At 40.2% G+C, this 144,179-nt stretch overlaps 1 protein-coding gene across 1 annotated transcript; it reads right to left on the reverse strand.

Annotated features, from left to right (window-relative positions):
* Positions 1-665: 665 nt before the first annotated feature.
* LOC149240550 (BTB/POZ domain-containing protein At2g04740-like) lies at positions 666-46,296 on the reverse strand. Its single transcript, XM_089373753.1, is given in 6 exon segments — positions 666-1,407; positions 1,509-1,642; positions 1,788-1,824; positions 2,028-3,033; positions 45,624-45,989; positions 45,992-46,296. Coding segments are annotated over 6 exon segments (2,001 nt in total). The 5' UTR covers positions 46,104-46,296; the 3' UTR covers positions 666-1,061.
* Positions 46,297-144,179: the final 97,883 nt, after the last annotated feature.

Consider the following 144,179-nt stretch of genomic DNA (forward strand, 5'->3'; position numbering starts at 1 on the left):
ATCAACAGACCATTTCATACAGTTGAGATTAGGTGCAAGTCTTTGTTGAATTTGGTGAAATATATAATTCCCCAATCGCAACATATCTGTGAGTTTTGAGATGTAAGCTTCATAGTATCGTATGTTGGAAGGTGTCACTCATACATGTTGACTGGAAGCACCCATCGAAAAAGCAGAAGCATTTTTAACGCACAAAAATAGAGCAATATAAACAACTCTGTCAATGGAAATCACCAAGCTTTGGCCTTTGCCCAAAGGCCACCAATTGAAACTGATAAAAAAATATTTTATCATCGATGAAATTGCAGTTACATCTTTCATCTCTGTATATTATGCTCTGATCATCTCATTTGTTCCTGTTTCTGTATTTGCAGCTCATATATGCATAATTAAAGGATAAGCACTTTCTATGACAAACGGTTATTGAAGGCAACTGTCAGCTTCTATTTACAGCCACCATATCACTTTAGGGATTTTACCATTGTGTCAAGCTCAACATTGGTATTACCAATCATGCCTTGCTAAGCTCATTGGCACCGTGCTGGTAGCATGCTGGTTTTATGTCTAGTTATATGATGCACAAGTTTATAGAATTGCTTACTAAAATTTTGCATATATATTGCACTCTAAAACAAATGATTAGGCAAAAAGCAGAAAAAGTGGTATAGCTCAAGTTTCCACCATAACAGTAAACAACGCTATACATGAGTTCCAGCAATTTTTAAGACGTAACCCTTTCCTGTGAATGGTCTACCATTCTGATATCCTTCGCTCACTTGTAACCTTGTATTTCAAGTATTACATGAAACTGACCATAAATAGAGTTATAAATTTGAACCTAGTTTTATGAGTAAATAATAAGAAATAACCTTTTTTCCCAACAGCATAAAAGAACAGCTACTTACACCTTCCTATTTACATATTCCTTGAAAACAAATACAAAAAATTAGAATTAACTAGCCTGCCAGCTTCTAAGAATTGGAATCTGACACTGTGACATTGGAAGATATAGAAAGTGACACTGAAATTGGAAGATATAGAAAGTGACACTGCTCAACAAATTACTGCAACACGTGAGAGGCATTAGACTGATTCGCATGCTCTGCTAGTGCTAAGTGAACAAGAATTTCCAATCGTTTGTCAAACTGATAGGCACTATCGTCTCTTTTATCAAGTTCAGCTGCTTCAGCCTCAAGCCATTTCTCTCTCAAGTCATCAAGAATATTGCCCTGGTTGGACTTTTCTTCCTTTCCAGGAGCGCTAGGAGTAGTAGTGCGTTCTGAAGAATCACCAGAAGGTGGTGGCAGGCTCAATAACATCCTACGGAATTCACAAGTGTCAGCAAAAGCCTCGAAGTTGAGAGCCATTACATCTAGACAATGCTCCCTAATCTTCCAAACCCCATACCTGCATATGACGACATATGTTCAGAAATGCGAAAATCATAGAACAAAGCCCATGCTGAGGAACACCTGATGATTATACATTTAGTTTAAATTGTGACTTACATATCTGCCAGCATTAGCCAATGGCACAATTCTGCAGGGGATGCTGTTTCCAGTTGCGGTAACAATGCGTCTGCTACAGCCCGTTTTAGGGAGAATAATAAATATCTTGAAGCAGCATCAAACATTTCTTCTGCCTTCAGTTCAAAAGCATTACAAGGTTTTCAGCATCAGCATTGATAACGAATGGAACCTAATGCATTTCGTCAATCCAACATATTTCCAATTAAATAAAAGCACACACTTTGGCAAGGAAAACCTTGACATAGAAAGAAAACTTACTTGGTCTGGATCAATGTCCATCACCTTGTCAGTATACCTGGTTATTGAACTCTCACATCAGAATGTTGGAGTAAAACTGTAAAACTAATTTAAAAGCACAAGACTGCCATCAAATTTTTATCTTGAAGCCAGCAAGTCAATTAATTATGTCCCTGATATAGAGACAACACTGCAATATTTGAAATAACTGAATGTTGTTTTAACTTAAAACAAAAGCTCAGAGAAATCAACCAAACTCACATGTACTCCAGCAACTTTTCAAATGCTTCGGCACTCAAATCATGTTCCTCAAGAAGTGGAAGGGCGCCATTCTGGAATCCTTCCTTTCCTTCAAGAAAACCAGTAGTCCGAGACAGCCTTGCTTTAAAGTACTCTGATCGTGAAGCCAATATCACTTGGTGGCTTCGGAATATCTTCCCTTCTACAATGAAACAGACATCAGCATGATCCTCCAAACATAGTTCATCAGCATCCAAACTGCAATGTCCACCAGACTCTCGATTCTTCTTTGCAAACTGATTATCATCTACAATTTCGCATTTATCTTGAAACAGAGTGCTTATATCGGAACAGACTTCTCTCTTATTCACCATCTTGTGATCATCTCCAGTAACAGCATCTTGTCCAGATGTTGCCTTGCTGTCCCTTTCCTCGCTACAAACTTCACTATTTTCAAAGTCATTTTTCATTGTGTCAAATCCATTTGCATGTTCCAACATATCTGAAGTAGAAATGGTGGTGGTCTGTCGCAACTGCTGCAAAGTTTCCATCTCTCTCCTAGACATCTCAAATGACAAATGCAAAAGCCGGTGCATGGCAGCAGGGAGCCTCTCTTGTTCTGGAAGAGAAGATCCCTGTAAAATAAATCTCTTTTGGGAGTCATCGGCATTTCTCAGTGATTTATATTCAGCATATTTCTGATGGATAAGCTCTTTCTCAAGAACATTTTTCAGTCCCTTGCATTTGCACACCTTACAAATTCTAACCAAAGCTTCCATGTCATCCACAGCAATGTCAAGCCTATCAGAATAAAAGAAATGGATAAGGCTATATAATGCAGGATAGGATAACTTCTTTGTAAATCTGATTTCTTTGCGATACTTCCAGTCTGTCTCAAATTTCTTCTTAAAAAATGGGGATCGTGCAACTAAAATAGCTCTGTGTGCTTCGATGGGTCTTCCTTGAACATAAAATGTAATGTCTGGAACAAATTCATTGCCAAAATGCTCACTCAACAATCCATTTCCTGCTGATTTAGTCAAAAAGAGTGAATATTCAAGTAATCGCTCAGAAGCGTTCATTTGTCTACTTTCCCAAAAATCATTTTATTCCTCATCAAAATAAAGCTACATCACTAAAAATCCAACCATACAACTATATCATAGTGACACAACTTGGACTGTAGCACAATTCAGGAAATCGGAAGGGCAAGAGTATAATTCAGCATGACTTAACTGGAAAAACAAAAGAAATGCTTAAAAAATACAGAATATTTTACAAAATGTTTTGATGATTTCCAATCCGTGACAATCCTCTTCATAAACACCAAAATAAAAACATGTAAGGCTAACATGAAATTTTAGATTATTTCGGATAGTTTATTGTACAAAAACTAAAATTTATACGTACAAGAGTCTAGACTGTAGACATCATGTATGATGCACCATGACATCAATAAAGAAAGTAAGTAAATATCCAAACACAATGAGCAATGCTCACTGCCAATGCCAATTAATCATTCTAGTCTTCTAAGTAGCAATGCATATTGCAAATGTGCTCATCAAAGAGAAGCGGAATCTCGTGTTCCTGCATCTAATTGAATGTTGGCTCCTCTGTCTCAACGATCCAAGCTGATTTCAGCTCAACCTCCTCCAACAGATTCACAATAGTATTCTTGCTTGCTGATGACAATAAGATGGAGGACTCGGTGTTAAAGAAAGTTCGGTTTATGTCATCCACAGCGACATCCGAAGGCCTGAGATGTTGATGTTGCCACCATGAATCAATGATATCCCACAGAGGCATGTTCTTATCCTCCCTTGTCTCCTTAATACTTATATGCCCTAAATAGCTTCCTTGGCACCCCAAATAGCCATATATATGTATGTGTATATGTATTCCACAAGGTTTTTCCCAGTCCACTATCCTAGAAGTGCTTCTGAAATTATAATCACCTCTAGCATCCTCAAGAACACCACTGAAAAAATGTGTTGCAACCCCAATGCCATCTCTTGACCTGATATACTTGGATCCAGTTCACTCCACACACATAAAGATTCTCTTCCAACATTTTTTCAGTAAAAATGCACTGCAAGGAGATGAAATTAGCGACAAATTGAGTGACAGAAGGACAAACAAGCTCCTTGCTCTCTATGTATTTTCTCGTTAAGTTAAGGGCACATGCATGATTACAAATGTTTTCATGGACCTTGCCTTGTTCCTAATAGATTTGACCCAATCATTTTTACTAAATGTTAGTGTTTGTAGCTCAGATAGGTACTTCCATGAGGGTGTTTACTCATGGAAATCATCATTAAAAGTAACCTATTCTTTTTCAGAAATTCACTTTATTAATTCATTAATAAAGTGAACTTTTTTTATTAAAGTGAATTTTAATCAATAAAGTGGCTAAAGTGGGTCTTTTAATAATTTAATTAAAAGAGAGTCATTGATCTCACAGTTAGATCTCAACTGTTGAAGATTAGGTTTTTGGCTCATGTCAAAATTATTAAAGAAAGAGAAGGCAAAGGACAAAGACACACAAAGCATTCATTTCACAAGCCATTGAGTGAAGGAGAAGTAGTAGACCCTGCAGTGCAGGGAGCATGGGATAAGGACATAAAGGCACAGAGGGTGATCCTTGAAGCTATTTGAGGAGCCTCATCATTGGGTAATTATATGGGCCTTAATTCACCTCCAAGCTTAGTCAAACCAACTCTTCTCACAACTTATTACATGTTTTTGTTATATTTTGTTTAATGAGATGAATTAAAGTGAGATATTATGCCTAGTGAACTAATATGCATTGAATGTAGGTTTAGAAGAGAAAATCAAGGACTTTTGACAAGACTAAGGTTTGAAACTTGAATGGGACAAAGGGATAGAGATTGTAGGAGGTAAATCCTACTCATTTACTCCTCCCCATTCAAATATTCATCCATTAATCCCACCAGCTCGGAGTGCAAGCAGCCAAGTCATGAAGATCAAAAGGCAGTTGAGCAAGTGATAGATAAAAAGTTAGTTCATCTCAAAGTTTGGGAGTCGAGCCTCCCTAAATTTAAGGAAGTCGTTCAGGACTTCAGTTGTATAAGTAGAGAGGCCTAGAGCCTCATTAGGATTCGAATTTTTATTGCAAAAACACTAGTTATTTTCGAGCTCCAAACTTGTGGAAGACATTGATGTAATTTTCTGTTTTGGTAATAAGAATGAACTTTTTCTTGATCCTGTAATATACCTAGGGGGGATAATATGGGGTACAGAGGGAGGTACCCACAGGAATAATGTAATAATGGGATGGGCCATAATAAGAAATAAGGTGGTTAACCCATATCATGTAAGGGACCACAAGTAGTTAGCAATGATGTAATAAGCCTGTGGTATTAGATAGATGGTATTGAGGGAACCATGGTAATGACCCATGGTATTGTATATATGAAGCCTATATAGAGGCTAGAGACTCCCCATTGAGGGATATCAAAGAATATTGTATGAACAGGCATATGGCTTGTGGAGTGTTCTTCTTCCTTAAGGAGTGAATGTATGGTGTTGCCCTACCTTAAGGATTTGATCAATATATAAGCATTTTTATCTATTTCTATAGCCATCCAAGAGAAAGGTGAACCCTCGATCTAGCTGGTGTCTCGCTCGCTTGAGATGGAAGTTGACCCTGGTGGCTCTTCGGTGTTGATGTGTAGTAAGTGGATCGTCGCCCCTCTCTATCTATCATGCAGAGGTTGTTGTCCTTGTGGCTAATTCGTTGCCATCTTGTTGGTTGTTTTCTTGTGGGGTGATGTGGGCAGTGATATGCTGAAGTTTTAACCAACGGTGTCTTTTTCTTTTATTCACCACCTAATGGAGACTGATTGGTATCTGGTACATGTTGTGGTCCCTGATGTTGTTTCTTATCTTCCAATATTACTTCAACCACTGAGTCCTCATCTGTTGTATCAGTACCTGTAACATTTTCTGCTTCAGCGTCCTTGGATTCTCCCTGTTTTTCCAGTACCTGGTTTGATGTTTGTGTTTGGTTGTCGACCATCAAGGGCTCATCATCTTATGTGTCAGTGTCATTAGAGCTTTGTGCATCTACCTCCATAGTCTCTGCTTGGGTCTTAATAGAAATATCCTGCAATGTTATTTTCTTCTTTTTATACCAGAGCTTCAGGAATTTCTTCTGCACATTAATATTGATAGTACCCACAGATTCCATCCAAGGGTATCCCAAAACAACATCCATGTTACCCATATCTGAAGTATAAAAATCAGAATGCAATACATACTTATCCATAGAAATCTTCAAATCTTTATAAACTTGCACCTGCTCATTATTAACTTGTGTGTGCTCCATTTGTTTTGCTGGAACTTGCAATTTTTTTGCCAAATTGACATTTATAAGATTTTGCTTGCAACTAGGATTTATAGACACAATGATCTTCTCCTTTTGAATATATCCATGAACCTGTAATAAGCATATACCAGTAGAAAATAACCCCACATGTTTCTCATTATCTTGTTTTCTAGCATGAGACCATCGGTCTAAAAGGAATTTTTCAAATTCTTCATCGGGCAAGTTGGAACACTTCTTTTTGTTAAGTCCCTTACATGATACGGGTTAACCACCTTATTTATTCCTATGGTCCATCCCATTATTACATTATTCCCTTAGGTACCTCCCTCTGTACCCCATATTATCTCCACTAAGTATACTACAGATCCAATAGTGAGTTAACTCAGAGGGTTGAAGCTCTTAGGTTAGGGCCCAACCCTAGCAACAAAGGATCCTCTTCTTGTATCTGTATGCTTAGCTTAGTTTCATAGATTCATGATTAAACTGTCTTTAGAAGTATTTCATTGCAAGTAGTATAGAATTGATTAATTGTTTATTAGTTTGCTTCCATTTATGCCTTACTTCAGTAGCAAGTTAGAAGGGATAAAAGAAGCACCACAAAGTTGTCAGTAGGTGTCCCGGCCTCACTTCTTCCCTCTAGGATCATGATTTGAGGAAAAGACCCTCATGCAGCCCCAAAAAGACAAATTTCCATTTCTTTCATAATATTTAGAGTTTGTTGTACTTAAACTAGCACTTGATCAGTTTTGCAAAGTAGGATTTCATTGCCATCTCTTCTATCTTCATTCTTGCAGTAGATCTCATCCATGATTCCATTTTATTCAGCAATTTCTTCATGCATAAGGTAGACAATTAGTTCATTAAATTTTGCTTTTCTAGCTCATGAGAATTCTTCTTGTTTACATGACTTTTTGGAAATTACACATGTTTGATGTAAAGCAGGTGCTTCAGAAGTAGACAGAGATCTCATAGCATGCAACCACCTTCCAGCTTCATCCACCCATAGCCATTCCTTCTTTTCATCAAAACCTTCACCAATTTCATCATTTTACATAGAAATATCCTCAAGCACTTTGAGTGAATCCAACCATCTCCTAAACTTGGTTTTGGATTCTGAGTGATCCTAGGCCTTTTCTCATTCCATTCCACCCATCAACCACCTTCCCTAAGCCTTGCATCACCTCCAACACCCATCGTTTTGCTCACGGATATATCCTGTAGAAATACAGGGAATTTTGTAGGTTTCTAGTACATCCTGTAGGTTTTCCTGTAGTGGCTTGTTTTGAGGCCGAATTGAGGGAAAACCTCTAGGAAGCCTCCCAAGGTCACCCAAGGGTCTCCCAAACCTTCCAACCATCTCTTAAACCTTCCATCCATCCATCAGCATCCTTAAAACACTTGCCACATCACCAAAAGAGATTAGCTTGCACACTTGATTTTTCATGAAAAGCATAAAAAGACAAAACAGATTTATTATAGTCCTTTACATGCATAGCAGTGATGTTTGATGTTTTTGACTTCCATGCTTAGGATAGTAACATTTTGTTCATGTTAATTTAGCATTATTTAAAGCATAGCTCTTAGCAGTTAATTAGGAAATGGTGTGCCTTAGCATTAAATTTCGGTCTTTTTCATTGTTACAGTAGATCAGCTCTCTCTTAGAATAGATTTCTATTTCTTTCATCAAGGAACCAAGCTTCTTCTGAATCCATAGAAGTCTGACTTGAAAACCCTAGTGGTCTCTCACCAGCGGAACAATGACAAAAGGCAAAACCATCACTTTTACTTGTGTATACAGCATTGTCACCTCCAAGTTTGTACGAACCCCGGGTTGATAAAGTAAAGCTAGTAGCCCAAGAGTTGCAGCATTCTTGCTGCAATATTGGTGCTCATCACTTTTTGGCGCCATTGCCGGGGAGGTGTCTGAGTAATATGTGATTACTACTTTCTTTCTTCTATTTCTTGTTTCTAATATTCTGCCATTAGTTTCATTTCTACAAAAGTAATTTAGTTTGCTTCCTTTTCATTCTGTATTCTTTGCTTTCCTTTCCATTCTGCAAGTTAGATTTCAATCAAATAGTTAATCTTTTCATTCAGTCTGCAATTTCAATTCTGCAATCACTTTCAAAGTTTGAACAAATCTCAAAACCAATCAAAAACATTTCCTTTCATGCCTCGTAGGAATGGGGATAACTTAGGGAAATTTTTGCCAAATACCCCCATTGCATCAAACAGCCAACCTTCCCTCTTCTTCCGTGGCTGTGAACTAGAGGAACCCTTAGGTGAGCAACTAGACATATTTGAAGAACCTACAGAAGAAGAAGAATAAGAACCCATTCCTACCGAGCCAATGGTTGAAAACAGAAATGACAGAGGGAATAAAGAGAGAGTTGAGGGTGTCTTCCCCATCAGGGAAACCAATGGGGACACTAAGATGAAAAATATAAGCCCCTTTGCCCTTCCTCATTTCCATGGCTTGACCACAGAAGATCCCAACACTTTCCTATTTGAGTTTGTTGTTATATGCCGAACCTATGACTATACAGATGATGAGCAGAAGTTGAAACTATTTCCATCTACCCTCAAGGATGCAGCTTTGCGTTGGTTCATGGGTTTACCTGGGGATAGCATCACAACTTGGGCTCAGATGCAGCAAGCCTTCAACAACAAGTATCAAGACTACTGTAGGTCTAAGGATACTAAAGAGGAAATTTTTAGGATGACCTTAGGTAATGATGAATCCCTAGAGGATTATGAAGAAAGATTCCATCTTAGTTACAAAAGGGCCAGGTGCACACTTGACCCTGAGTCACTAAAGTTGGTCCTGCTTAGAGGAGTAAGGGAAGACCTTTTGGATACCCTACACTTGTTAGCAAGAGGAGATATATACCAGTTACCCTATGAGGATATCAAGACTGTCTTTAGAAACCATTCTAGGGCAGCTAGGAAAAAGGGTAGGGGAAGTCAACCTATGGTTAGTACATCCTCTTCCAATTCATCCATCAAGGGTGAAATTGGAAACATGCTGGAAGATTTCAAGAGTGAGATGCTGCAAACCCTTGCCTTACAGATGGACACTATGCACATTAGGAGAAAGCAGGAGGAAGTAGAGAGAGCCTTGGCCATTTTCTGTCCTAGATGCACCAGGAAGCACCCTAGGAATGAATGTCCATTGAATTCTATTGAGATTTGCTCAATCTGTGAAGAAACCACTCGACAGACAAGTGCCCTTCTTTGCCTGGATTCAAAGTTGTATATCAAAAAGCTGAAGGGGTCATTGAGCAACTCTGCTACATAAACCAAAGGAGACCTCATGGGCCTAGGCCATACCATGCAAGGGTCATCCCATGCATATTACAACCCCAACCAGACCACATCCATACCTTATTGGGGACCCCCTGCTCATCCTTCCTAGTCTACACCTCTTCCTTGGTCCTTTGCATCTCATTATCATTCCCAACCAGCCAGCCAGTTATTTCAACCATATGCTCCACCACAACCTCAGTGGAATGCACCACCCCAGGGGTGGAGGCCACATTACAACAATGTTCCCGCTTTATTGCCTTCACCCCTGCCCAACCACAACTGTTACACTCTGCTCCACCTAAACAATCCCAGATGCCTGCCCAACCAAATCCAAACCCGAACAACAGACAGGCACAGCAAGTATACAGTGGAGAGACATCATATCCAACTTATGCTGTGGAGATCCAGGAAATTAACATGAGATCTGGGAGAGTTCTCCCAGATAAACAACCTCCACCTCCACCTAGGGAGGTTGAAGAAGAAAGAAAGGAAAACATTCTTAAAGTAAATCCACCCTTTCCTGAGAGATTGACTCAACCACTCCAGCCTACCCCAGAAGAGACTGAACTTCTGAGAGAATTGAAAAACCCGTGTCAAGATTCCACTTCTCCAAGCCATCAAGGATGTACCTATTTACAACAAGTTGATTAAGGAGAAGTGCTTCAAGCACCCAGGGAGGCGAAAAAGAGATGCCCCTACCATTAATGTCATTGGACAACTGTCCAACTTAATGTTGGGGCAGGTAATATGTCCAAAGTATTTGGACCTTGGAAGCCCTGTAGTAGATGTGCACATCAATGGCACCATTGTCCCACACACTTTGATCGATCTTGGGGTTGCCATTAATGTGATGACCACAGACACCATGCTCAAGCTCAACCTCCAAGGTTCATTGAGAAAGACCACAATAGTCCTACAACTTGTAGAACGCTCCACAAGTGACCTCTGAGGGGATTGTGGAGGATGTGACAGTCTCCATTGACTCTTGGGAGTACCCTGTAGATTTCCTACTTCTCCAGCCTAAGGCTAAGCTTATTGGTTACCCTCTCATCCTTGGGAGGCCCTGGTTGGCCACTGTTGATGCTTACATCAGCTGCAGAGCTAGGAATATGACCATCAAGAATGGGCATATGTCCAAACAATTAGTCCTATACCCTTCTGCTCAGCGATCTATAGAGCATGATTTACCTATATGGTTGGAAGAGGAGGAAGAAGATGAGGTTTATTCTGCCCAACTGTGTACCTTAGAAACAACCATGGGAGGACAACAGGATGAAGACAATTTGATTGAACACCTACTCCAAAGTCCAACTCCCAGTACATTGTCCCTAGAAGAAATAGTAAAGGAAACCCAGAACAACCAGCCAATTGATCTGTACTTGGACGATTCCAACCCTCTCCATGTCAAAACCATTCAGCCCTGAGAGAACTTTGAAAATCAATCCATCTCTTTCTGTTCTCCAAGAGGAGAAGTTGCGCAACATGCTAAAGGAACATATGGATGTCTTCGCTTGGAGTTACAAAGAAATGAAGAGACACCCCTCAGTATGTACTCACCATATTTATATCAAAGAAGGTTGCAAGCCAGTCCGGCAACCCCAAAGGAGGATGAATCCAGCTCTTAAAGATATAGTCAAAGAAGAACTGCAAAAATTGCTAGATGCAAGATTCATTTATCCTATCTCTGACAGTGAGTGGGTCTCTCCTTTGGTGTTAGTTCCCAAGAAAAATGGTAAGTGGAGGATTTGTGTCAATTACAGGGAGTTGAACAAAGCCACAAAGAAGGACCATTTCCCTCTACCTTTCATCGACCAAGTGCTAGATGGCCTGGCAGGGAAAAAGTTTCTCTTTCCTAGATGGATTCAGCAGGTACAATCAAATCCAGATTAGCCTGAAAGACCAGGATAAAACCACCTTCACTTGTCCTTGGGGCACTTTTGCCTATAGGGTCCTTCCTTTTGGCCTATGCAATGCTCCTACCACTTTTCAGAGAGCAGTCCTAAGTATCTTTGTTGAGTTAGTCCATGATGCGGTAGAAATCTATATGGATGATTTCACACCTTATGGGGATGATTTCGAGGAGACGTTGTCCAACTTAGGTAAGGTTCTGCACAAATGCATTAAGATGAACCTGTCTCTCAGTCCCGAGAAATGTGAATTCTTGATGACTGCAGGGACTGTGTTGGGTCATTCAATATCTCAACAAGGACTGCAAGTGGACCCAAACAAAATAGCTATCATCCAAAGGGTCCCACCTCCTCAAAAGCAAAGAGATGTCAAAAGTTTCCTAGGGTTAGTTGGATACTACCGAAGGTTCATAAAGGACTTCAGCAAGTTGGCCTCTCCTTTATTTGGGTTGGTGGCCAAAGACTCTGAGTTTATATGGTCAAAAAGTTGTCAAATGGCCTTAGACATCCTAAAGAACAAGTTAACCACTGCTCTGATCCTCCGAGGCCCAAATTGGGCCCTTCCTTTTCACATTCATGCTGATGCCTCACACAAAGCCATAGGAGCAACCCTAGGTCAGATAGATGAAAAATTGCCTTATGCCATTTACTTTATCAGTAAAAATCTGTCAAAGGCCGAACTGAACTACAAAGTGACCAAAAAGGAGCTCCTAATGGTTGTGCATTCATTGAACAAATTTAGGCATTATATTACAGGCTATCAAACATTTGTCCATACTGACCATGCTGCAATCAAATATTTAATGAATAAACCCGATGTGAATGCTCGTATTATAAGATGGTTACTTTTATTACAGCAGTTTGATCTAACTATTGTTGATAAGCCTGGCAAGGAAAATGTTGTTGTAGACTTTTTATCCAGATTAACTTTGCCTGCAAGTGAAGAGGGAATGGTTGATGACCAATTACCAAATGAGCACTTGTTCGCCATTTCAGTTCTCTCTCCATGGTTTGCTGACATAGCAAACTATTTGGTATCTGCACAATTCCCACCGAACTTGTCCTCCAAAGAGAAAAGCAAGATTATAAGGAAGAGTGCCCCCTTCACTTGGATTGGGGGCAATCTCTTCAAACTTGGCCCAAATCAAATCTTGAGAAGGTGTGTCAGGGAGGAGGAAGTCTTTGACATCCTTCTGACCTATCATGATGGGCCTTGTGGAGGTCACTTTGCAGCAAAGAGGACAACATTCAAAGTGTTGCAAGCAGGCTATTATTAGCCCACTCTTCATCAGGATGTGAAAAGATATACTAGTCAGTGTGATTGGTGCCAAAGGATGGGAAAGCCTACTCCAAGGGATGAAATGCCTCTGCAACCTCAAGTGACTTTCGAGCAATTTGACAAGTGGAGCATGGACTTCATTGGACCTATTGACCCTCCTTCCAAGCAAAAATAGTACATCATTGTGTGCACTGACTATCTGACTAAGTGGGCTGAAACCAAGGCAATTAAGGCAGCAACAAAGGAGAAGGTGGCTGAGTTCTTAAGGGAGAATGTATTTTACAAATTTGGGTACCCTAGAGAACTGGTCACTGATCAAGGCAGCCAGTTTACCTCCAACATGATTGAAGACTTGCTCAGCGAGCACAAGATCAAGCATAGGACCTCCACTCCCTATCACCCACAAGCTAATGAGCAAGTGGAGGTGACCAACAGAGCGCTGGAGGGCATCTTGACCAAAGTGGTTAACAGCAGTAGATTGGGCAGATAGACTAGTTGAGGGCACCTGGGCCTATAATACCACCTGGAAAACCACCACTGGATTCACACCCTATGAGCTGGTCTATGGGAAAAAGGCCCTGTTGTCCATTGAGTTTGAGTATAACACATTAAAGATGGCAGCCCAACTAGATCTAGATCTCAGCAGTGCACAAAAAGAGAGATTGCTGCAGTTGAATGGTTTAGATGAGTTCAGAATGCAAGCCCTCCTACACACAAAGGTAACCCAACTTCAGAGGAAGATCTGGCATGATAAGAACATCAAGGAGAAGCAATTTCAAGAAGGTGATTGGGCCTTGTTATATGATTCTAGATATAAAGACTTTAAGGGCAAGTTAAGGACAAGATGGTTAGGGCCTTATGTTATAAAGAAATGTCATGATAATGGTTCAGTGCAGATCAAAACCATAGATGCAGAGGCTATTCCTTTACTTATTAATGGGCATAGACTAAAAGTTTACAAGAGGCCATTGCCAAAGCAAGAGTTCATTGATGGTATCAATAAAACAATGATGGTGGTGGAACAAGTTTCAGCTCTTGCCTCATCAAATCACTGAGAAAAAAAAATAAGGACTCGTGTGAAAACCTCCATGACGCGCCTGAGTCCCACTATTGGGTTGAAAACCTCTTGGGGCGGCCCAATGGTGTTAGAAAAAAAGAGAAAAAAAAAACAAAACAAAACAAAAAAAGAGAAAATGAAAAGATCTTTGTGTGAAAACCTCTCTTGAGGCACCCAGGGCAAACAGCTAAGATGAAAACCCCTTTAGAGGTAGACTAGTTGTTTTCAAAAAAAAAAAAATTAAATAATTAAAAAAAAAGAAAAAAAGAGAAAAATCATGAAAAAATTATGTTTGCAGGTCAACAAGGAGGACGATCAGAGAACAAAGGAGGATCAAAAAGGGACCTATTTCACTCACATTTTTATTTTTCCAACCATTGTCATTCATCACTCCACCATTTATTTCATTTTTTCTATCATTTTCTTCAGTTTACAAGGGGACTGTGTTTTCTACAGGATCCCCTATAAACCTATAGGGTCCCCTGAAAACCTACAGGTACAGTGGCTTGGGAATCCTACAGAAAGTAACCCTAGGATGAGCAATTGACCTGCCATGTCAAAAAATAACATCCCTACATCACTACTTCATTACCATACCTCTCTCCACCTTCCCTGCATTCATCATAAAAAATCAGTTTCCAAGACAAAAAAATCAATCTTCAAGAGAAAACACAAAGGAAAAGAAAATGAAAGAGAGAGTAGAAGGGAGTAGCACCTGAGTATTTCTCATTCTCCACACTCCTAGTCTTCCTCTCTACCCATGTCATCATCTTCAAAATCCCTGCAGAGTGTATGATTAAAAGTTTTGAGGGAGAAGCAGCTACAGGACACCCTGTAGCAGCCTATCCCATAGAACAAAAATCATGGGTAGCAGCAAGCTTCCAGCATGAAGATCCAAGGGCAGAAAGAGCTCCAGAGCAGCAGTAGCACCATCATCTTCAACACCAAGTACCTGCACATCAAAGGAATCATCAGAGAGCAATAAAAAAGGAAGGAAAAAATAGCATGCAGCCAACACACAGCAAGCACCTCCGGTCTTCAACAACTGCAGCAAGGTATTAGCACCACAGGTAAGTATCTTGCTTCACTCTCTCATTTGCATAATGTAGTCAAAAGATGTAAAGGTTACGAGTAAGTTAGTTTATAAGTGAAAGGTGGCCAGTTAACTTGGCCACCTTTGTTCAGTTGATGAAGACAAAACAGTGAGTCCTCCCACACGTGATATCAGTCAAGTCAAAGAAAGAGAGGAGAAGGACAAAAGCAGTTAAGTCTACGAAGGCATGAACTAGGAGTTGATTATGAGGAGAGGGGAATGATGAGGTGCTAGTGGAGACCAACGGTCCAAAAATAGAAACCATACCTCCGCTGCCAGCACACCACCTCACATAACTTGGCCATAAGAGGAAATAATTGTTGATCCCCATGCACTCATGCATTCATTTCCTCGAGGTTCACTATAGCAAAGTCGCTCTCATACCCAGGCAACCTACAGAAGAGGAAAATTGCACCTTTCTCCTGCACAGGACTTCCTACAGGATTACATAGGAAATCCTATAGGATCACACAGGAATCCTACAAGATACAGACAGACAATGTACAGGATTGGCCGAGAGCAGTTTCAGAGGGGAAAACACGGGGGTTGGCTACAACAAACACTATGAGGAGGTTGGCTCTATAATTACATCCCTTTTCAAAGTGAATTAAACAGAAAATCACCTAGTATTGAGTGAATTTGGCAGCTGTGTAAGGGAATTGTCTCCATAGTTCTTTTAGTTATTTACTTCTGCATTCAAAAATTGTATCAACCATCTCAGCTCTTCAAAATTCCCCAACAAAATGATAGGGGGGTTTAATAAAAGGGAGCCCATTAACACTGTGAGAATCCACCAACACCCTCGGGTATTAGAAATCTTCACAAGGCATAATTGGATGGGGTATTTTGAAAAATTAAGAGGGTATGATGATGAAGTGGCCCGAGATTTTGCTCTCTCCCTCATTCCACTGACCAAAGCCCATGCCACCGTTGTGGTGAGAGGCCTCTCCATAGAGCTCACCCCTGAACTCATAAGCAAAGTTACCACACTTCCCCTAGGAGTGCCTTGGAGAAAGGAAGACAAGGGAAATAGCCAGATTGCCAATAAGAAGTTCTTTTTAGAGGGAGAAGATCCCAATGAGGACAAAAATGGAGTAAGGAGAGCAAGCCTACCATGCCCCTGGAATGAGATGAGTTACCACCTTATCAAATACATATCATGTGAGGGTAGGTATAGTGTGGTTTATGGGTATCACTTTAGGCTTCTTAAAGAATTGAGGTTTGGAGCAAAAACACCTCCTCACCACAGGCTCAGCATACCATACTTCCTTCTGCAATCACTGATAGATACAAGCATAAAGGTGCAGGAGGGAAACCACCAACAGTTAGCCCACCATGGGTTAATAAGAATCATCATAGAAGATGCCCTCCACAACCTCAAAATTCCTATCCAATGGGAAATTTTCAGAGACATGCAAACAGAGGAAGATATCAAAGCCCTCACATATGACATTAGTCCTACTATCAGTGAAAAAGATGAGGAAGAAACTGAAACAGAAGGAGAAGAAACAAAGAGGGATGAAGATGAGATAGATGAGGAGGAAGAAGAGGAGAAAGAGAAGGAAGGTGATGAGGAAACAGAGGAAGATGTCAAGGAGGAGACTGATAAACAAGATGAGGATCTAGAAGGAGGAAAAGAAGGGAAAAACATAGAGGAAAAGGGCAATGGAAAAGAGGGGGCAGAATACAAGGGAGAGTCACCTAGGGTGTCTCCAAAACCCACAAAGAGAGAAGCAACAGCTGCCCTCACTGCTCTTAGCACCCCTATCAAACAAAAAGGCAAAAGACAGAGGCAGACCCCCTTATATTTCTAAACAAGGAAAAGCACAAGGATAAGGCAGGGACTCCAACCAAAATTCCCATTGTAATTAAGGACTCACCTAAACAGCAGAAGAAAATGCCTCCTCCTAAGTCTCCTATCACCTATGTGAGAAGGCCTATAATTAGGTCCACCTCATCCAAAGGAAAAGAAATCCTACAGGATACACAACAAGACCTACAGGAAGCAGAAGCAGTCCTACAGGAGACTCTGCTAAACCTATAGGAGACCCAAAAATTGGACAAGGAGGGAAGCCTACAGCAAGAAACCAAAGAAGAGAACCCAGATCTAAGGGAACCTAGCCCCCAACCTAACCTTGACTCCTACTACAGATTTATTGAAGGGAGCAGGGTCATTCAACAAAAATTTGCTATTCCATTATTCTTTGAGCTTGAGAAGGAAAGAGCCAGAACTCATTGATGGATGCAGATTGCCAAATCCAAGGGGGTGGAAGACATTGGTCACATGGAGGAGAAGCTCATGGAGATGGGCAAAGAGCTAAATAGCTTGAGGGACAGAGAGGCCATAATGAAAAATCAGTTAGAGACAGAAAATGCATGGTTGAAAGGACAGCTGCAAGAAAGAGAGAATCAATTGGTATGCATGGCTAGTCTCTCTTTGGAAGCAATCCAGTGCAGGATGCCAGCTAAATCCTATGCCCTATACCTTAAGGAACAGTGGCTGCAGTTCCAAATCAAGACCCTAGCATAAAGAGGCACTATGCCATTTCAGGATTATAGACAATTCATTGATCTTTGTGATCAAAGTACATTGGAAGACAGGGCCAAGATGTCTGAGTTTTATTTGCATAACATGGCCTTAACAAACATGAATGTATGGGACCCTAATGCCAAGCTAGGAGATTTACAGTTGATGGCTTTGGCATCATGGATGAACCATGAGGAAGCAAGGGCTGTAGAAATGAAGAAGATATTGGCAAGAGAACAAACAAAGCCTCTTATGATCAGAGCTAAGCAGTCCAATCCAATGGCCCTCATCAGTACACATAATTTAATTGCAAATGATCCTCAGCTTGCACCCAGGTATCTTGCTGCCCAAGAGCAAGCAATTACACATTTTGAGGACATGTTCAGGTTGTTAGGGGATGACAGCATGCAAGCTTGCTTGAGGAGATGGAACACATTGCCATACAGTTTAAAGATAAGAGAGTACCACTCTCCTCAAAGAATGAGAGAAGCACTGAACAGGACACCCATGTACAAGCAATCTATGCAAAGGCTCAAAGTCAATTGGATTGGCTTGAGCCTCCGTCCACCACTATGCTTAGGAATGTTGGAAGGAAGAAAGGAAGAAGAAAAAAGGAGGCAGTGGGAGGAGGTAGAAAAGAAGGCAGGTTTCTATGAACAAGAAGAGGAAACCACAGTAGAGGCATGGGATGTTAGGGAGGCCACTAGAGCTATGAAAGACATGGATATTGATTGAGTTGCTCAGAGAATGAACAACACTTTCAGTAGGGGGGTGATGATGAACTTCTAATTGGGTAATTATATGGGCCTTAATTCACCTCCTAGCTTAGTCAAACCAACTCTTCTCACAACTTATTACATGTTTTGATTATATTTTGTTTAATGAGATGAGTTAAAGTGAGATATTATGCCTTGCGAACTAATATGCATTGAATGCAGGTTTGGAAGAGAAAATCAAGGAATTCTAGCAAGACTAATGTTTGAAACTCGAATGGGACAAGGGAGAGATTGTAGGAGGTAAATCCTCCTCATTTACTCCTCCCCCATTCGAATATTCCTCCATTAATCCCACTAGCTCGGAGTGCAAGCAGCCAAGTCATAAAGATCAAAAGGCAGTCGATCAAGTAATAGATAAAGAGTTAGTTCTTCTCGAAGTTTGGGAGCCAAGCCTCCCTAAATTTATGGAAGTCGTTGGGGACTTCAGTTTTATAAGTAGAGAGGCCTAGAGCCTCATTAGGATTCAAATTTCTATTGCAAAAACACTAGTTTTTTTCGAGCTCCAGACTTGTGGAAGACATTGATGTAATTTTCTGTTTTGGTAATAAGAATGAGCTTTTTCTTGATCCAGTGTTGAGTTAACTCAAAGGGCTAAAGCTATTCGGTTACGGCCCAACCCTAGCAACAAAGGCTCTTCTTCTTGTATCTGTATGCTTAGCTTAGGTTCATAGATTCATGATTAAACTGCCTTTAGAAGTATTTCATTGCAAGTAGAATAGATTTGATTAATTGTTTATTAGTTTGCTTCCATTTATGCCTTACTTCAGTAGTAGGTTAGAAGGGATAAAAGAAGCACCACAAAGTTGTTAGTAGGTGTCCTGGCCTCACTTCTTCCCTCTGGGATCATGATTTGAAAAAAAGACCCTCATGCAACCCCAAAAAGACAGATTTCCATTTCTTTCATAATATTTAGAGTTTGTTGTCCTTGAACTAGCACTTGATCAATTTTGCAAAGTAGGATTTCATTGCCATCTCTTCTATCTTCATTCTTGGAGTAGATCTCATCCATGATTCCATTTTATTCAACAATTTCTTCATGCATAAGGTAGACAATTAGTTCATTAAACTTTGCTTTTCTAGCTCATGAGAAATCTTCGTGTTTACATGACTTTTTGAAAATTACACATGTTTGATGCAGACATGTGCTTCAGAAGTAGACAGAGATCTCATAGCATGCAACCACCTTCCAGCTCCATCCACCCATAGTCATTCCTTGTTTCCATCAAAACTGATGCACGAGCATCAACCCACCCCACGTCAAATTCAATTTTTCAAACCTTCGAGAAGTCGACGTGGCCTAAAAGACAATATTTTCGTTAAATCAATAAAGTTTGTTGTAATTAGGTTGAGTGATCTTAGCGATTTTACGAGGAAAGATCGGATCTGGAATGATCCGATCCTCTATTTCTCCACTGTTATAAAATAGAGTCTTCGTGTATTTGTAGAGGAGGCCCAGTATCGATGTAAGACCTGGTAGAGGGCCGCCACTCCATGGGGCATATTTAATAATTTTTCTGTAATTTCCAGTTTGTTGAATAATTGATTAAAGTGTGGTGTGGTCGCACTGTTCTGGTGCAGAAATTCTCTTATGACTGTGTATCTGCATTCTGGACCCTAATTGGGTATTAATTTTTGTTTATGTGTTTTTATTGATAATCACAGTGGATTAGCGTTGAAGGGTTAATATTGAACCTAAGCACTAAACCTTTCCTTAAACGTCTTTCTTAGAAGTGTGAATTAAGCATGTGGGTAGTATTCGGAAAGTGGTAAGCAATATTTTGCGCGGACAAAAACTGGTAAATGGTATTTCTCAATTTCACGCAATTAACCTTAGCGGTCGACACATAGCACGGGAAAACTACTTTTCTCGCGCGCTCTCGATCTAATATTAGTCGTGCAAGAATCTGCGCGAGATTGCGTGATAGCCATTGGATCATGCAGCATAGATTGACGGTGGACATTCCGCTAATTGGAATGCTTCCGATGTACACGTGGGCCCATAACCCACAGGTCCATGCGCAAATTGTGTAAAAATGCAATTTTGTTGCATCAAAGTGGTATCGGAGTAGGGAAAGATTTCCTACAGAACGAGTTGCGTGCAAAAGGAGGAGGTACAGTTATGTCGTAGATTCGAAAGTTTGTGATCTTTATATTGTCGTACAAGTAGCGGCAGAAGAAGGTGAGAAGATTGCAGCAACCAAGAGCCAGAAGTGCTCAAATGGTTCCAAAGAAGAGAGAACCAAAGAGATGTCGAAAGACTGAGCTCAGAGGAGAGAAGCTTGGTGAGGTATCGCGTAGTAGAGAGGACTTGTTACTGCAGAGGTTTTGTTGCAGCTCACAGAAAGATCATAAAGGCAATTCCACAGAGGATGTGGGTAGAATTGCTAAGGGATGAAGAAGGCATGTGACCAGGAGGTCAAAAAAAATTTGTACCTCGGGAGTCTGATGCAAGAGCATCAACCCACCCCATGTCAAATTCAATTTTTCAAACCTTTGTGAAGTCGACGTGGCCTAAAAGACAATATTTTGTTAAATCGATAAAGTTTGTTGTAATTAGGTTGAGTGATCTTAGTGATTTTATGAGGAAAGATCGAATCTGGAATGATCCGATCCTCTATTTCTCCACTATTATAAAATAGAGTCTTCGGGTATTTGTAGAGGAGGCCCAGTATCGATGTAAGTCTTGGTAGAGGGCCGCCACTCCATGGGGCATATGTAATCATTTTTCTGTAATTTCCAGTTTGTTGAATAATTGATTGAAGTGTGGTGTGGATGCACTGTTCTGGTGCAGAAATTCTCTTATGACTGTGTATCCGCGTTCTAGACCCTAATCGGGTATTAATTTCTATTTATGTGTTTTTATTGATAATCACAGTGGATTAGCGTTGAAGGGTTAATATTGAGCTTAAGTGCTAAACCTTTCCTTAAACGTCTTTCTTAAAAGTGTGAATTAAGCACGTGGGTAGTATTCAGAAAGTGGTAAGCAGTATCTCGCGTGGACAAAAACTGGTAAATGGTATTTCTAAATTTCACACAATTAACCTTAGCAGTCGACACGTAGCACGGGAAAACTACTTTTCTGGCGCACTCTCGATCTGATATCAGTCATGCAAGAATCTGCGCGAGATTGCGCGATAGCCATTGGATCATGCGGGATAGATCGACAGTGGAGATTCCGCTAATTGGAATGCTTCCAATGTATACGTGGGCCCATAATCCACAAGTTCACGCGCGAATTGTGTAAAGATGCAGTTTTGCTGCATCAAAAACCTTCACCAATTTCATCATTTTACATAGAAATTTCCTCAAGCATTTTGAGCGAATCCAACCATCTCCTAAACTTGGTTTTGGGTTCTGAGTGATCCTAGACCTTTTCTCACTCCATTCCACCCATCAACCACCTCCAACATCCATTGTTTTGTTCACGGCTGTATCTTGTAAAAATACAAGGAATCTTGTAGGGTTCTAATACATCCTGTAGGTTTTCTTGTAGTGCCCTGTTTTGAGGCCGAATCGAGGAAAAACCTAGGAAGCCTCCCAAGGTCACCCAAGGGTCTCCCAAACCTTCCAACCATCTCCTGAACCTTTCAAACATCCATCAGCATCCTTAAACCACCTACCACATCACCAAGAGAGATTAGCTTGCACACTTGATTTTTCATGAAAAGCATAAAAAGACAAAACAGATTTATTACAGTCCTTTACATGCATAGCAGTGATGTTTGATGTTTTTAACTTCCATGCTTAGGACAATAGCATTTTGTTCATGTTAATTTAGCATTATTGCAAAGCATAGCTCTTAGCAGTTAATTAGGAAATGGTGTGCCTTAGAGCATTAAATTTCAGTCTTTTTCATTATTACAATAGATTATCTCTCTCTTAGAATAGATTTTTATTTCTTTCATCAAGGAACCAAGCCTTTTCTGAATCCATAGAAGTCTGGCTTAAAAACCCTAGTGGTCTCTCGCCAGTTGAATAGTGACAAAAGGCAGAACCATCATTTTTACTTTGTGTATACAGCGCTGTCACCTCCAAGTTTGTACGAACCCCAGGTTGATAAAGTAAAGCTGGTAGCCCAAGAGTTGCAGCATTCTTGCTGCAATATTGGTGCTCATCACTATTAAGGATCATTTGATTTTGCATATTGCAGTAAAGACCAGATCTAAGGAGATGTTTGATGCCTTAGTATCGCTTTTTCAAAGTGATAACATGAGTCAAAAAATGATTCTCAAAACTAAGCTCAGAGAGTGCAGAATGAACCCCTCCGACAATGTGACCAGTTACCTTATGAGGATCACACAGATCCATGACCAGCTTGCAGCGATTAGAGAAGTTGTATTGGATGTAGAGCTAGTGAATGTTGTTTTGAATGGTTTCACCAAGGCTTGGGAACCATTCTTCATGGGTACTTGTGCTTGGGAGCATCTTAACAACTAGGCGAGACTTTGGTATAATTGCATCCAGAAGGAGACTCATAAAGAGTCTAGGACCAGCGAGCAAGGAGGAGCGGCACATGAAAACCTAGCGCTGGTCAACAAGATGAAGAAAACCAAAGGGAAAGTTTCCATCAAGAAGAGTGGCAGTCACGGAGAGGGTGTTATGAATAAAATATATAGGAAATAATGTAAAAGATAATAATTATAAATAATGATTAGTTGATGAGAAATTAGGTTGAAGAGGCATGTCTAAATAAGACATGACTCTCCATGAAGAGGTGTCTGCCTAATATATAAGTAGGCCTCTCACTCTCAATTGTATCATCATTCATACATTTAAATATATTCTTGTATCTCAATGGAGATCTACATATTCCAAGTTTTCTGAAGTATTTAATCTAAAGAATGAACTTTGTTCGCTTCATTTGGTATCAGAGACAGGTTGGCTGATCCCAGCATTTGTCCATCAACTCGTTGTCAACTTGATTGTCGTTGTAATCGAAGCATTCCGCTATATGGTGGGAGGTTCTACATTTATTGCCAGGTCTTTGACCATAAAAGAAAAAAAAATAATAAATAAAGTAAATTAAAATAAACCAAAAAATAAGTAAATAAAATATTTATATAAAAACAAAACAAAACAAAAAATTATAAAAAATACATCTTTTCTCGTTGACACTACTTCCCCACCGTCATCCGCTAACTAGCGACCTCCCGAAAACCCTGCATCCGTCCAACGTTGGTTGTTGTTCTTTGTTCATGTCTCCCCCAACAGACTACGACTACAGCACTACACATTGTTCCACCGCACACCACAAAAAAAAATCGCATTGTCATCCCTTGCATCCACTTTGTCTATTCCTTGTATCGTCTTGCGTTACCCACAACCACTACTTCTGCCGCCACATTCCGACAGAAAAATCGTAGGAGACGAACAGTGTGAAGTGTAGACTTGTAATCAAGCCATTCGTATAAACGCTAACAAACCGTAGGCAAAAATTGTGTTACACAGATTGGTTTGAGTCATTTCGCTGAATGTTTGAATCATTCCAAATAGATAAAAAAAAAAATTAAAAAGAAGACATTGTTGTAATCAATCTGTGAGTTGTGTCAAGGATTCCTGAATTTTAATCGCTACATACATCCCTCTATTCATCCATAGGTTTAACGAGCTTGTACAACAAAACATCGCCTCACAAGATCATATGGTCGTATTCGTATGGAAAGGACAACCAATTTGTGAGTGGAAATAAATTAATTAAATTAAAAAAAAGGGAGACCAAAAAAATATTTAAAGTGAGACAACAAAAAAAAAAGAGTAAATTATTTGAAGTTAGATTAAGGAAACAGAAGTATGGTTGTTAAAACAGGAATAAATTATTATACTCCTAAAAAGTCATAAAAGGGTATTTAAAATATATATATAAAGTTCAAGTTCAAAGTCATAAAGTTTATATAAGTGGAGTGATAAAGTTATATAAAGCTTAGGATCAAATTAAAAAAGAAGTCGTAAAGTTTATTTTCTTGAAAAGTATAAAGGATCCTAAGGTTGCAGAGTATTGAACATAAAATAATAATAATAATAATAATTAAAAATTTTGAAGATTTTTTTTATAAAAAGCATTGGGCCTTGATTTAAGGAGTGTGACGTTTCAAATCCTTACCTATTTATATATCCAAAGAAAATAGGAAAGGAAAAGGTTTGAATTTATAAAAGGAGTTATCATTAAAAGAGGGTGACTTTAAAAAGTTTATATATAAAAAAGAGTTATTATTTTACTTTTTAAAACTCTAAGTTCATCCCAAAGAAGCAAAATGGAGTCTAATTTGGAATTGAAGGAAGGGAGATTTCTTAAAATTTCACGTAATTATGCTTCAGTGCTATTTAGAATTAAAGGGTCCATTGCGGAAAAAGATGTCACTATTGCTATCTCACCTACCGAATATAAAAATTATATAATGCCTAAAATCGCAAACCAATTAGTGATCCCGGAGTCAAATATAATAGAAAAATTAGACTGTTTTGGCAACAAAAAATATGACCTAACCAATTTACAGTGAAAAATAACACTACAGGATGTCACCGTGAAGCCAAACTCAGTAACACCAAAAGACATCCAAGATATTTCAAAAGTAATTTTTCAATAAGGTAAAAAAGTATTACAAAATATGCAAAATGAAATCGACAAGATCACTACTGACAAAAATGAAGAAATTTCTCGGCTTAAAGACCATAGTGAAAAATTATTGACACAAATTAAGAAGCTTAAGAAGGACAAGAAGTCCATGGAAAATAAGGTGCAACAGTTTATCGAGAAGGAAGCATCGAAAAGAAAGTCCAAAGTGGAAGAGAAAGTAATAGATATTGATCCAGTGAATGTCACAACTCAAGAAGAAGACAAGCAAGTTAAAGAAAATACAAACTTAGATGTTGCAGTTCAGACGATGAACATCCCAAGTGAAGGTTTTGTAACCAGCTCGACGACATCAGAACTTGAAGTAAATCAGAATCTCGCAACACACATGATAAGGGAAACTAAAAGAAGTCTTTATCTACATCCAAATCACAAGAACAGACATCTCAATCAATCTACGAATCCGTGTCACTCAGAACATAAACAACAAACTTATGTTCTGAAGAATACTGAAGTGCGCACAACTCAGTCCAGTGATAACAATTCATCACAAGTTTTCGATCACCACAAGGTTCCATAGAAGATTGATCTAAGATGGTCCGATCCATTCTCAGTGCGACAGTTTTGTTTATCATTTAGAGGATCATATCGTCTTTCGACAAAGATGACAATTCTGACACAAGAAGACATCCGACAAAAAAAAAAAAAAAGTAAGATCAAGCCTTTCATCAGTAAGCTTTGAGGACAAAGCTTTTTCAAGAGGAAGGCAATGTTATGAATAAAATATATAGGAAATAATGTAAATGATAATAATTATAAATAATGATTAGTTAATTAGTAATTAGGTTGAAGGGGCATGTCTAAATGAGACATGACTCTCCATGAAGAGGCGTATGCCTAATATATATGTTGGCCTCTCACTCTCAATTGTATCATCATTCATACATTTTAATATATTCTTGTATCTCAATGGAGATCTACCTATTCCAAGTTTTCTAGAGTATTTAATTTGAAGAACGAACTTTGTTCGCTTCAAAGGGACAATAATCCGTATAGAAGAGAGATATGAGCAAAGATCAAATGCTATATCTGCCATAAGAATGGCCACTTTGCTTCTAAATGTCCACAAAGGAAGAAGGGCAAGGAAAAGTCGCAGCAACAGCAAAGACATAGTTGAGCGAGCTTGTTTCCAAGTTCAAGAATGACTTTTTACTCGTGTCTTGCTTGTCTACCAAAACCATTGCTAGAAGTGCCTAGTACTTGGACAATGGCGCCTCCTCCCACATGACAAAGGCTAGAGATTTATTCAGTAGTTTCGCAAAGGAAGACTCAGGGATCCATATTGAGCTTGGCAATGATGCCAAGTATGCAATGAGGGGGCAAGGGATAGTTCATTTCCATCTTGAATCAAGAGTGTCCTTTGATGCGCAGAATGTACTCTATGTACCTAGCTTAAAGAGGAACCTTTTATGCATCTCAGTCATGGAGGACAAAGGTTATGAGGTTAACTTCCAAAATGGGCAAGTGTTAATATATCCAGAGGGAGCCAGTCCAGAGACTGCAATGAGGATTGGAGTCTAGGAGGGGAAACTATATAGACTTCAGGGTCAGCTTACTTAGGCACTAGTGCATACCAATGAGAGCATGGGCGAGATTTGGTATAGGGGGATGGGGCATCTCCATTACATAGCTCTACCATTAATAAGACAGATGGTCACTGGACTTTCGAAGGCATTTTACATCTAATCCATTTTGATTTAGGCTTTAGCAAGTCCCATGTCAGTATCATCAATAAAGGGTGCATCTTACTATGTGACCTTCATTGATGACTTCTCCAGTAAGACCTGGATCTACATCATGAAGAACAAGGGTGAGATCTGTTACCCACCATTTTGTGGGTGACATCCCTAGGAGAAAGAAAATCTCCATGATGGTCTTCAGCCAGTAGCCCCTTGCAACCACCAACTAACTCATTGTGCCATTTCTCTGCCACCTGAGCCAGACATGTGATCCCTCACCCATCTGTCATGATCATATGTTTGAAGGTGGGCCTCCCAAACCTAAAGGTATGCCTTGTCATTTGGTAATTGTGCATTGTAGTTTACTTATCATGGAAGCTATTGGGCATGGATTAATGGGGGGATTTAGAGGAAAGAGTGGACTAGGTATGTGCTTTTGTCCCCTAGGTCTCTTTTGGATGTTAACCTTGGACCCTAGTCTTGTGGGATCTCTTTTACTGACCTTTGGGCTTTAGGGATGGTACTGCATGGGAAACCCTGATTTTGGTTGTGGTCCTGCTCCTCGATCCACATATATCACTCCCCATTCCGCTCATTATAATCCCATTCATCACTCCTCCCACCTAGGTCCACATTCCTCCACTGGGTCCACATATGGTCAGCCCCCCCTCCCTCTCCCCTTTGCCCACACCTTGGGTTGGGCCTGGTACGATGCTTGGAGGCTGATGCGGCTAAAAAGAAAAGAAAAACCATAATTGGCCACGTTCAACAGGAAATTGTACCACAAAATGCAAAAGATGGTCGGGACAAACACATTTAGCACATGGGCAAAATCCATTACATGGGCTCTACCTCTGTCCATGGCCATCACCCTGGTTCCTATAGGCCCTAGATGACCCTCCTCTATCATTCAGGGAACCATGATTGTCCCAACCCCTAGTAGGCGACAAACTGCCCCACCTTAAAAGGGGTATCCACTGCTATACTTTACACATCATGCTCTCAATCATTTCAGCCTCGGGCAGTTGACCAAAGAAAATCTAAAAGGCAAAAGGCATATGAAGGAGGGTGGAAAAATCAAGGTCGTGGTAATACATGTGCCACGATTGCTCCCTCCTACACATCATTTACTCAAGTGTGGGCTTCCCCATAATTAGCTATCCTTGTTCCATGGCATGTGACCCGGGTTGTCCCCCTTCATCCCCTACTCCGTTCCATCACTTTATCACATGCTACCACCATTTGAAGGATGTACCATGAACATATCACCCCCTTTAGAAGAAGAAACCACCTAATAGGGCGCTTGGTTAAACCCCCTTGGAGCTTGGAGACATTAGCGCATGCCAAAGCCCACAATGGAAGGGCATGCCATTATGAAGTGCCCACCTGTTTTCCATGGTTTGTAAACTCTTTTACTTGATTTCTTTAATGACTTGGTATATTGGAAGGCACAGGGACACATTGGATCTTATGCAGGATTGCAGACGGTCTCCATTTTGGGTTTGATCTCCCTATGTGGGATCTTAACCCTCTAGAGGGCTACAATGGCACATGTAGGGTGTGTGTAGAGAGCCATGGGCCTCCACAGCGGCAGACAACATTCCATGGATACCCAGAGTCATTCAAAGATTGCTCGTGGTTCACCTTTTAGACGAGGAAGATGCACCTGGTTCACCACGCCTAGCAGGCTCCACAGTTACACCATGCAATTGGCAAATGACCTAGGACATATATGGTGATGTGGCATCACTTATACCATCATCTTAGCCCTTGCAAATGGTCTATAGGCATCTTCAATCTGTTTGGAGACCCATGTGGCCCCACATCCATTTGGGAGCACCACAGGTTTATTACTTAGAGAACAAGGGACCAACCCCTTGTCCATTGCTTTTGGGAGTCTTATTTTACATTATGGCACTTATGGACTTCATTAGGCCTCCTTTAAGGCCCAAAGACACATTTTATTGATCATTTGACCCTCTTTTATTATTGAGCTAGCTTGGTGGGCTTATCACCAAAAGGTTGTTATTATGCACATTATTTTATTTTAGGGGCTACATTAGGCCAAAATTAGCTAAATCGAATTCATCATGCATTATACAAATACATGATGAGTTGATTCATTCTCTCATTATCATTTGGATTGGATCATATCTACTTGTGAGATTTTCACTATCTTCTGAGGATGAGATTTTTGGGATGAATGGATGAATTTCGATGTTTAGTTAATCTTCTGTCTTGGAGCTTCTATGACTGGCATATCTTGGTGATTAGATATATTCTTCTTACATGTGAGTACTATGTTAATGTTATTCATGTTAGTAATTTTGTTGCATTCATGATACTAGGATTTTCGATATTCTAGGGTTAATTTGTCGCTTTTCTTGGAACGAAATTGTGGCAATTGAATCTTTAAATAGTGTTGTATTATGTATGGGCGTTTGAATGAATGAATGTTCCTAGAGACATTCTTGTTGAATTTGTCTTGATAAATCACCAAATATTGTTGAATGAAGTATAAATGACCTTAAAGTTGTTTCCATTATGCTCTAGTGTCTAATGAAGTTGTCTTTTAGGCCTCCTTGACAAGTGGAAATCAATCCAAACCCTAAATCTTCCATGACTCCATCTCTCCCAAAGGACAAAGCACTAGTCCTCCTCTGGTGATCACTTTAAAGTTCATTTTTCCATTCACCTTCCTCCTTTACTAGGTCTAGCAGCTAGCCCCATTGGGTCTCCTACGGCATCATTTTTCTTGCAAACCATCCATCAAAAGATTTCGATCTCTTGGCCCCTACTGTGTTGATGTATCTCTTATGTCCCCTCCAATTTTGAAGAAATTATGACAGTGGGATTGTGATATATCTCAAGCCCTAGCCTCGTGATTGAATCTTGCCCTTGGTTTCCTTAGGCTAGTAGCCTCATTGGGATCATTACATTTCTTTTCATTAGAAATTCTTTCTCTAATGCCCTTCTCTTCCCTAATTAGGTCAAGTACACCAATGGTTGCTCAATCCTATCCCCTTGACCTATCCGGGGGTCCACTTGGTCCTGTGTGGTCCCATTCCTTATCAAAATTAGTTATTCAAAGGCCACTTGGGAAGTCAAATTTCACAAGGATTTTGAGGATTAGGGAGCTCCTTTGTAATCCATACCTTTAAACCTAATCCCTAAAACCTCATTAGGTCAAGTACACCATTGGTTGCTCAATCCTATCCCCTTGACCTATCCGGGGGTCCACTTTCTAAGTATTACCCATTAGAAATTTTATCTGTATTCTTTGGTTTATTTCGCCTACTTGTTTAATTACTAACAAGTTATTTAACCATATAAACACTGAAATAAACACAATATAGTCTCAACCATCTACAGATCAACAACTGAAAGAAATAGACAAACACACAAGTGACACTGTTATTTTTGGACAACCGTCCCCGAAAAAACCCAACTTGGGAAAACCGGTGCAGCAATTCTGAGGGTTTTTATTATTAAGCAGCTTTTCTGAGTACACTCGATGCCAAACTGGCTCACCCGACAAAGATAAAAAATCTGGCAGTAATATCTCTCTTCGGAAGCAGATATTCTGAAAGTCAGCCCCACGAAGCCCTCTCTAGCACAATCTAAAGCACTGCATCAGCCCTCCTGGCCTCTGCATCAGCCTAAAACCCTCTGTGTCAGCCCTCTGAGGCTCTGCGCAGCCTCTCTAGCCCTTTGCATCACTCCTGCAGCCTCTGTGTGGATGACGCAAGCCCTTATGGCCTCTGTGCAGTCCTTGCTAGCCTCTACATGGCTCCCTCTGGTTCTGTGTCTGCCTCTCTGCGTCTGCGCTAGTCTTCGGCACTATCTCTGCCTCCTTGCCTCGCACTCACTACCCATCGCTACAACTCTAATCACTGATTCAATTTCTCTTAGCAAATCCCGCTCTAGAAAATCGAATGACTGATCACTCTAGTGTATTCTCCAACTGACCCTCAAGCCTCCTCTTATAATTTTTCTGTTGAGTCTTCAACGGTCGAGATTACATCTCTAATCAACGGCTAAGATTAGATTTGGCTTGATCCATGTCCTCTAGAACCTTCTAACCCAATTTTATATTAATATCCATTAATATTTTATTTTTCCTAAGTTTAGAGTTAGGAACTCCATTAAAAATATTAATTATTTTAATATCTCCTTAACCGGGTAGAATCTGCCCAAAACATTTCTGGGTCTTGGAGATATCATGTGCTTTAGCCTCTCCACCAATTTTCATGGCTATAGCACATCTGATGCTACCCCAAATCAACATACTCGCAACAATATATTCGGTCTCAACAGTGCTCAAAGCAACCGATTTTTGCTTCCTGGTCATCCAGGATATCGAAGCATAACCTAGTGAGAAGCAACATCCTGATGTGCTCTTACGATCCACCACATTGCCAGCCCAGTCAACATCAAAATAACCATGGAGCCTCACATTCCCTGCAGTGTATCTCAGTCCATAGGTGATTGTGCCTCAAAGATATCTCAAAAGATTCTTGGCAGCAATCCAATATACGTGATGAGGCTCGACCATAAATTGACTCAATGTATTCATTGCAAAGCATTTTTCTGGATGGGAGTTCACCAAGAACATCAGGGCCCCCACGAGTTGACGATACTCAGAAGGATTTCCCAGCTCGGGCCCAATAGCACTTCCACATAGCTTCTTGAAGTTGAGTTCCATCAGAGTAGTCACAGACTTATAATCCATCATCCCAAATCTTTCAAGTAGCTTCACAATGTATTTTCCTTGGAGAAGGAAAATCTCACCTAGCTTTTGCGAGACCTCCAAGCCTAGGAAGTAGTGCATCAATCCTAGGTCCTTCATCTTGAATTCGAAAGCCAACTCCCTCTTGCATTGATGAATGAGAGGGTCTACACCTGTCAAAAAGAGATCTTCCACATAAAGTACCAAGATGAGAGGTCTATCATTTAAAAACCTTGAAATAAAGGTTTGGATCAGCTTCACTTCGTGTAAAACCCAGCTTCATTAGATAGTTGTCCATCCTCTCATACCAAGCTCGGGGAGCTTGCTTCAACCCATAGAGAGCTTTCTTCAACCTACATACATGTGTTTCCTGATCTTGAACTTCGAACCCCTCAGGTTGTTCTACATAGACTTCCTCCTTAAGTGAACCATGCAAGAAGGTGGTCTTGACATCCATTTGATGTAAATTCCATCCTTGAGAGGCAACAAGGGCAATGATCGAACGGATGGTGGTATATCGGGCAATTGGTGCAAATATCTCATCATATTCCACACCTTCCTTTTGAGAGAAGCCTCGAGCAAAAAACCTGGCCTTGAACTTTTCAGCACTTCCATCAACTCCATGCTTGATCTTGTAGAGCCATTTCGAGGTGACAACAGATTTGTCCTTGGGTTTAGGGACCACATCCCAGACATCATTCTTCATAATCAACTCATACTCTTTGTTCATAACATCCTTCGAAACTTGGTGCTTCACAGCTTCTTCGAATGTGCAACACTCAATTTGAACAATGGTGCTCATGGCAGCTAAGTACCCTTGGTACCTATTCGACTTCTTACTTTCATGAAATGTCCCCCTTGGTGCAATATGTCTCTCGGCATCTTCGAGAGTTTCCTTAAGCCATGAGGGTCTCCTTTTTTAGGAGGGCTCATGGGGGGTGGATCAATGGGACCCATTGGTCCTTCAGCATCGAGCATCGACTCATCCTGCAGTTCTCCCTGATTTCATGTATCTGTTTCTTTGTCCTTCCTTGGTGTCCTTCCTTGGAATAGGAAGGTTCCTAATCTTCCCAAGGGCAACATCTTCATCGAAGGTGACATCATGACTTATCTCCACTTCTCTTTGACCAGGCACATATATTCTATATGCCCTTGAAGTTTCACTGTAGCCCACAAATGTTCCTTTCTTCCCAGATGCATCCAATTTGCTTCTATTTTCTTTTGGCACATGAAAATAGACGGGGCTACCAAATATTCTAAAGTGAAAAACATCAGGTTTCTTACCGATGAAAACTTCTTCAGGAGTTTTGGAGTCCAATGCTTGATGAGGGCATCTATTTTGAACATACATAGCAATGTTGGCAGTTTCTCCCCATATGAACTTCGGAAGTCCTTGATCATGAAGCATGGCACGAGTGGCTTCTATAATAGAACGATTCTTCCTTTCAGCAACTCCATTTTGCTCAGGAGTATATGCGGTAGTAGTCCCCCTATTTATGCCAACTTCTCTACAATAGTCATTGAACTCATTTGATTCATATTTGGTTCCATTATCAGTCCTCAATATTTTCATCTTCTTCCCTGTTTGATTTTCAACCAAGGCTTTAAAAGAGCAGAACCATGTGAACACTTCGTCCTTCTTCAAGAAATAAATCCAAGTTTTGCGAGAGAAGTCTTCCACAAAGATAGCATAATATAAATATCCTCCCAAAGATGTCATGGGCAACATACCAAATAAATCAGAATGAACCAATTGCAAAATGTCGGTAGTCATGCAATCACTTGAGGGGAATGGTCCCCTTGTATGTTTTCCTTCGGCACATCCCTGCCAAACACCTTCATGTTCTACTTTAAATTCGGGCATACCTGTCACCATATTTCTTGCATCGAATAGAGCTTTATAATGAAGATGAGGAAACCTTCGGTGCCATAATTCGGATTGAAGAGATGTGTCGCAAGACATAGCTCCCAATGGACTTCCTCCAACTTGATATAGGTTGTCAACGCTGAATCCAAGAGTAAATGCTTCTTTAAAATTTCTTTTCCAAATACATACATTTCCATCAATGTATGCCACCTTGAATCCTTTGTCCTCCATCACCGAAATGGATACCAGGTTCTTCTTTAGATCAAGTACATATAGTACTTCTTGTAGATGAATGGTGTTACCTTGATTCAATTGAAGAGTAACATTCCCAACTCCTTTTACGAGATAGGTGGCATTGTCTCCAAGAATTATTTCCAAATTTGTATACTTTTCTATAGGATTTGAAAGAGCTTCCTTATACCCAGTGAAGTGCCTTGAAGCACCACTATCAATCAACCAATTTCCCAAGGTATCCAGAGGAGAGACAGTAGAGAGGGTAGATATAAGATAAAAAAAAAATTGCTTGTTATCTACAACATTAGATTCATCATACCTGGAGTTTCTTGATCTTTTGGGAGGTCAACCATTTCCATGTTGAGTAGCGGGAGCATTCCTTTTTCCTTTGTTGTTGAACCTGTCATTCCTTTGATTGTTGTTGAACCTACCATTCCTTTGATTGTTGTTTCCCCTGAAATTGTTGCGGTTGTTGTTGTCATCATCCCGAGGTGTATCCCTTCTATTAGGACATTCCCTAGCATAGTGGCCAAACCTGTTCAAATGAAGCAACTACCCTTTCTTCCATCTTTGAATCCTAGTCTTCCTTGACATTGTTTCTCTGAACCTGCATTGTTCTTTTTAGCATGAGCGGAGAATGCAGTAGGATCATTCCTATTTGAAGGTATGTCTCTCTCTATCATCCTTGTTTCTTGTTGAATTGAGGCTTCTATGATCCATATCAAGTTTATGAGAGATTTTTCGGCGTAAATCACATGATATTTCATTTGTCGACGTGTTTCGAACCAACCAGTGTGGTTCATCGTCAGGACAAGTTGAAGAGACAGATCAAGCTCTGCATGTTAAATAGACAAATCAGACCTCCAATGGCTATGACCAGGCAACGGCTATAACGGCTAAATTTGACTAGGGAACAGTTAGATGGACTAGGACCAGGGGCATAAAAATAAGTTAATTTAATTTATTAAATTGAAAGTTAGTTATATTATCATAAAATTAAAAGTCAAAGGGACATAAGATTTTAATTCTATATATATATATATATATATATATATATATTAAGTTATTAGTTAGTTATAAAAGGTATTAAATAAATATATAAAATATAAAAGTCAAGTGTTAGAATCATATTTTAATAAATAAAAATAATTGTTTATCTAATTAACCTAGAAGTTGACCTATTTAGGGAAGCCTTTGAAATTGAAAAAAGGATGGCTGGAAAATCAGTAGTTGCTGGGTCCCAGCGCTCTCTCCCTAGTCGCTTTTTTATCCTCGTTTTTTGGTTTGTTCTTATTGTGCCTTGTACCGTTATATAATAAACTATTAGATATACGATTAATTATTTCTGGATATTTATAATATTATTTTCAATACCTTTAAAATAACTATTATCTGAATAAAATTAATAATATCATTGTAAAGTAGTTAAAACCTTTATGTAAATTCTTATAAACAATCAATTAAATATGGATCATTTATTAAATAGGTCAACCTCTAGGTTAATTAGATAAACAATTATTTTTAAAATACGATCCTAACACTTGACTTTTATATTTTATATATTTATTTAATACCTTTTATAACTAACTAATAACTTAATATATATATATATATATATAATTAAAATCTTATGTCCCTTTAACTTCTAATTTTATGATAATATAACTAACTTTCAATTTAATAGATTAAATTAACTTATTTTTATGCCCCTGGTCCTAGTCCATCTAACTGTTCCCTAGTCAAATTTTGGTCGTTATAGTCGTTGCCTAGTCATAGCCGTTGGAGGTCTGATCTGTTTATTTAACATGCAGAGCTTGATCTATCTCTTCAACTTGTCTTGACGATGAACCACACTGGTTGGTTCGAAACACGTCCACAAATGAAATATCATGTGATTTACGCCGAAAAATCTCTCGTAAAATCCTTGTTTCTTCTTGAGTACATCTAGCCAACAATTCATCAAAACCTAGAATCCGGTCATTGTTGAGGATAGTAGTGTTGAACACATCCCATTCACGAGGGATACCTCTAAGGGCAATGAGAGTGAGCTCCCTGTCAGCAATAACTTCTCCAATTGAAAGAAGATCATTTTTTTATTTCGGTAATCCTCATGAAGTAAGATTGGATATCTTCTCCTCTTCCCTTCATTATGTCCTTCAGCTTGTTCTTGAGAAAGAGGACTTGGTTTGCATTACTAGCTTTAAACATGCTAACCAACTTGTCATACATCTCCTTAAATGTGCCCAAATCAAAGATGTAAGCAACTAAATGCTTATGAATAGAATCCCTGACAATCTTCTTAGCTTTTACTTCACCTTTCTTATACTTGGTCTTAGCGGCAACCAGTGCATTAGAAGGAGGTTCAGTAATCTTTCCCTGCACATAGTCCATAGCATCATGCTCTTCCAAAGTCAAGTCAAGAGACATCTTCCATGCTTGATAATCAGACTTATCATTGAGCTTGTCATCACATTTGAAGTAAGATGAGGAGGCCATTGAATCTTGTCCTTGCCAACAAATCTCAGTGATTGCTCTTCTCACTCTTGCTTGGGCTTTGTCTTCACCTAACCTCTGATACCATGTTAATTTTAGATAACAATGGTATGTTGATGTTCTATGCTTTAGAACAATTTACTTCAATTTTTCTTATTAGCCCAATACCAATGTTCACATTAGCAATCACATTAACAATGACAGTAAATGCATATAGAACATAAACAATAAGCAAAAGACAAGCCAAGACAAGAGGACACAATATTTGGCGGATGCCAGGGAAAAACCCCAATGTGGGGAAAACCCTTTGATCAAATCTTCTTATTATTCTTCAAAAGTTCAGCACAGAGAGAGAGTCCAATATACAAAATTCACTTGCCCAAACATTGTCTAAACAGTGTAGTCAAACTGCAGTCAATAGGATGCCCTAACCAGAAAGTCAACACCGGTCAAACCAGTAGAAAGTCTCCTCCAAATTAGCTCAGTCAAACCCAGTCAACTTAGCCTCCAAAGACAGTCCAAATCAGCCCAAAATAGTCCTAAAATTCTTGGTCAAACCTAGTCAACTATGCGGTCAACATCTCTGCAGTCAACATTGGTCAAACAACTGCAAACACCTCGATTTCTGTGCCAGGAGCTGCAGCCTAAGAAAAACGAATTTCCTGCTTGAAAAACACAGTCAAAAGATGAAGTTTGACCCTCGATCAATGCTAGTCAACATCCCTGTAATAGCCCAAAAACAAATCTCCTATTTTCAACCTGTAATTTCCAGTCAACCCAAGTCAATGTATGAGGAAAGAGATGCTCTTGTTTGTTATACGAACCATTGAGGAGAGGAGAGGAGAGGAGAGAGAAAGATGTGTGATGATGAGTGACCAAATGAGGAAAATGACTCCTCTATATATACACAACGTTGAGGGTGAAGAGACATGTCTATTGGGCTTCATGAGCCTACATTAGACTTTTGGTCGACCTTGACAATTTGTCCATAGAAGAAATAAATTCATAATTCCATTTATACTTGTCATAATGAGATGATCTTTAGATCAATCCTACACCTCTCAAAAAGAGGAATCCAATAAAAATATCATCTCCATCATATGAGTTGTCCAAGGTGGAGTTGCCAATTTTAACAACTTCGTTTCTTAGTCAAGGAGGCCTCAAGGACTACTTTGCTTGGCCTTTAGGGCAAGAAGAAGTGACCTCAAAGCTTTATACTTCGCTTTTCAAAAAGAGATGGCTTATCAAGATAAATTCAATGGTAGAATCATCGCTAGGAGATTTCATTCAACATACATGGCCCATACATTGAGAGATGTTATATAGAAACAATAATTCCACAACTTCACAATTATGCAATGCAGCAATTAGCCCTAGTATAGCGAAAATCCCATTCCAATGCATATGAAAAAGTAAAACAAGAATAACATTCAATGTGTGTACTTACATGTAAGAGAACATATCCAAACATCAAAATTCATCCATGCTCCAATTCATCCTCCAAGAAAGAAGTGTGAAATTCTTAAAAGAGAAGAATGATCCAATCCAAAGTGATGGTACAAATGAATTCATGTCTCTCCTATATATACACTCATTAGGAGTTCAAATTACCTAATTTGAGCCTACATTAGCCCATCAACTAAAATATTGTGCAAATATCTATCTATTGGTGACAAGCCCACCAAACTATCTCATAAATAAAATAATAAGCCTCCCAAGAGGTCAAATAATCAATAATGCATGTCATTGGGCTCTCTAAGAGGCCTGAAGAAGTCCATAAGTGCTAAATTGATGAGTTGGACTTCCATAAGTAATAGATAAGGGATTCGCCCCTTGTGCTCCACATAATAAACTTGTGGTGCTCCTAATGGCTGAGGGCACACAAGTGACCTCATGGGTCTCCAAGTAAGTTGAAGATGTTTGTAGACCATTTGTAAGGGCTCAGATGATGGTGTAAGTGATGCCACATCAACATACAAGTCCTGGGTCATTTTCCAAGTGCATGGTACATCTGTGGGGCTGGTGAGCCAGGTGTATCTTCTTCATCCAATCGGTGAATCTCGAGTAATCTCTAAACATCTCTAGGGATCCATGGAGTGTTGTCTACTGCTGTGGAAGCCCATGGCTCTCAACACACACCCTACATGTGCCAATGTAGCCCTATGGAGGGTTAGGACCTCGTTTAGAGAGACCAAACCAAGATGGAGACCACCTGCAATCCTGCATAAGATCCAATGCATCCCCTAGCCTTCCAGTACAACAAGTCATCAAGGAAACCAAGTAAAAGAGCTTACAAACCATAGACCACAAGTGGGGACTTCATAATGGTCTGCCATTCTATAATGGTCTTTGCCATGTGCTAATGTCTCCAAGCTCCAAATGGGGTTAACCAAATATCCCATTGGGGGGTTTCTACTCCTAAAGGGGATAATCTGTCCAAGGAACATCCTTTAAAAGGTGGTGGCATGTGATAAAAAGATGAATGGAGTAGGGAATGAAAAGGGGCAGCCCTAGGCCACATGCTGGGGTACAAGGGTAGCTAGTAAAAGGGAAGTCCACACTTGGGTATATAATGTATAAGAGGGAGCAATCATGGTACATGAAGTGCCCTGGCCTTGATTTTTCCACCATTCTTTATATGCCTTTTGCCTTTTTATGATTTTTCTTTAATTAATTGCTCGGGACTCAAAGGGTAAGAGCATGATGTGTGAGATATAATAGTGGATACCCCCTTTTAAGGTAGGGCAGTTCATTGCCCACCAGGCGTTGGGACAATCATGGGTTCCTATATGACCAAGAAGGCTCATAGAGCCTATAGGAACTAGAGTGATGGCCATTATGATGGGGTAGATCTCATGTATTGCCTTTTGCCCATGTGCTAAATGTGTTTGCCCCAACCATCCTTTGCATTTTATGGTACATTTCCTGTTAAATGTGGCCAACTATGCTTTTACTTTTCTTTTTAGTTGCATCAACCTCTGGGGCATCATTCTAGGCCCGACCCAAGGTGTGGGCAAGGGGAAGGGGAGAACTAGCCCTATGTGGACCCAATGGAGGAATGTGGACCCAGGTGGGAGAAATGATGAATGGGGTTATAATGAGTGGAAAGGGGGCAATATATGTGGATGAGGGAGCGAGATCACACAACCAAAATCAAGGTTTCCCATGAAATACCATCCCTAAAGCCAAATGGTCAGTAAAAGAGATCCCACGGGACTAGAATCCAAGGTTAATATCCAAAAGGGGTCTAGGGGACAGGAGCACAGACCTAGCCCATTCTTTCCGCTAAATCCCCCCATTAATCCATGCCCAGAAGTGTCCATGATAAGCAAACTACAATACTCAATTACCAAATGGCAAGGCATACCTTTAGGTTCGGGAGGCCCACCTTCAAACATACGATCATGACAGATGGGTGAGGGACCACATGGTTGGCTCAGGTGATGGAGAAGTGGCACAAGTTAGTTGGTGGTTGCAAGGGGCTGCTAGCTACCGGCTCAGAACCATCTTGGAGAAAAATTTTCTCCTAGGGATAGCACCCACAAAATGGTGGGTAACAGGTCCCATAGAAGTATCATAGATATAACACAATTTTGTAATAGATTTTGTTCCTATAATGGTAGCTTCAGTTTTTGGTCCTATGGAGAAAACACACATATGATCACACAGTCTTGCAACAAATTCATTTCTTGATCCTGTGAAGGTAGCCCTGATTTTGGTTCTGTGGTAGCAGCCCAGACTTCGGTCCTGGTTAGGTGATAGCCCAAATTTCAATCATGTGATGGCAGCCCTAAACTTCGGTACTGTGATGGTGATAGCCCAGACATGCCTCTATCCTCTTATTTGAATTCTTTCCACTATATTGCACTAAACTTGGTCTCTGAAAAATCTATCTCCATCCAATTGAGCGAAGTCTACATGCCTTTATATAGTTGTTTCCCACTAAAGTTAAGTCGACATGAGATTACTTAGCGACGCTGACTTATTGATTTGGAGGTCCACTGCAAGGAGACTTGATGGAGACAAGAGAAGCTCTGGAAAGTTCCTAGTTAAGAGGAAGCATGATAAAGAAGTTTTTTACTTGGAAGAAACTTGAAAATTACTAAGCAGGAACCTTAGGTACATTCCTTTGTGATGGAATGAGTACATTCCTTTAATGGAATATACCCTCCTGGTTTGAAAAGGACAGAGATAGACATGTTGTCTAAGTTGCACGAAACGGGGAAACGCGGAAGCGAAACGAAACGGGGAAGCGAAACGAAACGCGACCTCCCCAAATTTTGGAAACGGGGAAACGCGAATATATATAATAATATATATATATATATTAAAAATATTTAAAAATTATTATTATATACCTGGAAACCCTACCTGGAAACCCTAAAAAAAATTAAAAAACAAGTGTTTTTTTGGGGGAAACGTGGCACATATGGCCTGGAAACAAGTTTCCGGCCGTACGGCCAAGTTTCCGTTTTGGGAAACGTGGCCGTACGGCCGGAAACGCGTTTCCAGGCCGTACGGTACGGGGAAACGAGTTTCGTTTCGTTTCCCCTGGGGAAACGGACCCCCTGCCCACGTTTCCTGCAACTTAGCATGTTGTTCTATTCTTCACCTGGGAAGGCAGAATGGAGGATTGTGTAATCATTTGGCATCTGAAACTCTTTGAGGATGAGATAGGGCATCCAACAATAAGAGTAGTCGTGGAGCACTGATATTCTTTGAGGACTAGGGAGTCCATGATAAGAATAGTCCTCATAGAGCATACCCTGAGAGAACCCGGATGGGGTATGTTCCGGGAGAGACAATGATGAATATGTCTATAAATCATTGGTCTCGCCAACATTGTGCTCTGATCTTGTGGAACGAAAGGGTTGTTAGTCAAGGCCTTCTTATATGACAACGCTGGTTGGTATGATGCTATAACAAATGAGTTACAAATCCGAATTCTTCTTAAGAGATTCTTCAGATTGAGAACACCTTCCTAGTTAAGAGGGAGTGTTGAAAAGTGTAACTAGGTTCGGTCTTCATAATGACATGTAAATATGATTTTATAAGATGTGAATAAAGAAAAATAAAATTATTTTATTAGCTTGCTTCATGGGTTTTATGAGCAAGGATTTTGTTTTGGAGTCAAGACTCCAATTGAGAGTCTTTAGGATTTATTTGTCATCTAGTCATAAAATGTAAGAGTCATTGTCATGTAAATGAAGTCATGTTACACTTTGTAAAAGGTCAATATTATCTATGTAAAATATCCTCCAAGAACTTGTCACCAAACCTCTTCAAGTCGGCCTACAAATGATGAGAAAGTTGCTAGATCAAGTCGGCCTAACTCCAGCTGTCAAGTCGGCCTAAAGGACAACGAAGGAGGGGTATATATAGCCTAACTCGTCCTCCATTTGAAGACAAGAACTCGACTCACTTGAGACAAGAAGAAGTGTGAAGTAAGGAAGAAGCAGAAGGATGAAGAAAGGAAGAGAAGAAGAAGTGCAAAGAAGAGAGAAAGAGGTTTCTTCTAGAAAGCGAAGTTAGGTTTCTTTTGGGCCAGCGAAAGGGAATCTTCTGGGGCAGTGCGAAGTTTTGGGCAGCAGTTTCTTCTGGGCAATGCGAAGTTCTAGGAAGCAGTTTCTTTTGGCCAGTACGAAGTTCTGGGCAGCAATTTATTTTGGGCAGTACGAAGTTTTGGGCAGCAGTTTCTTTGGGAAGTGCGAAGTTAAAGCAGTAAGAGAAGAATTCTTCTAGGAGGTCGAGTAGAGATCTAGAGACCAAGTCTCTCTAGGGGAAGTAAGGAAAAACCTAGAGGCTGAGATTCTCTAGGGAAAGCCAAGGAGAAACAATAAGAAAAATAGAGACTGAGTTCTCTAGAAGGAGTCGAGGAAAGCAGCAAGAGAAAGGCAGAGCAAAGGAAGAGGTAGAGTATCAAGGTTGGTGACAAGGTTCTTGGAAGGACACTAGAGTCAAGGGTCTGTGTCAGGTATTGGTACTTATCAATTGAAGATCTAAGAAAAATAATTTTGATCGAGTTTTCCTCTCTAGAGGTGAGAGGTTTTGGCCTTGGATGAAGAAGCCTATATACTTTGTCACTTGTCTCTTTTATTATTATGCATACTCGTAATTGTCTTGATGAAAGAACACATTAATAAGCTAACAAGGAATTGAATACAACAATAAGAAACTAAAATAACATCACAAGCAATTATCAAGAAGAGAAATTGTTATCTACTACATGCCCTGCATTTCTCAACAGACATCATTGTGAAGCAGTACTTGAGCCCTTGCAGAGAAGCTGATCTTGGAGACATTAATGGAGACCAAGATGCATTGTTGAAGCCCTCATGGAGTAACCTTGGAGATTTTGTTTGGGTACCATGAAGAGTTGTGGTGACACCTTATGAAAAGACAAAGTTGTCATTGATGAGTTCACTGCCTTGGAAATCGTTTGAGGGTAGTGCTGAAGGTGAAGATATTGACAGGGCTCGTTGAAGAAGATATTGGGAGCCATGAAGAATTACTAAACTTATCTTGACGAATTGAAGTTGTGGGTTGGAGCCCCAACGGATAGGAGTCCTCAAGAAGACCAGGTTGGAGCCTACACCAAAGATAGGGTTGGAGCCTCATACAGATAAGGTTGGTGCCTTGGGAAGATAGGTTTGGAGCCTTAGAGGTTGGTGCCTCAAAGTGACAAGGTTGGAGCCTTGAGAAGATAAGGGTTGGAGCCCTTGAGGTTGGTGGTTGAAAGTGACAAGGTTGGAGCCTTCAGAAGATAGGGTTGGAGCCTCGTGAAGTCCAACTCGATGCTTGGCAAAGTACAGGTTGGAGCCTGGTGGATTGGAGATTGGTGTCTTCATCTAGGGTTGGAGCCCTACACTATATTGTACTTGATTTATTGTAAAGAAGATGATTGAAGTCTTCGTTATTCCAGAGTAATAAAAGTATTTATTCTTATTGTTCATTTTGTGTTCTAATTATAAGTGATCTAACTCGTAAAAATAACAATTGAAAAGAAATATTGATTCACCCCCCCCCCTCAGTATTTCCAACAATTGGTATCAGAGCCAGTACCTTCACTCAAAGCCTAACAGCTTGAAGGTAGATCCTTAGAACACAAATGGCAAAGCCAAGGAAGAAAGCCTCCAATCCTTCTAAAGATGCCTCTTCTTCAACCATGAAAGCAGAAGATTCTCAAATTGGGAAAGCTCTACTGTTCAATGGAAATTTTGATATATGGAAGGCAAGAATGAAGAATTTTCTAATGGCTCGAGATTTTGAAGTTTGGGAATCAATGAATGACTGAAAGCACGATGGAAGAAGAATCCAAGGAATATAATGCAAGAGCGATAAAGGCAATCTTGAGTGGGCTACCAGATCCTATAAAGGCCAAAGTGGAAAAATGTTCTTCAGCAAAAGGTATGTGGGACAAACTTCAAGATCTTCATTCAAAAGGTGCATTAACCATAACCTCTAGTCAAGAAGATGATGGAAAGCAAGAAGCAAATCCATAACCCATAAAGGAAGTTGAAAACAAGAATGAAAATATCAAGACCAAGGAGGACCTGGAAGATGAAGAAAATGAAGAAGATCTCAAGGCAAAACTTGTAGCTTCCCTAGAAGAGATAAGCAGTTTGAAAAAGGAAAATGAGGAGCTCAAGAAGCAATCACAAGATGGTGACCATGTTCTTGACAAGACAAGGAAGGAAGTTAACCTATTCAAGCTTCAAAATCAAGAAGGAGATGGGGAGCTCACCAAGCTAAAGGAGGAAATTCATCAAAACAAGAAAACGCATCATGAAGAAGTCATATCCATGACAAATCAATTGGATAAAGCAGAGAAAAAGGAAGACACTTTGTCAAGCCATCTTGAACAAGGACATGAAGACTTGAACAAACTTGAAGCGAAAATTGGTCAATACAAGGAAGAGGTTTCCTCCCTTAAATCTCAACTAGAAAAAGCAAAGAAACAAGCACAAGGAGTTGAAAATATGATGGAATCTTTAGCACTCCTAGAAGGACAAGTCGATGAAGCAGAAAAAGAAAGAAATACCATGACATGCCAACTAGAAGAAAAGGATGATGACATCTTCAAACTAAAATTAGATATCACCTCTCTCAAGGCCGAAACATGTGAAGCAACAAGGATGAAGGAAGAAATGGAGAGCAATCTAGCAAAGAAGGACGAAGAATGCAAGAAAATGAAAGAAGAAACTGATCTCCTAAAGAAAGAAGTTGATCACCTGAACAAGAGTCTTAAGAGCTCTCAAACCCTAGATGACATCCTAACTCATCAAAGATCTCCTCTTGATAAATCAGGTCTTGGTTATGTAGGTGAACCCTCAAATAGTAATGATGCAAACCCTAATACTTCAAACAACAAGGATGTGGAGAAGCTTGGAAGAAATATTGATGCCCCCAATTCCAGCAAAGGCAAGGAGAAGAGTCAAGATGACATTGGAAGAAACCCTACTCCAAGAAGATATGCAGATGGTGTCAAGAATGCAAGAGGCAATAAATTTGATCAAAGGATCCCAAGACAGAATGACTTTGGAAGTACATCAAGGAAATCTCCATCATTGAGGTACCAAAGTATATTTTTTGGTTATTGCTATTCTTGTACAAATTTTTGGCACATGACAAAGGATTGTAGAGCATACCACAAGGACAAATATTATGCTCCCCATCAGCGCCCTAGAAGAAACTTCGCAAGAAGAAGTTGTGATTCCTCATTCATGAAGAAGATCGAGTGTTTCAAATGCCATAACATTGGACATATGGCTCGTAATTGTAACTTGACTTGGGTCCCTAAACAAGCTAAAACCATGACTACCAAGCCAGAAAAGAAAGTTACACAAGTATGGAGAAGGAAGCAAATTGGATCCAAAAGTCTCTTGAACACTCAAGCCAACAACACATGTTGTTGATTTGATGAAGACATCTTTGGCAGATATGATATTCCAAGTTTTGATGATGAGATTCTGCCAAAAAGCAGTGCAACCTGTGAAGCAATTTGACTAAGAAGAATTCTTGAAGACATGGAAGAAAAATAGGAAGGACCAACAATCATCAAGTGTGATAACCAAAGTTCTATCAAACTGGCAAACAACCCAGTCTATCATGCAACATCCTCAACATCATTATTTTGTACGAGAAAAAATGCAGTCGAAGGAAATTACTTTGATATATTGTAATGCAAATGATAATGTGACAGACGTCTTTACTAAGCCTTTGCGTTTATGTTATGTAGAGAAAAGTTGGGTGCAGTAAATAACTCGATTCTCCATTAAGGAGAGGCTTGAAGATAATGGAGAAATGTTCTAGATTCGTGTGAATTACAAGGTGTTGTTCTAGAAGTCATTGTTTTCCAATGTGTGTGAGTTGTAGCTGAGTGATAGTCTTTATCATCCAGGTTGTTAGGTCTATCGAGTCGGTTGATCTTAAACGATGAGAAACTTTCATGTATCTGGTATGAGCAGGCCGAGGGCCAAATCAATATAAGTTTCATTTTTATCAATTCTCTGTGATCCATTAACTTAGGTGATAATTTCAGAGTACCATAAAAGTAGAGCATAGAATTTTGGCAATAGATAAAAATTTGTTGACGTTTTTCAGCAATCAAAACGAGATGTCACAACCATACATTTAGATTTTTTTTATGCTATGAACAATAGTTCTAATCGGCAGCAAAACAACACCTGACCTGAATGCTCATTGGAATATTCGTTGTGAAAGAGTCCGTTGGCTTTGCAGCTAACGAAGACATCGCGGAGGGCGCTCTGGAGAGGAGCCAAGGGCGGGGGCCGAGCTTCGAAGGCCTTGAGGAGCCTCCTGACCTTGAGATTGAGCGCCGCATAGTGGCAACGATCCCCATCGAAGGTGTGCTCGGCACAGATTGCCCCGCTCTCCAAAAGCATCCGGGCTGCGTCCAAGTGCCCGGCGAGACAGGCGTAGTAGAGAGCAACGGAGTCCCACGCGTCCCTTGCATTGACGTTGACGCCCAATTCCAGCAGATACCTGAGGCGCTCCACATCACCCGCCCTCGAAGCCTCGAACACGTCCCCTGTTCCTCCTCGTCGGGTTCGTAATAGAGATTGTCCAAGTCGTTGTCGTCCATAATCGCAGGACGTGGCCCTTGTCCTTGCTGCTGCCCTTCCCAAGAGCTCAAGTCGGTGCTGGTCATTTCAATTTTGTCTGTCCGTAATTTTTAAAAATTGTATTTTCTCACAAATCATGGATTGCTGTGCGCTGAGGGAAAATATTGCAGTCGCAGGGAATTACCTATTTCCTTGCATCTCGGCTTGAAAATATGTGGCTCGCTACAACGGTGGGTGACTCTTCTGTGCCCTTTTGGGTTGTAGCTGTTATAAGCAACAGTTACTTTAATGAAAGAATTTATTGGGAGAAAAATCATTTTAGGCTTTTAAAAGAGATTTAAGGTATTTTTGAATAAACCAATTTAGACTCTCTTTTTTTAATTGAGTTGTTTTTTTTTTTTTTAAGATATTTAAGGTGTGTCATATGTTAGCAATTGTTTTTGTTGGTATTGGTTAAAATGTATTAGGAATAGTAATGGTTGTAGTTAACTTTATTGTCTAATAATATAAATAAAAATCGTGTTATTTTTTAATTTGAATATTGTTAATGTGTGTCTTGAGCTTTGATATTTAAGGACATATATGTGAATCATTATTTTCATGTTTGTTGGTTTGCCATAGCACATTAGTGTTAGATATCAATTTCATGCTAATGATTTAACTAGATCTTCCTATGACATACAAACTTTAGGACTAACATTTAGGTCTTCTATGACATACAAACCAAACTTTAGGACTAACATTTAGTATTGCTAGGAACGAAATTTTCTAAAATATTGGAATAAGAGCATTAGGGTTAAGTTGCTCAAGAGAAAACAATACATATTTTATTCTACAACACATATTTCAAACATATAGATTAAAGTCTAAAGGATTATCTCTCTCACACACACTTTACATTTGTAGGTCTAATCACTTTGACAATATGATAACACCAATTTAGGAATCTACTTGCATATCAATCAGTTAGAGTGCTCTCGATAGCACTGCAAGGCATGGACGCTATGTATAGTTTGATTGCAACATCACATGTTAAAAAGACATCAATTTTGTTTGTATGAGTGCCACATAACCAAGCATGTCAATAGTACTAGTGTTGTAGTGGTATTATCCTCTCCTTTTTAACTTTACCAATAAGCATTCTTGCTTAAATTCAAGGACCTCTTCTCCATGTTCTTTCATTATTTTACTAATCTATACATTGGGTATTAATTCTACATCACTTTAATTTGTTCCCATTTGATGAGCAACTTCTTCCAATGATTGGATTTTCCACAATAATTTCACTATAAGATTAAACATTAGGGTTCTATAATAATGTATGACCAATTTTAGGTTACCAAAAAACTCACAAGTAAGAAAGAAAATGATCATAGCTAAGAAGGTGGATTCTTCAATCATGGATATGATTCACTAACCAAAACCATTTCTTGACCTTGGCTCATGAAATTGTTTCACTTTCAAGCTAAGTTGATGTATGTTTAAATGTGTGTTGCTCAAATTCATCCCCGAAACACACAATTTTAAACCATTATTGTCTCTTTAGAGGTCTTCTCAAACCTTCTTAATACATAGTAATGGCTTAGTGAATGAAGAACACGTGCAGATACATATAGGGATTGGGAAGAGGTGGCTAGATAGTGAAATATGTAACATATATGGAGGCCAGTGCATCATCAAGACATGTCAAGGGGAGCAAATGGCATGACAACAACAAGAGGCGGGAAGAGGATAGTGGGATCGTTGGGATTGTACATCATCCATCACCAAATGGTGGACTACAAGAAAAAGGGTCAAATCCAAACTTAACCCTCAAAATGAGATGTTTTACAACATAACAAGGAGAAAAAGGGGAAAAGTGATATTAAAAAGGTATAAAGTTCAAGTAATAAAGTACAATGGATCATCACATGAAATAAATTGAGAGAATCCAACTTCCTTGCAACTATGGAAAGATTTAAATGTCAAATGGGTGAAGTGTCTTTACCTTAATTCAAACTTGTTAGATATTGCAACATAATGGTTATGAACTGTGAAATTCATGTGTTTTTCATAGTCATACATCATCTTTTGTTGGTTTGGCTTTTGAGTTGGAAATCCTCTCACAAATCCAAATATTAATGAATGATTGGGTTCATCCCCTAGTAGTCCGCATTGGGCACCATCGTAGGTGAAGTCTTAACTTGAGTTCAAGTTGTGAGGTGCTAAGAGTACAAAGGCAAACTTGGTGTGTTTAGTGGCCACTCATTGTAGCACATTAAAGAGGATAAATTTGGTCATGTGTGTTTTGTGAGAAAATTGAAAAGTTTAGGAGAAGAGAATACTAACTCGTGACACAAATTGTATTGTATTGCTTACATATGACCCACTAAATCTCAATTTTTTAGTGCAAATGGTCGGGGATAGTATGGTTATTTGCCAAAGTAAAATGCTTATGAATTGCCAACATTATTTTTTAAATTTCATGACGTGAATTGCATTCCAAAGCCTAACTTTTGGGTTTTTTGAAGTGTTATATTCTAAATGTATGTGTTTTCCAAACCAATTGGTATTTCTCTTTGTTACAAATTTTCACCTTTCATGGGGAATTATGCAAGAAAAATAATTTCCTTACAGAATTTGAAAGTCTAAGGAAAGAACCCATAGGGTGGTTAAATTAGAGATCACTATTATATGAATTATTATGTAAACAATGAGATTCAAAGTTCAAATCCACATGGGTCAAGCCAACAAAAAAATAGAAAGTTTAAGGCCAAGATATTGAGAATTCGTCATTTCAATAAAATTCACAACCTTACATCTATTTGTTTATACATAATCTTTTAAATAAATTTAATTATTGTTGAAAATGAAACAAGAAAATCCTAATTTAATTTTGTCCTTGAATTAAATTGGGAATAAAATTGTAATTCCACATCTCATGACAACTTGTATTAGTTAACTAAGTTAATTTGACTTAGTTGGCTCACTTAATTCGAGTTGAGGGTCTAACTTGAGTCATTTAAAGTGTCTCCTACTTTATAGGATCCATGGTTGAGTTTATTTTGAGTTGTATTTAATTAATTTAGTTTAACTGAGTTAAATTCGGTTAAACTAGTTCCAACTATTGGAGGAACTAGTGAGAGGTCTAGTAGTGTGGTGTTTCCTGCAGTGATCAACCAGTAAATTGATGATTCACTTGTAAATAGCTAATGCATGTCAGATCTGAGAGTTACCCAGTTGATATTGGAGTTCGGGGACAATGTACTATCAATTGTATAATCATCTGAATTGTATAGGCGGTGCATGCAGTCAAAGGAAGGCCTATGAGTATTGCGCAATTCCAATTGAGGAATTTCCCTAATTAATAGGGGTGTAATTCCCAAGGAAACAACGCAAGTAAATAGAGACTTGGGCAAGAAAAAAATTGGTTAAGTATTGGCCTAGGCTTGTCTAGGAAGAAATGAGATAGATAGAGATATTGCAGAGGTTGGTCAGGCTTGATCAAAGCATTGTAATCTTCTTATGTTTTCTAACTAATGCAATATACAGATAGCAAGGGTTTTTAGTTGTGTCTTTCCCCAGTAAATTATTGTGTAATGTGTTGATTGAATTCTTTCTCTTGTATGCTTCGTGATTTCACGATCATTTAATTGTTTCTGTTGATAAGTAGAGTAGATTCAAGTCTATTGTTTTAGTAAATTACAATTAGCAGTTTGAATCTACATGGTATCGAAGTAGAAATCACTCTAGAAGAGGAGAATACAAGTTTGTCTTTTGCAGGTGAAATCGAATTTGTAGTGTCATACTTTAGAGCCAGCAGTATGGAATTCTACGAATTAAGACTTGAATATGCCCTTGAGGGTAGTTCGAACTATATTGTATGGAAGGACAGGATGGAGGCAGTGTTGTAAGACAACGGGCTTAAGGAATTCACAGAGAAAGATATTCCTAAGCCTCCAGTAGCTAATGCTCAAGATCTGGTAGAGTGGAGAAAATGTGTTACAAAGGCGAGAAGGATTATCCTAGAAGGAGTTCGAGATCATATTGTCTCAAACCTCCACGATAAGGAGACTCCATATGCAATTTGGAAGGCCTTGATAGACCTAATTCAAAACAACAGTGACCACAGGAAGTTGGCACTGAAGGACAAGCTCAGGAAAATCAATATGGAGAAGGGCGACACAATACCAAAGTACTTGACCAAGTTCACCCAATGTCCAGATGAGCTTGGAAGTGTCGATGTTATAGTTGTTGAAGACAATCTGGTCATCCTAACACTTCTAGGCCTTCCCAAGAGTTAGCACAGCTACCAGGGCTTAGTAAATGAGAGGGAGAAGCTACCAAAGTCAAATCGTTTATGGTCCAACTTGGTGCAAGAAGAGATTTAGCGGAACACTAGAGATGGATCCTCATCCAAGCATGATGATGAGGAGAATTGTGCCTTAGCTGGAAATTCAAAGAAAGGGAAAGGGAAGTCGTCCCATTCTAAATCAGATTCCAGTCAGAGCGACAAGAAGAAGGACATGTTGAAGATTAAATGTTTTCACTGTCACTGGGACACTATGCCACGAAGTGTCCGCATAAGAAGGTCAACAAGAATCCCTCAGGAGGAGTTGCAGGTGAAGCACTTGCTTCACAATTCGAGTTAGATTTCACCCTCATCGCTTCCATGATGAAATTAGTGATTGGTAGTGTGTGGTGTCTAGATAGTGGAGCCTCATGTCGTATGACCGGAAACAAAGAATTATTCAGCGACTTGGAAGAGAAGGACCTCTAGATGCACATCAAAAATGGGAGATGATGGGAGGTATAGCGCGACCGACATCGGTATTGTTACCTTTCAGAGGGAGTCTGGTTCCCCTCTCACAATAAAATATGTCGGGTTTGAAGAAGAATTTGGTTTTAGTTGTCATGTCGGAGGATCGTGGCTACGATGTGATATTTAGTAAAGGAAAGGATTTCCTTCATCACATAGCCTCAATGCAAGTGAAGAGGATTGGGTTTGGGTGAAGAACCTGTTAGGTCCCTATAATACTAGTGATTCCCCCATTACTATTGTCATTGTATCCCTTATTGTTATTGTTGTGCCCCTATTGTCCCCATATTGTTATTATTGTTCCCCATATAATCCCACTATTGTTATTTTTGTGCCCTTATATTATTATTGTTAGGTCGACTTTGGTTATATTGTGACCCCTTAGGCTCCTATATATAGAAAGGAGGTTTTTTCATTTGTATCATCCAAGAATTCTTTATTTGTGTAATGTAAAGGAGGTTGCCCCCTCGAAGAGGCTGATTTCTAAGTCGTTGATCTATCTTTTCTATCTTTTTGTGAACTGGTTTCATAACAGAACCTCTAGAAATTGGATGTAGAAGACTGTGTTGATTTGAGCACAAAAGTAGAGAAGGTGGAGAGCCAAGACATTGGTGAGTTGTGGCATATAAGATTGGGCCACTTGCACCATACATCTTTGAAGATCATGCAACAAATTTATATAGGACTTCCCAAGGGTACACTAGCGCAGAGAGACACATGCAAAGGGGGTACATTGGGGAAGTACACCAAATCTACCTTTCATGATAAGGACAATCGACCGCAAGCGACCCTTGAAAGAGTTCACTCAGATGTGTGTGGACCTTTCTCGATAGCCTCCACAGCCAAGCACAATATTATGTAATATTTGTAAATGATTTTTCTAATAAGTGCTTGATTTTCTACATGCAGAAGAAAGATCAGATGTTCGAAAATTTTTGTGAATTTAAAGCACTAGCTAAGATAGACACTGGCAAGAAAGTTAAAGCTCTTAGGAGCGATAATGGTGGATAATATGTGTCAAATGAATTCAAGAAATTTTATGCATCAAAAGGCATTTGACGGGAGTTAATAGCACCCCATAACCCACAGCAGAATGGGGTGGATGAAAGGAAAAACGTAAGTATTGTGGGAGTTTCACTGGCAATGTTACATGATCAAGGCCTATCATTACAATTGTGAGATGAAGCATACAAAACAATTGTATATGTGCAGAATAGGAGTCCTCATCGGATTCTCGGGATGAGTGATGAGCCCCAGAAATGGGTAATTAAATGGGCTCATTCAGCCTCCTAATTCGACTTAATCCACCATTCTCATTAGTTTATTGCATGTTTTTAATTATATTTATGCTAATAGAGTGAATTGGGTTAGTCATTATGCCAAAAAGTCGAATGTGCGCTTTATGCAGATTTTTGGTCAATTTTGAGACAAAATCAAAGGTTTTAATGAGCACTTGGCAGCCAAATTCGTGGAAGAACAAGGGAGAGGATTTGTAGGAAGGTGTCCCCTTCATTTATGAGCCCTTACCTCAAATTCTCCACCAGCAGCTTGGAGTTCAAGGGCCACCACATCGATTATCACAAGGGCAGTCGAGCAAGGGCTAGTAAAGTTGTTGTTAACTGCAAGTTTTGGCAACCAAGTTCCTAAAGTTTAGGAGGACTGTTGGGGTCCTCAATTTGTATAAATAAGAGGCTTAGGGCCTCAATTTTGTTGGTTAGATGGTAGTCAGATTTTAGTCAGATGTTAGTTAGATTTTAGTCAGTAGGTTAGCTCTGTATCAGCACATTGTCGAGCTTCTCTTATAGACAGTTTTGGGATGTAACTATTCTTTTGATCAATAAAGATGAATCCAGCTTTGCACCAGCTCTAATCTTCCTTAGGAGGTTGTAGCTCTTAGGGTTGGGCCCAACCCAAGTGCCCAATACCTCCTTTGTGTACTTTTATGTGTCTTTGCTACATTCTTAGAATAAAATCTGTTATTTAGGTTAAAATCGTGCTTTGTTACTTAGGTTGCTTTTGATGATTAAAATAACTTTTCATGTTTCAAGTGATTTAACAGGTTGGTAACAGAAAATATCTTCGAAAAAGGCCATCAAGTAACCCTTGATCTCACCTCTCCCTCCTTGGGACCATGAGCTGAGACCAAGGTGTCCTTGTTGCCATAAAAACATTGTTCTTGCTTCTTCATGCAATTTCTAGTGTTAGATTCTTAGTTGCAAAAGTTAGTACCAGTTGTGATTACATGCTTAGATCCATTCTTGCTTGGTTTCCATAGTTGTTTTACATGATTTGCTGCCAATAAACTTCTGTCCATCATGATTTCTGGTAATTAGGTCAAATTAGGTTAAAGTAGCTAGATCTTTGGTTTTCCTAGTCTTTGTTTGATCAGTTTGGAAAATGATGTGCAGAGCACCTGTGATACCTCCTTACCTACCCTTCCTCCATCAATACAACCTGCTTCGTCCTCTAACTCATATTCTTGCCTCTCATTTGCCACATTTTCTCACTTTGCCCTAGTTCCTACATTCTTGCACAACATTGCTTCTCTTATCTTCGAACCAACCCAATCGCCTTAACCACTCTTCATCCTCAATCACCAAGTCCTAGACCTCCTCACACCCTTATATCACCTCCATACCCACTTCTTCACCTTTTTGCCTCCATCAACCCTTCAAAATTCCCTTTTGGAACATCCTGTAGAAGCTACAGTACATCTTGTAGAACCCCTGCAGACTTCTTGTAGAAGTTCACGAAAGCGGTTTCTTGAGATCCGATCATTGTGAAACTCTCTGGAAGGGTGCTAGGTACCCCTTAGGCCCTCTTCTCACCTTCCCAACCTCCTGTAAGCATTTCCTTTCGCCAGTCAACCTCTGCACAGAAAAATAGTCAAAGCACATGCATAATAACTCTGCGAAATTACTCAAAAATGAAAAAAGATGTTTTCTTCATATTTCTCTTCAGAAGTAGCTTAGTCACATGCATTTTACCTTTCTAGAAGTCAATGGCATCCATTTCTGTAGCTTTCATCCTTTTACTTGCACTAGTAGGGTTAGTCAGTAAAACTAGGGTTTACTAGGGTTTGCATTTCCTTTCAGCTTTCCGCTTCTTTTTGCAAGTAGATTAGCCTCCTTTGAGTTAGCTTTCGTCCATCATATTTAAAAGCTTCTTTTAAGAGCTCATAGAAGTTGGCTTAAGCTCCTAGCGAACTTGTGCCAGCTGATCAAGTGACAGCCGCCGCAAAAGCTAGTACTTGTGCATACAGCACCGTCGCTTCCAAGTTTGTTACGAACTACCGGGTTGATAAAAGTAAAGAAGGGAGCCCCAGGAGTTGCAGCATCATTGTTGCAATACTGGAGTCCACCATCTTCTTGGCGTCGTTGCCGGCGAAGCGTCAGAGTATTGGTGATTGCTGCTTTTCTTTTATTTTCTACTACAACCTTCTGCTAAGTAGTTTATTTCAGCAAGCGTAGAGTAGATTGTTTCATTTCCATTCAGCAATTTCATTTCCGCAAAAGTAGATTAGCATTTCCTGCTTTCACAGATTAGCATTTCAATTCCGCAGTTTCAATTCTACAAGCGTAGCCCAACATTTCATTCCTACAATTTTATTTCAGCAAAATAGATTAGTCATTTCCTGCTTTCATTTCAATTCCGCATTTTTATTTCAACAAGATAGATTTTAGTTAGTTGCAGTTCAATCTATTTTAGTTTTGCAGGTACAAGCAGAAAAAACGAAAATCAACCAAAAATATTTCCTTTCATGCCTTGTAGGAGTAGAGATAAGTTAGAAAAATGTTTGCACAACACCCCCACTGCTTCACACAGCCAACCTTCTCTCTTCTTCGATGGCTGTGATTAAGGAGAACCCCTAGGTGGACAACATGACATATTTGAAGAACCTCTAAGGGAGAAGAAGAAGAAAACATTCCTCTAGAGAAAATGGCTACAAACAGAAATGTTGGGAGCAGTACCTTATCCAAAAATGAATTTGCAAATCAGATGGAAGATTTCAAGAGCGAGGTGAGGCAGTTTCTTGCCATGCAACTGGATACCTTGCGGATCCAAAGGAAGCAAGAGGAAGCCAAGAGGGCTTTGGCCATCTTTTGTCCCAGGTGCACTAGAAAGCATCCTAGGAACGAATGTCCATTGCACTCTATAGAAGTGTGTTTTGTCTGTGAAAAAGACCATCCTACGAATCAATGCCCCTCCTTGCCCAGAATTAAAGCTGCATATCAAAGGGCAAAAGGAGCCACTGGACCACTCTATTATATGAACCAAAGGAGGCCACATGGACTCATATCTTACCAGCAGGGAATGCAAGGGACATCCCAGACCTATTACAACCCCTATCAAGTCACTTCCATGCCTTCTTGGGATCCCCCTGCTCATCCTTCCTGGTCCACACCTCTTCCTCATCCTTCACATATCCATATTATGCTTAACCAGCTGCTCACTCATTTCACTCTTATGCTCAGCCACAACCTCAGTGGAATGCACCTCATGAGGGGTGGAGACCCCAGTACAACACTCCTCCCGCTCCTTTTCCTCCACCACCTGCCCAACCACAACCCCATCCACATCCATCTCAATTATACACCCCCACTCAACTACCCGTACCACCATTTCCAAACCCGCACATTGGAATAGCTCAACCCAATTGCAAAGCTGAGACATAACATGTCCAAACGACTCCTCTTGAGCTCAATGATATTCATCGTAGCTCAGGAATAGTATTGCAAAAAAGAGACTATATTGAAAGCATTGAAGGACCACATCCAGCAGAAGAAGATTCAAAAGAAAAGATCAAAGAACCATGGGCTGCATTTGATGAAGAGAAGACATCAGAATCAGAGATCAAGAGAGCTCCCTCATGGTTACCATCAAATCCTCCATGCATTCAAGAGAAAACTCAGCAAAAAGAGGAATATGTGAAGGTCATGATAGAAGAAGATATGGAGAACGATCTAGATCAGCAAAAGGACCAAGGATATCAAATCTCTATTGAGATATGGTTCCAGATGGTCACTAAGTTGCAGCAGTACTCTGTTCCTCAGCTATGTTTGATCCCTTCAAAGTCAAATCATTTGGTCTTTGAAATCTGGATACCTATCAAAGCATGCATTTCAAGCCTCCACATCATTTTTTCTATCATCTCGATGCGCACATGGCTCGATTGGAAGTATTCTTATAATTGAAAATGATTTTGTTTTTCAAGTAGGGTAGGGTAGAAAAAAAAAAAAAATGGAAATAAGAGGAAAATAAAAATCTAAGGTGAAAACCTCCTCGGAGGCACCTTAGATTGGCTCATTGATTGAAAACCTCCATCATGCGGTCAATGGGTTGGAAAGAAGAGAAAATAAAAAGAGAATAAGGTCCCTGGGTGAAAACCTCCCTTGGAGGCGTCCAAGGCAGGCAATTAGGGTGAAAACCTCCATGAGGCACTGTAGTTGTTTTCAAAAAAAAAAGAGAAAAAGAAAAAGAAAAATAAACCTAATTCCCATTGAATAATTGCAGGTTGCAGCAAGGACATTGCAGGTTAGGAGGATCGCTCAAAACAAAGATAGAGGAAGTTTTGTGCCTTCTATAGGAAGTTTTGTGTCTTCTACAAGAAGCCTACAAACAAGCCAAAATTGATCTCCGAAGAAGACCCGAAGGCTGAGAATATGTCCATGAGGCCTGCAAACATCCATGTTTCCATCCCTCACCCTTCTCCATTATTTTTTCCATCTCATTGTGCTTCTTTCCTAAAAACTGGGTGTTCTACAGGAAGTTCCTGTAGAAATTACAGGAAGCTAGGAATGGATTTTAAAAGGCAGTTTGGCGAACATGATAGCTTCCTAAAGGGTTCATAAGTCCTCCTAAAATCTTCAAACCTCTCTCCCATCAATTCTAAGTCTGCATTATAGCCCAAGCTCGTTTTTCTCACTGTGCAAAAAAAAAAAAAAAACTGCAGAATGCTTTGAAGCAAAAATACATAGAACAGAAATTTGTTTTTTCCCTCACATGAAAACCGTGCATCCATTTACAAAACCGTTTTATGAGGAGTTGTATAGGGATGATGGCAACATGCCCGAGCAATTTCAGCCAATTCTGGTGCACGGTTTCCAAGAAATTAGCCTCCATCACCTTCAGCCATTTTTGCATTTTCTCCATATTCGTGCATCCATTTCAAAACTTGTTTCATGGGGAGATGCATATAGGTGATAGTAACCTACCCAAGCAGTTTCAGCCAATTCCTATGCACGGTTTCCGAGAAATTGACCTCTGCCTTCTTCAGCCATTTTCAGTTTTTCTCGATATCCGTGCATCCATTGACCACAATTTTGCTATGGGAGGTGCATAATGATGATAGAAGCACACTCAGAAAGTTTTAGGTCAATCCAATCTATCGTTTGGGAGCTATAGAGAAAACAAGTTGTTGTCTTGTAAAAATTCAACATCAACAGCATGAGGGTGCAAATCAGAACATTGAAGCAGACTCCTGCAGCGTAGATCCAACCAGAGGATACCTGCACCAGAAAACAAGCCATGTATCAGCAAACAGACCAGCATGCATCCAGAGAATATGAGCATGCAGCAGCAAAAAGGACCAAGCAGCACGTCAACTTACAGGTAAGTGTCTAAACCAGTTCCTCTATTTGCATCTGTATGATTCGAAAGTGCATAAACGAATGAAATGGTGGGATTAAGCCAGGAAGCTAGCAAGTTAACCCGACACCCTCAGCCAGTCCGATTGCACTCATCCGAAGGTCACCCAGCACGTGTATAGTCATTCACGGGAAATTAAAAAAAAAAAACAGGTGGTGGCAGATGTTGAACTCCAGCGCAACTGATGGTAAGGGATTACAGGCAGAAAACATCCAGTCCCATGATGACACTGTAGTAGGGACCAACGGTCTGAATAATGGCAACGCACATTTCTACCACCTCATCTTCTCACACGAATCACGCTGCAGTTAAATGATGCTCGGCTGAAACTCTCACCACTCTTTGTTCACTGCGCCTTCACGACATTCACAACTGAAGCACGCGTCCACCACTTCCAGATCAGCTAACCAGTGGTCCTCTGCAAGATTCCTGCCTGATTTTTCGAGATTTCTGTCATTTTTAAAAAAAATCTCCTGCCTATCGGGCTCTACAGGAAGCACAATTTCGTTCTACAGGAAACGAGAGCCTTCTACAGGAAGGCTTCTACAGGAAAGGCAGAAAACAACTATGCAGAAAGAAAACCCGGGATTTTCAGCGAATTTCAAGCTCAAAATGAGGTAGGCTCAGGAAAACTTCTTTGTGCATGATTTGTTTGTGCAAGGTGGTGAATTATACATGACATCGGATTGGAAAATCAATGAAAAATCTGCCTGTGTATTGGAAGTAAAATGTTTGCCTGTGTATTGCACTGAGTGTCCTAGTTTTTCTGCATCAAAATTCTCCTCCACATTTCCTTTTTAAAAATTCTCCATAGGGAAGATATATGCAGCTGTGGAGGCCAACCTGTGTGTGAAAAAAAAATTGAATTTGCATATCTGTCTGTGTGCTGAGAAGAAAACTTGATCTCTGTGCTCTGCCTGTAAAAACAAAATTCTTCCTTTCATAAGCAAACAGTCGAGTTCTGGGTGACAGCAGTCTTAAAACAAGGGAATTGTTGCTAGTTGATATTGGACACATGAAAAATTCCTTCTTGGGTTAAAAAAAAACCGAATTCAGTCATCCTCTGCTTCAGTGATTGACTATGTTTTTTCCCCACTTGAGCATTTTCTTTTCTAGTTACAACACAAACTCAACACCATGCCAATTGAATAAAGTGAGAAGAACATTGATGAGGGAGCACAGGACATTCAAGCAGAGGGAAAAACAGAGGAAGAACAAAAGGAAAAAGAGGAATTTGACATGACCGCTGAGCATGAAACAGAAAAGGAGACAACAGCAAAAACAGAGAAGGTGAAAAAGGAAAAAGGTTGGAAAGAAAAAGGCCAAGAAAGCCCAAATGAAAGCTATCACAACCAAAGAAGACACATAGAAACAAAAGGGAAAGAAACAACCTAAAATAGCAGCACTAAAGACAGAAACGGTTGACACAAGGATTTCTACAGGAAGCAAGGAAAAAGAACAGCAAGAGGAGAAATCACCTGAGATCTTGGCAAGGGAGGTAGCAGTTGTGCTTGCTGCCTTAAGCACACCCCCAAAACAAAAAGGGAAGAGAAAGAGGCAAACCTCCATGTACTTTAAAGCAAGGAGAGGCACAAGGATCAAAGTGGGCAGACCCTAGCCACAGTCAAAGGAGCCAATTATCATTGAGGACGCCACAGCTAAACAAAAGGAGAAGTCCCCTTCAAAGATATCCATCACCTATGAACGAGGAAGCCCAAAAACCTCTACCTAGAGAGAGAGAATTAGGATGATGGACTCAAAGACAACTCTACAGGAAGCTGAGACGGTTCTACAGGAAACTCTAGCTAAGTTAAAAGAGACCGAGAAATTGGAGGAGAAGGTGGCAAAACAATCACAAGGAGAAGAAAAGACCAAAGAGATACTGGAACCAATCCCTCGGCCTAGCTTGGGCTCATACTACAACCTGTTAGTTTGCACTAGAACAAGAAAGGGTGAGGACTCACACTTGGATGAGGATTGCCAAGTCCAAGGGTGTGGCAGACATAGGTCACCTGGAAGGACAACTCAAGGAATCAAGAAAGGAATTGGCCATGGTAGGGCATGTGGAAAGCAGTCAGAGGGCCAAACTACAGGAAGAGAACAAGTTGTTGAAACAGCAGCTACAACTACAGGGACGCTATAAGGAAGACAGGCCCTCCGTTTTGGATGAACAGCAGCAGCAAGAGGGACCTCCAGCAAACAAGGAAACATCTGATGGACAGCAGGAAGAGGACAAGTTGTAGGCTGAGGTTGAGGCACTAACAAAACTGCTACAGGAAAAGGAGCACATGCAGTGGGAGGAAGTAGAGAGAAAAGCATGGTTTCATGACCGAGAAGAGGACATCGCCTCAGAAGCCTAGGATGTGAGAGAGGCAGTTAAAGAAATCAAAGATGAAGAGATAGATTAGTTGCTCAGAGGATGAGCAACACTTTCAGTAGGGGGGTGATGATGAGCCCCAGAAATGGGTAATTAAATGGGCTCATTCAGCCTCCTAATTCGACTTAATCCACCATTCTCATTAGTTTATTGCATGTTTTTTATTATATTTATGCTAATAGAGTGAATTGGGTTAGTCATTATGCCAAAAAGTTGAATGTGCGCTTTATGCAGATTTTTGGTCAATTTTGAGAGAAAATCAAAGGTTTTAATGAGCACTTGGCAGCCAAATTCGTGGAAGAACAAGGGAGAGGATTTGTAGGAAGGTGTCCCCTTCATTTATGAGCCCTTACCTCAAATTCTCCACCAGCAGTTTGAAGTTCAAGGGTCACCACATCGATTATCATAAGGGCAGCCGAGCAAGGGCTAGTAAAGTTGCTGTTAACTGCAAGTTTTGGCAGCCGAGTTCCTAAAGTTTAGGAGGACTGTTGGGGTCCTCAATTTGTATAAATAAGAGGTTTAGGGCCTCAGTTTTGTTGGTTAGATGGTAGTCAGATTTTAGTCAGATGTTAGTTAGATTTTAGTTAGTAGGTTAGCTCTGTATCAACACATTTTCGAGCTTCTCTTGTAGACAATTTTGGGATGTAACTATTCTTTTGATCAATAAAGATGAATCCAGCTTTGCACCAGCTCTAATCTTCCTTAGGAGGCTGTAGCTCTTGGGGTTGGGCCCAACCCAAGTGCCCAGTACCTCCTTTGTGTACTTTTATGTGTCTTTGCTGCATTCTTAGAATAAAATCTATTATTTAGGTTAAAATCTTGTTTTGTTACTTAGGTTGCTTTTGATGATTAAAATAGCTTTTCATGTTTCAAGTGATTTAACAGGTTGGTAACAGAAAATATCTTCGAAAAAGGCCATCAAGCAACCCTTGATCTCACCTCTCCCTCCTTGGGACCATGAGCTAAGACCAAGGTGTCCTTGCTGCCATAAAAACATTGTTCTTGCTTCTTCATGCAATTTCTAGTGTTAGATTCTTAGTTGCAAAATTTAGTACCAGTTGTGATTACATGCTTAGATCCATTCTTGCTTGGTTTCCATAGTTGTTTTACCTGATTTTCTGCCAATAAACTTCGGTCCATCATGATTTCTGGTAATTAGGTCAAATTAGGTTAAAGTAGCTAGATCTTTGGTTTTCCTAGTCTTCGTTTGATCAGTTTAGAAAATGATGTGCAGAGCACCTGCGATACCTCCTTACCTACCCTTCCTCCATCAATGCAACCTGCTTCGTCCTCTAACTCAGATTCTTGCCTCTCATTTGCCACATTTTCTCACTTTGCCCTAGTTCCTACATTCTTGCACAACATTGCTTCTCTTATCTTCGAACCAACCCAATCGCCTTAACCACTCTTCATCCTCAATCACCAAGTCCTAGACCTCCTCACACCCTTATCTCACCTCCATACCCACTTCTTCACCTTTCTGCCTCCATCAACCCTTCAAAATTCCCTTTCGGAACATCCTGTAGAAGCTACAGTACATCCTGTAGAACCCCTGCAGACTTCCTGTAGAAGCTCACGAAAGCGGTTTCTTGAGATCCAATCACTGTGAAACTCTCTGGAAGGGTGCTAGGGACCCCTTAGGCCCTCTTCTCACCTTCCCAACCTCCTGCAAGCATTTCCTTTCGCCAATCAACCTCTGCACAGAAAAATAGTCAAAGCACATGCATAATAACTCTGCGAAATTACTCAGAAATGAAAAAAGATGTTTTCTTCATATTTCTCTTCAGAAGTAGCTTAGTCACATTCATTTTACCTTTCTAGAAGTCAATGGCAACCATTTCTGTAGCTTTCATCCTTTTACTTGCACCAGTAGGATTAGTCGGTAAAACTAGGGTTTGCATTTCCTTTCAGCTTTCCACTTCTTTTTGCAAGTAGATTAGCCTCTTTTGAGTTAGCTTTCATCCATCATATTTAAAAGCTTCTTCTAAGAGCTCATAGAAGTTGGCTTAAGCTCCTAGCGGACTTGTGCCAGCTGATCAAGTGACAGCCGCCGCAAAAGCTAGTACTTGTGCATACAGCACCGTCGCTTCCAAGTTTGTTACAAAATACCGGGTTGATAAAAGTAAAGAAGGGAGCCCCAAGAGTTGTAGCATCATTGCTGCAATACTGGATCCCACCAATGAGTACACTAGAAGAAGCTTTTTCAGGTAAGAAACCAGATGTGGCACACTTCAAGATCTTTAATTCATCAGTTTATTGTCATGTTACCAAGGTTGTAAGGAAAAATATAGAACAAACAGCTAAGTTGGGCATATTTGTGGGGTACGCTGATACACTTCACAACTATCGGGTGTACCTACATCTCACAGGATGACGGTGGTTCGTAGAGATGTGAAGTTTGATGAAGAGAAGGCCATGAGATGTTCCCTTGAGAGGGAGCTTCAGTTGCATGGAGAAGAAAAGCTTTTAGTTCCAAAGGAAGAACATCAGGATGATGTGGAACAACCACATACAGAGGAGTAAAGAGTGGAAGCATCGACTCATGCAGAGACTTCTAGAGATGGGAGGAAGCGCACCAAAGAGGTTGACAGATTGATGCATGATGCTAAAGAGAATGTGGGAGCACCTACATCACAGTGCAGGCAGAGGAGATCACCAGAGCAGTACATTGGCTACATGGCTCTCATGAGCGAGAGTGTAGAGATTGAGCCATCCTCATTCGAGGAAGCAGTGTAGAAACTAGTATGGGTTGATGCCATGGTTGAGGAGTATGACTCCATTATCAGCAACATTGTCTAGGAAGTGGTCCCAAGACCAGCAGACAAGTCAGTGGTGAGTTCCAGATGGGAGTGTGGAGAAACACAAGTCTAGATTTGTGGCTAGAGGGTTCTCTCAGGTGGAGGGAATTGATTACGAGGAGACCTTTGCTCTAGTAGTAAGGTACTCTTCAATCATATCTATTCTAGCACTTTCAATGCAATGGGATGGAAGATACATTAGATGGATGTGAAGACAACATTCCTCAATGGTGTGATTGAGGAAGAGGTGTACATTAAGCAGCCGAAAGGATTTGAGACCTTCAATAGAGAGTCACATGTGTGCAAACTCAAGCGAGCATTGTATGGATTGAAACAAGCACCCCGTGCTTGGTACACTAGGATTGACAGTTATTTCACCAGGTTGGGCTTCACCAAAAGTGAAGCAGATGTGAACCTTTACCATATTGTGGTTGAAGGTAAATTGTTGATTATAGTATTATATGTCGATGATTTAATTCTAACAGGTGATGAGAAGCTGGTAAAATCTTGCAAAGAGGATCTTTCAAGAGAATTCGAGATGAAGGACTTGGGGCTCATGCATTATTTTCTTAGTATGGAAGTATGGAAAGGAGATGAGGAACTATTTTTCTCTCAATGCAAGTATGCCATCGAGATACTGAAGAAGTTCCACATGGAGAGCAGCAAACCCATGGAGACTCCTCTAACAGGGAATTGGAGGAAGGAAGATGCTACTTCAGGTGAAGTAGTGGAGGTTACTATTTACAGGTAGCTTGTGGGTTCACTTATGTATTTGGTGAACACACAACCATACATATGTTTTGCAGTTAACCAACTTAGTCAAGAAATGGTTAAGCCAACCAAACTTTATTGGAAGGCAACTAAACATGTGTTGAGATACCTCAAAGGCACCACTCAGTTTGGTCTTTGGTACAGATGGACAAAGGGAGTGAAGGTTCAAGGATTTATAGATGCTTATTGGGCAGGGATTCCATCCAATGGGAAGAGCACATTAGGGGGAATCTTCAGTATTGGGTCAACAACAGTTTCTTGGTACAACAGGAAGCAAAGATCAGTTGCATTGAGTTCAACAAATGTAGAGTACATGGGCATTAGTCAAGCAACTTGTGAGGCTATCTGGATGAGGAAGATCCTTGTTAGGTTATGTGGTCAGCAGATGGATCCTACAGTGATTTACTATGGCAATTAGAGTTGTATCAAACTCTTTGAGAATCCAGTTTTTCATGATCAATCCAAGCATATCAACATCCAATATCGAGATTGTGTGTAGAGGAGAATCATGTTTCTAGAGTACATTCCTACATAAGAACAAGATGCATATATTTTGATAAAGGCATGGTCAAGTTGCAAATTTGATTTTCATAGAGGCAGGATAGGGGTAGCAGATAATCCCTTTCTTGTTGAGAGGGAGTGTTGAAAATGCAACAAGAAAACCCTAACTTAATTTTGTCCTTGAATTAAATTGGGAATAAAATTGTAATTTCACATCTCATGATAACTTGTATTAGTTAACTAAGTTAATTTGACTTAGTTGGCTTAGTTAATTCGAGTTGAGGGTCTAACTTGGGTCATGCAGAGTGTCTCCTACTTTAAAGGAGCCCTAGTTGAGTTTATTTTGTGTTCTAATTAATTATTTCATTTTAACTGAATTAAAGTCAATTAAACTAGTCCAACTGTTGGAGGAACTAGTGGGAGGTCTAGTAGTGTGGTGTTGCTTGCAGTGTAGTGTGGTGCTGCCTGCAGTGATCAACTAGTAAACTGATGATTCACTCATAAATAACTCATGCATGTCAAATATGAGAGTTACCCAATTGAGATTGGAGTTTAGGACAATGTACTATCAGTTGTATAATCATTTGAATTGTACAGGTGGTGCATGCAGTCAGAGGAAGGCCTATGAGGATTGCGTAATTCCAATTGAGGAATTTCCCTAATTAATAGGGGGTTGATTCCCAAGGAAAAAACACAAGGAAATAGGGACTTGAGCAAGTAGAAAATTGGTTAAGTATTGACATGGGCTTGTCTAGGAAGCAGTGAGATAGATAGAGATAGTGCAGAGGCTGCTCGGGCTTGAGAAAAGCATTGTAATATTATCATATTTTATGACTAATGCAATATACAGATAGCAAGGGTTTTAGTTGTGGCTTTCCCCAATAAATCATTGTGTAATGTGTTGATTGGTTTCTTTCTCCTGTATGCTTCATGATTTCGCGATCGTTTAATTATTTCTGCTAATGAGTAGAGTAGATTCAAGTCTATTGTTTTAGTAAATTACAATTAGCAATTTGAATCTACAAGGAATTTCTACAATTATGGCTCCAAATTTACCTTCGTGTATTTAGAAATCAAATAATATTGTCATTGATTGTGCTGTTTTGTTAGATCTCAATTTCCTAATACTAAAGGCATTTTTCCCTATTTAGTTTTTAATGAGTTGTATGCAAAACATTTTTGTTAGATAATAACCGTGGTAAAATTGTCTCAAGTTTTTTTTTTCCTTCTTATTTTTGGAATTAAAATTCTCTCTAACTATTATTATTATTATTATTATTATCATTTCCTACTTGATTATGTCTATTTGGCAAAGTATCATTTGAAGTTTTTCACTTGGATTCCTTTCTATATGCCATTCTCATTCCAATAAAGACTAACACAACCACATTAATAAATGTGGTTGGAAAACTCCGTAAATGATATAGATTTAATATTAATGATAATATTAAAATTCAAATTCATAAATAAATAACAATAATAATAATAATAATACAAAGATAACTATTAAACTAAAATTATTATTATTATTATTATCATTATTATTATTATTATTATGAACTTATATTATTTATTGTTTAGTTTATTATATTAACTAATTTATATTAAATTTTAATTAATTAATTTACTAGTATATATACATCTCTCATAAACAAGAAGTGGTCATATATTAATATGAGACAATAGTATCTTCCTCACCTTTCTAAAGTTGTGCCCCGAAAGTTTAGGCGGAATGTGCTTGTTCGTAAATCAAAAGATAATCATTTGATCCCCTTAGAGAAGTGGAACATCTATCTTAAGAAGTTGTATGACTCCCCGGACACCATGAACACCATCGATAACACTCCTATTAAGGAAGATATATTTTCTCTTGAAGACGTTGAGTCTGGGATTAATAAGCCCGCTAATGGGAAAGCTAAAGATATTGAAGGATACCAAGCTGAGATCTTTAAAATGGGAAGATCTGTCCTCATTCCCCATCTCCACAAGCTTCTCAATTTGGTTGAAAAGCATGGCTTCCCTAAGCCTTGGACACAAAGCCTTATTGTGCCTATCCTTGAAAACGGGGACAAAATTGTTCCCTCAAACTACAAGAACATTATGATTAACCACATCTTAGCCAAACTTTATGGGCTCATTTTGGAAAAGAAGATTAGTTGTTGGCTTGAAATCTATGGTAAAAGAGATAAAGGGCAAGTTGGTTTTAGGAGATATCACTCGACTATCGACCATCTTGGCACCCTCAAGATCATTGCCGAGGAATGTCGCAATAGTAAAGTTGGTCGCTTATGTTGCTTTGTGGGATTTAGAAAAACCTTTGACATTGTTCCTCGAGATAAGATTTGGAAAAGACTTGATGAGATAATGGTGCCCCCTGAGTTGAGGATTGTTGTGATTGACCTCTAAGAGATGGTTGTTGCCAAGCTTAATACCAATGAAGGGTGGTCTAAAGATACTAAATGCAATATTGAGGTTAAGTAAGGGTGTCCCTTATCCCCTACCCTTTTTGTCATTTACATCGATAAGCTAGTGGAGTGTTTGGAAATCGTGGGGTGCAAGGGCACCAAGCTTGCTAGTATTATCATTACTCTTCTCCTTTATGCCGATGATATCATTCTTCTTGCAAGAAGCCATGAGCACCTAGATAAGCAGGTTAAGACTCTTCACGACTACCGCTCTAAGATGGGTATGATGGTTAATACCTACAAGACTAAAGTCATGATAATTAAATCCAAAAAGATCACCCATGGTAATTTCATCTATGATAACAATTGCCTAGAACATGTCTCTTCTTATAAATATTTAGGTATTGACATTCCTCATCAGCTCAACTAGAATTACAACATTGAGAAAAGGATTATGGAGGCTGGAAAGCTTATTATGAGCTTGAAAGCAATTGTAAGGCGGTCGATATTTGTATGTGGAGGTAAAAAAGGTTCCTCTTTGAGATCCTCGTCACCCTTGTTGTCTTATACAGATGCAAAGTTTGGGGTTGCAGTATATCCAAAGAGTAAAGGATAAAGATTGAGATGATTCAAAAGAAATTCATAATCTACAATCTCAAGATCAAGGGAAATACCCCCTATCCTATCCTCTTGATCTAATATGGCCTCTCCCTCATTGAAAATAGGGTTGTGTTTAAGTATCTTATGTATAAGAAGAAGCTTTACAACATAGAATCCAAGAGGCTTCCTAAAATTGCTTCTAACTTTAGTCAAAATCCCCACCTCCACCTCAAGCATGGGTGGAAGAAGGATGCCCAATCTTGGCTCAACCATTGGCGGATAAATGAGGAGATCATTCGGGGAAGAAAGGATAATGTCAAAGATACTATCACCTCCAAATTTAAGGATAAGTTATGGGATGATAAGGAGTTGGAGGGTAAAAGGAAGTTAAGATATTATAAGGAGGTGATCTCTAATTCTCATGAGCTTCAAAGTGAAACTAGGTGGTGGTCTACTCCCAAGACTCCCTAGGACGATAAAATTTGTCAGCTTTGCGATACAAAGAGGGTGGAAGATGAAAAACACTTTCTTTTAGATTGTCTGGCTCTTACTCACATCCACTCTCATTTCCCTAACATCTACCACACTTCCAATCTTCTTGACTTGTTAAGTCAGCACAACTATAGTGATCTTGGAGTGCTTGTTTCCTTTCTTTTTTAACATAGAAATAAGATTTTGAAGAATTACAATTAGATTATTTTTCTTCTTAAGGTCAGATAGACCGCATTGGTCTTAGTGGGCATTAATCATCATCATTACCATCATTATTAATGGTATAGATCTACTATTAATCATAATATTAATATTTGTATTGATAAATATACAATAATAATAATATTGCAAAAATAACTATTATAATAAAAATATTATTATTCTTATAATTATTATTATTAATTAATAAATATATAAAAATAAATAAATAAAATTCATGTTATATATATATATATATATATAAGCAAAGTCTTTCAGTAGAAATCACATAAGAGAAATTTTTGGCCGACGTGTTTCAAATCAACAAGTGTGGTTCATCATCAGGACCAGTTGAAGAGGCAAACCATGGCAAAGGTTTAAATAATAATATTAATTAATTTATAATTTAATTACATAATTAAATAAAAATAAAATTATTATTATCATTATTAATAATTATTGTCTAATTTATTATATTATTTTTTAATTAATTAATTACTTAATCTTATTAATGGTATAGATCTAATATTCATATTGATAAATATATAATAATAAAAATAGCAATATTATTACAAAAATAACTATTATAATAAAAATAAAATAAAAAAATTACTATTATTATTATTAAAATTAAATTCATTTAATTAAATAATAATAATAATTAATTAATAAAAATAAAAATAAAAATTGTCAATCAAAGCACTAATTGTATATCACTGATGGAAAAACAAGTACATATTGTTGGTCATCAACTTGTCGTGCCTCACTCTGACCAGATTTGTTGTTGATGGGAATTGAAATATACAACATAGGATTTTTCAATTTGCACCTTATTTCTAGAGGGCTTCTCAACTATACAAGCCAAAAAATAGCCAAAATTAAGACAAAACCTAGCACATTCATATCAGGGTGGTGGACGTGGTGGATGCATGTCTACATGAGTTGGTTGCTCCCTTTGCATTTGTTGGTCATGCTGGTGAAATTCAATGTGCTCCAAACACTCGTCAATATCACATAGATAATCATGAATTCTACATTGGTTGTAACGGACATGAGCTAGTTGCTCTAGAATTTCCTCTTGTGTGAATTGGATGGCATTCCAGTAGGAAACATTTTCGTTGCGGTCCTCATACATGTGGTCCCGGAGGATGTCCATGTTGGTATGAATCCTCCTCAATTGTTCAACAATGGAGTCCAATGTGTTAACATGGACTACATGGAGAGGTGGTGTTTCCAGAATCTGAGAGAGCCTCTCCTTTCTATCCAGGTTGGTCGAATGAGCCTCACTGGAGGAAGAGGCACCACCACCTCTGTTGTCAGAATGCCTGCGTTGGACATCCCCTCGACAAGGCCTCCCTCATTTTCATTGCATGCCTGCAATAAAAATGACCTTGGACTCCCACAATCCCAAGCACTCACTTCCCTCGTTGGAGGAAGAGGTACCACCACCTCTGTTGTCAGCACACCCGCGTTGGACATCCCCTCGACGAGGCCTAACTCATTTTTGTTGCATGTCTACAATAAAAACAACCTTGGACTCCCATAATCCCAAGCACTCACTTCCCTACCACAGACACTTACACACCCACGACCACTGGCACTCAACTCCTTCCACCCTATTTTTGTCGACGACTCGTCATGGGCTCTGATTATGGGAGTCACCCGATCACCCAACTCTGCAAGGATGCTCCAACCTCTAAAATTCCCAAAAACACAACGGCCAACTAGCGTATTTCCCTCGGTTCTATTGAGACAACCACTCTAACTGTAGAGGGTCTGAAGTTGTGATACACCCACCCTCAGAACACTCCCAGGAATAATTTTTCTTCCCCTTCACACTCCAAGACACCATAATCCCTAGACCGGGTGAACCAATGAACATAGGGGCAAGATGTAGGACCTCAGAGGAATGACTTAATAAGCACAAAGTTCGGCCCACCAGGGGCATAGACATCCAATCTATAATGCCAAAATTCTACCCGACCCAATATTTCCCATACCAATTCACTGGTCTCTTAGACTCCCTCTCCAGGCAGTCAATAATCTTAGTCCACCAAAGCCATCAACCCCCTCAACTAGTGACCCAAAAATTAGCAGTAAAATCTAAATCAAAACCAACCCATATAAACCAGACCGGGCAAGAGATAATTTCCCAAGCTTGGTAGATGACAAAGATCCATTAATGCAATCTACAAGCGGCCGACAGGTGAGAATACCACAGACCGAAGAAGGTACAAATCGCTTCTCAAATCCAAATCTCTGAATGTGATGCCATGGGATCTCAGATGAATTCTTGGAGGCAATACCAGATGCACAAACTTATGGCACCCACCAACAATTTCCCGCTCCGACCTTTCATCTTTTGTCGGAGACCAGGCCAATGAACAAAACCGTCGCCATTCCACTCTCCCCGCATTCTCATCACCCACAATAGACACATGAAGGCCATCCTTCACCTGCATAAGCACTTAAACCTCCTATTCTCGTGATACCTTTAACGGGCCGAGAGCCACCCACATTGTCTCATTATTCTTCACATGATTAACAACTGGTAGCGGGTGGGGATCCCGAAGCCCCCTCGATCTTGAGTCTGTCACCCCCATCAAGGGAATAATATTAATTAATAATACTTAATTTATTATTAATAATATATATATTAATAATACTTAATAATAATAATTACCTAATTAATTTTTATTTAATATTAAATAATAAACCCAAGGTATATAAGACAATCTTCATCACAATATGATATTGGACCATGGTTGACCATGCTTGATTTTCATATGGAAACAACCTTATAAACCCTATGTATTATATTATACCCTAGGAATATGAAATCTTAGATTAATAAACCTAAGGGATTCATATTATAAACCCAAGGGATTTACACTAAAACCCCAAGGGATTGATATTATAAACCTAATGGAATAATAAACCCAATGGGTTAATACTAAAAACCCAAGGGAATAATATTAAACCCAGGGGATTAATAATATAAACCTAAGGTATATAAACCTTAATATAAATATTATAAACCCTAAATAATGATAGTTCATCATGCTTTACCAAGGATGATTTTCATATTGACGCGATCTTTGTCACAATGTGACGTTGGACCATGATTGATTTTCATATGGAGACAATATTTGTTACAATGCGATGTTGCACCATGGTTGATTTCTATTTTGAGAAAATATTTGTGAGAATGTGACATTGGAACATGGTTGACCATGATCATAAACCCTAGGGATTTATATTAAAGTCAAGCATTGATATTTTAAACCCAAGGGATCAATATTATAAACCCAAGGTATACAAAGCCTAAGATAAATATTATAAACCCTAAAATAATCATGGTTCACCATGCTTTACCAAGGATTATTTTCATATTGAGGCAACCTTTGTCATAATGCGACATTGGACCATGGTTGACCATGATTGATTTTCATATGCAGACAATCTTTGTCACAATGCAATGTTGCACTATGGTTGGTTTTTAAGAAAAACCACATTAATAAATGTGGTTGAAAAACGTCGAAAGACCTTAGTGGTATGGATATGATATTAATGGTAATATTAATATTACTATTGATAAATAATAATAACAATAACAATAATAATAATATCACAAAAATAACTAATACTAGAAACCCAAGGGCATAATATTAAACCCAAGGGATAAACATTATAACCCAAGGTATAAAAACCATAAGATAAATATTATAAACTCTAAAATAAACATGGTTGACCATGGTTTATTGTCGTTTATTTTCATACTGAGACAATCTTTATCACAATGCGACGTTGTACCATGGTAGATTTTCATATTGAGACAATCTTTGGCACAATTTGACATTGGACCATTGTTGACCATGGTTTACCATGATTGTAAACCCAATGGATTTATATCAAACCCTAGGATCAATATTATAAACCCTATGAATAATATTATGTCCTAGGAATATGAACTCTTAGATTAATAAACACAAGGGATTGATATTATAAACCGAAAGGATTAATTCTAAAACCCCAGAGTATTATAAACCCAAGGGAATAACATTAAACCCAAGGTTGAGGAACCTACAGAGAACCTGAGGGAACCAGCCTCTCAAGCGGGACAGAAACAGGCAGCGAATACCCCTACCACTCATGCGGGGCCGATTATCACAGATCTGCATCAGGAATTACAATTGGAAGTAAGTGGCATAAAGAGAACCCACAGCTCAGAGGGCTCAGAATCAGACAAAGAACCACAAATGAACACAATGGAAAACCAGCTAGCTATCATTACACCCACTGCTGACTCAGGAGGATGGCGCCGGGTGGAAAAGAAGAAGGGAAGGAAAGAATAGGCCAGCTGGAACATACAATTTTCTTTTTACTGTTACTCTGTGTTTTCCTGTTTTTACAGGAATAGTTACTCTTGCTACCAATGTTACTGCTTTTTCACTTTTTCCGCTGCCTGCCATTACAGGTTCAGCCATTTGCATATGCCTTGGGCATCTACAAAATGTAATTTTATCAACATATGAATAAAATTACGACTTTTTCCTAGGGGAAAAAAAAAAACATTAAACCCAAGGGATTAATATTATAAATGTAAGGTATATAAACCCTAAGGTAAATATTATAAACTCTAAAATAAACATGGTTAACAGTGGTTGTCCATGGTTCATTTTCATATTGAGATAATCTTTGTCACAAAGCGACGTTGAACTATGGTTGATCATGGTTAAGCATGATCGATTTTCATATCAAGACATTTTTTATGACATTGCAATGTTGTACCATGATTGATTTTCATATTGAGAAAATCTTTGTCACAATGTGACGTTCGACCATGGTTGACCATGATTATAAGCCCAAGGGATTTATATTAAACCCATGGATTTATATTTTAAACCATATGAATAATATTACACCCTAGGAAAATAGACCCTTAAATTAATAAACCCAAGGGATTAATATTAAAAACCCACAGGATTATAAACCCAAGAGAGTAATATTAAACCCAAGGGATTATTATTATAAACAAAAGGTATATAAGCCCTAAGATAAATACTATAAACCCTAAAATAAATATGGTTGATCATGTGTTTACCATGGCTGATTTTCATATGAGACAATCTTTGTCACAATGAAACATTTGGCCATAATTGACAATGGTTGATTTTCATAATGAGATAATCTTTTTCACGATGTAACATTGGACCATGGGTGCACATGGTTGACCATGATTATAAACCCAGGGATTTATATTAAACCCTATGATTAATATTACAATCTTTATGAATAATATTATACCCTAGGAATATGAACCCTTAGATTGATAAACCCAGGGGATTAACTGTAAAACCCTAAAGTGTTATAAACGCAAGGGAATAATATTAAACCTAAGAGATTAATATTATAAACCCTAGGTATATAAACCCTTAGATAAATATTATAAACCTAATGGATTAATACTAAAAACTAATATAAATCCAATGTATATAAACCATAAGATAAATATTAAAAACCCTAAAATAAACGTGATTGACCACGGTCGATTTTCATATTGACACAATATTTTTCACAATGCAATGTGCGACTATCGTTGACCATGATTGATTTTCATATTGAGATAACCTTTGTCACAATGCGATGATGGACAATGGTTGACCATGATTGACCATGTTTGATTTTCATATGGAGATAACCTTGGTCACAATGCAACATTGGACCATGGTTGTCACAATGTGACGTTGGACCAAGAGACAATCTTTGTCACAATGTGACTATGATTATTGACCATGGTTGATTTTCATATTGTAAACCGTATGAATAATATTACACCCTAGGAAAATGAACCTTTAGATTAATAAACCCAATGAATTAATATTATAAACCCAAGGGAATAATAAACCGAAGGCTGACCATGGACCATGGTTGACCATGATTATAAACTCAAGGGATTTATATTAAACCCTACTATTAATATTATAAACCTTATGAGTAATATTACACCCTAGGAATATGAACCCTTAGATTAATAAACCTAAAGGATTGATATTATAAACCCAAACGAATGATAAACCTAATGGATTAATACTAAAAACCCAAGGTACTATAAAACCAAGGGAATATTATTAAACCTAAGGGATTAATATTATAAACCCAAGGTCTACAAACCATAAGATAAATAATATAAACCCTAAAAACATGGTTGACCATGGTTGATTTTCATATTGAGACAATATTTGTCATAATGTGACGTTAGACCATGGTTGATCATGATTGATTTTCATATCTAGACAATCTTTGTCACAATGTGACATTGGCCATGGTTGACCATGATTGATTTTCATATTGAGACAATCTTTGTCACAATGCGACGTTGAACCATGGTTGTCACAATGCGAAATTGGACCATGAAATAATCTTTGTCAGAATGTGGCAATGGTTATTGACCATGGTTGAGCATGATTGACCATAGTTGATTTTCACATTGACACAATCTTTGTCACAATGTGATGTTGGACCATTATTGATTTTTCATATTGAAACAATATATGTTACAGTGTGGTGTTGGACCATGATTGAGCATGATCCAATCTTTCATATTGAAACAATCTTTTATAATTTTTTAATACAAAAAATAAATAAATATATTTTATAATTAGTTACCTTCTTAAAATATAATCAATCAATATTAATTTCATAATAATAATTATTATCATTTAATAAAACTTTTTTTATATCTTCATTATTGTTTAATAAAAATTTATTTATATTTTTTCAAAATAAATTTAGTGATCAAAATAAATATTTTTTCAAAAATTTATAAATTCGAAAGAAGAGTATATAATTTTTTGTTTGGGCAAATCTTTTATTTTATAAACATTAAAAAAACTCGTACATCATCATAACTTTAAAATTAAACCATAATAGTAATATTATTATTATTATATGTTTTTGAATAACAATAGTCATATACTTCACAATTACATCAAATATATCCCTTTGATTTAGAACCAAGGCTTTGATCACATATTCAAATATTGACTTTACGGACATAAATTATTACCCATATGGATCGTTATTTGATATAAGTTTAGATGAATAAATTAAATTTTAATTTGATCAATGTTTATGTACGATAATGTTATTGATTTTGACCACCTCTAAAAAGGGTGATTAACAAAATTAATGATATTCTTTCAACTTGAAATTTAAACAAAGTCATGTTCCAAAATAGATATGCCCATAGGGTTAAACATGTTACGACGTGTATCTATAGACCAATCCCATATGGTATCATACGTATTTTTATATAGATTTAAAATAAATTTTATTATGTCACTGCAAGTGACATTTAGTGATCACATTTTAGTATTAATTTGGCGGTTGTGCAAATATTTTTATTAGTTGGTAATGTGGACATTAGGAATTGGGATTTCCATGCTGACATATGCACGTTGACATTTAGTGATCACATTTTAGTATTAATTTGGCGGTTGTGCAAATATTTTTATTAGTTGGTAATGTGGACATTAGGAATTGGGATTCCCATGCTGACATATGCACGTTGACACCACGAGGGCTCTGAAGTCCAAGAATACCAACATAGAATCTAAGTGTTGTTTTGGTCTGAGGTATTGAGGAAGGCCAAAAACTATATAAGGAGGAGAAAATGAAACGACCTAGTGTGCAAGTGAAAGGATTTCTTAGGAATACTTCTATCTGAAGTATATTTTATGTTGCAGGGGCTATGATTATGATATGATCTGAAACATTTTGTGCACCTTGGATACAATATTGGATCAGGATTATGAGACCTGAAATGACTTATCATTGTATGATCTGATATTTATTGGGCTAGATCTGATTGCTTGCGCGTGTTTTATTTTGTAAATGTTATGATTAGGGTATGACTGAACTCTGGAATCGATGTGAAGTTTTAAGTTAGTATGTGCATATCTATATACTGGTTCACCTTGGTGAAGGCACGTATACACACTGGTTCGGTTCTTTGAAGTAGCGTATACATTATAAGATATGAGGTTTGAAGTTGCAGTTGGTTCCGGTTGATGACATAGAGTTCTGGGTTCTCCTCTGTGTTTTGGTGACAGTATTTTGAATGTTCATATTGATTGATTGTGATGGGTTTTTCAGTGATTCGTTGTATTGCAGTGGTGATTGATTTTGAGCTTTAATGTTGTTGATGGATCCAGTATGAAAATTTTATGAAACATGTTCTTCAGATTGTGTTGTTGTGTACTAGGAGTATCCAATCTGAAAATTTATGAAACATGGTCCCTGGAGGAAGAGAGAAGGTTGTAGCCTTTTGTATGCCGGCACCTACATACTGGTAAAAATACCATCCAGTACAAGAGTCAGGGGGTTGGAGCTCCCTTCCAGTAGAAGCAGGAAACGAGTGAAGGTTGGAGCCTTCTGTAGGCTGGCGCCTACGTACTACTAAACATATTGTCTAGTACAAGAGCTAGGGGGTTGTAGCTCCCTTCCAGTAGAAGCTGGAGAACGGGAGAAGGTTATAGCCTTCTATAGGTGGGTGCCTACGTACTAGTATGAGTCTGCACCAGTAAAATATTGTAAACAATTTTTTATTATATTAAAAGAAGATAGAGACAACATCAGTAGGTGGTTTTTGTCCCGCGTTGGGTTTCCACCTTAAATCTTGGTGTTCATGTGTGTTGCTTATGTGTGATAGTTTATTATGTTATTACTGCACATGGTTACAGTTTAAATGGTTAATAAAGTACTGATGCACTGATTAAAGATCAACATATGATGAATTAACTGAATCATAAGTTCACTAGATATACACCGGTTTCCTTAAAGACAGTTGCGTGCACACGCGAGTTCCCTTCATTGAAGTAATGCATATAAATTTGAGTATGAAGAGAAAAAGTTATTGATTTGATAAATACTTATTCACCCCCCGCCCCTCTCAGTATTATTTCCAGCAATTGGTATCAGAGCAGGTCCTTTGGCAGAATCTTGATCGCTTGAAGGAAATCCGTAGAAGCATGGGAAAGAAACTGAAGAAGAAAGCACCTAAGAAGAAGAAGACGTCTCAAAGGAATAGTGATAGTAGGAGAGAAAAATGGTCGTTAGGTGGAAGCAAGTATTCAGATTCAGAATCACCTTAGATTGAAGATGAACAAGCAAAAGAAGTATCAGGTTCAAATTTTTGGTCTTCTGGTGATACTTTTCTTTGTTCATGCAATGTTGAAGATATTAAAAGTGATAGTGAAAGAAATATAGAGGTAGAAGTTAAAAGACTCAGATAGAATTAGAGATCGACAATATCTATTTAACAAAATGGAGTGTGCCTTTAGAGAAGAAGTTACCAGATTAAAGCTCAGTTGGAGGAAGGAAACAAAGTAAGGACGGTGTACAAAGAAAAGGAAGATCAATGTCAAAAGCTGCAAGATGAAGTGACATCATTAAGAAATGAAGTAAATGAAAAGAATACAACAATAAAGAGACTTAAAGATAGATCCAGTTACTATGAAAGTCTTGAAGCGAAGATCGTCTTTCTAAAAGAAGATCCTGAAAATTCAAATAAGCAGAATGAAGAACTACCTCAAGCAGATGAAGAACAAGAAAATGAGATTCTAAAATTAAGGCAACAAGTGGAAGAAGGAAGAAAGGTTGAAGAAATATCTGGAAAAGGAAGAGCAATATCAGGTTGAGGTAAATATCTTAAAAGTTAAATTAGAAGAAAAGGATAAACTGTTACGATTTCAAGACAGTACTAAGATTTTGGATAATATTCTTAGTAGTCAAAGGTCTCCTACCATCAAAACTGGTCTTGGTTTTCATGAAACTATTGAAAGTGAATCTAGCTCACAAGATAAGGCAAGGAACTCTAATGCAAAATCTGAAATGATCAACAAGGAGATAAGAGGTCAACCCCATCAACAACCAAGGAAAGAAAGACTTCAAACAAAATCATTTAATCCTAACTATGGAAGTGATAATCAGTTCTTTCCTCTGATGAATAATGTTGAATGTTTTATATGTCATAATTTTCGACATGTTGCAGGCAGATACAAAAGTAGAATGGTTCAAGCAAATAACCATCACACAGAAAGATCATCAGCTTCCAGGTACTTTAAGGGATATTGTTTTTCTTGCAATATGTTTGGTCACAAATCCATTGACTTTTATAGAGGGAATATGAAAGATATAAGATGTTATTCTAGTAACAAGTTTGGGCATATAGCAAAAGAATGCAGGAACAAATTTCGGCCAACATACCAAAAGGAGAAAACATCATCACACTCCAATATATGGAAGAAGAAGGAAGTACAACCAAAAAGATGTGCCATAGCACAGTATACGGACATAACAGAATAAGGGTGAGCTGAAAGTGTGAAACTTTAGAATTCCAATTCTCATACGCAGTTATCATGAAGACAAGTCGCATATATACACGAGTTAGAAGCTGCACAGTCGTGTATATGTTTTTTTGTTGAAGAAGCAGTGGGAAATACTCATAAAAGTGATCTGATATGGTTCAGAAAATTATCAATTATCTTTTCTGTCTAGATGATTGATGACTACAATCTATGGATGTTATTTACAAATACTTTTGATCCTCATAAGTTGTTGATGACTTGATGTATATCTGATTGATGATGATGCCTTGATGATTCTTACTGATATTTGCAATGATCAGATCTGACAGTGAACAGTTGGCACAGGTTCAGGGGGAGCATATGTTTCTAATAATGCATTATTGGCATTATATTAGAAGACCTTGGTACATGATGATACTTATATTGCTTGATCCACATAGTTGTTTGATTCAGGTGACTCTTTTGATGATGGACATATACAGGCTGTTGATCTTGATGTTGCTGACAGATACTTATGGTGCATATCATATATGGTGTATGATAGTTGCTGATGACTATCATGGTCTTGTTTATATTGTTGGTCCTTTTTATAAATATAATGTATATCATTTGATGTAAAGGTCATGAAAATACCTAATTTGTAACCCCACTATGCATGGGAAGGTTGATGTAATAATTGTTATTTCAATCATGTATAAACATGTGGTATATCTCCACTTGGTTGGGTGATTGATGTATGTATGAGTCATTGGTCTTAGGGAAGTCATACTCACTTAGTTGAGTTATAGAGTCATGTTATTCTTTTGAAAAATATCTTTGCAGACGTTGCATGTGCTCAGGGGGAGCATGGACAACATGGTGATTGATGTATGTATGAGTCATTGGTCTTAGGGAAGTCATACTCACTTAGTTGAGTTATAGAGTCATGTTATTCTTTTGAAAAATATCTTTGCAGACATTGCATGTGCTCAGGGGGAGCATGGACAACATAGTGCATCTCTAAGGGGGAGAGTATCTTGGTGTTGTGGTTTCCATCAAGTCCAAAGGGGGATATCGTTGGCATTATGATACAGGTGTTGTCCTTGATGGCAACTCACATAGATGATAGTTCACAGTGCAACAGGTTAACAACGAAGGATTACAGATTAGACTCCATAAATGGTTTAAGAAGTATACGTTGGTTCACTTTGTCCAAGTAGTGTGTACACACAAGTTCACAGAAAAAAAAGAGCATATATGTACACACGCACTTTCACAACAGGAAAAGCATGTACAGGTTTGAAAATCAAGGAAATTCAAGAGTAAAGAATACCAAGGGTCAATACCATGGTATTAGCCCACAATATTGAGCAGAGTAACGACTATTTGATCCTGTCCAAGAATACGAGAGGCTCTAAGTGTTGTTTTGGTCCGAGGTATAGAGGAAGGACAAAAACTATATAAGGAGGAGAATATCAAAGGGCCTAGTGTGCAAGTGAAAGGGTTTCTCAGGAATACTTCTATCTGAAGTATATTTTCGGGGCTATGACTATGATATGATCTGAAATATTTTGTGCACATTGGATATAATGTTGGATCAGGATTATGAGACCTGAAATGTCTTATCATTGTATGCTCTGATATTGATTGGGCTAGATCTGATTACTTATGCATGTTTTATTTTGTAAATGTTATGATCTAGGTATGACTAAAGTCTAGAATAGCTGTGAAGTTTTAAGTTATTATGTGTAGATATATACATTGGTTCACCTTGGTGAAGGCGCATATACACGCCAGTTTGGTTCTTTGAAGTAGCGTATACATTATGAGATATGAGGTTTGAAGTTGCAGTTAGTTATGGTTGATGATGCAAAGTTTTGGGTTCTGCTCTATGTTTTGGTGATTGTGTTCTGGTGACAGTGTTTTGAATGTTTAGATTGATTGATTGTGATGGGTTTTTAAGTGATTGGTTGTACTGTAGTGGTGTTGGCTTGATGGGGCCTGACCCAGGTTCGGAGTTAATTAGCCAAACAAATCCCTATACTACTGGCCCTTTCGGCAACAACCCGTGTAGCGCGGATTGAGGTCTCACCTGAAGCATTATGGGGGGATGCTGGAACCAAGTTTTCGCACCCTTGAGATGTCTGAGGGGTCAGTTTAGTCCAACTGTGAATACCTTCGCGTAGGTCACTTTGTGCACTTTCTTGTCCTGCGAGGCCTTCACACTCTGTTATACTTGCCTTTGCGCAACCGTAATCAGGGGCTGAGGTGATTTCACGCTGCTAAGGCAGCGATCTGCGCTCTTTCCCTAAGTTACACTATGGATATTACTTATCTTCTTATAACTATCAGTTAACTTCGTGTAAACAGATACTTATCTTATATTCGCTTATTCAACACATTCATATAAGTTCGCGCAACAAATAAACAATAAACTTGTAATTCATACCCAATATACTTCAATGCATAAAACAGGAAAAAGACACATAGAATGATAAGAAACTTCTCTTTATTATTTTCTCCAATGGTTACAAACTCGACTCACCCTGCACAGTCAGCTGCAGGGGTCCGCACACTCAACTGTGGACTACTAGGCCTCTGCGCACTCAGCTGCAAAGCCTATTCCTATCCTACAACCCAAGACACGACTTTACATTTCAACCAAGACTCAATGCTTCATCTTCTCTTAGATTCTTCGATCTAATTCACCCTCTCTACAACTTAGAGCCTCCCTCTATTTATACAATCCCATGGTCCGCAGACCATGGGTAGAACTCTCAAGCGGACATTACATTACAAAAATAAGGTCAGACAACCCTGTGACTCAATTACAACATCTCGCTCCGCGCCCACACTTCGCGGAGTCTTTACATCGGACGTAGTCAAAACTTGGGCTTTGAGCCCCAAAACTTTCCTTGGGGGATCCCACGCCCAACAAGCCCCCAACATAAACATCGTGACTTGCCCTCAAGTCACTCTATCGATGTGGAGATCTTCACGTGGAGACCTCCCAATTCTGCTCGAACCACTGCGAGGTCGGCACCGCACTGAGCGCTGCTTGTTGTATCTCCTAGATGCGTTGTTCAGAGACTGCGATATTTGAATTGCTTCCCTGTATCTGCTCCTGTGTCCCCTACATCTGCGCGAGCTTGCCTTCAATTGATGTTGTGATAATGAAGGCTTCATCAATCCATGGTTGGACGTGTGCCTTCAACACCGCTTCTTTGTGCTGCGCCATGTCTACCTGCTCCTTAAGTGCCTTGGCTTGTTGCATCCGCGCGAGCCTCTGTGTAAGGGCCACCGTCTGCGCGGTCCCTTTTATGTCGTCATATTGTTGTTGTAGCTCACATGCATCTATCTCCAAGCGTTGTATGTTCGAGTCCTCCTGTAGAGCAGTGAGAACCTCGAACGATTCTTCCAAAATTTTGGTGCAGTCCCTCACTGCACTGTAGATCTCTTCTATTCCCGTTGTGATGGCGTTGGTGTGTTGTTCCCTTACCTATGGAGGATTTGAAGGTTTAGCACCAACTGAACCTTGTCCATCTCTTCTTGCGCCTCATGCACTCCTGCTGCTAACCTCTAGATGAGTGCCTCTGTTGGTGCCTCTGCTGTGATGGCCAACTCAGGGACCATTTAGCAAGCTCCTTCAAGTACCTGCACTATCTGCCTATTCTGGGACATGACCTCGTCGTGCTGCAAGCTCAACTGCTCCATGTTGATTCTTTATTCGCTCAATACTTGCAGTGCGCGGCCCTCCCTAGCCCACAGTTCTGCAGTCACTTCGTCCTGCAGGACATAGAGTGTCTCCCGAGGGAGCGCAGCCATGTTGATCCCTACTCCCTTCAATGCACTGACCATAGGCCTGTCGGCCTCATTTTCTGTAACCAGTGCCCCCTCTGGCAACACTATTGTGTTGGTTGTGTGGGCACGTAGCATTTCCTCAATCGCGGTCATTCCTACTGCGAGGCTAGTCGAGAGAGTACCAACCTAAGGAGTGCGCACCTGCAACTCCTGAATCTGTGCCTGGAGGGCCCCCAACACAATCTGATTCTCCTCCGCAAACTACTGGAGGGCCTCCGCGGTGACGTCACGCACCGTCTCCCCTATATTGTGCAGATCTCCCTCAGTGAGGGTGATCGGGTCAAAAGAAGTCTTAGATGCTTTCGACTTCTTTTGCAGCCCCACCTGCTCTCTCGGGTGCTAGCACTTTAACTTTGTTGATATTATTTGTAGGTATGTGCCACCCTCCTTTGTCTCTGTCTCCATTTCTTGTTCCTGCTCATGCGAAGGTGACTTTCGGCCCTCACACTCCTTCTTTGCTACCTTCTATGCTTCTGCTGCGGCCTTTGCAACGTCCCGCGCCTTTGCTGTTGCAACCTCTTTTCGTCTCTTCTCTGCCAATTGTGCTACCCGTAGTTTTGCCTCCTCCTTCTTTTTCTGTGCAGTAGACTTGCCTGCTTCCACCGCGGAGATGGCTGGAGCGCACCACTCCAGCGGCCACGCCTCAAGTACGTCGAAGATAACATCATCTGTGGCCATGTATGGTAGTTCATTCCACTTCTTTGTAGGGTCCTTGCGCGCCCTGATGTAGACGTGATGGAAGTCTGCCTTAAACTCCGCGAAGCTTTGTAAGTTGTTATAGACAGTGGGCGATAACCGCGACTTGCAGTTAATCCCCATTCTGATGTTCATCTCCATGAACACCCATAATATTTTACTGTCTCAGATCCTGCATGCATCTTTAGTGGCCCACAGCGAAGCGTACTTCGCAACCTCCGAGAGATCCCTCACAATTGTGGGGAACTGGCTGTCCTCAGGCAATTCCCCAGCCACTAGCACTATGGACAGCAGAAGCCATGCATAGTGGAAGGTTTTCCCCTGTTCCTATGCCTCGCGGTAATTCTCCAGGAATTCATGGCACAAGCATTCAGACCAGTTAAACTGTACCCCCTCTACGCACTGCTCGGCAAGTGCAACCACCAACGCGGGCACCTCATCCGCGTGGCACTTCTGCATGACCTTACTTGCGAGTATCTGAGTCTCGACTTTGACTGCCTTATCATTGATACTAGAGATCACGTAGCCCCTCTTTTTCTTCTCCAGCTTATATTTCTTTTTCATGGCCTTTGCGATGGCCAAATCACTGCTTTTACCTTCCGAAATGTCTGTTGGGTCTTCCCCTTTACAAGGGAGTCGGGTAATTCTATTGATCAAGTGGTTCGTGATAGGGACGGTCTCCTCCAGCCAAAAACACCCATCATGCACTAGGTAGAGCAGCTGCCTGATGATGAAGATAGTCACTGGGGCACGATGATAATGCGGCACCCAAAGCAGGTTCAACAACCCTGCCTTTTTGACACCGCACAATCACTTGCATGGCTTCAACTCTATGACTCCTGCCGCGGTGTTTTTCTTCGGCTTCATGAGCTGCGCGGTCGCCAAGTGACGGAAATTCTCATGGTCGCCAAGATCCCAATCTTCGAACTTCGAACTTAGCACCCGTCCCAGTTGCACTCCTTCGAAAATGATATCGTCAGGTAGCAGCAGAGTCTGTAGAGAGCTTTTACTCTCGTTGATATCCTTGGGCACCTTTGCCTTCCCCTTCCGCGGAGGAACATATGCGGGTAGCCTGGTTAGAGGGTCCGCGCCCTCAGTTTCTTTCTCCATGTCTTCATCCTCATCCTCGTTTATCAGGATGTCCTCAAGGTCTTCCTCCTCCTCATCAGTTTCCAAATTAATCGCTTTCCCCTTTTCTTCCATTGATAACTTAGTTCGCAACGGGTTTCGAGGGGACACGTGCACTAGAATCATGGGCAACTTATCTTTCTTGGTTCTCAGTGTATGCGATGATTTAGGGATTTTCACAACTATCCTAGCGCTCTCAAGGGCATCTTCTACTGTCATGGCCTGTGCGGCCTCTTCGGCGATCATTTCTATGATTTCCCTGGATTCTTCAGACACTGCCATTTTGTTTGTCCAGAAATCTCTCAATTGCTCAACCAGGTGCTTAAACAATGCTCTCAACAGGTTAAATATGTCTCAGTTTAGAATACTCTGGGTGCACAATAGCTCAATTCTCAAATGACCAAGTGTTTTTTCTTGGGCATCCCTTTGTAATTTATAGCACCTTTTGAATTCAAATTCGACCATTCCCCCCAAATCCGGTCCATTAATGCTCCCTTGGTGGTAGATTTTCCCAAATCTTGCCCATAAAGCTCACCTTAAATACCTGGGACCTGCTCCATTTGGTCTCAAGCCAAGCATCACAACGTGAATAGTGACTAAAACAGTGACTTTCTAGCCGACCAGCGCGGCAGCGCAGCTATCCTTGCATTGTCGATCCTGTGATGCTTCGCTTCTGTGCCAGTCCTGACATCACGCAGCTCTTAGGTAGAGTAATTTATAGTCCCACGCCTCCTTTCAACTTCCTGGAGCACTAATACTGTGCTTTCCACGGCAAGTTAGGTGGTCGTGCCACCTGTATACGACTTTACCCAATCATCATTTACTTCTTCTTGGAAAAGTTCACCTTTTAACCTTACTACTTGCGTCGCGCATTTTACCATTTGCATCGCACCGCCATCTGTGATCCTTTTAGAAATATGTGGTCCAGTCCAAGGCATCAAATTGATCAACTCTCAGTGGCAGTCTTCAAATTCATCAATGTAATCGTGCGCATCTCGTTTTATCACCACAATCCTTTCATCAAGAAAATCCCTTTTCATTCCTCCCTCCATCTTCTTGACTTCTTCTTCTGCCATGGTGCTTTTCTCCCTCAAACTACCTTTTTCATTCAAGATTTCTTTGAGCCTAAGATGACCCCACTAGATCACTTCATCAGGTCCCAAGCGTTCTTCTTCTTCCAGCTGCGGGATCCCTTCTTTCAAGGCTTCGCAATTTGTTGTATCCGCGGTCGCTGCTATGCACGGTCTAGGCATGATATACTTCATCGGTATTTAGTGCTTTCTTCATAAACCAGCCTAGAAGGCGTCCATCCCATCAGTTTCTTACACATCGCCCTATAGTCCCATAGGATTGCTGGTACGCGCAGGTCCCAATCGCTTCACTGCGCATTCCATACCTTGTTCAGCACTCCGCACACTTCGTGAAATGCTTCTGGGTGGGAAAACGTCTGCATGATTCTTTCCACACTATGTCGTTCCATCTTGAGGAGTCGTTCATGCATTTCCCCCCTCAACACATGCTTATTGTCCATATTTTCATCACGAAGTTCATGTGCACCCGCGCAAGTGGTTTACCATAGGCATGTACCCATCTGGACAGATGCGCACGTGGACCATCTTGGCCATTGTATCTAGATGTCGGTTGTCCCATATGCTTCCCAAACCGTATGCGTATCATCCTCTTACATGCACACTAGTCAGCAACGTTTCCTTTGTGCAAACCCCACCACCTTGTAGGCGTAGCACGCAGTACCTAATTCAAGGCTTCGAATCGTTTCTTCTTTGGCACCTCCCTTTCAAATTGGTCAAGGAAAGCATCTGCCTCACCTAATCCATCATAAGTAGGTAAATCTCTCATTTCCATTGATACACAGTGCAACGATCTTGTCATCATATTATAGTTTAACGTGGTTACCTCGTGTAACCTGTTTTGCCATCGTTCTATCTCCTCATCTGAATCCCAAGTACAGGAGCTTTTGCACTCCCATGAAATTCATCCATCCACGGTAGGATTTACCCAGTCTTTCTCTCACATGATTATCTTGTAGATGCAGTCCAAATCGTCATCACTTTCATAGTTGCGCACTGGCTATGTGTAGCGTGATATCTCAGTAGGGTCCAACAGTATGACTACGCGCAAAGACTTCTTTTCAAAAATCATCTTGCACTTTTTTAGATTAATCACCCCATTCATGTCAGTGGCCCAATCAATTCCTAAGAGCACAAGGTAGGGATTGTTGTCATCAACAATCTCTATCACTTCAAAGTCTGCTAGCATGCTCGCTCCTTGAATATCCACAATGATTCACTGCAATTTCCCTAGGGGTATTGTCTTGTGTTGGTTCGCCATGTGTAGCTGAATAGGAGACCAGTGTAGCGTAGGCCTCCCCATGTGCTCCCATGTCTTCTTCAGTAGAACGTTCACGTCCAAACCTAAATCCAAAATTACTTGGTCCATCTCATATTCTCCAATCTGCACAGTTAACCTCATTTCTCTTCCTATTCTTGTCTTGTGTTTTCCAATCTTTCAGACTACACGTGGTTCTCCTTGCGCGGTCCCCACGCATCTATTAATGAGTTCTTGTGATCCCTTTACAGCCTTACTGCCATAGAGTAGCTTCATGCACATTTCCAGGAACATTGTGAGCATCGATGGGTACATTTCTGGCTCTGGTTTATCTTTGCTTCCTGAAGTGGAGGCATCAGTGAAGCTCTTCTTAGCTTCCATAAAGGTTTCTCAAGTGCACTCCAAATCAAACTCCACTTCTTTCGCTGGAGCTTTGCGAACCCAAGTACTTTCTTTGGGCTGTTTGCCTTTATCATCTCTCATCGTAATTCCACTTCGGAGCACAATATTCACATTTGGATCGTCCTCACGCGGCTTAGACCTCATCATTTGTAGGTTCTGAGTTGGGGGAGGTGGTAGTGCTCCCTTGTTGCGTAGCCTAGCTATCAGCGTAGGACAATCCTCCATCTCATGATCAAGCGAGGTACAATATAGGCATGATGGATGTGTTAGATTTGTACAATCGCGGGCATAATGTCTTGGCTCTTTGCAATTGTAGCAAATCAGTTGTATGTGACCTCTCCTAGGTCCTCCTCCACCTCGGCCTCGTCTGCGCCCCTGGAATCCGGTTCGCGCCATCCTTTCTCCTTGGTCTAGGGGCCATGTTTCAGCCTGAACCCTGTAGGTGGGAGTTCTATCCATCATTAGCTCATAACTTCTACATGTGTGCTCATCGTGTCTCACCGATTTATAGAAATTACAAAAAAACTGTTGCGAGTTCTGTGTGTACTTTTGCAACAAATGGTAGTTGTCTGTAGCATGCTTTCCTCCTATTTGACAAATCGTGCACCACAGAGCAGGCACCGCGCTCGGTCATGCTTGTGCTTCTGGTCTTAATGGTGTCAGTCCCCCTCCCATGAGGTAATTCGCGAATACCAGGCAGTGGTCTTTATCATGACCCTAACCTTTGCATTTCACACACCACACCTCTTCGCATGATTCTGGTTGAACTGTTTTGTCTTGTTTTAGACTTTGCATCTCGAGGCATAAGTTTTTCAACTGTGCATGGATCTACTGAACTCCCAAGTTAGGATCCTGGATTGGGATCTCATGCAGCCTCATCGCGATCTCTAAAGACTCTGCCTGAGTTTTTAACCTTTGTTGTGACAGCGCATTCCTCAAATGTGGCGATAGTGATGCTACAAACCATTTGCGGTGCTGTCCATTCGTCAGAGTCATGTTAGCTTCGTGAATCGTGCACTTCAGCCTCTGATCCAACTCCCAAGGAGTCTCGCCTGGTAGCATTGTGATCTCTTTAAACCCAATGATTGACTGTGCTTCTGACTTCGGCCTGCTCAATTCCCTAGTTAGCGCAGCTTGGATAACCCGATTCCCACATTCGGATTATCACTTGAGTGCTTGATGTACCAGGTCAACGCGTGATCCTGCAGAGCACTAACCAATGTCGCTTTCTTGATATTATCATCTGTAACTCCCTATGCTTCCCATACAGCTTTTACAAAGAACCAAAATTGGTTCAGATCTTCATTTCCTAATCCCTTGAACACAGGAAACTTTATTGAGCTTGCCATCTTAAAACACAGTGGTGGCGGAGGTGGTACGGGCGAAGATGGAGGTGATGATGGTGAAACTAGCGGTGGTGTGGGTGGAGGTGGTATGCGTGGAATCCTTTGCCTTATCAAATGGATCGCACTTCACAGAGATACCTTCACGAGCTCTTCCTCGTCCCTTCGCGGAGGTGAAATCAAGGGGTTAGTCTCTAGTCCCGCACTTCCTTCATTTCTGTAAATTCTCCCACTTCGCGTAGCCTCGAACATCAATGTAGCTGCATAATCCTCTTTTCGCACAATAGCATTTTAATCCAAGTGTTTAGAGACTTTACGTACTTACCTCGCGGTCCCTTGAGAAAGCATCACTCTCCCTCGCTATAGCTGACCGAAGTTTCTACTGTGAACTCAATAATGAATCCTCCTATAATCCGATCGAGCCAGTGATCAATAGCGTGCACAATATTATCCTCTGATGCTTCCAATATATGCACTAACTTTGGGGTCCACACAATAGGTACGTCGAGCTTCCACCTTCCTTGGCTATCTGCTAGCTTTGTGATCCACTCGTACAACTTAGTATAGAAAGATGCAAAGAAAAATTCATGGATCTCTGTGTATAGGTAGCATTCTAACCACTCTTCCTTCGATAGTCATGGATTCCTCTTTTCTTGCGTCGTGAATTTGTGAATTTTCCTGTCCAAACACCCTTCAATTTCCTTCTTAGTTGGATTCCAGTGATGCGACATCATACATATCTATGCATATTCCAGTCCTGACAACGGAACCATTTGTTGGCTTAATGGGGCCTGACTCAGGTTCAGAGTTAATTAGTCAAACAAATCCCTGTACTATTGGCCGCGCGGACTGAGGTCTCACTTGAAGCAGTATGGGGGGATGCTGGAACCAAGTTTCCGCACCCTTGAGATGTCTGAGGGGTCGGTTTAGTCTAACTGTGAATACCTTCGCACAGGTCACTTCGCTCACTTTTCTGTCCTGCGAGGCCTTCGCACTCTATTATACTTGCCTTCGCGTAGCCCTAATCAGGGGCTGAGGTGATTTTGCACTGCTAAGGCAGCGATCTGCACTCTTTCCCTAAGTTACACTGTGGATCTTACTTATCTTCTTATAATTGTTAGTTAGCTTCATATAAATAGATATTTATCTTATATTCGCTTATTCAACACATTCATATAAGTTCGCGCAGCAAATAAATAGTAAAATTGTAATTCATACCCAATATACTTCAATGCATAAAATAGGAAAAAGACACATAGAATGATAAGAAACTTCTCTTTATTATTTTCTCCAACGATTATAGACTCGACTCACCCTACGCACTCAGCTGCAGGGGTCCGCGCACTCAACTGCAGATGATTAGGCCTTTGCACACTCAACTGCAGAGCCTTCTCCTATCCTACGACATAAGACACGACTTTACACTTCAACCAAGACTCAATGCTTCATCTTCTCTTAGATTCTTCGATCTAATTCGTCCTCTCTACAGCTTAGAGCCTTGCTCTTTTTATACAATCCCATGGTCCACGACCATGGGTAGAACTCTCAAGCCAACATTGCAATACAAAAGTAAGGGTGGACAATCCCGTGACTCAATTACAACATCACGCTCTGTGCCCACACTTCACAAAGTCTTTACATCGGACGTAGTCAAAACTTGGGCTTTAAGCCCCAAAACTTTCCTAGTGGGATCCTGAGCCCAACAAGTGGTGATTGATTTTGAGCTTTAATGTTGTTGATGGGTCCAGTATGAAAATTTGATGAAACGTGGCCTTCAGATTGTGTTGTTGTGTACCAGGAGTATCCAGTCTGAAAATTTATGAAACGTGGTCCCTAGAGGAAGAGAGAAGGTTGTAGACTTCTGTAGGCCAGTGCATACGTACTGGTAGTATATTAGCTAGTACAAGAGTAAGGGGATTGGAGCTCCCTTATAGTAGCAGTTGGAGAACGAGTGAAGGTTGGAGCCTTCTATAGGCCAGTTCCTACGTACTAGTAAACATATCGCCTAGTACAAGAGCTAGGGGTTTGTAGCTCCCTTTCTGTAGAAGCTGCAGAAAAAGAGAAGGTTTTAGCCTTCTATAGGTGGGTGCATGTGTACTGGTATGAGTCTACACTAGTACAAGATTGTAAATATGTTTTTCTTATATTAAAAGAAGACAGAGACAACAACAACAGGTGGTTTTTGTCCCGTATTAGGTTTCCACCTTAAATCTTGGTGTTCATGTGTGTTACTTATGTGTGATAGTTTATTTTGTTATTACTGCACATGGTTACTGTTTAAATGGTTAGTAAATACTGATGCACTAATTAAAGATCAACTTATAATGAATTAACTGAATCATAAGTTTACTGGATATACGATGGTTGCCTTAAAGACAGTTGTGTGCACACGCGAGTTCCCTTCATTGAAGTAGCGTATATAAATTTGAGCATGAAGAGAAAAAGTTATTGATTTGATAAATACTGATTCACCCCACGCTCTTAGTATTATTTCCAGCAAGATTCATCTTGCATTCCTATTTTTTGTTGCAACAATGGCAATCTTAGATGAAGTAATAGCAAAGAAATGTACCAGTCTCTGTGTTGATCATTCGTGATCCTCATATTAGTTTGTTGGATTAGATAATTCAGTATTTGATCAAAGTCCCACACGGACTCATTTACCCTCTACTTGATCTCTTTAAACTTTGTCAATGACTGGGCTTGAAATTTAGGCTTCTTAGACTCATTTTTAGTGCTTGTTGTGTTTCTAGCATATTACATTGGGTTTACCCGAAAAAAAGTTGATATACCAGCTCAGCACTCTATCTTGTAGCACCGTAACTAGCTGTGATTTCTTCAAGTCATCATCAATAATCTATTGTGCCTTCCATATGGCATCTGCTATGAACCAAAATTTCTCAGGTTCTTTAGTCCCTAGACCCTTAAACACATGAATCTTCATCGCATTCACCATGTTGAATGATGTAGGTGGAGGTGGAGGTGTAGTTGTAGGTGTGTGAGGTGGAGGTGATGGTGGAGGTGGAGTGGATGGATTCCGTATCCCTGCAATACTCTGTCTTATTGCTTGCAGCTCACCTAGCGGTGTCCTTAGAACACCACTTTCTTCGTCACTATGGGACACTCCTAACAAAGGACTGTATTCAACAACTTAATCTAGGTCTCTTTTGAATGTTTTCCCACTTCGCGTAGCTCCTGTCAGATCTCTTCTAAACATTAATTTAGCCGCATAACCCTTTTTCGCACAATAGCATTTTAATCCAAGTCTTCAAGGATTTCAGATACTTACCTATCGGGCCCTTGAAAAACTTGCGCTCTGCCTTGCTATAACTTGTGGACGTATCGATCGCGAACTTGGTAATCAATCCTCCCATAATACTATCGATCCAGTGATTGATAGCCCACGTGATATTCTTTTCTGAAGCCTCTAAGCACTTCACAAGTGTGGGGTCCACACAATAGGGTTGTCAAGCTTCCATGTCCCTTGACTATCCACTAATTGAGAAAACCACTCATGTAATTCGCGCGGAAAATAGAAAAATAAAATTTCATGCTCGTCGGTATACACATGTCTATTCAGACACTCTTCTTTGGACAGACGTGGACTCCTGTTTTCCTGAGTCGTGATTTCGTGCAACTTCTGATCTATCCACTTCTCGATTTCTTTCTTAGTTGGGAAACATTTATTCGACATCACACATTCCTCAGATAGATCCCTGTCCCAACAACGGAACCATTTGTTGACCTAAGGGGTCCTGACCCAAGTTCAAATTTAGCTGCACCAACCAACAAAACCCTAATTATTGGCCCTTTCGGAAACAACACACGTAGCGTAGGCTGCAGTCTCACTCGAAGTAGTATTGGGGGATGACAAAACCAGGTTTCTACATCCAGAGGTCAGTGTGATGGGTTCCTGTGGCTTCTAGGGCTTCTTTTAGCCTTTGCAAACCCTAACCCTTAAACTATAAATGATTGCAGTAAGTTGCTAAAATAAAATCTTAATCTTCACAAAATGGTTTAATCATTCATAACAGTAAGTAAAAACGTAGATCTTCTACTTTCGCACATTAATTAAACATTACTTCATATAAATTTAGAATATCAGAGTGAATACACAAAAAATGCATAAGTAAAGATAGATGTACATATACACAAGTAGAGCTTCATAACAGTCTTTTATTGATATAATCATTCGGTTACAAACTCTTCTTCCCTACGCACTCAGCTGTAGGGGCCTGCGCACTCAACCTGTGGACTTACCAAGGTCTCCATGAACTCATATGCACGAGCCTTCCCCTTCACCTAATTATAGGAAATAGACTTTCCTATCTTAGCTTACTTTCCCATACACTGATCTTCTATTTTCCCGTTTTTTCCTAGACTCGCTATGACTCTTCTATATATAGTCTTTGCATTTAAAATACCATGGTCCACAATCCATGGGCGGGTCACAGAACTCCCTATCTTCTAGCACATTAAGGGACTAAGTCCCTTTTGAATCCTATGACCATCGTGCTCCACTCCCTCAAAATGCGAAGACTTTACAAGTATACCAAAATTTATTACAAAACTTTCCCCCAGGGAACCCTATCTCAACAGGCCTCCAACACAATTTCCTGACTCATCCTCGACTCCTTGTGGTGTAGCTCATCAATTTCATTTTGTATAATCTTCCCTTCCTGCATTACCATATGACTCACCTAGTTTGACTCCTCCATAGGTTCAATCATCCCAGCTTCCATCATCTTATCCAACTCCTTCTACACCTATTCTTTATATTTGGGATATAATCAGTAAGGGTGCTTCTTTACTAGCTTCACATCTGGCTGCAAATTAATCTTCATGATGCCTAGATCCCCTACTATCACTTTTAGATTAGAGAACATGGTGGGAAACAAGTCCTGGTATTTGCGCAACAGCTCCATGACTTTGTCAACTGTATCTTCATCCCAATAGTCCCCTATCTTCACAAACTTCAGCTACACCTCTGATCCAATATTCACTTGCTTGGTCTTTAAAGGCTCTCATATATCAGGGATTTGTGCCTTAGGTCCTTCGAATTTGCATTGTCCTTCGGACTCAGGAATGTTGATGTTTATGGGATCTTCTTCACCCTCTTCTGTGGTCACATTATAAAATTCAAACACATGCCACTGCTGCATACTCCAATCTGTTTGTACCCATGAAACTGGTTCCTTAGGCATAATGAATATCGTAGCTTTGATTGTCTGTAGTGCTTCATCTATACATTCAAACCCATCTTCAAAACTAAAAGTTAATATAAAATTTATTTCAAAACATCCCAATCTATGGTCCCATGTCGCAGCTCTGTTTCCAAATACCAGTTCATGGATATTGTATCCAACATGTGGCAGAATATATGAACCCATTCCAGTTGTGGTTATTCTCCCCTGTGTTTTCATCCATTATGCCAAATGCTCACGCGGATCATCCTTCCCTTTGTATTTTTTCACCAAGCGGGTATTGGCGTACCCAAACCTCAACTTCATCATTCTTTCGTACTCCTTCCAATTCGTGAAGTTGTCCTTATGCGCACCCGACCAATGAGCAGACGTAGCATATAGCGCAATATCTAGAGCTTGAAATCGTTGTTCCTCTGGTACATCCCTTTCAAACTTATCCAAAAATAAATTAACATCTTCTAAACCATCATAATAAGGTAAATTTCATACCTCAGTGGATATGCATCAAAGCGATTTTTTCAACATGTTACAACACAACGAGGATACTTCATGTAGTCGATTCTGCCAATGCTCAAGCTCCTCATCAAAATTTGAAGTGCAGGAATTGTCCTTATCCTGTGTGATTCGTCCATCAGCAGTAGGGTTGATCCAGTCCTCATCACGCATAGTGATCTTATAGATCTGATCCAAGTCATCTTCTTCTTCATAATCACGAACTGGTTCAGTATATCATGCACCCTTAGTCGGATCTAGTGGAACAATAACCCTGATCTCCTTCCTTTCGAATGTCATTCTGCGCTTTTTGAGATTAATGACCGCATCCATATCAAAGGCCCAATCAATGCCAAGTAGTGTAGGGTACAAGTTACTATCATCAACTATCTCAATTACTTCAAAATCAGCTAGGGCGCTTTCTCCTTCAATATCTACCGTTACCCCATATAGGCGCCCCATAGGAATGATATTTTGTTGATTTGTCATTCGTAGCTGGATGGGAGACCACTGCAGTGCAGGTATCCCCATTCTCTCCCAAGTTTTCTTTGGCAAAAAATTCGCATCATATCCTAGATCAAGAATTACCTGATCCATTTTGTACTTTCCAATTTGCACAATCAGTCTCATCTCGCGACCAGTTCGTTCTTTTTTTTGCTTGCTTTGCATATTGCGTCTTGTTCAAGAAGAGGTTTATTTTTACCTGTACAATTATCTTTTAGTTCTTGTAGCCCTTCCACTACCTTCCTATCCCTTAGAAGCTTCATACAAGTCTTCAAAAATGTCGTTAACAACGAAGGGTCTACGTCCCGCGCGTTGTCATTTCCTCCAGATTTTCCCTGACTTCCGGATGTAGAGGATTTTGCGAAGCTCTTCTTAGCCTCCATAAAGGTTTCTTTTCCTTTGCTTAAATTGAACCCCACTTCTTTTTTAGCAGCCTTGCGTACCCATCCATAAACTTATGGTTTCTTCCCCTTATCTTCTCCATTGGCGATACCGCTTCATGTAACAATATTAATACTAGGCTCATCTTCACGAAGCTCTGACCTCATCATTTGGATGTTCTGTGTAGGTTGTTGGGTCTGAGTCTCCCTTTCCTTCATCTTCGCGATAAGTATCGGGTAATATTCGATGACATGGTAGAAATTCCTGCAATACTGACAGGAAGGGTGTCTCAGATTCTGACAGTCATGTGCAAAATGACCTGCTTCCCTGCAGTTGTAACAAATAATTTGGCCCCAACCCCTTCAAGCCCTCCTCTGCAGCCTCTTCCTCGGCCTTGGAATCCTCTACGCATCGCACCCGCGCTCGGATCTTGAGGCCGATTTTTTGCCTACATCCTATATATAGGGTTCCACTCCATCATCAGTTTACAACTTCGGTAGTTGCACTCATCATGACCTACCGATTTGCAAAAATTGCAAAACAACTAATGCGGAGTCTGTACAAACTTTTGCAGGAGATGACAATTATCAGTTGTGTTTTTCCTAGAGATTTAACAAATAACTCACCATAATGCTTATCTTGTAGTCGACCTAGCGGTGTTTTCTGGCTTTAGGGGGGCAAGACCTCCCCTAATAAGATAATTTTGGTAGACAAGACAGTGGTCCTTATTATGACCATGGCCCTTACACTTCAGGCACCAAACTTCTACGCACACCTCAAGCTAGAATTATTTTCCCTTCTTAAGGCTCTCTGACTCCATATGTAAATTGGCCAACTGTGACTGAATCTGTTGTACCCCCATATTCGTATCTTGCACAGGTGAAGCCTCCAATCTCATGGAAATCTCCAATGCTTCAGCTTGCATTTGTATTTTTTGTTGCAACAATGGCAATCTTAGATGACGTAATATAAAAGCAATGTACTAGTCTCTGTGTTGATCATCTATGATCCTCATATTAGGTTGCTGGATAAGATACTTCAGTATTTGACCAAATTCCCAAGCAGACTCATTTACCCTTTGTTGGATCTCTTTAAACTTTGTCATTGATTGGGCTTGCGATTTAGGCTTCTTAAGCTCATTCTTCATCCTCTAAGCGCTTCACAAGTTCTGGGGTCCACACAATAGGGTCGTCAAGCATCCAGATACCCTGACTCTCCACTAATTTAGATAAACTCATGTAATTCTCGCGGAAAAGAATAGAAGAAAATTTTGTGCTCGTCGATTCAACCACTCTTCTTTGGAAAGATGTGGACTCCTGTTTTCCTGAGCCGCGAATTCGTGCAGCTTCTGATCTATCCACTTCTCGATTTATTTCTTAGTTTGGAAACATTTATTCGACATCACACATTCCTTATATAGATCTCTATCTTGGCAACAGAACCATTTGTTGGCTTGAGGGGTCGTGAACCAAGTTCAAATTTAGTTGCGCCAACCACAAAACCCTAATTGTTGGCCCTTTTGGAAACAACCCGCGTAGCTTAGGCTGTAGTCTCACCCGAAGCAGTATTGGGTGATAAAAAAACTAGGTTTCTTCATCCTGAGGTTAGTGTGGTGGGTTCCTGTGGCTTCTAGGGCTTCTTTTAGTTTTCGCAAACCCTAACCCTTAAACTATAAATGATTGCAATAACTCACTAAAACAGAATCTTAACCTTCGCGAAATGCTTTAATCATTCATAACAGTAAGTAAAAACAAAGATATGCTACTTTCATGCATTAATTAAACATTACTTCATATAAATTCAGAATATCATAGTGAATGCACAAAAACTGCACAAGTAAAGATAGATGTACATATACACAAGTGGAGCTTCATAATAGTCTTTTATTGATATAATCATTCGGTTACAGACTCTTCTTCCCTGCTCACTCAATTGCAGGGGCCCACGCACTCAGCATGCAAACTTACCAAGGTCTCTGCACACTCAACCTACAGACTTACCAAGGTCTCCGCGCACTTAGCTGCAGGAGCCTTCCCCTTCGCCTGAGTATAGGAAACTAACTTTCCTTCCTTAGCTTACTTGCCCATACAATGATCTTCTATTTTCCCATTTTTTTCCTAGATTCGCTATGACTCTTCTATATATAATTTTCACTTTTACAATACCATGGTCCGCGAACCATCGGCGGGTCACAAAACTCCCTATCTTCTAGCACATTAAGGGACTAAGCCCCTTTTGACTCCTATGACCTTCGTGCTCTGCTCCGTCAAACCGCGAAGACTTTACAAGTATACCAAAATTTATTACAAAATTTCCCCCCAAGGGACCTTGTCCCAACAGGCCCCCAACACAATTTCGTGACTTGTCTTTGAGTCACTCTGTTGGTGCTTTGATCTTGGCCTGTAGTTCACGGAACTCTAACTTCAAAACTTGCAGGTCAGTGGTTCCCTGTGTAGCATCCTGTTGTACTTCTTCGCCCAACTTTTGAGTAGTTGGGCCTTCAACTGCAAGGCCCATGGTCCACTGAGTCTGATGCATCCCCTTGATCTTACTCTATACAAACAGAGTCAACTAGATGGCCTCTTTTGTCCATGGCTATGTCCATGTAGAAAGAGTTGATTCCTTGCGATGCAACTCATCAATTTATTTTTGTATAAGCTTCCATTCCTGCACTACCATAGGACTCACCCAGTCTGACTCCTCCATAGGTTCAATCATCCCAGCTACCATCATCTTATCCAACTCCTTATGCACCTTTGATTTATATTTGGAATTTAATCGGTAAGGGTGTTGCTTTACTGGCTTCGCATTTGGATTCAAAGTAATCTTCATGATGCCCAGATCCCATACTATCCCTTTTAGATCAGAGAACTTGGTGGGAAACAAGTCATGATATTGGTGCAATAGCTCCGCAACTTTGTCAACTGTATCTTCATCCCAATAGTAGCCTATCTTCACAAAATTTGGTTGCGCTTCTGATCCAATATTCACTTGTTTGGTCTTTAAAGGCTCTAATATATCAGAGATTTGCGCCTTAGGTCCTTTGACTTCGCATTGTCCTTCGGACTCGGGAATGTTGATGTTTCTGGGATCTTCTTCACCCTCTTCTGTAGTCACATTACAAAATTCAAGCACATGGCGTAGCTGTGTACTCCAATTTGGTTGTAGCCACGCAACTGGTTCCTCATACATCTTCAACATCACAAATTTGATCGTCTGCAGTGCTTCATCTATACATTCAAACCCATCTTCAGAACTAAAAGTTAATAGAAAAATTTATTTCAAAACATCCCATTCTGTGGTCCATGTCGGAGCTCTATTTCCAAATACCAGCTCATGGGTATTGTATCCAACGTGTGGCAGAAGATATCAACCCATTCCTGCTATGGTTCTTCTCCCCATGCTTTCATCAATCACGCCAAATGCTCACGTGGATCGTCCTTCCCTGTGTATTTTTCCACCAAGCGGGTATTGGGGTACCCAAACCTCAACTTCATCATTCTTCAGTACTCCTTCCAATCTGTGAAGTTTTCCTTATGCATACCCCACCAACGAGAAGATGTAGCACGAAGTGAAATATCTAGAGATTGAAACCATTGTTCCTCTCATACATCCCTTTCAAACTTATCCAAAAATAAATTAACATCTTATAAACCATCATAATAAGGTAAATTTCATACCTCATTAGATATGCATCAAAGCGATTTTGACAGCATGTTACATCACAACGAGGATACTTCATGTAGTCGGTTATGCCAATGCTCAAGCTCCTCATCAAAATCAGAAGTGAAAGAATTGTCCTTATCCCATGAGATTCGTCCATCTGCAGTAGAATTGATCCAATCCTCATCACGCATAGTGATAATATAGATCTGATCCATGTCATCTTCTTCTTCATAATCGCGAACTGGTTCAGTATATCGTGCACCCTCAGTCAGATCTAGTGGAACAATAACCCTGAGCTCCTTCCTTTCGAATTTCATTCTGCGCTTTTTGAGATTAATGACCACATCCATATCAAAGGCCCAATCAATGCCAAGTAGCGCAGGGTACAGGTTACTATCATCAACTATCTCAATTACTTCAAAATTAGCTAGGGCGCTTTCTCCTTCAATATCTACCATTACCCCATATAGGCGCCCCATAGGAATGATATTTTGTTGATTTTCCATTCATAGTTGGATGGGAGACCACTGCAGTGTAGGTCTCCCCATTCTCTCCCAAGTTTTATTTGGAAAAACATTCGCATCAGATCCTAGATCAAGAATTACCTGATCCATTTTGTACTCTCGAATTTGCGCAGTCAGTCTCATCTCACAATCGGTTCACTTCTTGCTTTTGCCTATTTTGCGTACCACGCGTTGTTCCGACATAGTTTATTTTTACCCTAAAATTATCTATTAGTTCCTGTAGCCCTTTCACTGCCTTCCTATCCCTTAGAAGCTTCATACAAGTCTTCAAAAATGTCGCTAACAATGAAGGGTCTACGTCCTGCATGTTGTCGTTTCCTTCAGATTTTCCCTGACTTCCGGATGTAGAGGCTTCTACGAAGCTCTTCTTAGCCTCCATAAAGATTTCTTTTGCTTTGATTAGATTGAACCCCACTTTTTTTTCAACAGCCTTGCGTACCCATCCATAAACTTCTGGTTGCTTCCCCTTATCTTCTCTAGTGGCGATATAACTTCATGTAACAATATTAATAATAGGCTCATATTTGCGAAGCTTCGACCTCATCATTTGGATGTTCTGCGTAGGTTGTTGGGTCTGAGTCTTCTTTTCTTGCATCTTTGCGATAAGTATCGGGCAATCTTCAATGACATGGTCAAACTACTTGCAATACTGACAGGAAGGGTGTGTCAGATTCTAACAGTCACACGTGAAATGACATGCTTCCCCACAGTTGTAACAAATGATTTGGCCCCAAACCTTTCCATCTCCTCCTCCACTACCTCTTCCTCGGCCTCGGAACCCTCTGCGCATCACACCCACGCCCTGACCTTGAGGCCAATTTTCTGCCTGCATCTTATATATAGGGGTCCGCTCCATCATCAGTTCATAACTTCGGCAGTTGCGCTCCTCAGTTCATAATTGTGGAGTCTGTACAAACTTTTGCAGGAGACTATAGTTATCAGTCATGTGTTTCCCAAAGATTTAACAAATAGTGCACCATAATGCTACTCCTGTACTCGGCCCAGCAGTGTTTTATGGCTTCAGGGGGTAGGACTTCCCCTAATAAGATAATTTTGGTAGACTGGGCAGTGGTCCTTATCATGAACATGGCCCTTACACTTCAGGAACCAAACTTCTGCACACACCTCGGGTTGGACTTCTTTTCCCTTCTTAAGGCTTTGTAACTCCATTTTTAAATTGACCAACTGTTACTAAATTTGTTGTACCCCCAGATTCGTCTCTTGCAGAGGTGAAGCCTGCAATCTCATGGAAATCTCTAAGGCTTCAACTTGCATTCTTATTTTTTGTTGCGACAGTGGCAATCTTAGATGAGGTAATAGAAAAGCAATGTACTAGTCTCTGTGTTGATCATTTTTGATCCTCATATTAGCCTGTTGGATCAGAAACTTCAGTCTTTAATCAAATTCCCACGCAGGCTCATTTACCCTCTATTGGATCTCTTTAAACTTTGTCACTGACTGGGCTTACGATTTAGGCTTCTTAAACTCATTGTTCATTGCTTTTTGTGTTTCCAACATAGTTGCATTGGCTTTACCCGCACAAAACTTGATATACCAGCTGAGCGCTATGTCCTGTAGCGTCATAACCAACTATGCTTTCTTCATGTCATCATTAGTAATATGTTGTGCCTTCCATACGGCATCTGCTACGAACCAAAATTGCTCATGGTTTTCAATTCCTAGACCCTTAAACACATGAATCTTAATCACGTTATCTATGTTGAATGATGGAGGTGGAGGTGGAGGTGGAGGTGTAGGTGTAGTTGTGTGAGGCGGAGGTGGAGTGGATGGATTCGATATCCCTGCGATACTTTCTCTTACTACCTGTAGGGCACCTAGCGGTGTCCTCATAAAACCACTTTCTTCGTCATTGTCAGACACTCCTAACATAGGATTGTATTCTGCAACTTAATCTAGGTCTCTTCTGAACGTTTTCCCACTTCGAGTAGCTCCCGTTAGATCTCTTCTAAACATTAATTTAGTGGAATAATCCTTTTTTGCACAATAACATTTTAATCCAAGTCTTTACGGATTTCATAAATTAACCTCTCGGCCCCTTGAAAAACCTGCACTCTACCTCAGTATAACTGGTGGACGTATCGATCGTGAACTTGGTAATCAATCCTCCCATAAATTATACTATTGATCCAATTATTGATAGCCCATGCAATATTGTTTTCTGAAGCCTCTAAGTGCTTCACAAGTGCTGGGGTCCACAAAATAGGGCCATCAAGCTTCCATGTACCCTAACTATCCTCTAATTTAGAAAACCACTCATGTAATTCACGCAAAAAGGAACAGAAGAAACTTTTGTGCTCATTGGTATATAGATATCTATTCAGCCACTCTTCGTTGTATAGATGCAGACACCTGTTTTCGTGAGCCGCGTATTCGTGCAACTTCTGATCTATCCACTTCTCAATTTCTTTCTTAGTTGGGAAACATTTATTCGACATCACACATTCCTCAGATAGATCCTTGTCCCGGCAATGGAACCATTTGTTGGCTTGAGGGGTCATGACCTAAGTTCAAATTTAGCTGCGCCAACCATCAAAACCCTAACTGATGGCCCTTTTAGGAACAACCCGTGTAGTGCAGGTTTCAGTCTCACCCGAAGCAGTATTGGGGGATGACAGAACCAGGTTTCTGCATCCAGAGGTTAGTGTGATGGGTTCCTGCGTCTTCTAGGGCTTATTTTAGTCTTCACGAACCTTAACCCTAAAACTATAAATGATTGCAGTAACTCACTAAAACAGAATATTAACCTTCTTGAAATGCTTTAATCATTCATAACAGTAAGTAAAAACACATATCTGCTATTGTCGTGCATTAATTAAACATTACTTCTTTTAAATTCAGAATATCAAAGCGAATACACAGAAATTGCATAAGTAAAGTTAGATGTACATATACACAAGTAGAGATTCAGAACATTATTTTATTGATATATTCGTTCAGTTAAAAACTCTTCTTTCCTGCGCACTTAGCTGTAGGGGCCTGCGCGCTCAGCCTGCGAACTTACCAAGGTCTCCGTGCACTCCACTGCAAAATCCTCCTCCTTCGCCTAAGTAAAGGAAACAGAATTTCCTGCCTTAGCTTACTTTCCCATACAATGATATTCTATTCGCAATTGCCTCCTAGACTCACTATGACCCTTCTATATAAAGCTTTCACTTTTACAATACCATGGTCCGCATACCATGGGCGGGTCACAAAACTCCCTATCTTCTAGCACATTAAGGGACTAAGCCCCTTTTGTCTTCTATGACCTTTGCGCTCTACTCCCTCAAAATACGAACACTTTACAAGCATACCAAAATCTATTACAAAGCTTTCCCCCAGGGGACCCTATCCCAACATAAGGACATGTATTTCTTAGTCTTCTTGTGGAGAAAACTTGTTATTTAGCAGCTCCACTTTCATTTCTAGCAGGGATGTTCTTGGATTGATTCAAATAATAAATTTTGGTGCCATTTTTAGCTTCTAAAACTTGGTTTACTTTATCTGACTCTAATTTTCCTTGCGCTTGGCCCTCCCAGGAGCCTCAAATCTCTCTTGTACAATTTATTTATGTCCTTTGAATGTCTTTTTCACTTGCGTCTCGTATTTTTGAATTTATTATTCATGCTTGTTTTGTTGTATGTCGTATTGGTTAAATGGTCAAAGTGAGTTATATTTAAGGTTATTTATAGATTCAGAAGCATGATTCATTCTTATAACAATTTTTTAAAGTCATATTCATCATTGAGCTACTCGGATTGCTTTACTAGTTCAAAAATTTTGAATTTCTGGAAGTCCCTTGTAGCAAAATAGTAGTAATTTTCTGCTATTTTTTAGAAAGTGTTAATGAGCTTCATTTGAGTTTATTCCACTTGAATTGGGTCATAAAAACATTCAAGTTAATAAAAAAATTCACCCCATATCATTTTCACTTGATTAGGTTAGGAATTTTGTAGGTTAACTAGCTCACTAGTTCTTGAATTTTCAATTTTTAGAGTAGTAATTTTCTGCTAATTTTTAGCACATGTTAGCAGGGGTATTTAGGAGTGATCTCACTTGGAATGGAGTCCTAATACATCCTAATTTATAAATAAAAAAATTCCCATCCCATTTTAATTTGATTTACTTTGGAATTCGGCAATTTATCTCCTCTTGTAGAAAAACAGGGCCTCTTGTAGCACCTCTTGTAGCACTCATGTAGCCCTCCTGTAGCACATGTAAACTTGACTAGATTTGCTCCAAAAGCTTGGTGTTTGTCCCTTGGGATTGAACAATTACCTCTAGGATTTTAACCATGATTTATTAATGCCAAAATACCTCTTAATACTTTCCTCTTCTCCATTGCAATTCACCTCTGCAGTTATGGTTAGTGGATAGATTGATGATTTGAAGAGCATAATGATAATTTTCATGATTACTTCATGAAGTACCTTATGAACTATGTTGAAAAAATATATTTTGAATGCATTGATTGAATAATGATTTCATGATTAATTTTTGTTTCATACATCTTAAGCTAAGGTTTCCATTTCCAAGATTGTTATTTCTATCGCATAGACTAGGTTTCCTTTTCAATGCAACCTTTACATTATGCAATTAGGCTAGTGTTTGATTTCATGATATTCACTTCATTACATCAAATCAATTAAATAAGGACACATTACATGTCGCACATATATTTCTTACACCTCTTAGGTTTGTACGAACCACGGGTTGATAATTTAATTTGGTAGCCTTGGGAGTTGCAACATTCTTGTTGCAATACTAGGGATCATCACTTTTTGGCACCGTTTCCGAAGAGGTGTCAAAGTATGCATTGTTTTATTTGCTAGTTGATTCATTTCTTTTACTTTCTATAAGAACAAAAATTTCATTAGGCATATTTCATTTCAAAGATAGAAAAATTGCATTGCATTAGCATTCTTATTGAAAAATAATTATAAAAAATACTTCTCCAACACCAAACCCCCCCATTTGATCACGTGGTGTAGTAAGAACCACATCAACATCCACTTTTTCAAGTATAAGAAGAAGAGTTCATAGAGAAGGTAGAAGAAATGGATGGAGAGGATGAAAATGAAGAAGATCCTCTTGTATTTCCCATTCAAGGTACTAATATCAATATTCATATGAAGAACATCCCTCCATCTAACCTTCCCAACTAATTCCATGGTATGAGGTCAGAGGATCTGGAAACCTTTCTCTTTGAATTTGAAATCCTTTATAGATCTTATGGTTACTTACTAAACACTCAAAAGTTGAGATTGTTTATGGCAACATTGAAGGATAGAGCTCTTAAATGGTTCATGAGTTTAGGGACTAATTCATTAAGATCGTGGAATGATATGTAAAAGACATTTCAAGAAAGATATAAAGATCATGATCTTAAAGAATAAATCTTTAGAATTACTCAAAAATAATATGAGATCATTGAGGATCGAATAGAGAGGTTCATGTATAATGTTAAGAGGGGAAATTTACATCATTTAGGATCTGACACACTAAAAACCATCTTACTTAGAACAATAAGAGATGAGTGGATTGATATCCTTGATCTGATGAGTAGAGGTGATGCATAATAATTATCATTTGAACAAATTTGTGAAACATGAAAGTGCATATCAAGATTAAGGGCAATAGTAAGTAAATCAACATCAATATTGGTAAGTCAAGCTGAACTTGAAAATTCGCTTAATAACTTTAAAATAGAAATTCTTAGCAATATAAGTGAACAAGTAGAAATGTTAAGAATGCAAAAATAAGATGATGATATTTGTGTTGTCCATGAAGAATCACATGTTATTAAATATTGTCCATTATTATCGAGGTTGAAGGAAGTTTACCAAGAGGACAATGGAGAAAGTCAATCACTAAAGCAGTTATATTATGTAGCTCCAAGAAGAACATGGCAGCAATAACCTAATTCACAATTTCAAGCTTATTCACATCCATCTCAAAGTAATTGTAACACACTCCTTCCTTGGTGACCTTGGCCATCTCGACCCCAAAACCAATCTTGGCAACAAGTTTGGCAAGGAACTTATGGGAGCAATCCACAATATCCTCAATATTCTCCTAAATATACTCCATACCCAACTCCATGTTATCCCTACCATACACCTCCATCACAACCACATCCATATGAAAGATCCACTCCCACTTAACTACCTATACCACCATTTCCAAACCCACATAAGGAAGTAGATCAGCCCACTTACAATGTTGAGGTACAACACTTGCAAACATCTCCTCTTAATCTAAATGGTATTCATCTTAGCTCAGGAAGAGTATTGCAGAAAAGATATTCCTTTGATGCCATTGAAGGAAAACATTGAAGGAAAACATTTAAAAAAAGAGGATTTAAATGAGAATACCAAAGAATCATGGGATGCACTTGATGAAGAGCAAGCATTTGAATCAGAGATTGAGAAAGTTCCTTCATGTTTACCATTAGATCATCCACGTGTTCAAAAGAATAATCAACAAAAAGAGGAAGATTTGAATGTCATGGTAGAAGAAGACATGAATAATGATCCAAATGAGCAAGCAAACCAAGGGTGTCAATGCTATATTGAGGTTTAGTTCCTGAAAATCAATAAGATGGAGCATCACTCTCTTCTTCAACAATGTTTGATATCATCAAAGTCAAATAATTTGGTTTCTAATATTCAGGTACATGTCAAAGTATATGTTTTGAGCCTACACATGATTTTATCTGTCATCTTGTTATGCACATGGCTCCATTGAAATTATTCCTACACTTGAAAGAGATTTTGTTTTTTTAAGTAGAGTAGGATAATAAAAAAATGGAAAAAATAAGAGGAAAAGAATAAAATCTCAAGTGAAAACCTATTTTGAGGTGCCTGAGATTGGCTCATTGATTGAAAACTTCCATGAGGCAGTTAATGAGATTGAAAAACAAAAGAAAAAAGAGAATAATAAAATATCCTAGGCGAAAACTTCCTTTGAGGCGCCAAGGCAGACCTACTAGTTGAAAACCTCATTGAGGTAGCTAGTAGGCCTAAGAAAAAAGAGAAAAAAAAATTGAAAAAATGAAAAGAAAAAAATTATTTGCTCCATGTATCTCTCTCTAAAGAATGCAGGTGCTCTCAAACTTTTTCAAGCAATAAAAACAAGTTAGCTACCAAAATAAAAGTTGAGCAAAAACCTAGTAAAGAAAGTCAAAATTGAGATTTGTCCTTCTTTTCTTAGTTGCTCCAATAGGACAAAGGCCATGTCAATCCATCACCCTCGTCCATTTCCAAGATCCACCCATCATTTCCAAGAATTTCCCATTAATTTTCCTTGATGTCCTAAATTGCTACAGGAGGCAAAAATACATAGAGCATAAATTGTTTTTACCATATCTCAAAAAATGTGTATCCATTGGCTGATTTGTTTCATGTGGAGATACATATGGATGATGGTAACATTCTCAAGCAATTTCATCATATTCCAGTGCACACTTTTCGAGAAATTGGCCTCCATCACCTACAACCATTTTTAATTTTTCTTGATATTCATGCATCCATTGGCTAAGATTTATTATGGGGAGGTGCATAAGGATGATGGAATCATGCTCAAAACATTTTAGGTTAATCCAGTCTACCATTTGAGAGATATGGATAAAACAATTCTTCTACAGGAGATTTTCCTGAAATGCTATAGGAGGAGCCCGAAATTCTACAGGAGGCAGATCCAATTGGAGGAAGGGGTAAAAGGGTCATGTCTTATTTAGGGAAGGTGGAAAGAGGTCCCCCAAGACCACTTTCATCATATATCCACTCCATATAGCTAAAATTCATCTTCAAATTCTACTCTCCCATACATAAAAAAACACAGAAAAAAAGTTTTCCTTCAATTTTTCCACAACCTACACCACCTCCTGATGATTTTAGTTCTATCCTTGTACCTTTTCTGACTTTCCCTCAGTTCCACATGCAATATAAGGTCTCAAAAAATAATTAAGTGACTGCTACATGAGGGAAGTTACTCATTTAGAAGCATGTACAGTCACATCAAAATTGTTGGCTTATTGGGGCCTGACCCATGTTCAGAGTTAAGTTAGCCAAACAAATCCCGGTACTACTAGCCCTTTCGACAACAGTCCGCGGAGTGCAGACTGAGGTCTCACCCAAAGTAGTATGGGAGGGTACTAGAACTAGGTTTCCACACCTTGGAGATGTTTGATGAGTTCAAGTGTTTCGCGGTTTGATCATGTGCGCAAGTCGCTTCACGCACTTTCTTGTACCTCGCAGCCTGAGATACTACCTTCGCACAGCCCTACTCAGGGACCGAACGCTGTTATTACCCAAGTCCTTACTAGTAATCTAATGTTAGTTGATTATCTTAGTCTACTTGCATGCTTTGAGTTACACTTAACAATATAAACCATTCATACCGGTGTGCACAGTAAATAAACAATATATTTGCAATTTATATCAAACATGCATTAATCCCGGAGCAAATACACAAACTTGTAACAAAACTTCTCTTTATTAATTTCTTCCTCGGTTACAAACTCGACTCCGCCCTATGCACTCAGCTGCAGGGGTCTGCGCACTCAGCTGTGGACTACTAGGCCTCTGTGCACTCAGTTGCAAAGCCTTCTCCTTCTCTACGACCCAAAGACACCCTTTAGACTTCGAATCAGTCACTTAGAATTTTCATGCTCATCCTATCTTCTATCTTGTTATCTTTTACACTTAGAGCCTCGCTCTATTTATACAATCCCATGGTCTGCGGACCATGGGTAGGTCTATATAGTTGACATTACATTACAAAACTATGGTGGACAACCCTATGACTCTATTATAATTTTCGCGCTCTGCGCCCGCAATTCACGGACCTTTACAACAAGATTAAGTCAAAACTTGGGCTTTGAGCCCCAAAACATGCCTTGGGGGGATTACATGCCCAACAGGCCCCCAACACAAACATTGTGACTTACCCTCGAGTCACTCGGTCGGCGCAGAGTCCCTCAAACTGTGCTGAGGTCCGCAGCACACTAAGTTGCTTCTTGTTGGATCTGCTACATCTGCTATTCCGAGACCTCTGTGTCTGGGGTGCTTCTCTACATCAATGTGTGCATCCCCTGTATGTTTGCGAGCTTGTCTTCGATGCTTGCCGTGATGGTGAAGGCCTCGTCAATCTAAGGTTGTATGCGTGCCTTTAGAATTGCTTCCTTATGCCACGCCGCATCCACCTGTTCCTTTAGTGCCTTAGCCTGCTGCATCCTCGCAAGCCTCTGGGTGAGGACCATTGTCTGTGTGGTTCCTCGGACACTATCATACTGCTATTAGAGTTCACACGCCTCTGTCTCTAAGCGTTGGATGTTGGGGTCCTCCTGCAGAGTTGTGAGGACCTCAAGTGATTCTTCCAACATACTGATGCAATCTCGCACTACACCTCCGATTTCCTCCAATCCCGTTGTAATATCACTAGCGCGTTGTTCTCTGACTTCTAGGGGAGTGGAAGGCTGTGCCTTCAACCGCAGCTTGATGATTTGAAGATTTAGCTCTAGTTGAACCTTTTTCATTTCTTCCCTGGCCTCGCGGACTCCTGCTGCTAGCCTATGGATCCGCACCTCCGTTGGTAGATCTGTTGGGATGGCCAGCTCTGGGACACTTCAGCAAGCATCGCCTACCACCTACACCAACTATTGATTTTGCGACACCAATTCGTCACGCTGCAAGCTGAGTTGTTCCATGTTTATCTTTTGCTCGCTGAGGACTTGGAGCGCGCGACTCTCCCTAGCACGCAAATCTGCCATTATCCCATCCTGTAATAGATATAGTGTCTCACGTGGAAGGGCAACCAGATTAAGGCCAAGGCCTTTCATCATGCTAACTGAAAATCTATCGGCCTCATTCAATGTCACTAGGGCCCCTTCCGGCAACACTATTGTGTTTGCCATTCATGCGCACAACATCTGCTCTGCTACCGAGGATCCTGTTGTGAAGTGGGTAGAAAGGGTACCCACCTGAGGGGGCTGCACCTGTAACTCTTGCAACTACACTCTGAGGTCCCCCAACACAGTCTAGTGCTCTTGCATAAAATCCTGAAGAGCCTCATTGGTGACATCACACACTATCTCGCCGATGTCATGCAGATCACCCTCGGTTAGGGTGATCGGGTCAATGGCCAATTTCGAGGCCTTGACCTTCTTCCTCAGTCCTGCTCGCTCTGCCAAGCGTTGGCACTTCAACTGTGTAGACGTGGTCCATGGGTCCATGCCTCCTCCTTCTATTTTTGCTTCCTCTGTTTTTTGTTCTTGTGAAGGCGTTGCTTAGCCCTCACTTGCCTTCGCGGCTACTTATTGTGCTGCTACTGTTGCGGCCTTTTCTTGATTGGCTGCTTTCTGTGCCACTTCCCGTGCTTCGGCTACTGCTGTTTCCTTCAGTCGTTTTTCGGCCAACTGTGTGATGCGCAACTTAGCATCGTCTTTCTTCTTCTGTGCTACCAACTTCTCAAGTTTCGCAATGTTTGGTGCACGCCATTCTGGGGGCCATGCCTCCAAGACATTGAAAATGGCGTCATCAATGGCTAAAAAGGGTAGCTTTGTCCACTGCTTTGTCAGATCCTTTCGTGCCCTGATCTATATATTATGCATATTTGCCTTAAAATCTACAAAACTCTGCCGATTGTTGTACACTGTGGACAACAAGCACGGCTTTCGGTTGATCCACATCTAGATGTTCATCTCCATGAGCACCCAGAAGATCTTGCTTTTGCGTATCCTCTTCGCATCCTTCGTGGTCGAGAGCAGAGTGTACTTTGCGGCCTCCAGTAATTCTCTGTCAATGGTGGGGAATTAACTATCCTCTGGAAATTCCCCTACTACGAGCACTATGGACAACAATAGTCACACATAGTGGAAGGTTTTACCCTGCTCCTCGGCTTCGCAACAATTCTGTAAGAACTCCATGCAGAGGAATTTGGACCAGTTAAACTGGACCCCCTCCGTGCATTGCTCGGCCAGTGCGATCACTGGCGCAGGTACCTCGTCTACGCAGCACTTCCGCATAACTTTGCCTACCAGGATTTGGGTTGCTACGCTGATCCAGGTCCGGATGTGAAGAAGGACCCTACCAAGACCTTTTACTTTCGTGATGTGTTAAAATTTCTTTTTAAAAGAATGTTAAGGAATCCAAGTGCATGCAGAAAAGAACAGGAATAATATAATCATCAACACATGAAAACAAAAGCTGTTGATAACGAAGTTCATCCAGGAGGGACTACGTCTCCGGGCCCCGGTGTCAAGATGGTGTAAGCCACTGCATTATGTGTTGTCAATAAGGTGATGTACACAGAGATGATGTCTCGCTCATACAAGGAAGAATGCCCTCATGCAGGAGTGGCTCTAAGAGATGTTCCACAACTAGAACTCTCAATCAAAAGACTTCTATCAGTATGACACAAAAACAAGCATGGTGTGCATCCCGCCAACATGGCACAAAAGGGATGTTAAAGCAAAACACATGCATGAAAACAACAAGAGTATCCAAACAACATACAACAAGGGATCTCAAAGCATAAAGTACAACATATAACAAGGGATCTCAAAGCATAAAGTACATCATATGAAGATTCCTCATAACATGAAGCAAGGAATCATGACAACATGAAAATAAAGAAAATCTTGCATCAATATCAATCTAGGATCTGCAACATAATGTAAAAGAAGAAATATATGAAATAATCAGATACCTCAAACCAACCATGGGCCATCTGATGATATGAATGAAGAAGTGGATAAAACAATCCATAGTGAACATTTGTTCATATCATCAATGCGCAGGCACAATCCGCTCCCAATCTGTCATGGCATCACTATGAATGGCCATATGAAGAAGCGCTGCTCTGAAGCAACTGTTAAAGTGCTGAAGCTTGCTGAAACACTGATCTCATGGTATCACTATGCAAGCAGAATAAGTGATTAGAGAGGAATCCATCAAGGAAGCATTAATCAATAGATGAATCGATCACAAGAATCAATCAAAGAGGCATTGATCCAAGATCAAGAAGAATCGATCAAAGAGACGAATCGATCACAAGAAGAGTAATCGATCATGAAGAGAGGAACTGCTCTGGCTCTCGACTATCTGGCTTCATAGCGTACTTGATATGTCGTTGCCGCTCTAGATCTACCTAAATTTCAAATGATGGGCCTCTATGGCTGTCTGCGCTATCGATTAATTAGCTCTGTGGCTTTCTGGGATTCAAGCCTTGCGCTAGCTTCAATCTCTCTCTAGCACGCAGACTCTCAGGCTTCTTACTCGGAGCGTTTCCACGCAGCCTCTTGGGCTTGCCATCATACTGCTCTTGCCCACTATCTACACAATCTTTCACCTTCCCCGGCTCTTTGCATCCATCCTCTAAGCACCATTAACAAGCTTTTGGGCATTCTAGCACAGACTATCTTCCTCTGGCATGCTGCCACCCGCTGTCTGTTTTGGGACAAGGCCGCATCTAAATCAGAGGTCTATTGGCTTAGAATGGAAGCCATTTGCATAGAAGCATTGACATGCAACAAACCTCTGAAATTAGCCCTTTTTATCGTTTTAAACAATTAGGCAAAAATCCGAAAAACAATGAAAATCATTGAAAAATCCGACAGTTCAGATTTCAAAATTTATAAAATCAAACTTATAAAGTTATCGGGTCCGGGATATATCGCAAGTCGGGATTGCAAGGCGTCGATCACCAATCAACGATGTCACCAATTAGATCTAGACCGTTGATCGGTTCTGGATCGGATGGTCCAGACTAAATCGCATCCCGCTTATCGCATCGCCCGCTAATCTCCCAATTAAATCCTGGCCGTTGGTCGGTTTCCAGATCCGACGACTGAGATTAAATAGCATATTGCTATTGCATCAGCTTGGGGTCCTTCACTTATTCATGGTATATGCTGACGCCGATCGCCGATGCTGATTGTTGACACCGATCGCCGATATTATCGTTGATCGCATGTTTGCTCGTTAATATACATGTAAGTCCTCCAATTGCGATTGCCTCCAATTCGCTGATCCGATCTGATTGGAGATCGATGATCAGGGGTTCCATGGACCAAAGCTTAAATCCGCCCATATGAAACCTCCGATTGTGATTTGGCCTTAAAGGCTTAAGACTCCTTTCAAAGGAAATTCTTCATTTTCTTAAGGACTAAAGGATCCTTCTTTGGGCGATAACTTCATTATCTAGACTCGAATTGACAAACCGTTCGCACCTCCACGATCAGGAAGATGAGCTCTTCAATCTGGTCTTGGTTCAAAGTTATTCCAAAGACTTTGATTTTTTAGCGTAAATGCCATGGTGTCTGAAGATCCACCTGGATCAATCCTCCCCACTGAGGAGCTTTTGGTCCTCCAAAAGCATAAAAATTAATTTGCATCCTTCTTTGTACCCTGCCTGCATCACAAATGTCCTGAAAAGGTCTTGCTTCCATCTCCTTCACCTTTGTTCTTCGGAGCCTTAAGCGACGAGCTGACACCTGCTATTTCTAAAACCTGTAGTACATTATTTGCAAATAACATGCTTTTAATAACATGAAACTAAAGACCCAAATGTCCCCTACTTGCCATGAGTTTATAACACATACTCAGTGGACAAGTTTACAATAAGACGGACGTAATACTCTAGATATGACAACAAGGCCAACTCATCATGGTTGCTTCAAAAAGTGATGAAAAACAAATCATCACCACAACAAATGATTTACATTCATAAGGCCAAACACTATTGTGTGGAAAAGTGATGGAAACATAACATCACTTTCAGAGTTTTAACATGCAACTCAAAATACGACTCAAAAGATGACCAGACATCATTGTTGCTGACCAATTGATGGAAACTCATCATCACTTTTACACTTTAAAAATGCAACAAATGATTTACAAAGAATGACCATGAAATGATAGCAAGTCAAAAGAACCATTTTTCACTCATCAATGTGAATGGGTCACCTCCTTGAGGTGGTTTTGCTTGTCGAACAAATGTTCTTCCTGCTTCACGCATCAACGCTTTGTCTTTAAGGCGTTGCTCTGGATGGAGCTTCCAGCAAGTGGCTCTCTGATGGCCATGTCTGTCGCAATGACTGAAGTATGTTTTCTTCCTCCATACCTACTTAACCAATTTCTTTTCATGCTGTTGAGAGGGTTTTTCACGCCTCATGAGTGTTGCCATTCTTTTCCAACACTTGTAAAAGGTATGGTTAGGTAAACCATAAAAAGTGCATGTTTTTCTATGCCTTTGTCTTCATTCATTATTAACAATATGATCATAATAAAAATTCGAAGATCGAAAGTGGTTATACCTTCCTCTACTATCTTTGATGTCAGTATGGCATGAGCTTGCGTCTGCTCTCTCCTTGCGATGGAAACTACCATGGAATGATGGGGATGTTTTCCCATCATTCTCTTTCCTTGACGAAGTCTCAGATAAACCTGACACCTTTGAGCACTCGCCTTTAGTGTAGCTCGAGCTTGCAAATCGAGGTTTGTGCACAACCTCCAAAGGTTGAGTTATGCCTTGGTTATTAGCACCAAGCTCTTTCTCCTCGTGCCTTGTCTTTGTAAGGAGCCTCATGTTTGTCCTTGTAATTGGGATCTCCAAATCTCCAACAGACATCATACTGTCAAAAGATGAAATCAAAAGGAAATCAAAATCTTTTTCCTTCTCTTTCGATTTGAAAAGAACTGATGAGGACTGCTCCTCATCCATCGTTGGTGGTTCGCTTGCTGTCTCAGTGCATTCCCCAACTTCTTTCCTAACATACCCAAGTCTTGCCTAACGGGGTAATTCCTCCACTTTGATGGGATTGACAATGCCTTGGCCATTAACGCCCAAGCCTTTTCCTTCATATCCCATTCTCTTCAGCAGTTTGGAGCCAATTCCTATGGTATGATTTTCAAACATAGTGAAATCATCATCAGGAAACATACATGAAGATGGAGAACTACTTTTTACCTTACATGGGTTTCGCTGCAGCTTTTCCAAGGCCTCGCCCTTTGCTTGCAGTTGTAGTAGCAAACCTTGCTTTTCGTCTTTCTCTTCATGTAGACGCATCTTCAATTCATCGTTCTCTATTTGAAGATTATGTTTGTCTTGCTTCAGTTCTTTCATGGCCTCTTTTATGGCTTTCAACTGAAGTTGTAAGCGCTCCTTTTCCTCTATCTCTTTCTGTAGAGTTTCATACATAATTTCCACCTTATTGGAAATGTTAAGCATGGTCTCGTACATTTCTCTTTCATCCTCTGTCATTGTTCATGCTACAATTCACATCAACACAAAGACCTGCTCTGATACCACTTGATCCAGGTCCAGGTGTGAAGAAGGACCTTACCAAGACCTTTTACTTTCGTGATGTGTTAAAATTGCTTTTTAAAATAACGTCAAGGAATCCAAATGCATGCAGAAAAGAAGAGGAACAATATAATCATCAGCACATGAAAACAAAAGTCGTTGATAACGAAGTTCATCCATGAGGGACTACGTATCTGGGCCCGAGTGTCAAGATGGTGTAGGCCGCTACATTATGTGTTGCCAATAAGGTGATGTACACAAAGATGATGTCTTGATCATACAAGGAATAATTCCCTCACACAGGAGTGGCTCTAAGAGATGTTCCACAACTAGAACTCTCAATCAAAAGACTCCTATCAATATGACACAAAAAACAAGCGTGGTGCGCATCCCACCAACATGGCACAAAAGTGATGTCAAAGAAAAACACTTGCATGATGACAACAAGAGTATCCCAAAAACATACAACAAGGGATCTCAAAGCATAAAGTACATCATATGAAGATTCCTCATAACATGAAGTAAGGAATCATGACAACATGAAAATAAAGAAGATACTGCATCAATATCAATCTAGGATCTGCAACATAATGTAAAAGAAGAAATATATGAAATAATCAAATACCTCACACCAACCACGGGCCATCTGACGATATGAATGAAGAAGTGGATAAAACGATCCACAGTGAGCATCTGTTCATATCATCAATGCGCAGGCACAGTCCGCTCCCAATCTGTCGCGACATCACTATGAATGGCCATATGAAGAAGCGTTGCTCTGAAGCAACTGTCAAAGTGCTGAAGCTTGCTGAAACACTGATCGCACGGCATCACTATGCAAGTGGAATAAGCGATCAAAGAGGAATCCATCAAGGAAGCATTAATTAATAGATGAATCAACCACAAGAATCAATCAAAGAGGCATTGATCCAAGATCAAGAAGAATCGATCAAAGAGATTGTAGAAATTTGAATAATATAACACTTAATCACAGAGATTATCCTGATTATACACTATTTGCGGAATGCATGCATAGTACATAACCTCCTCTACCATTGATCATCAATTTGCGGAATTAAAAAAACAATCGCATGTGCACATTGAAACATCAATCACACATATCAACACAGTATGTAATGGGGAAGGCATACAGCTGAAAACCCCCAACTATATGTATATTATAATGTTAGAGAACATGTAACAATACATAGTACAATACTCCTCACAAGTACTCAGTACTATCTCCACATGCTACACACAAACTAGCTTAGATCTGAACAAGTCACGGGTTCAAATCTCCTCCACTGTTTTCCTGCCTCTACTGCACAATCCAAGTTGAGAATAGATCAGATCCAAGTTCAAATTCCCTTGGCTTGTACTGCGCAATCCTCATTGGCAATCTCAATCAATGATTGTGCAAATCTCATGCACAGCTATAGTCACAACTGATAGTAGTCTCACCCTTTCACCCACCTTTAACATTTGTCTCCACTGAACTGTCCATGCACTGAGTTAACTGATGTATTCTTTAGTTGATTTATGAGTTAATAATTAGTGGATTAATTAATAATTAATTCACACCACTCATCACTGGTGTATTTGGCAGTTAGACTAAATACAACTAGTTCAACTAAGTCAAACTGAACACAACTCCATCAACTCCTCAATCAACTCCACCAAACTCAATCACTTGAGTTCTAACTGAAGTCCATCATGCAATAGCTCAACTAACCCATAGGAAAAGCGTATTTCCTTCTGGCAGTTGCATGTGCCACATCCGTAGCTCGAACTGAAGTGCTGCAAGAGGATAAGATAATGTTTATAGTCCAAATATTATTAAGAGCTAATAATATTCGACTGTTCTATTTTTTGACTGGCAGTCTAAAAATAGACTCCGCCCATATGTCTAAAAATAGATGTCCATCTATTTTTACCAACATGACCAATCATCCATAAATAGCATCCTGCAACTCATAGACCATGATCCATATGTCTAAAAATAGACATAGTCTAAAAATAGACTTTGCTCCAAAAATAGCTTGTGGACCCACTTAGTGAAGGCGACTTCTTTTCACTAAGCTCCATCATCTTGTTGCATTTTCAACAGAGATGAATTGATCACAAGAAGAGTAATCGATCATGAAGAGAGGAACTGCTCTGGCTCTCGGCTACTGTAGCTGTCGGCTATCTGGCTTCATAGCATACTGGCTATGTCGTTGCCGCTCTGGATCTGCCTGAATTTAAAGTGATGGCCTCTATGGCTGTCTGCGCTATCGATTAATCAGCTCTTTGGCTTTTTGGGATTCAAGCGCTGTGCTATCTTCAAGCTCTCTCTAGCACGCAGACTCTCGGGCTTCTTACTCGCAGCCTTTCCACGCAGCCTCTCAGGTTTGCCGTCATACTACTCTCGCCCACTTTCTACATAGTCTTTCGCCTTGCCTAGTTCTTTGCATCCATGCTTTGGGCACCATTAATAGGTTTTTGGGCATTCTAGCACAAGCTATCTTCCTCTGGCACGCTGCCACCTGCTCTCTATTACCCATCGTGTTTTATAACACGTTTTGGGACAAGGCCACATCTAAATTGGAGGTCTGTTGGCTTAGAATGGAAGCCATTTTCATAGAAGCATCGGCGTGCAACAAACCTCTGAAATTAGGCCTTTTATCATTTTAAAAGACTAGGCAAAAAACCGAAAAACACTGAAAATCATTGAAAAATCCGACAGTTTAGATTTCAAAATTTATAAAATCGGACTTATAAAGTTATCGGGTTCGGGATATATCACAAGTTGGGATCGCAAGGCGCCGATCGACGATTGTCGATGTCGTCGATTATATCTACACCATTGTTCGGTTCCGGATCAGACGGTCCAGACTAAATAGCATCCCACTTATCGCATCGCCCACTGATCTCCCGATTCAATCCTGGTCGTTGATCAGTTTCCGGATCCGACGACTGAGATTAAATCGCATATCGCTATCGCATTAGCCTGGGGTCCTTCGCCGATTCATGGTATATGCTGATGCCGATCACCGACGCCGATCGCTGACGCTATTTGCCGATGCCGATCGCTGATATTATCGCTGATCGCATGTCTGCTCACCGATATACATGTAAGTCCTCCAATAGCGATTGCCTCCGATCCGCCGATCCGATCTGATCAGAGATTGGTGATCGGGGGTTCCATGGCCCAAAGTTCAAATCTGCCCATATGCAACCTCCGATTATGATTTGGCCTTAAAGGCTTAAAACCCCTTTTCAAAGGAAATTCCTCATTTTCTTAAGGACTAAAGGATCCTTCTTTGGGTGATAACTTCATTATCCAGACTCAGATTGACGAACCATTCACACCTCCACGAGCAGGAAGATGAGCTCTTCGATCTGGTCCTGGTTCAAAGTCATTCCAAAGACTTTGATTTTTGAGATTTAATGCTATGGTGTCTGAAGATCCATCTGGATCATACGCTTACTGCTTTATCCTTGATGCTGGAGATGGCATAGCCCCTCTTCTTATTCTCCAACTTGTAATTTGTCTTCTTGGCCTCCGCGAGCACCAAATCACTACCCTTCCATTCAGATAGGGTCGCGAGGTCCTTTCCTTTGTATGGCAGCTGGGAAATGCGATGAATTAGGTCGTTTATGATGGGAATGGGCTCCTCCAGCCATAGATACCCATCATGCACCAGGCAGAGCAGCTGCCTGATGACGAAAATGGATATTGGGGCATGGTGGAAATGCGGCACCCATAATAGGTTCAACAATCGAGCCTTTTCCACTTCGCGCAACCACTTCTGTGGTTCTAATGTTGTCCCCACCCCTGCGGTGTTCTGCTTCATAAGGTTCCCGGTCTCAAGGTGGGGGAACTTTTCGCGGTCATCGAGGTCCCAATCTTCAAATTTCATGGTTGGCAGGCGGCCCAGGTGAGTGCCTTCAAACATAATGCCATCTAGGAGGAGCGAGGTCTAGAACGAACTCTTGGTCTCGTCCAGGTCCTTAGGTACTTTGGCCTTCCCTTTGCACGGGGGGACGTAGGCGGGTAGTTATGTCGCAGAGTGCGTGGGTGGAATATTGACCTCCATGCCTCCGTCTTCTTGCTCTGCGATGATGAGGGCCTACAAATCTTCTTCTTCATCATCTGTTTCTATTGTGATAGATTTCCCCTTCTCCTCCATCGATAGTTTTCTGCGAAGTGTATTCCTCGGGGACATGTGCATGAGAGCCATTTCTTGTTTATCCTTCTTGGGTCTTGGTGTATGCGTTGATTTCAGGATCTCTTCCACAATTCCGGCGCCTTCTAGAACATCCTCCACAGTTGGGGCTTGCGCGGCATCACCGACAGTTACCTCTTCTATTTTCAGACCATCCTTAGTTGTTTTCATCGTATCTGGGCTGTAATCTGTCACTCGTGAATTCAGGGGCTCAATCAACGCTCGGCTCACAATGCTTAGAGCTCTGCTTAATCGCTCAAATCTCAAATTACCAAGTGTTGTTTGTTGGGCAGCCCTTTATGTTTTATAACACTTTTTAAATTTGAATTCGACTGTTCCCCCCAATTCTGGTTCATTAATGCTTTCTTGGCGGCAGATTTTCCAAAATCTTGCCCATAAATCGCGTCTTAAGTGTCTGTCGCCCACTCCATTTGGCCTCAAGTCGATCATCCCATCGTGAATAGTGACTTCAACGGTCACTTTCTGGCCAATCTGCGTGGCAGCGTAGTCCCCCGTGTGCAGTCGCGGACCTGGTGACTCTCTGCTTCTGCGCACATCTCCAATATTGTGTAGCTCCTAGGCAGAATAGTTTATAGTCCCACTCTTCCTTCCAACTGCCTGGAGCACTAAGACTGTCCTTCCAATAGCTAGTCAGGTGGTCTCACCACCCGTGTATAGCTTCATCCTGTCCTCCATCAGGGTTCTTGGAGAATCCCCACCTTCTATTGTTGTGGTCGGCATCGCGCACTTCACCATTTGCAACGCGCTACCCTGGTCACTATGCTTGGCGATATGCGGTTCAAGCCAAGGCATCAGACTAACCAATTCACAGTGATAGTTCTCAAACTTGTTAATATGAGCATACGCACCTTACCTTACCATCCTAGTTTTTTCGGTGAGAAACTCTTCCTTTATCTCGTCTTCCAACTTCTTGACTTCTGTGTCCTTTTCTCTCTTAACCGTACCCTTTATTTTTCCAATTCACGGAGTCTAAAGTTTCCCTATTGTATTTCTTCCTCAAGGCTCATGTGTTCTATCTCTTGTGGCTGTGTGATTCCTTCTTTCCGGGCTTCGCGAACAGTCGTATCTAGGGTGCTGCCATGCACGGACTAGGCTTTGCATGCTCCATAGGGATTACAACGTCTGCTTCATACTTCAACGTCGGAAGTTCCTACGTGGTCAAAGTTTTGCACATGGTTCTATAAGCCCATAGAACCACTGGTACGCGTAGGTCCCAGTCAGTTCGCTTCTCATGGTGGACCGTGTTCAGCACTTCGCGTATTTTGCCAAAGGCTTCCACATGGATAATCTTCGGTGCGCTTGGGCTTACCATACTTCATCATTCGCGCCATCGTCTTGCCCTCTCCTACTTGTTGGCCGTATCTCCTATCATGAGGATAGTGTGCGTTCGTGCAGGTTGCGTACCATACGCCTGTACCCATCTGGAGAGGTGGGCGCATAGGCTGTTTTGTTTGGCATACCTGGCTTTCATCCGCATCTAAGGCTTTCCAAACCATAGTCGCATCATTCTTTTGCATTCCAACCAGTCCTCAAAATTCCGTTGGTGCGTACCCCACCATCTTGTGGGCATAGTGTGCAATGCCCATTTCAGAGCATCAAAACACTGTTGTTCCGATACTTCTCTTTCAAACTTGTCCAGGAAATCATCCACCTCGCTCACCCCATCATACATAAGCAAATCTCTTACCTCTGTTGCCACACAGCGCAGAGACCTTATCATCATGTTGCAATTGAGCGTGGTTACCTCATGTAACCGGTTCTGCCAGCGTTCTATCTCTTCCTTCGAATCTAAAGTGCAGGAGCTTTCACGCTCCCACGAAATCCTACCATCCGTTGTTGGATTCACCCAATCCTGCTCCCGCGCAACTATCTTGTAGATACAGTCTAGATCGTCATCACTGTCGTAATCACGCACCAGCTCTGTGTAGCGCGATCCTTCCGCAGGGTCTAAAGGTACCACTATGCGTAGTGACATTTTCTCAAAAATCATTTTGCGCTTCTTTAGATTTATCACTTCATTCATGTCAGTGGCCCTGTCTATTGCTAGTAGCACGGGATAGGGATTATTTTCATCAACAATCTCTATCACTTCGAAATTTTCAAGTGCGCTCGCACCTTCGATATCCACCATTATTCCTTGCACTCTTCCCGTGGGTAGGATCTTTTGCTGGTTCGCCATTCGCAATTAGATCGGTGACCATTGTAGTGCAGGCCTGCCCATGCACTCCCATGTCTGCTTTGGTAGGACATTCGCGTCCGATCCTAGATCTAGAATCACTTGATCCATTTCATATTCTCTGATTTTCATAGTCAATCTCATCTCCCTTCCTGTTCGCGTTGTGTGCTTTCCTAGCTTCTGGACTACACGTGGTTCTCTTGGTCCAACACATCTAGTGATGAGTTCTTGCAGCCCCTTCACCACTTTGCTGTCGCGCAGCAGCTTCATGCATGTCTCGAGAAAGGTAGTAAGCATTGATGGGTCCATCTCCGGTTCTAGTTTGTCTTTACTACCTGAAGTGGAGGCCTCCATGAAGCTCTTCTTAGCTTCCATGAATGTCTCCTTCACGTGCTCCAAATCAAACTTTGGTTCCTTTGTTGGAGCCTTGCGAACCCAGGCACTCTCTTCGGGTTGCTTTCCCTTGTCATCTCCTGTCATGATATCGCTTCAGAGCATGATGTTTACGTTCGAGTCCTCCTGGCATGGCCTAGACCTCATCATTTGCAGGTTCTGAGTCGGGGGAGGTTGGAGTGTTCCTTTATCGCGCAAGCTCACTATTAGTGTAGGGCAGTCCTCCATCTCATGATCAAACTGTGTACAATATAAACATGATGCTCTTGTCAGATTTGTACAATAGCGGGCATAGTGCCCTAACCCTTTGCAATTGTAACAAATCAGTTATTTGCATCCCCTTCCTGGTAACATTCCACCTCGACCGCGTCCGCGCCCCTGAAATCCAATGCGCGCCATCCCTGCATTTTGATCGAGGGCTCGCGTTTCGGTTTGAACTCTGTAGGTAGGAATCTGATCCATCATCAGTGCATAACTTCTACATGTGCGCTCATCATGGCCTACTGATCTGCAGAAATTACAGAACAACTATTGGGACGTCTACGTATACTTCTGTAATAGATGACAGTTATCTGTAGCATGCTTCCCTCTTATATGACAAATCATGCACCATAATGTAGGTGCCGTGCATGGTCCTGCTTTTGCCTCTGGTCTCAATGGCATTGGCCCTCCTCCTGCCAGGTAGTTCACAAAGACTAGACAATAGTCCTTGTCATGTCCTTGGCCTTTGCATTTTATGAAACATACCTGCTTACACGCCTCTGGGCAAGTTGTCTTGTCTTGTTTCAAACTTTGCATCTCAAGACACAAGTTTTTCAACTGCGCGTGGATCTATTGGACCCCTATGTTAGGATCTTGTGTCAGGGTCTCATGCAGTCTCATTGCGATTTCCAAAGCTTCAGCCTGAGTGGATAGCTTCTGTTGTGACAACGCGGTCCTTAGATGCGGTGTTAGCGATGCTACAAACCATGCGCGGTGTTGCCCATCTGTCAAGGTCATGTTGGCTTCCCGAATCATACCCTTCAGTCTCTGATGTAGCTCCTAGGGGGTCTCACCTGGAAGCATCACGATTTCCTTAAATTCGATGATCGATTGTGTCTCTGATTTTGGCTTACTAAATTCCCTACTTAGTGTAGCTTGGATATCCACGATCCTCGCGTTTGGATTGTCATTGGAATGCTTAATGTACCACATTAGTGCGCGATCCTGGAAAGCACTGACTAACGTTGCTTTCTTTATATTGTCATCCGTGACTCCCTTCACTTCCCATACAACCTTTACCACGAACCAAAATTGGTCCAGATCTTCATTCCCTACTCCTTTGAACATTGGCAACTTTATTGCACTCGCCATACTGAACTGTGGTGGTGGCGGAGGTGGCGTGGGTGAAGATGGGGGTGAAGATGGTGAAACTAGTGGTGGTGTAGGTGGAAGTGTTATGCGCGGATTTCGCTGTCCTATCAAACTGATCGCACTTATTGGTGAAACTTTTGCAAGCTCTTCCTCGCTTTCTCGCGGAGGTGAAATCAAGGGGCTATTTTCTATCTCTACGTTACCTTCATTTCTACAGATGCTCCCACTTTGCGTAGCCCCAAACATAAATTTATTCGCATAACCCGCTTTTCACATGGTGGCATTTTAATCCAAGTGTTCAAATATTTAACGTACTTACCTCATGGTCCTTTGAGGAAGCGTCACTCCACCTCGCTGTAGCTGACTGAAGTATCTACCGCAAACTCGGTGATAAACCCTCCTATAATCCGATCAAGCCAATGGTCCACAACGCGTGCGATCTTATCTTCTGATGCTTCCAGTCTGCGCTACAACTCTGGATTCCACACAATCAGTTTGTCGAGCCTACACCTTCCTTGACTATCTGCTAGCTTCGCGATCCACTCGTACAATTCAGAGGGGAAGGATGGATTTCCATATATAAGTAGCGATCCAACCACTCTTCCTTCGATACTCACAGATTCCTATTTTCCTGTGCTGCGAACTCATGAATCTTTCTATCCAACCACTTTTAAATTTATTTCTTTGTCAGATTCCAGTCACATGACATCAGACATTTCTTATGTAGATCCCACTCCTGGCAACGGAACCATTTGTTGGCTTATTGGGGCCTGACCCAAGTTCAGAGTTAAGTTATCCAAACAAATCTTGATACTACTGGCCCTTTCGACAACAATCCACGGAGTGCGAACTGAGGTCTCACCCGAAGTAGTATGGGAGGGTGCTAGAACCAGGTTTCCGCACCCTGGAGATGTCTGATGAGTTCAATTGTTTCGCGGTTCGATCCTGCGTGCAAGTCACTTCGCGCACTTTCTTGTACCTCGCAGCCTGAGATACTGCCTTCGTGCAACCCTACTCGGGGGCTGAATGCTGTTATTACCTAAGTCCTTACTAGTAATCCAATGTTAGTTGATTATCTTAGTCTACTTGCATGCTTTAAGTTACACTTAACAATATAAACCATTCATACCATTGTGCGCAGTAAATAAACAATATATTTGCAATTTATATCAAACATGCATTAATCCCGAAGCAAATACACAAATTGGTAACAAAACTTCTCTTTATTAATTTCTTCCTCGGTTACAGACTCGACTCTACCCTGCGCACTCAGCTACAGGGGTCCGCGCACTCAGCTGCAGACTACTAGGCCTCTACGCACTTAGTTGCAGAGCCTTCTCCTACTCTACAACCCAAAGACACCCTTTACACTTCGACTCAGTCACTTAGACTTTTCATGCTCATCCTATCTTCTATCTTGTTATCTTTTACACTTAGAGCCTCGCTCTATTTATACAATCCCATGGTCCACGACTATCTAGCCGAAATTACATTAAAAAACTAAGGTGGACAACCCTATGACTCTATTATACTTTTCACGCTCCGCGAATTTGCGAAACTTTACAACAATATTAAGTCAAAACTTGGGCTTTGAGCCCCAAAACATGCCTTGGGGGGATTCCATGCCAAACAAAAATCCCAGAATCATTTTTTTCCACCCACAGGTAAAAGATCCAGCCACCTTGAGCATCACGGAGCCATTTCTGAAGTGAGAAGGGTCACACCAACAGATAACCCATCCACTCCAATTGTAGCAGATTGAACGTTGGGAAGAATCATGCACACACAAAAACTTTATAATTCAATGAATTGTCATGCTATGAAGACTTGTACATAAGAAAAAAAAGGCAATCAACACCTTCAACCCATCATGATATGAAGCCCATTAGCAGCATGCATGCATCTCCATCAACCATCAGGTAGGTACATGTATGCAATATTCTTCACCTCTTCTCTTGAGTGTATTATAGTTAGAAATTTGTTGTCAATGCATGAGAGATGAGGTTTTATAAGCTAAGGATGGGTCAACAGTTTCAGCCACCCTCCACCAGTTAAGTGAATCTAACTCCCTCACTCATGCAACATGGAAAATTCAAATTAAGAAAGGTGATGATTACAAGGAGTGGATACAACAGCTAAAAGAGGAAATTTGTGTAAAGGCCAACTCACCAAAGCACTCTAAGCCACTACCACGAAGGGGAATAAAAGTAAGAGGCTCAAATTCACTTGCACACTTACACATTCCCAAGAAATATTTGGAGAAACCCATCAAGATACAAAAGGATGAGCTAGATGCTATCAGAGACTGCCTAGGGTGCCACCGATCTACTTTGAATAGTGTTTGTAGGTGCTACAAGAGGATCTGAACTGCTACAAGAGGATTTTCACTGCTACAGGAGGCCCAAAAGGAAGCTACAGGAGAGAATTGAAGGGAGAAAGGGAGCCAAAACTACCCAAAGTTGTCCTCAAACCCTCATGCACATGAAAAATTTATCTTGAAAGGAGTAAGTGGCTTTCTCCCTCTTTAATTTCCATATATATGCATGGAGAATTCTGCTTGAATTAAGTACCATGTAGCAAACAATTGTGTAGTAGTTCCCTTTGGAAATTGTTATATGTGAAGGCAAGATAGGGATAGAGGAAAGTTTGTTTTGATAAAAAAATATTAGCATCCTTCTCCCTCTCAAATAAAGGAAAATTTGACACTATCTCTACAACTGAGACTGCTCTAAGGCAAATATTAAAACCCTGAGAAGGAGCAGTAGGAGAAATGGGGGGGGGTGTTCAACCAAAGGGGAAGAAAATTTTGACACCCATGAGAAGGCTAACCACTAGAGAATCCATAACTAAGCATCTCAAGGAACAAACTACCCCGCTACAGGAGAAAACATATCCGCTACAGGAGAAATAGGGTTGTTATGAGAAAGAATATTCCTACTACAGGATTGTCCCACGAGGAAAAAAGGGGCCATATCTTGAGCATTTTGGCCAAAAAACCCCGGAAATTTGAAGGAGTCTACAAGGAAGGGGTAAGTACTTGATCTCTCACCTCTTACAACATAAAATTCTGTGAATTTTTACAAAAGCCCTCCACTAAAGACCCTGTAGCAGAACCCTGAGAACAAAAACAAAATTGTGAGGATAAGCATTATGATGGGAGAATTAACTTGCTTTGAAATTGGCATACCATTTTCCACATCACTCATCAATAGGAAGCACTCCTCCTCTATCCATTAGTTGAAATCCTAAGTGCTCTGAAATTGATAATTGGCAACAGGGTCCCCTTGCACAAACCGTGAGAACGCATGGACAAATTATTGACATGGATAGAGAAGATTTTCTGGACTTGAAGAGATAGTCAGGGATGGCTCTGTAGAAGAAGAAGAGGGCGAAAAAGAAAAAGAAAAGGTTGAAACAAAAGAAAAAGTGCCTGAAAAAAATTAGAACAAGGGATAAAAGGAGAGTAAGAATCAAATTGAAGAGATAACCTCCCTCCAATCCAAAAGAAAGGAGCCCTAAGCCTCTCAAGAAGCCAAGCACCATGGAATCCATGGAAACAACTAAAAGAAGAATATTCCCTTCTACAGGAAGGTAGAAAGTTGTTACAAGAAGGCATAAAGTTGCTACAGGAAAGCATAAATTTGCTACAATAAATTGTTGGACAGCTTGAGGATAAATCAGGGAGGCCACCAAGGCCATGAATGACTCATAATTAAGTCACTAAGTTTCTCAGAGGATGAGTAACACTTTCAGTATGGGGGTATGATGGGCCTCCAAATTAGACATAAATTAAGGCCCATCTGACCATCCTTCAGCACATTAAACCTCTCGTTTTGCATTAGATGACATATTTTTAACTTTAATATGTCCATTGGGAAGGTTTAGAGATAATTTCATGTTTGTGCCTAATATTATTTATTTTTGTAGAATATTGTGAGTATATTGGACATATTATGAATATTTGGAGGAAGAGATAATCTAGGGCCTTTAACCCTACTATAGGAGGATCAAGATTGGATAATAAAATAATAATATATTATGAAATTATTGCACAAATTCTAGAGCTCTAGTGGTTGAGAAAATCTAAGAATGTTCTCCCTATCATTTAATGCAGATTCCTAGTGTTGAGAACCAGATCCACTATTTGAGGCATTTTGGAGGGGAAATCTCCATCCTTTCAAGTATAATGCCTCAATATTTTGTATAAGTACCCATTCAAATTGGCCTCCACGGACATGTATTTCTTAGTCTTGTTGTGGAGAAAACTTGTTATTTAGCAGCTCCACTTTCATTTCTAGCAGGGATGTACTTGGATTGATTCAAATAATGGATTTTGGTGCCATTTTTAGCTTCTAAAGCTTGGTTTCTTTCATAGGAATCTGATTTTCCTTGGGATTGTCCATCCCAAGAGCCTTAGATCCCTCTTGTACAATTTATTTATGTCCTTTGAATGTCTTTTTCACTTGCATCTCTTATTTCTGCATTTACTATTCATGTTTCTTTTATTGTAGGTCATATTGGTTAAATGATTGAATAGGGTTATTTTGTAGGTTATTTATAGATTCACAATCATGATTCATCCTTAGAATAAATTTCGAAAGTCATATTTATCATTGAGCTACTTGGATTGTTTTACTAGTTCACAAATCTAGAATTTTTGGAAGTCCTTTGTAGCAAAATAGTAGTATTTTTCTGCTATTTTTTAGAACATTTTAATGAGCTTGATTTGAGTTTATTCCACTTGCATTGGGTCATAAAAATTTCAATTGAATAAAAAAATTCACCCCATATCATTTTCTCTTAATTAGGCTAGGCATTTGGTAGGTTAACTAGCTCACTAGCTCTTGAATTTCCAATTTTTAGAGTAGTAATTTTTTGCTATTTTTTTCTCACGTGTTAACAGGGGTATTTTGAAGTGATTCCACTTGGAATTGAGTCCTAATACATCCTAATTAATAAATAAAAATTTACCATCCCATTTACATTTGATTTACTTTGGAATTCGGCAAGTTATCTCCTCCCGTAGCAAAACAAGGCCTCCTATAGCACCTCTTGTAGCACTCTTGTAGCCCTCCTGTAGCACTTGTAAACTTGACCAGAGTTGCTCCAAAATAAACTTTTTTCTTTTCCCTTAGGTTTGAATAATGACCTCTATTCTTTTAACCATGATTGGTAAATACCAAAATACCTCTTAAACCTTGCCTCTTCTCCATTTCAATTCACCTTTGCAGTTATGGTTAGTGGATAGATTCTTGACTTGAAGAGCATAGTGATGATTTTTATGATTACTTCATGAAGTACCATATGAACTATGTTGAAAAATTATATTTTGAATGCAGTGATTGAAGAATGATTTCATGATTAAGTTTTGCTTCATACATCTTAATCTAGGGTTTCCATTTCCAAGATTGTTATTTCTATTGCATAGACAAGGTTTCCTTTTCAATGCAACTTTTACATTCTGCAATTGAGATAGTGTTTGATTTCATGATATTCAATTCATTACATCATATCAATGAAATAAGGACACATTGCATGCCACACATATAGTGATGACAACTCTTAAGTTTGTATGAACCCTGGGTTGATAATTTAAGTTGGTAGTCATGGGAGTTGCAACATTCTTGTTGCAATACTAGGGCTCAGCATCTATGTTGGGAAAATGTTGTCATTGATGTCAAAATAAGAACCATTAATGTGTAGATTTTGGGCGCGGGATCCCTCAAGGGAATTTTTGGGGCTTAAAGCCCAGATTCTGGTCATAAGTTGTAACTCCGATGTAAAGACTCCACATTTTGTGGGCATGGAGCACGTAGCTTGTAGATGAGTCATAGGGTTTTCCACCCTCAATTTTGTAATGTAAGGTCGGCTATAGAGATCTACCCATGGTCCGCGGACCATGGAATTGTATAAATAGAGCGAGGCTCTAAGTAGTTAAGTGATCGATGAATATCTAAAGATGAAGAATTGAGTCGTATCTAAAATGTAAAGTCTAGTTTTGGGTCGTAGAGTAGGAGAAGGCTCAACAGCTGAGTGCACAGAGGCCTAGTGGTCCGCAATTGAGTGTGCGGACCCCTGTAGCTGAGTGCACAGGGTGAGTCAAGTTTGTAACAATTGGAAGCATTAATAAAGAGAAGTTTTATATCATTCCTGTATATTTATTTCTTGTTTTTTGCATTGAATGTATCAGATATGAATTGCATTTCTATTGTTTATATGATGTGCGAACATATATGATTGTGTTAATTAAGTGAATGCGAGATAAATTATTTGTTTACGCAAAGTTAACTAACATCTTTAAGAAGATAAGTAAGAGAAATGGTGTAGTTTGGGGAAATAGCACAAATTGTTGCCATAGCAGCGCGAAAGCATCTCAGCCCTTGGATAGGGTTGTACGCAGGCGATTCTAACATATCGCAAAAGCATCGCAGGTCAAAACAGTGCGCGAAGTAACCTGCGCGAAAGTAGGCATAGTTGGACTAAATTGACCCCTCAAACATCTCAAGGGTGCGGAAACTTGGTTCCAACATCCCCCCATACTGCTTCGAGTGAGACTTTTGTTGGGCATCGAATCCCCCCATAGCATGTTTTGGGGCTAAAAGACCAAGTTTTGGTAAAATGTATTGTAAGACTCCGCAAATTTCAGTCACGGAGCGCGAAGTATAGGTTGAGTCATAGGGTTTTCCGCCCTAAGTTTTGTAATATAATGTAATGTCATGTCAGCCTACCCATGGTCTGCGGACCATGGGATTGTATAAATAGAGTGAGGCTCTAAGTTGTAAAGAGAATTAGAGATAGAATGAAGAAGAGGAAGCGAATGGTTCAAGCATAGAGTAAGAGTCTGAGTGCTTTGGGTCGTAGTAGTAGGAAGAGGCTCTACAGCTGAGTGCGCAGGTCGGTGTGAAGTCTGTAACCTTGAAGGAAGAATAATAAAGAGAAGTTGATTCTAATTACTATGTATCTGCTTTTGTATTACTTTCTATGCAATTATACTGTTTTGTGTATCGCTCTCACTTATATGAATGCTGAACATACTGTTAAATATCACTAAAGACCTACCCAGATAAGTTAAGTAATCAGATAATATCAGGTTAATAAAGAAATTGGGTAATAACACGGATCCCGCCTCGAATAGGGCTACGCGAAGGTAGCATCGCGAGTTGTAAAGTATTGATAGGTGCGTAACGTGCGCGCAGGGTCAAACCATGGACCACCAAAACTCATTAGACATCTCTATGGTGTAGAAACCTAGTTCTAGCACCCTCCCATACTACTTCGGGTGAGACCTCAATTCGCGCTTCGCGGACTGTTGTCGAAAGGGCCAGTAGTACCAGGATTTGTTTGGATAAATCACCTCAGAACCTGGGTCAGGTCCCACTAAGCCAACAACTTCATTCCGTGATCTGAAAGATGATGCCGAAAGGGCCAGTAGTGTAGGTATTTGTTTGGCCAATTAACTCTGAACCTGGGTCAGGCCCCATCAAGCCAAAAAATGGTTTCGTTTCCGGGACCGGAATCTGCATAGATATGTCTGATGTCGTATCATTGGAATCCAACTAAGAAGGAAATTGAAGGCTGGTTGGATAGAAGAATTCACGAGTTCGCGGCGCAGGAGAACAGGAACCCGCAACTGACAAAAGAAGAGTGGTTAGATTGCTACCTGTACACAGAGATCCATGAAATCTTCTTCGCGTCTTTCCCTACTGAGCTGTATGAGTGGATCGCGAAGCTAGCAAATAGCCAAGGAAGGTGGAAACTCGATAATCCTATTGTGTGGACCCCAGAGTTAGTGTGAAGGTTGGAAGCATCGGAGGATAAGATTGCGCGCGCCATTGATCATTGGCTCGATCAAATTATAGGAGGATTCATTACTGAGTTCGCGGTTGACACCTCAGTTAGCTACAGCGAGGTAGAGCAATGCTTTCTCAAAGGAACACGAGGTAAGTATGTAAAGTATATGAATACTTGGATTAAAATTCTATTGTAAGAAAAGAAGGTTATGCAGTTACCTTGATGTTCAGGGCTACGCAATGTGGAAAAACTTACAGGAACGAAGGAAATAAGGGACTAGAAACTAGCCCCTTGATTCACCTCCACGAGGGGATGAGGAAGAGCTTGCGAAGGTCTCACTGCGAAGTGCGATCCATCTGATAAGGCAAAGAATTCCGCGAATACCACCTCCACCCACACCACCACCAACTTCACTACCATCACCTCCATCTTCACCCGTACCACCTCCACCACCACTGCGATTCAATATGGCAAGCACGATAAAGTTTCCTGTATTCAAGGGATTGGGATTGAGGATCCGAACTAATTTTGGTTTGTTGTAAGAGCCGTATGGGAAGCATAAGGAGTTACATATGACAATATAAATAAAGTGACACTAGTTAGTGCCCTGCATGACCACGCACTGACCTGGTATATTAAGCATTCCAATGATAACCCAAATGCGCGAATCACGAATATCCAAGTAGCGCTAAATAGAGAATTTAGCAGGCCGAAGTCTGAAGCACAATCGATCATTGGATTCAAAGAGATCACGATGCTACCAAGTGAGACTCCTTAGGAGCTAGATCAGAGGTTAAAATGCATGATTTATGAAGCTAATATGAATCTGAAAAATGGACAACATCACGAATGGTTTGTAGTTGTTGGGCATGGAATCCCCCCACGACATGTTTTGGGGCTCAAAGCCTAAGTTTTGACTTGATATGGTTGTAAATATCTGCGAATTATGGGCGCGAAATGCATGTTAGAGTCATAGGGCTGTCTGCCCTAGTTTTGAATGAAATGTCGGCCTACCCATGGTCTGCGGACCATGGGATTGTATAAATATAGCGAGGCTTTAAGTTGTAAAAATACATCGATAGGATGAGATAGTGAAGTAGAAGAAAAGAGCAAGAGTCTAAGTGTGTCGTAGAGTAGGAAAAGGCTCTGCAGCTGAGTGCGTAGAGGCCTAATAGAGTTTGCATCTGAGTGTGCAGACCCTGCAGCTGAGTGTGCAGGGTGGAGTTGAGTCTGTAATCAGAGAAGATATTAATAAAGAAAGGTTTTGTTACCAATTATGTGTATTTATTATGAGTTATTACATGTTTGATATCATTTGCGAATATATTGTTTCTTTACTGCGCGCACTTGTATGAATTGTGAGTATTGTTAAGTATAACTAAAAGCATACAAATAAGATAAGTTAATCAAATAATATTGGATTACTAGTAAGGACTTGGGTAATAACATTGTTCAGTCCCCGAGTAGGGCTACGCGAAGGTAGCTCCTCAGGCTGCGAGGAACGAGTAAGTGTGCGTAGCGACGTGCGCAGGGTCAAACCGCGTACCACTTGAACTCATCAGACATCTCTAGGGTGCGAAAACCTAGTTCTAGCACCCTCCCATACTACTTCGGGTGAGACCTCAGTCCGTGCTCGCAGACTATTGTCGAAAGGGCCAGTAGTACCAGGATTTGTTTGGCTAAATCACCTCTGAACCTGGGTTAGGCTCCAATAAGCCAACAAATGGTCCAGCTCATCAAATTAAATGGAGAACCCTTCCCAGACAAAGTGAATGGCAGCCACTTGAAGCCTTCTAAGGGTGGGCCAGCAATCTGACTAACCGACAGAAGCACAGTCTTCGCGCTCCAGGGAGCCGGACAAAGGCGCGGGACAATAAACATATACCAGTATAGATGTATGAGAATATTTCAGTCACCGAGGTCTTAGAAGAGCGGATGTAGTAGGTTCAGGAAGCAATAGCTCAATGTGTTGCAGACATCAGTACCGTTCGAGAATAGTTGGAGGGACTCCACGCCAAGATCGCTGCACCGATAGAGTGACTTAATGGTGAGTCATCATGTTTGTGTTGGGGGACTATTGGGCATGGAATCCCCCCACGGCATGTTTTGGGATTCAAAGCCCAAGTTTTGACTTGATATGGTTGTAAAGCTCCGCGAAATGCAGGCGTGAAATGTATGTTAGAGTCATAGGGCTGTCCGCCCTAGTTTTGAATGTAATGTCGGCCTACCCATGGTCTGCGGACCATGGGATTGTATAAATAGAGCGAGGCTCTAAGTTGTAAAAAGAGATCGATAGGATGAGATAGTGAAGTAGAATAACAAAGCAAGAGTCTAAGTGTGTCGTAGAGTAGGAAAAGGCTCCGCAGCTGAGTGCGCAGAGGCCTAGTAGATTCCGTAGATGAGTGTGTAGACCCCTGCAGCTGAGTGTGCAGGGCGGAGTCAAGTCTGTAACTAAAGGAAGAGAATAATAAAGAGAAGTTTTATCTTAATTTCGTGTATCTGTTCTTGGGTTATTATCTATTGGATATGAATTGCAATTATATTGTTTATTTACTGTGTGCACTTGTATGAATTGTGAATATTGTTAAGTATAACTGAAAGCATACAATTAAGCTAAGTTAATCAACTAATATTGGATTACTAGTAAGGACTTGGGTAATAATAGTGTTCGTCCCCTGAGTAAGGCTGCACGAAGGCAACGTCTCAGGCTGCGAGGAACGGGTAAGTGCGCGTAGTGACGTGCACGCCAGGTCGAACCGCAGACCACTTGGACTCATCAGACATCTCCAGGGTGTGGAAACCTGGTTCTAGCACCCTCCCATACTACTTCGGGTGAGACCTCAATCCGTGCTCCGTGGACTGTTGCCGAAAGGGCCAGTAGTACCGGGTTTGTTTGGCTAAATCACCTCTGAACCTGGGTCAGGCCCCAACAAGCCGATATTCGGGGATGGATCCTTCAATGCTCACTACCTTTCTGCAAGGTAATTGAAGGATCAACTAGAACTAGAGATGGATCCTTCAATGCTCACTACCTATTGAGTTCCAAAACTGCCTCTTTCTTAAGCAATTTCTTCATCCTTCTTCCCTTTTTTTCCCATGACAATGCATCCTAAACCATCATAAGCCATTGCATGTTGCCTCCAGGAGTACATTTCAGTGATTTTCAAATTATATTGTTATGTGTGTTATTTGGATAGGTTTTTTTTTTTCAGCTACGAAACGTAGCCACATTCCGTAGCTAATCGGCTGTTCCGCAGCCATCTCCTTACTTTTGTAGGTTACAGGTGTCGAGAGAAGAAACGAACCATATGGGTAGCTGGGACAATGTCAGTACATGGATGGTGTCCTATCCATTTTATCAAAGTCGATGAGAAAGACCCTGGTCAAAGGGGAGTCAACGGAGGAGACCTACAGCAACTAGAACTCTGTTTTTGCACGTTTCCTAGTAAATGAATCTGAGGTAGGTTCCTGAAGCTGAGGATGTCATTTTCCACCTGCATAACCAGTATCCAACAACCACTATTTGGAGATTTACTTTTCAAGCCAACTGAAGACTAAATTTCTGGATACACTACCTGTTTATGTGTTTGCTGTAGAATACTTCTCTCTTAAAACAATTGTGTATTTTTCCTATAAATATCAGCATTTGGAACGCAGAACTAGTTAATGTTTTTTTTGCTGATGTAGTAGTGCAATTTCCACTTGTAGCTCGAGACATTCAGTACTCTGTTTTTAATATAAAAAAACTTTGTTTTTTTTTATGGATACCTGAAGCATGTGAAGTGATTCTGCATTGCTAGTCCTAGACCTTGCAGAGGGCCCCTGCGTGGTCAAGGTTACTTTTCATTTCTGTACATTTTCATTTGTTGTCTTTCTTCGTTCAACTGTACATTTACTGTGTTTTTTTATGTTCATAATCGTTTCTAACATTGTGTTCATTGCAGCTTGTGTCATTTGTTTCCACTAACTCAGATAGTTGCATTCCAGCGTAGAAGTAGTTCTTTAGTTTCCCTTATTCTCTAGCTTCTTAACTGTAGTTTTTAAATTGTTGACAGTAGCATCATTAGACTTATTTCTTCTGTTGTTCCTTAGTTCTTAGTTTTTAAATTTAAGTTGGTTCATGCCTTTGCTTATTAGAATAGTCACTCATTACATAAATGGATGTTTCCAAAGCCTTTCGTTGATGGTTTATCCTCAAACTAAATGGTGAAATGTTGAGTTTATGAATGAGATTTCTTGTTGTTCAATGCCTTTTTCTTCTTAGTGTAGTCACTCATGATATAAACCAATATTTCTAGAGCCTTTCGTTGATGATTAATCCTCAAACTAAATGGCAAAATGTTGTGTTTATGAATGAGATTTCTTGTTGTTTAATGCCTTTTTCTTCTTAGTGTAGTCACTCATGATATAAACAAATATTTTTAGAACCTTTCATTGATGATTAACCCTCAAACAAAATGGCGAAATGTTGTGTTTATGAATGAGATTTTTTGCTGTTCATTAGTTTAGAGTTAAATAGCTTAATGGCATTTTCTTATCAATTTAGTAACTCATGATTTAAATAGATATTTCCAAAATCCTTTCGGCGATGGTTGAACCTAAGAATAAGTGGTGTAATGTTTTACTAATGACTGAGTTTTTCCTTGCATTTTCATGTTTACTTCTTTTAAAATAATGAAGAATGGAATCTCTCAAATGTTGCTATCATAAGGGGTCAATTATCCCTAAATTATATAGTAAAGTGATAACAATACTTCATTTAGTTTTGCTTTCACAAATAGAATAGCTACAGTTTCATTTTTGTTTCTTTTCCTTAGTATAGTTGCAGTTCCATATTCAGTAGTTCACTGAGCTTTAAATTTGCAAGTAGATTAGACAACAGAAGTAGTTTTGTTTCTAGTATTTCATTCTCAGTTTGTTATAGATAGTTGCAATTCCATTTTCTCACTTAAGTTTTGGTTTTGTAATTAAGTAGACAACAGTTTTAAGAGTCCTTTCAGCTCATGTTTTGGAAACCATTACAATAGCAAGAAGATAAGCTTTACTCTTCACTTTCTTGTTTTGAAAATCCCACTTCCAAATTTGACCTAGAAGCATTTTTAGACTTTCACTTCATTTTAAGTCCTTAGCAGTAGTAGATTAAGATTTTAACTACATTGCAGAACTTTAGGAATCAAAAGAACAAAACCCCAAAACAAACATAAACTTGAAAATAGTGAGGTAAGAAAGGGTTATTTAGCACATATAGTGCACTACACTTCATTAGTTTAGGACACCCGGATTAATAATTTATATAGCAATTTAGGACACTAAATTGACTAAAATTTTTGGCGCCGTTGCCAGGGAAGTGTAACTAGGTATCCTTACTTCTTACATTCATAAAAAAAAAATCAAAAACAACAAAATAAAACAATGACATGCATAGAGAAAGAGATTCCAGGGGTAGATTTATAGCTAGGGGTAGAAGTTCGATTTACACAACTCCAACTACTCCACCAAGGGTTAGAAAAGACACACCTCCATCCCAAACTCATACTCCCAACCTTAGGATTCCTGGAATTCAAGGGGCATCAACTCATTAGAAGATTCTCCCACTTCATCTACTAAACGAGTCCTAGGAGAGGAACCCTTTTTCACCTCTATAGGGGAGCCTATTGTAGTTGAAGAAGTAGGAATACCTAGAGAAGAAGAAGAAGTAGAAACTCTCTCTCATCAGCCATTAGTAGAAGAACTAGAAGATTTTGAGGAAACTATCATGGTAGAAGAAGAGCGATATGGAGAATTTTAACTATTTGGAGGAGGGGGTAGAGGTAGAGGAAACAATGGAGGAGTTAGAGGTAATAATGGAGATAGTGGAAAAAATGGAGGAGGTAGAGGTAATAGGGAAGGAGATAGCACATTTGGATTCCCTATAGTAGATGAGGAAACACATAATACAATGAAAAACATTTCACCATCTGTCCTCCCAAACTTTTATGGGTTGAGAAGTGAGGATCCTGAAACATTTCTGTTTGACTTTTAAGTCTTATGCCGAACTTATGACTATTGAGAATACTCTCAAAAACTCAAATTGTTCCCTTCAACACTAAAAGGGGCTACTCTGAAATGGTTTATGGGATTAGTCACTCAATCCATTAGAACTTGGAATGATACGAGGTAGGAATTTTTGGATACTTGGATTACTGTATGCCTACCAATCATAAGGATGAAGTATTCAAAATGATGCAAAAGGAAGAAGAAAACTTAGATGATTTGCTTGAGAGGTTTAACTACAATTTGAAAAGAGCAAAAATGAATAATTTAGATGAAGAGACCTTGAAAGCTCTTTTGTTGAAGGCCATTAGAGATGAATGGATAGATATCCTAAACATGATGGGGAAGGGAGACATCTCTCAACTTCCATTGAGTGACATAGCATAACTATGTGTTCATATCTCAAGAGGGAAATCTAAAACTAGGAAAGGACCAAGAGATCCTTCTCTTATTAGAGCAAACAAATCTGCAACAGGATCTGTAAGTAGGGCAGAAATTGGTAATATGCTTGATGAGTTCAAAACTGATATTTTAGGGAGCCTTAGTGAGTAGCTAGACACCCTCAAAATCCAAAACAAGCAGAAAACATAAGTTGATGCTTTAGCCATCTTTTGTCCAAAATGCAGAAAGAAACATGCTCTAAGAGAATTCCCTTTAGATGCAAAAATTGTAGAAACTTGTATAATTTGTTCAGAAAGTCATGAGACCAAGGGATACCCTTCAATCCCAGGTCTTAAGGCTGTCTTTCAAGAGGAAGTAGTCCCAAATTCTGTAGAACCTCTTTGTTTTGTTGCAAGAAGACCTTGGCAAGGGCCACAAAATCAAGGATTTAACAATCCAATGAATTTTCAGCCCCCACCAAATTGGAATTCTTGGCAGAAACCTTGGCCTCAACCTCAAAATCAGTATCAATCTCAACCATGGGCACAAGGGGTACAAAATCCTTATGGGAGATTTGCTCAATATTATCAATATCCTCCATCTTATCAGAGCTATCCTCCCCCACAAAATCAACAACAAAATCAACAATCACAACTTCCAAATCAAAGCCCTCACCTTTCATTGCCATTTCCACAACAACCTCCACAACAAAGTCAAACTCCTCAACTCTTACTTCCATTTCAACAAAAGCCAAATCAACTACCAGCCCAACCATTTCCAAACCCCAATAATAAAAGCCCTCAAAATGCTTACATGGTAGAAGGACAACAATTTCCTACTTACATGATTGTTCCTCTAGATCTTAATGATCAACTTAGATCTGGTAGTGTCAGGCGGAAAGAGTCGATAGTGCGGACACAACCAACCTCCCTAGGAGCCTAAGACTCTCTAGTGACAAACAAGACAAACAAGAGCAATCCTTCTCTAAACATGTATTTACCATACGAGAAATCAAGTGTTTAGATCCTACCTGTAGTCCAACGCTGTTGTAGCAGTCCAGCCTCGCCGATCCGGATGAGCTCCTCCTTCACTTCGAAACCTGCATTCACTAACAATCAAACGATTAAATAGCACTTGATAATCTCATAAAATAAAACATATTTAACATGTAGACCAAGGAGTACATGAAACAACTCATTAATAACAAGTTATTGAGAAGAATGGACTCATTTGCATTAATAGGAAACAAAAGGAACAATTACAACCTGAGCCTTGGTTTTGTGCAAGTCCCTCCCAGGGTCCATCAAGAGTTCTCCTTTACTTTGACAAAGCTCACCCACTTCCAAATAGAACAAGCAAAGATGGTAATCTCTCCTCACAAGCTTCTAAATGGGAGTCCTAATTCCAGCAGCATCTACCCTTAGAAATGTTTAGCTTTCAACCTCTCCTCCTTCTGGCCCAATACCTGTATTTATAGTGCTCTAGAGGAAGTTATTCAGGTCCACCATCAATGGGATAAGTCCCTCTTTGGATGGGATAGCTCCCTTATTGATGGGATAAGTTCCTCTTTGGTAGGGATACATGAACCATCTGGAGGCGCTTCATACACGTCAAACATACTTATAGAAGCCTCTAGAAATGACCACAAGTAACTTTTTTGGAGTGAAACTTGCGCCTTTTGACCTTTACAGGGGTACGCACCTGCCCCTTTACATACAGAGCGTACAAGTACGCAGTTTTTGTGAACATTAGGTGCGTATACGCAGGTAAGGCCGAGAGAATCTGCGTACCTAGAGATAAACACATTTACAAAGACTTTCTCTCTTTTTTGGAGTTTGATATGGAAAGCAGAGGCATAAGACTTGCCCAGGAGGATAGCATGACTGTTGATAGAGCCATACTAACTGTAAATAGCCATGGTGACATTTTTTAGTGTAACAGATTGCCCCCTAAAGTGCGAAGCCTATAGTAGATTAGGGTTTTGTATTATCTAGGAAGGGTGAAGCGCTTTATCATTTCAAGGATTATCTCGTGGAGAGCCTGGTCAGAACCTGCAATTTTCAACACAAAATACATGTATAAGATTATATCATCACTGAGGTAGGCATTCCCATACTCAGATCAAAACTTTAACTAACAGACTAACTACTCTGATACAGGAATGATCTTGCAGTACATCATAATCATAGACTTTTGTAGACATAGTATGGATGCAGCCATCTGTTTATAATTGGTCTACTATATAATGAATACAAAACTCCTCGCAGCCTGGATGGTGGGAACTAGATCCAGGGTCTTCATTTCTACTTCCCGAATTGGTACGATTCTAGCCATGCGAATAAATGAGTTGATGTCGAACATGGTAGAAACCACTTGATTACCAGTCAATGATGTAAACCGTTAACAAGTGTGAGAGAGACCACCAGTGATGTCAATGGTTCTCAAAGTACCCAGTACAATCCATGAAATGTGAATAAATGAGTTGATGTCGAACACGTCACGGAATCCTCTGATCGAAAGTCAATGATGTAAACTGTCGTCAAAGGCGAGAAACCTGCCATTGATGCATGCAGACTTCAAGGTACTGTCGATTTCTAAGTCATCTTTCCAGATAATGTGCTGATGTCGATAGAAAGCGACCCGTTGCAGGCAAGCCCACAACACGAAATCATTGTTCAAGTTGAAGAAATGTTGCTGTAAGGACTGACTCAGGGATGGTCAAAATGGATGACAAGTATTTTTGTAGATGAAAGTTTTGTTTGCAGACCTCTTGAACACATAACGACACGACAGATGGTTTGGTGACGATTGACCCAAAGTTAATACCCGGAAACGGTTGAAGACTTTCAAAGTGGTTTGATCAACTTTTAAGGCGAAGGATTTCCCAACCCAGATGAACGGAAAGTGTCGTGTTCAAGAGCGGTGATAAGGTTCTTCTGTAACAAAGGATAACAAATAGGCTCATTCTTCTCTCTTTTCCCCCACCATTTCTGGCAAGTACCTCTTTATTTTTTACAAGCTTGAGGAGGATAACATATGCTTGATTATAAGCTCATCCTTCGGATGAGTCCAACCTAGTTTTGATTCGAACCCTAGGAAGGAGTGGTTCGTTCCTGTTTGTAATTGAACAGGTCCTTTACTGTGAAATTTTAACGAGCCCAATATAGGAGAAACTCGGCGTTTTTCAATTTTAGAGAGTCTGAAAAACTTAAGAAGACTCCAAGTTGAACTTTTTTGTAAATTTGTGTCCCCCAAGCCCGAAAAAGTATAAAATAATACCTGGGAGAACCGCTTGATCTTGCGACCAAGGAGTACTTTCATGATTAGTGTCTCTGACCTGAAAAGTAAAAAGTGATCAAGGACACGTCGTTTTATTTCCGTATCGAGTTTGAAACGACAAAAACCCGACAATCTTTTCCTGTTTTTACGGTCAGAAAAGAGCTATAAGGGGACCGTCTTTTAATTCCAATTTAACGAGTGTAAAAGAAACGCTCAGCAATCTTTTCATGTTTTAGGAGTCAGAAAAGAGCTTAAAAGATGACTCTGATGTTTTGGTTTGTGAAAAATGACAATTTAACCTAAAGTCCCCTTGTCCTGCACAAAAACAACACATTGCTCATACCTGTTTAAGATAGACAATAATACATTAAAAAACATCTTTCTATGGTGAAAAATAAACAAACTTAGCATTCATTCATCCAAAAAACCTATAAAAAGACCTTTTACCATGTCATTTTACCATTTTACTGTTGAGGTTGAGAAAAGGGCTTTTGACAAGAAAACTTCCTGTGGACATTGCGGAGAATCCGACCGTCAGAATCGAGCGCCGTCTCTTTCAGGTATTCCACAACATCCTCCTCTTCAATTTCATCCGTTTAAAATTCATTTTTAGGTTTTAGTTTGATTTTTTAGGGGGTTTAGGGTTTTAGGATATGTTTCTCGGGGTACGCAGGTGCCCCATGGGCGACCTGCGTACCCCGACCTTTTTGTATATAGGAAAAAGGTCGGGGTACGCAGCCCGCCTTCAGACCAGCTGCGTACCGCCGCTCTGTGTTCTGAACGCGGGGTGTGTACCCCGTGAAACACGCATTTTGAAACCCCAAACGCCGAATTCAACCAGTCAAATTTCTTCTAATGAATTCTAACTATTGTTTTTTGGTGTGTAGGGCATTCACCATGCTAGATTGGAGATAAAGAGAACACGAGGACGTTGATTTGGCCGCAATTGGTCATCAACCTTCTATTGATGTGTTAAAAGCATGCGGACTGTACAAATACTGGGCCATACCTGGCATGAGGGGCCAGGTGTCATTCCTTGAGTGGCTGGTTGAAAGGTGGAACATTCAGGATCAATGCTTCTACATCGGAGAGAACCAGCTCGAGATAGAGCCCTCCGACATATATTTTATCTCTGGCTTGCCAAATAGGGGCGAGCAACTGACTCTGTCCGAGACTAGGCTGGGTGGCCAATCCCTTGCTATCCTCCGGCTAGAGTGGTGCAACAATCAGAACCAGGAGAAAGGGATAGAAATCAAGTACATATCCCTGCCCGAACTTATGGTGATAGCCTTTACTGTTACCAGACTCTGCGGCGCAGCCGCCTTACACATTGCCACCGGGTCCCAAATGCGGATGGCAATAGATTGCTACCGAGGCACCATTTTCAACTGGTGCGATGCTATGTTGGCCAATATGAAGGGTCAACTAACCAGGGCAAAGAACGGACAACTGAAGACCTTTGGATATGGGCCTTTAGTTGTGAGCTTTGCCTTAGAGAGAGTTCCAATGCTGATCCCCCAGCATCTTACTGTTCCAGTTGGGGCTCCTCGGGAGCCTAAGTTGACGAGATGGGTTGCGGTAATGGCCCGGCATCCTGATGAGGGCGCGACAGTTGTTCGATTTCCTGATGGTTACTTTCACTGGCTAGAGGGCCAGGTCTTTGCTATTCAAGATTTTCCTTATGCCGGAATGGATTTTCGGAATGATCCAGACATGGTTCTTCCACAGGGAGAACAGTGGGACGACAGAGGTATTTCGTTTTTCACAAGTTTTTAAATTATGTATTTTTTTTGTTTTTATATATATCGCCTCAAAACTGACAGCAAAAATTTTCAAAATGCAGATGTAGGTCCACGGCGTCCGGCCAACCTCCGAGATTTTGAGAGGAGAGTACCAGTTGTACCAGCACCAGCCCCACAGGATGCGGCCGCAGAGACCTTAGCCGAGCTGGAACAGGATCTAAAGCGTCTGACGGCGAGTATACCAGAGACCACCATAGATGACATTCCTATTCGACTTCAGCGCTATGTGGTCGCAGTCCCAGGACCTTTTAGGAGGTTCCTGTGTAGGGTAGCGCGGGTAGTGGTCTCATATAGAGAGCACCACCAGTGATTGGCTAGTCACTTTTGTAGACACATATGACATTTTTGGTTTTTTGTACTTATCATTTTGCCGATCATAAGGTGTTTTTCAACCTATGATCGAAGACGATGTATATTTTTGACACTCCTATCTATATATATATATATATATATATATATATATATATCATTATTACCGGCTTATCTTGTTTTAACATATGTGATGAAATGTTTTTAAATTTACTTGCATGATTATCGCAAATATCTGTCCAACATTCGAGAAGCAATTGCATCTGCTAATGTATTTAAAGACCTTGGAATATGCTGATATTCAATGTAATCAAATTCACGTTCCAAGAGGCGCACTCTCAAAAACAACCTTAATAACACAGGATTTCTAATGGCATATACTCTATTAAGCTGTAATACAATGAGTTTAGAATCTAACCTCACTATTAAACATCGAATTCCAAATGAAATAGATTCAGACAATAATTCAACCACTGCACTGTATTCTGCAATGTTGTTCGTCGTTTGACCGAGGCTCACCCCATGCATAGAAACTAACTCGTCAGAGGGCGAATAGATAACCCAAGCTGCGGAAGAGATATTCCGTGTACTACGACAAGCACCATCGGCAAATCCAATGTACGTTTGGAGAGGCGTCGACATCTGCAATATCAAGAGTAAAACCAAGATAAGCCAGAATAACGACGAAAAACACACTTTCTAAGCTAAGCACACTATCTAAACTAACAAACATACTAGCTAGAAAGAAAACCTAACCTAACTAAAAATTCTCCGCACCCATCATTTAAGCATAATACCTCTTTAGGTAAAGACCATTTCTGGGTTTACCCAAAGAGTCCCCATCAAAATCTACCAGCTCATAGGCCCCTTTTGCTAGCTTTCGCTTTACAATGTAGGGTCCATGCCACATAGGAACGAATTTTCCAGCACCTAGCTTATCGTTAGCTTGATCATATAATAGCACTAGGTCTCCCTCTGAAAAACTTCGAGGGGTCACATTTCTATCATACTGAGCTTTCATTCGCTTCGCATGAGTCTCGATTGCCAATGCAACGTCACGTCGAGTCTCATCTAATTGGGCTAAGTATAATAAACGTTTCTCCTCTTCGGAAGTAGCTGGGAGTAATTCGACAGCCATTTGAAGTGATGGGATTTCGCATTCAATGGGTAACACAGCTTCCAAGCCATAAACTAGCTGGAAAGGAGTGAACCATGTTGAAGTTTTCACTGAAGTTCGATATGCCCATAGCGCTGAAAATAACATGTTGTGCCAATTCGACTGATGAATCCCAATGATTCGTCGGATCATGATAACCAAAACTTTGTTGATAGACTCAACCAAACCGTTGGCTTACGGATAATAAGGAGTAGAGCTATCATGGCATAAACTAAGCTGGCTTGTAAGCTCAGTCATCATGATGTTTCGAAAATGGCTCCCATGGTCAGTGATAATTGCTTGCGGGACACCAAACCTAGTTATAATGTGATTGAATACGAAAACTGCAGCTGTTTTGTCGCTTGCGTCGAATGTAGGCATCGCCTCGGCCCATTTAGTAAAATAATCAACCGCGAGGATGATATACGCATGCCCCCCGGCCGAGTGAGGGTTACAAGTAATAAAATCGATACCCCATTTGGCGAAAGGACCAACGGCAATTATAGGGTGGAGAGGAGCAGGTGGTGAGCGCATCTTGCATTCAAACACTTGACAGTTGTGGCATTTTCGGACCGCAATGATACAATATTTAAACATGGACGGCCAGAAATAGCCAGCACGCAACACCTTCTGAGCTGTGGCATACCCAGACATATGACCGCCACACGCTCCAGAGTGACAATCATTCAAAACCCTCTCAGCCTCTTCGTGAGTTAAACAACGTCGAAAAACTAAGTCTGCCCCCTGGCGATAAAGTGTATCTCCAATAACTCTGTATTGCTGGGATTGAAACCGAATTTTTCGACGTTCCGACTTTGAAGCTTCAGGCCGAAAGGTTTGGGTTTGGAGATAGATGATTATATCCCCATACCACGGATCTAAAGTACTGATAAGAAACAAAGATTCATCCGCAATGGATTCCTCTGCCACAGTTTCTGTGTCAGCATGCGGGAAATCACACATCAATTCCGCAAAAACTAAGGATTTCTTAGACTTGGACTTCTCGAACTCCAAGTCGAACTCTTGAAGGATAACGATCCATTTAGAGTACTTGCCCCCTAGCAGTTGTTTAGTCAAAATATAAATCATAGGGTTGCAATCCGAAATAACTGTAGTTTTACGGAGAAGAATGTAGTGACGAAAACACTGGACAACTTGAATGGCTGCCAGGGCCAATTTCTCCACATGCAAATATTTTAGCTCAGTGGGGTTTAATGTCCTACTAAGATAATATATCACATGTTCCGTTCCGAATTCATCTTCTTGGACTAACACCATTCCAATAGTGGAATGCGAAGCTGCGAGGTATAAGAAGTAGTCCTGGTTGTAGTTGGGAGGATGCAACAACGGTGCATGGGTCAACGCGTGCTTAAGTGCATCAAAAGATTGTTGGGCAATCTCGTCCCAAAAGAATTGAGCGTTCTGTTTCAACAACCGTGTAAAACCCTTAGTGACCTCGGCGTAGTTTGG

The sequence above is a fragment of the Pinus tabuliformis genome, chromosome 8 (genome assembly GCF_031772625.1).
Source record: "Pinus tabuliformis cultivar Carrire ecotype Pingquan chromosome 8, CPIR1, whole genome shotgun sequence".
Taxonomy (NCBI): domain Eukaryota; kingdom Viridiplantae; phylum Streptophyta; class Pinopsida; order Pinales; family Pinaceae; genus Pinus; species Pinus tabuliformis.